The sequence below is a fragment of the Leguminivora glycinivorella genome, chromosome 24, assembly GCF_023078275.1.
Source record: "Leguminivora glycinivorella isolate SPB_JAAS2020 chromosome 24, LegGlyc_1.1, whole genome shotgun sequence".
NCBI lineage: Eukaryota > Metazoa > Arthropoda > Insecta > Lepidoptera > Tortricidae > Leguminivora > Leguminivora glycinivorella.
The window spans coordinates 3039176-3183354 of NC_062994.1; the positions used below are offsets into that span (position 1 = coordinate 3039176).

At 38.3% G+C, this 144179-nt stretch overlaps 3 protein-coding genes and 2 non-coding genes across 12 annotated transcripts in view; 3 read left to right on the forward strand and 2 right to left on the reverse strand.

Moving 5' to 3' along the window:
* Positions 1–2990, reverse strand: part of LOC125238898 — an 11180-nt gene extending 8190 nt beyond the window's left edge. Inside the window, exon 1 of the mRNA XM_048146386.1 lies at positions 2955–2990. Coding sequence (XP_048002343.1) covers positions 2955–2988 — 34 coding nt within the window. The 5' untranslated portion in view covers positions 2989–2990. The remainder of the gene's footprint in view (positions 1–2954) is intronic.
* A 2473-nt stretch (positions 2991–5463) lies between these two features.
* On the forward strand, positions 5464–74947 carry LOC125238655 (serine proteinase stubble-like). Of its 7 annotated transcripts, none has more exons than XM_048146041.1 (10): positions 14045–14237; positions 36871–37445; positions 57281–57460; positions 64466–64798; positions 66328–66505; positions 68965–69064; positions 70160–70252; positions 71889–71993; positions 73933–74040; positions 74688–74867. In XM_048146041.1, exons 2-10 carry the CDS (start codon positions 37109–37111, stop codon positions 74865–74867), a joined length of 1614 nt encoding a protein of 537 aa, XP_048001998.1. In that variant the 5' UTR covers positions 14045–14237; positions 36871–37108. The 7 variants fall into 7 exon arrangements, with proteins under 7 accessions (XP_048001997.1, XP_048002000.1, XP_048001998.1 ...); XM_048146042.1 differs by having other exon boundaries at positions 14045–14214; XM_048146040.1 differs by lacking the exons at positions 14045–14237; positions 36871–37445 and adding an exon at positions 5464–6139.
* Positions 74948–86565: 11618 nt separating this feature from the next.
* Positions 86566–144179, forward strand: part of LOC125238573 (cuticlin-4) — a 98218-nt gene continuing 40604 nt past the window's right edge. For both annotated transcript variants that reach the window (XM_048145913.1, XM_048145912.1), the window contains exons 1-2: positions 86566–86859; positions 139493–139570. In XM_048145913.1, coding sequence (XP_048001870.1) covers positions 139501–139570 — 70 coding nt within the window. In that variant the 5' untranslated portion in view covers positions 86566–86859; positions 139493–139500. The remainder of the gene's footprint in view (positions 86860–139492; positions 139571–144179) is intronic.
* Trnad-guc lies at positions 135535–135606 on the reverse strand. The gene has a single exon. It is a non-coding gene; the product is annotated as a tRNA-Asp (tRNA).
* Trnad-guc lies at positions 139249–139320 on the forward strand. Its single transcript has one exon. It is a non-coding gene; the product is annotated as a tRNA-Asp (tRNA).

Consider the following 144179-nt stretch of genomic DNA (forward strand, 5'->3'; position numbering starts at 1 on the left):
TGTCGTACGATACACGTGCGAAAAGGAAATTCGTAACTCGTGTCGATTAAAACACTCCCTTCGGTCGTGTTTTAATTTATCGCCACTCGTTTCGAACTTCCTTTTTAGGGTTCCGTAGTCAACTAGGAACCCTTATAGTTTCGCCATGTCTGGCTGTCCGTCCGTCCGTCCGTCCGTCCGTCCGTCTGCGGATAATCTCAGTAACCGTTAGCACTAGAAAGCTGAAATTTGGTACAAATACCTATGTATATCAATCACGCCAATAAAGTGCAAAAATAAAAAATGGAAAAAAATGTTTTATTAGGGTACCCCCCCTACATGTAAAGTGGGGGCTGATATTTTTTTTCATTCTAACCCCCACGTGTGATATATTGTTGGATAGGTATTGAAATATGAATAAGGGTTTCCTAAGATCGTTATTTGATAATATTAATATTTTCGGAAATAATCACTCCTAAAGGAAAAAAAAGTGCGTCCCCCCCCTCTAACTTTTGAACCATATGTTTAAAAAATATGAAAAAAATTACAAATGTAGAACTTTATAAAGACTTTCTAGGAAAATTGTTTTGAATTTGATAGGTTCAGTAGTTTTTGAGAAAAATACGGAAAACTACGGAACCCTACACTGAGCGTGGCCCGACACGCTCTTGGCTGGTTTTTTTACGCACTTGTATCGTAATGTAGGTAAATTTTATGTTTTTCCAACTCAGAATCACGAGCCCTTTCGATCTAGGGCAAGACACAAAAAAATGGTCCCAAATATTTCTATTATTTTGCATATTTCCACTTTGTAACCGCTCTACAAAATGTTTGAAAAATGGTAACGAAGTGGAAAAATTAAATTTGGGATGCTTTTTTCACCTAGTAGGATTGAAAGGAAAAATGGAAAAATTCACACCTCCGGCAGGACTCGAACCTGCGATCTCTGGCCTTGCCGGGGCCATGGGGCCAGAGGTCGCAGGTTCGAGTCCTGCCGGAGGTGTGAATTTTTCCATTTTTCCTTTAATTTAAAAATATGTAATATCGCTCGCAGACGTTTCTGCTTGATAAAAAAAAAACAAATTTAGGATTGAAAGGGCTCCTGATTCTGAGCCGGAAAACCGTAAAATGTAACTATTTTCGAAAAAAAAAAAAAGAATTTGAACCTTTTTCGCGAAAATGCCCATTTGGCAGTTGACAGCCCACTAACCCTGAGTTAAGTCACAGTATAATAAAGAGTATTATCATACAGTATGGCTGGCCACTCCCGCTCCCCGCTGAAAGTGCCGCCCACCCCCTCTCGGTTACCTCACAGTTACCGTCTGTCAAAAACGCGAACAGTCGACCTGTCATATCTCACTCATACAAGCATAGTACGCGTTCACCTACACGAGCTTAGACTGTGTGCTAGGAACGCGCCTCTTTCATATATTTAATCGCCAGTGTCCGAGGTGTGGTTAAGTGGTTGGTGCAAGTGGCCCTTACCTTACGCTACAACAGGGGGGTTACCATGACGTACTAAAGACGTTCAGTTTAGGTTGAGAGAAAGGGACACAGCTATAGCAGTTACATAGCTCCGTCCCTCTCTCTCAACCTAAACTGAACGGCTTTAGCACGTCATGGTAACCCCCCTGATAGAAATAGTGCGTAGACTCCCTCCGCGCGGAAAAAATGAAACTTCCTAACATAACCTCAAAAACATTTTGTCAAGTGACCATCACGTTTTTGCGTTTAGTTACGCCCATCTTTACGAAAATTATACTAAGACCGTTTTCGCGTAGCAACACGGGATTTGGTAGCTGCCCTCACTGACCCGCCATCAAAATACACTCTATATATCACAGATGTCATATATACCATAGATCAAGCAAACGTATCTACTTAGCGTGTCAAATGAACTCAGTGAAATCCACTGAGTTGTCCGTCTTTAATCGCAGCTTGCAGCTTTCGGGCGTCAATTTTTGTAAGTTGAAGTCAATCAAAACATAAAAAATGCCTCGTTACGTGATATTCAATTGCAACAACACAAAAATTATGAACAATCAAGAGCCTGAGACATATTTAAAATTACAGGCAAGAAACAACTTCAGTACAAAATTTGACACGCTCGGCCCCTATACAAATAGATGAACTTGTTTCTTCTATATAAATAAAGTTCTGTGGTTACGCCCATCTTTACGAAAATTATACTAAGACCGTTTTCGCGTAGCAACACGGGATTTGGTAGCTGCCCTCACTGACCCGCCATCAAAATAATACACCCTGTATATGGCTCACGTGTTCAGTGGATACATGTGGAACTCAACTTAACAGTGTAATAATGGAAAACCTGCACGGGAAGCATGGTCGCGCGATAGACGATAAAATATCAGGCCGTCCCTATTGCACTTACAAATAGTGCGATAGGGACGGCCTGCTACTTTATCATTTATCGCGCGACCATAATTGCCTGCCTGGATCAGGTATAATGGCCCCCCAGTCGAGAGTGTCGAGATTTGTGCCTTACATATAGAATTCCGTTTTCAAGGAATCGAGAGAGCCTTTGTTCTGGTGAAAATATATTTAAATATTTATGTGGCGTTCAAACTCAAGTTTTTCGCAAAAATCGCGTAACTGGGTGCGTAGCCGAATGGCACAAACGCTCACGAAACGAAACGCTAGTAGATATCTATCTCTATCGCTCTTGCATATTGGCGCGACAGAGCCCGACTAAGTGGCGCGGCGTTTCGTTTTCGTTTGGCGTCGGAGAAATGCCGTTCGGCTAGTGACCGAAGAGCTGGCGACTTCCTCGCACAACGTATCAGCATTGCGATACAGCGAGGAAATATCGTCAGCATCCTTCTTCCAAGGGCCTATTTTAGATATTAGTTAACTTTTAAGTTTTGTAATTTGTCTTAGCTTCTATGTATTTTTTTTCATTTAGGCAAATAAAAAATATTTGTTGCAAAAAAATATAGATCTGAATTAAAACTTACTCTGTAAAAATATGGAAAATAATATAAGTAACATGACTGACACTTCTTTGTTCTTATGCAATAATGCGTATATTGCTAAATTTTAATATTAACATAAAACGCAAACCTTGTAATTTGCAATTAAAACCCAAATTATGTATAAAACTAGCAATTTTATTTTTAATTACAGGAAAAATGTTAGGTTACTATAGGCTAGTTGCCTTACACTTAAAATAAAATGTTTTATGCAGTGCACGAAATAAAGCACCACATAATTAGAAGAAAAATGTGGACAGAAGTTATGTTTAAACATAATTTCTATTTAATAAGTCAAAGAGAAAGATATAAAGTTAATGAATTGACCGTGACGTCACTCCTCGGTGTTTCATAGTAATTCCATATTAGCAAATCGTTTTGACAGTTCTTAAAAAGCTGATTTGACTAGTAGGAAACTAGCCTATTACAATACATACATTAATTTCCGAAAAATCCTGTAAGATTGTAGGTTTATTAAAAAATATCAATCCGAAGCCGTGCTTCTTTCTAGATAAGTAAATAGTAAGTTTCGCTGGCTTGGGCGAAGTCTTGGTGGCTCAGTTGGCAGAGCGCTGGAGTATCGATCCAGAGGCCGTGAGTTCAAGTCTCAGCCAAGGCAAACATGTTGCACTTATAACATTTATTCTAAACCTAGTGGAAATTGCAGACGTTTCTATTTATCAAAAAGTAAAAAAAAATATGGAACATTTTCCTAGAATGTGACAGTCACCGGCAATAACATCGCAAAAAAACCGGCCAAGAGCGTGTCGGGCCACGCTCAGTGTAGGGTTCCGAAGTTTTCCATATTTTTCTCAAAAACTACTGAACCTATCAAGTTCAAAACAATTTTCCTAGAAAGTCTTTACAAAGTTCTACTTTTGTGATTTTTTTCATATTTTTTAAACTTATGGTTCAAAAGTTAGAGGGGGGGACGCACTTTTTTTTTCCTTTAGGAGCGATTATTTCCGAAAATATTAATATTATAAAAAAACAATCTTAGTAAACCCTTATTTATTTTTAAATACCTATCCAACAATATATCACACGCTGGGGTTGGAATGAAAAAAAAAATATCAGCCCCCACTTTACATGTAGGGGGGTACCCTAATAAAACCATTGAACTACTATGTACTACGTACTAGAAATGACAACTCGAACATATTCTGTGCGCCGACCAGCAGCGGCGGCAGCGCGAGGCGCATGCGCGTGAAGCGAACCGTGTCATAGAGTAAGACTTGACCACCTAGACGCGACACTTTTAGTGTAGACCTTTGTTTTATACTTTGTGTGTGAAATACTAAGTAGTTTATTTTTAGCACTATTGTACATTGTGTCATATTTAATTTCTACTCAGTGAAATAAAAATAAGTAATTGTTTTTTTCATAAATTTTAATTTCCTTTGAATAAAATTAGTTTTGTAAGTTTCTGTCGCTCAGAATAATAATCGCGCCATTCACCTTGTTTTACCTCCCTTAAACACCGGTTGCAATAAATACTTTAATACTATTTCAGTTTTGGTGTCACTATTTTTCGTCAATAATGAGAATTATAATTCAGAAATAATTCAAAATCATGCTTATTGTATAATATTATCGACTAAAATTCGTATTAGAACCGTGTAATATTCAAAACTATAAATTGAAATAAATATTTTTATATTATATATTGAAAACAGAATATGATCACAATTATTATACCTTATTACCTACATGTCATGTCTGCGCGATTCATCTATGATTCCAGTTGTCAAAATGGCGGCCATAGCATCGCGTTTAAGGAGCCCGTCCCTTCATTATAATAATTACTTAAATTAAGTTAGATCAAAATAGCTTGTCTACTAACCGATGAAATGTGACACCTTCACTTTTATTAGATTTTCTCGTATGACTTCAACAGTATCTTATAGCACAGGAAGGCATTTTTTCATTTTATTTGTGTGCAGTCAGAGACAACCTCCTCCCACCACGCGCAGAGACTGACTGAGGCAACATAAGTCCACTGGACTTATGTTTGTGGCGCAAACTTTTTGTTCGCCGTGTCCTCTCTAGTACATTATACCTCAATGAATAAAACATTTTTTTCCATTTTTTATTTTTGCACTTTGTTGGCGTGATTGATATACATATTGGGACCAAATTTCAGCTTTCTAGTGCTAACGGTTACTGAGATTATCCGCGGACGGACGGACGGACGGACGGACGGACAGACATGGCGAAACTATAAGGGTTCCTAGTTGACTACGGAACCCTAAAAAGAAGGCGGCAAAAACATCTGATACAATCCTATTTCTAGAGCCATAAGAGTGACTGTACCTATCTTGACTAGGCTATTGGGTGATTCGAAATACCCGGACGCAAGTAGCAATAGCAAGTACCAATACCTACATACAATAAGTTATGCAAACAGCCATTTCTCCGAATCTTGTCTTTACCGGCCGATATTCGTCACCTAACCGCCGGCCGAACAGCACTTTCGCTTTTTAAAAATCGAACGCGCATTTCGAAAATAGAGCGCTCAAGTGTTCGATGACGGCGCGGTTTTCCGAATTCAAACTCGATTGTGTTCTGTTTTGAGAGAGTGTTTTTCAAGGAGCATAGACAACTGTGTTTTTTTTTAATAATCCACTCTAAAAGTAATACGTCTAAAGTGTGTTTAAGTAGACCGATAGATACCTAGGTGTATTTTTTGGTTGCAAAAGTTTTAAAAGCTAAATCAGAAAAGTGGTTTGGTTGATTAAGAACAGAAAAAAGTATGATTAAATTGATAAAAGTGATATTTTTAATAACAATAGTAAATGTCAAAAGTGAAGATGTTGATACGGTGAATGAAAATCTATATGCCTCTAAAAACTTTATAAATCCAAATGGAAATAATGTTATTTCCAGACTTATTAGTGAAAGTAAGTTTAATTCTGATATTATTAAAAATATAGGGAAAGATACTGATAGCGTGAATCATTATGAAGACATTACGATTTTGGATGAAAATGGACAGTTGAAAAATTTGAAATTTAAGTCAGCTAATAAAATAAAGATTCCTAGTGATGATTTTAAGACTGATATTAAAGTGAGTGACAATCAAGTAGAGAACCCTGTGACTTTGAGTGAAATAGATGAAACTAAATATGAACTTAGTGGACATAAGTCGAAGTTCTTCGATGAGATTGGATGTAAGTACAAAATATGTTTACTTGCATATTGGATCTTAAAATACACCCTGTTTTTATTGAATTCCGTTAACTTTAAGGGAAAGTTCTTTAGATCAAATACAATTAATTTCTCTAAGAAACTAGCGTCTTCACTCTTACGGTTATCGAGTTATTAAAAAAAGAAAGATAATTACTGAACACGTGTGTGACAGCCTTTACCACTTCCCAATGTTATTTGTTTTGACATGTGCCGTCAATCACTTGACACTAACTTGAATATTATTCTTAAGGATCTCTCACACTAATAAATTCATTTATTATGTATGAAAATGATGAAATTTTTTTTTGCGAATTTAACTAAAAGTAATATACAAGGTGGTTCCTGATAATGATCCTAGCTACGTGTCGAATTTAACGGAAAACAAAAAACAGGGTGTATATTATCTAACCGATAGATTCTAACGGATCACTTTATTAAACGTTTTTTATAATCACTTTATTAACCGTATTTTATATACTATATCGTTGCCGACCCTGACACATCACATGTTGAGCTCTGGCAATTTTACTCACCAGCAGGAACGCAACACTAGTTTGAGATAAAAGACAAGAAAAAGTGTGTTGTGTTCTTCTCTCGTTTTGAATTTCTATCTTCAGTATTCTTTATGGTTTCATTATCACACCGTGTATCTGACATGCCTGGTCCGATTCGAACTCCAATAGAGGGGTACTGGATATGAGATCGTGTCTAGAGCTTATTCTTATCTTAAACGACAACCGGTCTGGCTCAGTCGGTAGTGACCCTGTCTGCTGAGCCGCGGTCCTGGGTTCGAATCCCGGTAAGGGCATTTATTTGTGTGATGAGCAGTTGAGCACAGATATTTGTTCCTGAGTCATGGATGTTTTCTATGTATATTAGTATGTATTTATCTATTTAAGTATGTATATCGTCGCTTAGCACCCATAGTACAAGCTTTGCTTAGTTTGGGGCTAAGTTGATCCGTGTAAGAAAAAAAAATGTCGAATCGTGCAAATAACCTTTTTAACAGGTAAATATATAACAAAATAACCTTACCACAAGGTTGACAATTATCATATCGATTGTCAACTTGAACTTGCATTGAGTTACGTAATGCTTTGCGTAACACGTGTTAGCTAAATTACATATTCAAAACTTGTAGAGTATATCGAATATTTAATGATAGAAGCCATACTTTGAAACTAATCTGTTTCAATGCCATTTTTGGCAATACATACATACCACGCCTGTATCCCATGAAGGGGTAGGCAGAGCACATGAAACCACACTGAGAGAAAATACAACCAGTTTTCATGTTCGTTCAACAAGTTTTTTGGTTAAAATAGCGCCTACGTGCTCTTTGGTTCAAACAACAAGCTACTTGTCATTTGAATCGGCTATATATTTGAATCAACAAGTCGATTTTATAAAAACAACCTGACACATATTGTTTTAAACATACGTTTGGCTGATTCAAACGGATAAACCGCAACAAGTCGAACTTGTTAAATTCACAATGCAAATTTCTCTCAGTGCACTCACGGCTGACGGGTTTGTGACGGGTTAAGAATTTCACCACCCCCTTTCTTCCCGTGGGTGTCGTAGAAGGCGACTGTGGGTTATGGGTTAAATTGTGGCGTAGGCGAGAGGCTGGCAACCTGTCACTGCAATGTCACAATTTCGTTTTTCTGTCAACCCCTTATTTTTGGCAATTAAGGGGTTGAAAGAAAAGTTATGACGAATTAAATACTAAGATAGACCAGGATAGACCTATGATTTACCATTACATACGAGCAGACAGGTGGATTGATGGTAAGCGATCACTGTCGCTCATGGACACCGGAAACACCAGAAGTGTTAGAGGTGCGTTGCCGGCCTTTAAGATGGGTGTACACTCTTTTCTTGAAGGTTTGAAGGTTGTATCGGTGCGGAAATACCGCTGGCGACAATTCATTCCACAGTTTAGCTGTACGGGGAAGGAAGTTTCTGGAGAAACGCTCAGTTGAGGACTGTCAGACATCTAAATGATGGATATGGAGACTAAGGGCCGGTTGCATCAATCCGTCTGTCACCATTAAAGCGTTAGTTAAAAAAAAATCTATGAGAAATTCCATAGACGTCTGCTGCCTGACGATGATGTGTCTGTTAAATTTGGTCGATGCAACTGGCCCTTACTGATATTACTTAAAAATAAAAGGTATTATTTATTAGATTACTAGCTTTTGCCCGCGGCTTCGCTCGCGTTAGAAAGGGACAAAAAACCGGCCAAGAGCGTGTCGGGCCACGCTCAGTGTAGGGTTCCGTAGTTTTCCGTATTTTTCTCAAAAACTACTGAACCTATCAAGTTCAAAATAATTTTCCTAGAAAGTTTTTACAAAGATCTACTATTGTGATTTTTTTCATATTTTTTGAACATAGGGTTCAAAAGTTAGAGGGGGGGGACGCACTTTTTTTTCCTTTAGAAGCGATTATTTCAGAAAATATTAATATTATCAAAAAATGATCTTAGTAAACCCTTCTTCATTTTTAAATACCTATCCAACAATATATCACACGTTGGGGTTGGAATGAAAAAAAATATCCGCCCCCACTTTACATGTAGGGGGGGTACCCTAATAAAACATTTTTTTCCATTTTTTATTTTTGCACTTTGTTGGCGTGATTGATATACATATTGGTACCAAATTTCAGCTTTCTAGTGCTTACGGTTACTGAGATTATCCGCGGACGGACGGACGGACGGACGGACGGACGGACAGACAGACATGGCGAAACTATAAGGGTTCCTAGTTGACTACGGAACCCTAAAAAGTAGCCCATGTCACTTTCCATTCCTTCAACTATCTCCACTTAAAAAATCACGACAATTCGTCGCTCCGTTTTGCCGTGAAGGACGGACAAACAAACAGACACACACACTTTCCCATTTATAATATTAGTATGGATGTGCCTGGATATTTTATTTGAGACCACAAACTATAATAAAACATTTTATTACTTTCATTACATTACGAAATTTATGAACACAAATATTGTCGAGAGTACCTAAATGTGTACTTAAATAAAATTTTAACTATAAAACTCCCGTGAGACTCATACATATTTAAAATCTCTCGAAATTCAGCCGAAACATGTCGAACGCTATATCGACTTAATACGTGAGTAACCCGCTTAAAATATTTTTAAATAAAATTGTTAGACCTAACATGCTATCAAACATAATACCGTAATTTGGGGTAAGTTGGGTCAAAACTGACTTTAGGAGTATAGGTATTATTAAATAAGCATTTCTTTTTTTTTGCCATTTTTTTTGTTGATTATTTTAGGGAATTTTAGGTCAATTGTACTCGAATCACGAGTACTTTCAATCTCACTTGGAGAAAAAAAGTGTTCCACAATTTCCATACATTTTTGTTACTTTCCTCTTTTGTTACTCCACACAACATGTACGGAAAATGGTAACAAAATAAGAAAAAAATCGTATGGGACAATTTTTTTACTAAGATTAAAAAGCTAGTGATTCGTAATTTTTTTCAAAAATATCACATTTCATAAAAGTGGCAAAAAAAAGAAATGCCCAAATTTAGAACTTCTTGACCCAAAAAAATTTAGAAACAGGTGAATAACGAAATTCTGGGTTCGACACCCAACTCCCCTCGCGACCTCTACTCACCCCAAATTACGATACATCCAAAGATTTTTTTTAAATATTAAATTATTGTATATTATTTAAATGTTTATCTTGTCACGCACATAAAATCGACTAATTGTCTTGGGCGAAGCCTAGCAGTTTAAAAAAGCCAGAAAGTTTAAAAAATATTAGTAAATCTAGTTTAAAAAGGGAAAAATAAGAGATAGTTAATAGAACTACTTTTATATGTAAAATAAATATCGCTCACTTTTTTTCTTAAACCAAACTATTTCTCGTTTGTCAAATAAAAAAAAACTCGAAAGACATATTTTGTGTCACAAAAAAACTTGGGCAGTAAAAATAACTACTCTCACCGCATTTTACCGACCAGTTATTACGAAATCATATCATAATAAGCATTTATCATAACTATTACGTGATAGCTGGGGAGCCGACGGTCCTAAATGTGTAGTTACTCGAAAGAGGTATTGGATTCGCATGATTAGAATAAATGATAGAAGAAATAACATTTTAAATACTAAAACTTATAGGTTCATTCAATATTTATTTACACGTACATATTACCTGTGTGGTGACGAGTTAAGAATTTCACCACCCCCTTTCTTTCCGTGGTCGTAGAAGGCGACTATAGAATATGGGTTAAATTGTGGTGTAGGCGAGAGGCAGGCAACCTGTCACTGCAATGCCACAGTTTCATTTACTTTTAACTCCTTATTTGCCAAGAGTGGCCCTGAAGCTTTATTAGTTTCATGTGCTCTGCCTACCTCTTTATGGGATACAGGCGTGATTGTATGTATGTATGTATGTATGTATGTACGTATTTCCTTAATCTGCCGTAGCAATTTCGAAACCCAATTTTTTTTATTATTACTATCAGGTTAAAGCCTGACCAGAAATATATGACTATTGTCAGGAGGGCGCTGTTATTTTGGTGCATGGGGCGACAGTTCAGTTTAGTATGAAGAAAATAGTTCTAATGAAATTCCGCAAGATGGCGCCTAGTCATATATTTCTAGTCGGGCTTTAAGTCACTTTATAGCGTTATGTACAAAATTACCAAATCCACAATATACATCACTTTTTACCCCCACCAACCTCTTACAATTAATGTGTTAAAAGTGTTAAAATGGATAAAAGTTAAGTAAAACAGTTAATAGCGTCTTGTAAACGGTTGAGGTAACTGGTGACCGAAGTGCTGACGACTTCCTCGCACAACGTATCAACATACAGCGAGGAAATGTCGCCAGTATCCTTAGTACAATGTCTCAAGGGCCTATTTTAGACATTAACTAGCTTTTAAGTTTAGTCTTAGTTTCTTATATAATTAGAGGTATGTAAATGTGTTCATGTAAATAAATAATTTTTTAAACTACAGGCAGTCCAAATAGGGAACAAATCAAATTATTTTATTGAATATTTTTTGATTTGTTCTTTTTTCAAGTTTACATTTATAGGCAGTGCATTCATCTTTAATGTTTATTTATTTATTTAAACTTTATTGCACAAATAAAACAAAAATGTACAAATGGCGGACTTAATGCCTAATGGCATTCTCTACCAGTCAACCATCGGGCTAAACAGAGACATGTAAAAATGTTGTTGTGAGTAACTACAAAAGTCCTTACCTAGTCTCCCCTACTAACTTCTTTTCCTTTTAAACACATATCACTCTCACATTGTAGCTTGACCACTAAACGTATTACGACATCATATCATAATAATCTATTATGTTATGTTGGCCATATGTTTCATAATCGAGAAAGCCGTGTCCGGTTTGACTCAGTCATGTAGACTAAGGTCACGGGTCTATAGGCTTTACTTTCTTATTTTTTATGCTTTTTAAGACGGTACAGGAGCGAAAATGCTAAAATGGAAAGGAGGCCTTTCAATTTGGGAACAGGTAGTAATGTAGAAATTGCAGAACATTTCCAAAAAGCGGAAACATTCTTGAGAATGTTCGCAGAACATTCCTGCAACATGAAATTTATTGTTTAAACGAGATAATATACTTGAAATAAAGTTTAAATGGGCATAATATAAAACTATATGTTATTATACATATAATATTGTCTATTACAGTTATCTATTTTGTTGATAAGTGATAAGTTACCAATAAGTTGCTTAAATTCTTACTATACTTCAGGGAATATTTCGACTTTCAGACTTCACAGTTTTAGTCCTGACTTTTTTAAATTACCGAACGATTATTTCTTGATGCCTGTCTTTGGTCATGTCAAAATATATATATAAAAAAAAAGATCGCTGTCAGGATCGAACCTGAGAACATCGGCATACGAAGCCAGCTCACTACCACGGGACTACGTCTTGACTTGCTGAGTCCGACGAAATCATGGAATCAAATCAATCAAATATTCTGATAAATTCTCGTTCTCGAGAACATTCTCAGAAGTTACCGAAAATTCTCATGATGAAAGTTCTGCAACTTTGGAAACTTCTCGTCCGTGCATTGCTAGGAACAGGCGAGGCGGCTAAAAAACTAATTAGTCCGTCAGTTAGATTATCAAAAAATTTTAGACACGTATTTTTTCTTTATTCTCGTAAACGAAAAGTAACGACGGTACAGTGCGTTGAAGTTTCGCGTGACGTCACGCCTAGGTACAATTTTTACTTAGAAGTGACGTCACAAGCCCTCACTCCGGAACTTTGATGCTCTATATCTTTGTATTTTTTCATTAATTAGAAAAAGTGAAAAATATGTGTTCAGTATTTTTGGACGATCTAACTGACGGACTAAACAGAATGCCATTTTTTTATGTAATCGTCATCCCTATTCTAGTTTAGTATACTAGTGTTATAAACTAGGTTTATCGAAAAAACAATTGTCCATTAAGAACAACACAGGTAAAAGATATTGCGAAAAAATCTTTCAAAATCGAAGTTCCGCTCTCGACTGTTTCCTCCTTCAAAACTTAATCAATGGTAACGAAATTTGAGAATCTTAATAAAAATAAAATAATCTGTGTCGGACTGTTTAGCTTTTTTGTGAAGGGCAAAAACTCAAACTCCGTCGTTCACGGCAAAACAGCGACTAATTGACGTGATTTTTTAAGTGGAAATAGTTGAAGGGATGGAGAGTAACATAGGCTACTTTTTGTCTCTTTCTAACCCCCCACTGCCCTAAAATGGTGGGTGGATCATTCTGCAATTTTCGAATTTAGCGCAAGCGAAGAGCAAACGCTAGTTTAAAATAGGTCACTAAGTAAACGGATTCCATATAAACTGGTCTATTTTCATTGCTTGTAAGTATTCTAATATTTATCGTCATATCCAGAAGTGGTCAACTGTCGATCGATCTAAATATAAAAATTAAAAAGTAAAACCGGAGACAGCTTTCCATCGCTCTCGCCGGTAGTCAGGGGTGCGTAACTGTATGCTTTTATTTATTAATATTAATAATTTACATATAATAAATGATTATCGTTTATTTATGGGAAGCTAGGGCAACGACGTTCAAAATGGACGTCCTCAAGAAAACAATGCAATATTTGACAATTTGTGTATAATGGTTATATTTCAAATTTTTTATTTATTCAAAGGTTGACAAGAAAGATAAACAGTACTTTAAATCATGTCCCAAGTATGTATTGTTTTAAATCTTGGTGATACTAAAAGTACCTAGAACTTAATCGGACGGAAGTAACTTGGTAGTTGTTTTCGAGTTTAAGATTTTTAAATATCTTGCGACACTACAATATTCAAAAGGTGATGTACTTAATATGTTGGCAGTACGAGCTAACATTTATAAGATTACTAGCTTTTTCCCGCGGCTTCGCTCGCGTTAGAAAGAGACAATAAGCAGCCTATGTCACTCTCCATCCCTTCAACCATCTCCACCTAAAAACCATCTCCACTTTGCTGCGAAAGACGGACAAACAAACAGACACACACACATTCCCTGTTAAAAAATTAGTATGGATAACGTACGAAATAATAAATTTATGCGCAAATGGAGAACCTAAATGTACACCATCAATAATTGAATGAACACAACAAGTCATTCGAATATTCCCATCGGAATCTGTCACTTCGTTGAAATACGAGTAGTTAAAATTTAGGCACATACATTGACAAATATTACCTTCCCATCTTCCAAAGACAATGCATTACATAACCTCACACTCAAGATCAGACAAAAACCGATAGAAAAACCAACTAAACCGATAAAACCACAGTCATTACCCGCTTAAACAACGCGTGCGACAAATATGAATATAAAATGCCTATTAATTCAAACGAAAGTGGCGTGTTGAGTACCCCTTACTTTAGTTCACAGTTTTCTTGTCACGACGTTCACAGTGTCGCGACAGTGCTCATTGCGGCACGTTCGACAAAAAATGACGATCGGATCGTGTGAAATATTTTAATTTTTTTGGGCGAAAAAAGGTTGCGCGCTACTGGATTTTGGTTTGTTTTTGTTGTGTTATGTGGTAAGTTGTATAGGTTTTAGTGTGTGTGATGTGAAATATACGATTCAAATAATATATATCTAAATTAATCCACAAAATTAAGAATAATTTAAATGAATTTAGTATATTATAAATAACATGCGCGAAAAAAACAACATAAAATTTATACAATGACGGGATAAAAAATAGATTTTTTACAGCTATATTAGTACATGTATGAGATGTTGTATTTATGAAAGTACTTACGTTTAAAAATACTTTATAATTATAATAGTTACTATAATTATGAATAACAAAACATAACACAAACAACGTTGGTAGCTAACATAGTCAAATAAACTGTCGAAAAAATGTACACACATGGAAAAAATCTTTTTACATACAAATTTGTGTGTCAATAACTTATATGCATTATCCATACTAATATTATAAATGGGAAAGTGTGTGTCTGTTTGTTTGTCCGTCTTTCATGGCAAAACGGAGGGACGACTTGACATGATTTTTTAAGTGGAGATAGTTGAAGGGATGGAGAGTGACATAGGCTACTTTTTGTCTCTTTCTAACGCGAGCGATGCCGCGGGAATAAACTAGTAAAACTATAAATATATATAGTAGGTATCATTATACAGAATATACAGATTGACTAAGTCCCACAGTAAGTTCAGATTGATCTGACAGATTGCATACAACTCTTTTTCGAACCCTTATAGTTTCGCCATGTCTGTCCGTCCGTCCGTCCGCGGATATTCTCAGTAACCGTTAGCACTAGAAAGATGAAATTCGGTACCAATAAGTATATCAATCACGCTGACAAAGTGGTAAAATAAAAAGTGGGAAAAAATGTTTTGTTAGGGTTCCCCCCCCCCCTACATGTAAAGTGGGGTCTGATTTTTTTTTTTTCAATCCAACCCCAAGGTGTGATATATTGTTGGATAGGTATTTAAAAATGAATACGGGTTTAATGATATCGTTTTTTGAGAATATTAATATTTTCGCAAATAATCGGTCCTAAAGGAAAAAAAGTGTGTCCCCTCCCCTCTAACTTTTGAACCATATGTTTAAAAAGTATAAAAATATCACTAAAGTAGAACTTTATAAAGACTTTCTAGGAAAATTGTTTTGAACTTGATAGGTTCAGTAGTTTTTGAGAAAAATACGGAAAACTACGGAACCCTACACTGAGCCTGGCCCGACACGCTCTTGGCCGGTTTTAATTAAGATTATGAATTTTAAACTGTCTGTTGCCGGCCTTTATACTTATAATACTGTTATTTATATGCTTTACTGCTAGTTATCAGTATCAGACGTTTATGATCTAAATCTATTTATAGTCCTTTTAATAAGCAAGTTTTCTGAATAAATTTGAAAGTAAATGGTAGAAGATTAGAAATGTCCTATTTATTGGTGTCCATGGATAGATTTACAACTACTGCTTTATACCTGAAGCCCTATTCAACATAATTTTATAGCTTGGTCATATTGCTTTATCCTGTACTAACTATTTCCCGCGGATTCGCCCGCGTACTAAAACTAATCATACAAACGTTGAATTTTATGCCCCAATTTACACCTTTAGGAAATGAATTTTGAAAAATCCTTTCTTAGTGCTCCTCTACACCTTATAAGGAACCTACGTGCCAAATTTGGAATCTCTAGGACCAGCGGTTTCGGCTGTGCATTGATATGTCAGTCACTCAGTCGGCCAGTTTCTTATTTTATATATTTTTTTGATATTTAAACCCCATTGCACCACAGGGGAGAAGGTATTTCACTTCCGCCTCGTTAGATTTTAAAAGCGTTGTGTTTATCGTGATCAGCGACCCGATAAACCATAAAAACGATAAACATATTGTTTTTTTACTTTATCGCCCCCTTTTCACCCTTTTAGGGGTTACATTTTCAAAAAAAAACTGTATTTAGTCATATGCCTACGAATCCTCTTGTGAAGTTTCGAGTAAAGTAGTCAAACTTTTTCTTGTTTACCCATACAAGCTTCAATCTCACTGGGAAAAAAAGGGTCCCAGAATTTCCATACATTTTTGTTACTTTCCTCTTTTGTTACCCCATAAAACATGTACAGGAAATGGTAACAAAATAAGACAAAATCGTATGGGATTTTTTTTTTAACTATTAGAATTGAAAAATCTAGTAATTCTGAGTAGAAATAGCACTTTTTTTTTAATATCATAACAAAGAAATGCTCACCTAAACATTTTGGTGGACACTAAATGCCTATATCTAATAGATTAGTAACAATAGTGCAGATTGCAATAGTGTATAAGCGCTTGTGGTCTACCGGTAAACACGTGCGACTAAACTAAACCCGGAGGTCGCGGGTTTGAACCTCGGCTCGTACCAATTAGTTTTTCGGAACTTATGTGCGAAATGTCATTTGATATTTTCCAGTAGCTTTTCGGTGAAGGAAAGCATCGTGAGGAAACCGGACTAATTTCAATAAGGCCTAGTTACCCTTCAAGTTGGAAGGTCAGACGGTAGTCGCTTTCGTAAAACTAGTGCCTACGCCAATACTTGGGATTATTTGTCACAGCGGACCCCAGGCTCCCATGAGCCGCGGCAAATGCCGGGATAACGCAAGGATTATGATGACCGTATAACCACTTAAGTATATAAAACCTGTAAAATGAATAAGATTGCAACACCGATACTTCCATAACGAATTTACTTGAATCGTGTAGGATTTAAGGTTACCTACACGCCCACGCTTGGTTCAAGGAAACCGTATGTTGGCGAAATATTATGTGTGAAACCTTGGTATTAGTTGTCAAAGCGGACCAGGGAGCGGACCCTTCCTATCAGCAATGAACAGTGCCATTCCTAAAAAGGGAAGAAAATGTACACTTTTCGAATAGATGACGACCGGTCTGGCGCAGTCGGTAGTGAGTACCCACAACACAAGCCTACTTGAGCTTACTGTGGGCCTCAGTCAATCTGTGTAAAAGGATGTCCTATAATATTTATTTATTTATTTTATTTTATTTATTTATGACGTGAATACTGTGAGGTACTTTAAAACTAGGGTAAAATCGGGATAAATGCCACTATTAACTATTAACACTTAAAAACCATTAAGCATGGCAAGAAATTGAGGGCAGTCGGGCCCCAAATGCTCCGTTTCGTGTCTCAAGAGGAAACAGACTGTGACAGACAGACTGATGTGTAACTAGTGGCGTAATGTGTTCTTTTCTGCGCTCCAAGGGCCAGGGTTCTGTATTAAATAAATTACTTTATTAGGCGGAATATTCAAATGAAAAAGGTTAAGAACAATCAGTTCAAATACATCTAGCAAATGACATCATTAATGTATCAAAAAGTAAAAAAAAGTAACAATGAGTTTTTGGTATTTTCAACTGACATTAAGATTTTTAAAATGTCAAGGTTCATTCTTAACTCAATTATGCAATTTTTTCTACACGTACCTTATATTTATTGCCAGAAATTGTTATTGTTAAATGATTTTCGTCAACAGTTTTTAAAAACATAGAGTAATAACTAAGTGCTGCTATGAATATTTAGTGAAGGATATTTTGTATCAGATACTTATTTGTTATTAATTACTTTACTATATAAATGAGCAATAATTTTTAAGAAAAAAAAACCGCCGCCTTTGGGGTTCTGGTGAAAGCTACTTGCGAATGTTGGATTATGTAGAAATGTGTAGGTATTTTTTTAAACTGCTTTTAATGCTTTAATTATTTGATGGCGACAAAAATCAATATACGTATACCGTTAAGGTTTGAAGAGTTTCCTGAATTCCTCATGAATCCGATTATAAGAAATCGAAGCTTGACAAAATTTGACTAGAAAACTCAATATGCTTAACAAACATAACTAAATAAATGTTACTGTTCTGAACTTAAATGCATGCTGTTCTTATAAAAATACCAAAGTCACTATAAGTGTGCCGTTCAAATTTGAGGAGTTCCGTTCTGACCATCATCAGCACTTCCACTGCACCAAATGTCACTGTTCTGGACGTAAGTGCATGCTGTTCTTATAAAAATACCAAAGTCACTATAAGCGTGCCGTTCAGATTTGAGGAGTTCCGTTCTGACCATCACCAGCAGTTCCACTGCACCAAATGTCACTGTTCCGTACGTAAATGTATGCTGTTCCTTTAAAAACACAAAAATCACCATATGTATGCCTTTCAGATTTGAGGAGTTCCCTCAATTTCTCCAGGGTCCCATCATCAGAACTGGGTTCTGAGAAAAATGTGACCAATCTGTATGCATATACTATCAATCAAAAAAAAAAATTCAAAATCGGTCCAGTACCGACGGAGATATCGAGGAACAAACATAAAAAAAAAAACCGGCCAAGTGCGAGTCGGACTCGCGCACCGAGGGTTCCGTACAAACCTGCAAGGTTTACAAAGTTCGTTCATTACGACAATCGAGTCATAACTATGGTATTTTATTGCAAAATGAAATTCATAACATTACAATGGGGAAAGATGGAGGAGGCCGAGGAGCATAAATTTAAGACAAAGATCTCTTTATCGTTTAAGTAATCCTTTATTTTATATTAACACATATCATTTATCTATAATTGAATTTCAATTTAATACCTCTACGCGTTTATGAGGAAATGGGTAGTAAGGTTAAAATTATTAAAAAAAATATATATTATGTGATGTAACTAAAAATTTATGGTTTTCGTAATTTTTCCTTTATCTATGCTATAAGACGTTGCTTCGTACCAAATTTCAAGATTCTGAGTTCACGGGAAGCACCCTGTAGGTTTTGATTCCCTTGCAAGTGTCGAAAATTTGCGGCATAAACGGCTGTATCTTTTGATTGCGTTGGCTTAGAAGTTTGATTTTTTCACAGCTTCAAGGGACAGTAGACCTGAGTACCTAATTGATATAAATTTCAGCTTCATACCTCCACGCGTTCCTGAGAAAAAGGGTCTTGACAGACGGACGGACGGACGGACAGACGGACAACAAAGTGATCCTATAAGGGTTCCGTTTTTTCCTTTTGAGGTACGGAACCCTAAAAATACAGACGAATTGAGAACCCCTTCCTTTGAGATTTGAGGCGGCGGTTAAAAATTTAATTTTCACTAAAATTCAAAAAGGTTGAAGACGTCTGTTTTAATCATAAGAAATCAGGCAATTCGTACCCAAAGTGTAACTTTACTGTCATTTTGCCAAGACACGTATAGTCTTGATAGCATCATACCTGTAGGATGTAGATATGGCTGTACTTTCTAAGTTTATCTGTACGATTTTATTTTATACTAGCTTTAAAGCTTTTAAAGAGACAAAAAGTAGCCTATGTCACTCTCCATCCCTTCAACTATCTCCGCTTAAAAAATCACGTCAATTCGTCGCTCCGTTTTGCCGTGAAAGACGGACAAAAAAACAGACACATACACTTTCCCATTTATAATATTAGTATGGATGGGGACACTTCATATTTTAATGTGTAGGTACTAGCTTATTCAGCGCGTACTAATCTAATCTTGTTTCCCCATACAAACTTTGGACTCCCATTTTACCCCCTTAGGAGGTGAATTTTGAAAAATCCTTTCTTAGTGCTCCTCTTAATACATATTTGTTATTGACTGCCAAAAACGATCCACACTAACTGGCATAGCTAACGGCTTTATCGAACATCAGTAAATACAAGTTATTTGTAGTGACATCTAGCGTCAACCACGCGTCAATCACGCGTCAATAACGCGTCAGCTAGCGTAAATTATCAGTACCACTCACAGATGTCATATATACCATAGATCAAGCAAACGTATCTACTTAGCGTGTCAAATGAACTCAGTGAAATCCACTGAGTTGTCCGCCTTTAATCGCAGCTTGCAGCTTTCGGGCGTCAATTTTTGTAAGTTGAAGTCAATCAAAACATAAAAGATGCCTCGTTACGTGATATTCAATTGCAACAACACAAAAATTATGAACAATCAAGAGCCTGAGACATATTTAAAATTACAGGCAAGAAACAACTTCAGTACAAAATTTGACACGCTCGGCCCCTATACAAATAGATGAACTTGTTTCTTCTATATAAATAAAGTTCTGTGGTACCACTACTCGACACTCGGTGTCAACAGTGTCGCGTCTGCCAAAAATATAATGTTAAAAACAGTTGACGAATTTATATTACAAGCAGACGACATTGAAAACAGAGTACTGATAATACATACATACAATCATACATACAATCACGCCTGTATCCCATGAAGGGGTAGGCAAAGCACATGCAACTACTCAAGTTTCAGTGCCACTCTTGGCAAATAAGGGGTTGAAAGAAAACGAAACTGTGACATTGAAGTGACAGGTTGCCAGCCTCTCGCCTACGCCACAATTTAACCCATATCCCATAGTCGCCTTCTACGACACCTACGGGAAGAAAGGGGGTGGTGAAATTCTTAACCCGTCACCACACGGGGAACCCGTCACCACACGGGGAATACAATTGTAATATTAGTTTCTCCGTTTTTAAACTCTCGGGTCTTTCGAGCCCGGTCATTTATAAGGCATGCGTGGGGATATATATCCAACACGTAGAGGCCGTTTGGAGATATTTGATGTCATGTAGAACGCCTTAATATTAGTATTATTACTGATAATACAATTGTAATATTAGCTAAAAAATGTTGAGCACTTTTCGTTCGTCGCGACATCTATTGACAAGTAGAAGTACTGATAATTTACGCTAGATGACGCGTGATTGACGCGTGGATGACGCTAAATGTACAAATAACTTGCATTTACTGATGTATGGAGTTTTAATTTTTCCCTTACTTAATCTATGCTTTTGATGCCTTTGACGCTGCACTGACATTTAAGGTCCATATCGTATCTATATACAGAGTGGGGCCTGTAACAAAGGCGAAGAATTGAACTGTAGACTATTCTCTTTATACTGATCAACATTTGTTCAGTGACTTTTAAAAATTATAAAGTCTTTAAATTTTTAATTTTTCATACAAAATAAATATTAGCTTCAATGTACGCCATTATTGTTGTCATTGACGTTGTCTGTCACACTTTAGGCTTAACAGAATTCGCAATTACCTCTTAGAAAATACTTTCAAGGGTGATAAAAATCAAAATACAAGTTATTTTTAAAAGTCGCCGAACAAATGTTTTTCATATATTTTTATTAGACATAAAACTTAAGTAACAAATAATAATACATATCTAACTCTAAAAATAACAATAAAAAACAAAATATTGTCTTCGGTTACCGCGATAGTTACTCATGAAATAAAACTATGGAAACTATTATTTGTGGTCATGGTTCGTTAATATTTCTTGTAAGTGGGTAGCTTTTGCACTTTTTAATTTTTCCTCAGTCACCCGTTGACCACGAACGCTGTAAAGAGTTCGAAACGTCGGGATGTATTTTAAATTCATTATACGCGATTTAATCCGTTTCCATAGTTTTATTTCATGAATAAAAAACAACTTAAAATTAAATTAAAAACTAAACTAAACTAAAAATAAACTAAAATACGTCTAAATGTTGATCAGTTAAGGAGAATAAGCCTAGAGTTCAATTCTTCGCCTTTGTTACAGGCCCCACTCTGTATATACTTGTTCGAGTCGGACTGAAATGGAACGATAAAACTCTAATTTTGACTTTCAGCATTACTTTTCGTATTTTTTTAACCCCCGACGCAAAAACGATGGGGTGTTATAAGTTTGACGTGTCTGTCTATCTCTCTGTCTGTCTGTATGTGTGTCTGTCTGTGGCATCGTAGCTCCCGAACGGATGAACCGATTTACATTTAATTTTTTTTTTTGTTTGAAAGCTGAGTTAGCCGGGAGTGTTCTTAACAATGTTTTATGAAAACCGAGCCACTACGTCGTAGGTTTTTTCGAAATTTTGTGGTTAGGTTATTTGTAAAAGCTTGCCGATTTTTTTACATTTTTTAAGTTCGAACGGAATGTCAGATAAAACTGTCCTTATTGGAGACGAAGCACAAGGACTCTTTAAATATACAGGGTGTAAACCTAATACGGGCGAACCTCTTAACGGTGGTGAGTATAGGACATGAAAACCGGCCAAGAGCGTGTCGGCCCACGCTCAGTGTAGGGTTCCGTAGTTTTCCGCATTTTTCTCAAAAACTGCTAAACCTATTAAGTTCAAAACAATTTTCCTAGAAAGTCTTTATAAAGTTCTACATTTGTGATTTTTTTCATATTTTTTAAACATATGGTTTAAAAGTTAGAGGGGGGGGGACGCACTTTTTTTTCCTTTAGGAGCGATTATTTCCGAAAATATTATTATTAAAAAAACGATCTTAGGAAACCCTTATTCATTTTTAAAAACCTATCCAACAATATATCACACGTTGGGGTTAGAATGAAAAAAAATATCAGCCCCCACTTTACATGTAGGGGGGGTACCCTAATAAAACATTTTTTTCCATTTTTTATTTTTGCACTTTGTTGGCGTGATTGATATACATATTGGTACCAAATTTCAGCTTTCTAGTGCTAACGGTTACTGAGATTATCCGCGGACGGACGGACGGACGGACGGACGGACAGACAGACAGACATGGCGAAACTATAAGGGTTCCTAGTTGACTACGGAACCCTAAAAATGGGTTTATATAGCTTTTACTTAAAATTGTTTTTTTTTTATCCATACAAATTAATTCGGCCCGCAACGTAATGCAAACACACTCGCGTTAAACTAGAGCTCCTGGTCGTGACCGTGTTTCGTGTACCCGTAGCCGAATCTCCGTTGCCGTGTTACTCGGCAACGGAGATCCGCTCCGTTTGCTCCGTGTGATTCGGCTACGTGTAATTAAGATACGTAGCTACGTGTACACGGAGATACGTATCTTATTTATACGTAGATCGGATCCAGTCGTGACCGTGACGTTTAGTGTAGATTTTATGCGTGTCACTAAGACCCCCGAATGTAATGCAAGGGGCGAGTTTTTAATTTCAGTTTCCATATTTTTGCATTTTAAATAAAGTTTTAAGAGTGATCAAAAATAATAAGATGCAAATATTATCATCATCATCATCATATCAGCCGAAAGACGACCACTGCTGGACATAGGCCTCCCCCAAAGATTGCCACAATGACCTGTCCTGCGCCACCCGCATCCAGCGGACTCCTGCGACCTTCACCAGGTCATCAGTCCACCTTGTTGGGGGCCTACCCACGCTTCGCCTTCCGGTACGCGGTCGCCACTCGAGAACCTTTCCGCCCCAACGGCCATTGGTTCTACGTGAAAATATTATTTTGGAGGCAAAAATAATAAACCAGTACAAATTGTAAAAGATGTGTATCAAAAGAATTTGCGTATAATCAGGGGCGGTTCACTCCGCGATCCTTCCGCCGCACTACGAGTACATGCCGGCGGCCGCGAGTTCGCGGCCCATTCAGTGGCGACGACCTTCGCGCGGCGCAATAGAATTCAATGTCGTCTGCACGCGTGCGGTCCGTTTGTTAATGTAGGTAAGAATTTAGAATGGCGGCGTTTTGTGAACATCAAAGGAGTGAGCCTTCTGTACTTGTACCATTATATATTCTGTGGTATAATCAACATATAAAAAAATAGGTAAAATTCTAATTTTCATTCACATGACACAGACTATAATTAATCAACTTTTTTTAAATAATCTAACATGTACAGTCAGCGTCTTATAGTTGGTAGTATCCGAAGTAGTCAAATAGTTTGTTATTTTTGCTTTCACTTAACTTCACAAACAATAGGAACACATGGTACTTAACAGGTAAATCCCAAAGCCTTGAAGGTAATTATTATCAATGGCCCGCAAACTATTGTTTGTTATCTTTATCTGCACGTGCAACTATTTCTTAGTATTTTCACCGACGAAAGACGGTTGTCCAGTCAGTAATAATATTTATGAGCAACGGTGTATATTATTATTTCACTTAAAATACTTTTAAATTGTTGCATTGGTCTACCTGTAGCATTTCTTACTAGGGAGTAAATATTAATTAGAGATATTAATATATTTATTTGGATGGACTTTCATATTCATCGACATCCCCAAGTAGGTACCTAGTACCTACCTGAGGTGCGATTTTTGATTCTCATTCTCATCGGGTGGCTTATTTCGTACTAAATAGTCATCGGCTGCATACAAAACAAGGCACCGGTGAGATTCAAAAATCCCACCAATACCACCTCTGGTTTTTTTTGTACAAACTCATAATGTCTGGTTATCAGAGAACAGAATAATACCAATATGTAATTACTTAAAAAACATCTGGAATCAAATCAATGCAAAGACCACGAGTATAACACATAATGCGAAGGGTCCGTTCGACACATACAAGCTCTCTTTCAACAACCGAGCGGAGAGGAGCCGAAGCCGAGATTCGCGGGAACGTAGCCGAATCCAGAAACGGATACGTATCTTTGACGTGACCGTGTAGTACGGGATCTTAGCACCGCCGGTGCTAAGGCTACGTAGCTACGGTTCCGCGTGTAACACGTATATCACAAGCCGCGTTTAACGGTTAAACGCTCGTTGACAGTTGTCATTGATTGTCATCGCAACCACGTTTACAGTACATTGCTGCTGGGAATTTTTCAAATATTAATTATGGGCTGAAAATTAAGAGTAACTCAAAAACACCTCTTAATTAATGATAACAATATTGAATTATATGCCTGGTTTCATTTATCGCCCTTATTACTACTTTTACGAACTGTATAACGACACATATAACAAAGATTTTTGCAACCTCTTACGGAACCCCGGCGCGAGAGTTTTGCAAATGTGATTGTTTGTGACCGGATGCGCAGACGCGCTTGTTCCAACTGCTGTCAAAACCAGCGACCTCTTAGCTTATAGAGTAATATATCATACCAAAGACGATCGAGTATTATAGAGAGTTACCGTCAAAGTAAAATGTGTAATCACGGTGCATAGACTGCCATCTCTTGACACAGGCTTAAAACGTTTCAACTTCAGTTTTGACAATTTGGCTCATATTCTTAGCTTGATATGTGTTAAAATGTCAAATATTGATAATAGCGCCATCTAGCTGAGCGTACCTCAAAGGTGTAATGCCATCTAGGCCACCGTACCTTTTTCTGTATGGTACTGAGGTACGTTTTTTTCTTAGACTTTATCTGTCTATACGGAGTTATATATATCTTTGATCATACGCAAAAATCTCTAAGTAGGTTATGAAGAAACAAACCACACTTTTAAAATGTTGGCCGCAAAAAGATAAATAAGTAGAGGGAAAAACTTGGCTGTGAAAGACGGACAGACTGACGCACGAGTGATCCTTTAAGGGTTCCGTCTTTTCTTTTTGAGGTACGGAACCCTGAAAATGAAACTATACTTTCAGCCCTAAAAAATTATAAAATTTAATCAACACTGAGTAGTGAGTACTGAACAAGAGACCCGTTGATGTTTTTTGTTTTAATCTTTCTTGATTGAGGCGAGACATAATTATATGATTACTAGATTTTACCCGAGGCTTTGCTCGCGTTAGAAAGAGACAAAAAGTAGCATATGTCACTCTCCATCCCTTAAACTCCACTTAAAAACACGTCAATTAGTCGCTCCGTTTGGCCGTGAAAGACGGACACTCACAGATCGTGAAGTGTCGTATTCGATCGTATCGAAACCTTTTAAACAATACTTCAAAGTTCGAATACTTCAAAGCGTCTAAATGTAAAGGTTTTCTTAGGCTAGGTCCATCACCATAATTCTTGAGTCCCAAAAATATGTAAAACAACATAAGAAATTATATACTTAGGTATAATTGAGCTTACAGTGTGTTACCACCACCCGGACCTTTATTAAAAACAAAAATAATACATTAGACTTACCCATGATATGGGCAAGGGCAACATCCGCTTGGTGTACCCCTTACATTTCATTAAAGTGTCGAAAGGGCCTCTACGCGTTGGCTTCGACCCCGCGCACGCCTCCCAAAGGTCATGGGAAAGACATAGACTTATATTGACCGGGATATAGACCGTGATTACCTTTTTGATTTTTGACGAGCTCCCGATATTTCGACGCAGTTGCATGCATCATGATCACGGAAAACTGACGAAGGCGGGTGGATGTCAAAGTTGTGTAGACAGCGCGCGATCTACCCTGCTACAAAAATCAAAGAGGTAATCACGGTCTATATCCCGGTCAATATAAGTCTAATGTAAATAACCGTGAATCATTCAAAACTCTTAATAATAATACAGTCATTTATCAATCGTTTTCGCATATCAGAAAATCTGATATGAAACTGAAAAAATGATTTTCCGAAATCCCAACATTCAATGTAACGTGTGCACTTCTTAATTGTCATTACTCACATCGCTCATACTTATGAGCTGCCATTACCCTCGCTTGACAAGTGTGTGTGCTGTACATTGCTGGCAATAAATTTTTTTTTAGAAAGTTTATAAAGTCAACATTTTTAATTACTAATTAAATCAAGGGCATGGTTAAGTTAACATCAGGCGACCTGTCTGCTCGTTTGCCTCCTATCCCATAAAAAAAAGGATGACAAATACATAAAAAAATGTCAGAATGTCGTCCGTCCGTTAGTTAGATCGTCCAAAAATACTGAACACATTTTTCGCTTTTTCTAATTTTATTAATGAAAAAATACAAAGGTATAGAGCATCAAAGTTCCGGAATGTTTGTGACGTCACTTCTAAGTAAAAATTGTACCTAGGCGTGACGTCACGCGAAACTTCAACGCACTGTACCGTCGTCATTTTTCATTTACGAGGAAAAAAAATACGTGTCTAAAATTCTTTGATAATCTAACTGACGGACTAATTAGTTTTTTTTAGTCGTTTCGCCGATTACTATGTAAGATTACGTTCCTTTAAAAAAAGCCCTCTTGTTATTTATTTATTTTTATTTATTTATTTCACTTAAACACCACAAATTACATAATATTTTTTAAAAAGTATCGCTAAACCAGCAAGGTTTGTCTCGATACTCCATTCCGCAAGGTAAAAAAAAAAAAAAAAAAACTAAATAAGTGCACTACAGATAAATACTTACATCCTAAATAACATACTTAATACTGAGCGCGTCACGTTATCAGTATGACACCGGCCGGCCGAGCAAAACAGGAACCGTGTTGATAACACACTGTATATTGTACCTACTTCAGCTAGAGGTAAAGGTAAAATGAATACAAAGAAAGAGATGACATATATTTTCGCAACCTCTCATAACCTCAGCCTGCGAGAACGCGGAGTTTTGCAAATGTGATTGTGTGAGACCGGATGCGCAGACGCATCTATATTCCAGTCGCTTGTCGAGCAAACGAGTCGAACAGCACGGGAAGCATGGTCGCGCGATAGACGATAAAATATCAGGCCGTCCCTATCGCACTTACAAATAGTGCGATAGGGACGGCCTGCTATTTTATCGTCTATCGCGCGACCATGCTTCCCGTGCAGGGGACCGATTTTTGAATCTCACGGCGCGCGGCGTTCGAATTCAGAAAATTGTCACCGAAATTGCCTACTATTTTCAGTGACAATTTTCTGAATTCGAACGCCGTGAGATTCAAATATCGGCCCCCAGGACTCATTTTTAACCACCGTCGCAAAAACAACGGGGTGTTATAAGTTTGATGTGTCTTATTTATTTATTTAAACTTTATTGCACAAAAGATCAACTTAATGTACAAAAGGCGAACTTAATGCCATGATAATGAATTTTGTGTGTGTGCCTGTGGCATCGTAGCTCCCGAACAGATGAACCGATTTAGTTATTTTATTGAGAGCTGAAATATTCGGTTGTGCTCTTAGCCAGTTTTGATGGAAATTGGTCCACTAAGTGCGTTTTTAATTGGCATTACTACTATTTACTACCACGCATAAGACACATTTGGCAGAATATTGTTTTACAGAATATTACTTTGGTCGACTTTGATTTAGCACAATTGTATGTACCATAATAATCTCATAGCATAATATTACATTAGCAGAATTATTACTCGCTATCAAAAAAGAAAAGCTGCCCCAGAGTCACCGTTAGGTACGATGACGAGCGAAGCGAGGAGGAGTGTTAGGTATCTTGCATCCCCAACACATCCAACTCGCTATCAAATAGCAAATTGCAACTTTATGCCGCCTAAATATTATGCACAAATATTATCTGCAAAAGTATTGTTCGACTAGAAGACTATTATGGTCATCAACATTATGACAAAAGACGATTCGGTATTATAAAAATCTGCGAAATGATTTATGCCAAAGCATATTCTGCGTAAGGTGTTTCTGCCAAACGTGACTTGTGCCAAGAACTATTATACGAATCAAATATATGCGTAAAAAGTTTCTGCCAGATAATAGTGAACCGGTTTTAGCCTTGTAACCTCCATACTTAATTTAGGCTATATACCTACTATTTTAGTCTTCCTCATGTTTACAACACTATGCATATTATATGTATGTCATTCCATTGTTGTATGTTTCGACATTCAACCTCGAGAGGACCTTTTCTTTGAGAATAACATACACTTGAGAGAAACGGTGGTGTGTCACATCCGTTTCAAAACTATTTATCTATGTGAAACATTATTATGTAAATTTGCACATGTGGCAGACAAATTGTAAGCTACTGTTAAACTATATAATAATAAGTACATACCTTAATTCAAAAATTTTATGTAGGGAACAAATCAAATTATTTTATTAAATATTTTTTGATTTGTTTTACAACATACACTAGAGAAAGTTGGACGGGTACCTCGGCGATCGGGGTGGTGTAGCGGTTTATCACGTCAGCCGTGTTATCTGGAGACTCGGGTTCGATTCCCGTCTTCGCCACCAGTGGGCTTGATCGCTTTTTAGGGTTCCGTAGCCAAAATGGCAAAAACGGAACCCTTATAGTTTCGTCATGTCCGTCTGTCCGTCTGTCCGTCTGTCCGTCTGTCCGTCTGTCACAGCCGATTTACTCGGAAACTATAAGTACTACAGTGATGAAATTTGATGGGAATATGTGTTGTATGAACCGCTACAAAATTATGACACTAAATAGTAAAAAAAAAGAATTGGGGTGGGGCCCCCATACATGTAACTGAGGGATGAAAATTTTTTTTTCGATGTACATACCCGTGTGGGGTATCAATGGAAAGGTCTTTTAAAATGATATAAAGTTTTCTAAAAAACATTTTTCTTAAAGTGAACGGTTTTTGAGATATCAGCTCTCAAAGTCGTAAAAAGTATGTCCCCCCCCTCTATTTTTATAACTACGGGGTATAAAATTCTAAAAAAAATAGAGGTGATGCATGCTAATTAACTCTTTCAACGATTTTTGGTTTGATCAAAGTATCTCTTATAGTTTTTGAGATAGGTTGATTTAACTGTAATTTTGGCAGGTGTATAAATTGACATAATAAGTTTATTATATTTGCTGCTACGGAACCCTTTGTGCGCGAGCCCGACTCGCACTTGGCCGGTTTTGTTCTTTAGTGTGTGGTATCTATTTCAGTTCAAAATTTTAATTTTGAAAAATACTTTGTCCCGATTTTCATCAAACATTTCTAAGAACACTCCCGACAAATTCAGTTTTTATACAAACAAATAACGTAATCTAAATCTGTTCATTCATTGGATTGCTACGATGCCACAGACAGACACACAGACAGACTGACACGTCAAGATAGGATACAGTACAGGGGGCCGATTTTTGAATGTCGACTATTCGATATCGTGATTTTTTTCAATAATATCTCCACTATTAGCGATTTAAATTCTACTAATAGGATCAAAAACGATTAGTCTTTACCACTAGATCTAAATATTACTAGCCGTCCTTTTCCAAAAATAGCATTACGTCGTTTTCCACAGACTTTCAAACGGCGAATTCGTTTGAGATTCAAAAATCGATTCAAATTGGTCTCTGATAGACCAAATGCATATTGTACCAAAACAGAAATAGGTATTAATAATACAGAAACCTTTAAATTGACAATTATGTTAAAATTCATGTGCCAATTCTAAGATTTAAATCATCTAGAGATGCTATAAAGTTGCATAAACACTTATTTAAAATCAGTCATTTCATACATTCTAACAGTCAATTATCATTCACCATTCATCATTCACTCATTCTATCATTCAGCTCAAACATCTCAACGCGTACATTAATCTAATTTTCTACGAATGCTATTTTAATTAGGTGCCTAACTCATCGGAGTAATTAGAAATTACACAACATCGTTAAATGTGAGGTATTTATTGGATCTATTATGTTTGTGTAAATAGATAATTGTTCTGATGAATCCCTAGGATCTACCAAGTATCGGGATTAGTTGTCAAAGCGGTCCCCAGGCTCCCATGAGCCGTGGCAAATGCTGGGATAACGCAAGGAGGATGATGATCTGCCAAGAATTTTTGACGAATTTTTTAACATTTTTTTTACATTAAATTTTATTTACAAACGGTTACTTACTTACTAGCCCTCTCTTTTGTCACGTAAATCACAAAATTATACTTTAAATCAAAATATAAGAAAATAAGATTTTAAAACTTTTAATAAAAGTACCTACCTATTTTTAAATAGATATATATTAATTACTTTGTATTATTCAATGCAATTTAATTAAAAAAAATATTTTAGAAAAATTCACCCACAGATCTACAACAATACATAAATAAATAAATAAATAAATAAATAAATAAATATTATAGGACATTCTTACACAGATTGACTGAGGCCCACGGTAAGCTCAAGAAGGCTTGTGTTGTGGGTACTCAGACAACGATATATTTAATATATAAATACTTATATACATAGAAAACATCCATGACTCAGGAACAAATACCTGTGCTCATCACACAAATAAATGCACACACAATACAAATGATACATATTAAATTACTTATCGTTTGCTGTCTATTTCATTAAAAAAAAATTAAGGGTCCACAAAAAAAACTTTTTTTCTTTATACCTAATAACTTTTTTATACCATCTTATTTCAATTAAAAATAATTCATTTCAGTATCCGATGTCCCACCGTTTTTCACAAGATAAAACAGAACATTCCATTATGAAACATAACTTAATACAAATAAAATCTAATTTCATATAAAAATCAATACGCACTTGAAACGTTTTTTGACTGAAGATTACGATTTGCGAGCGAAGGTGCAAACTGGTGAATCAGCTGGCTTGTTATTCCTAGCGCTTGCATAATCTGGGTGCATTTGTTTCGTCAAACCAGCTTAAGTGCTTTTTCACTTTATCCGATCCGATATCGGTAGTCGGAAGGATTTTAAAGACAAAAATCAAAGATGGCGGCTAAAATGTGGGATATCGGTCCTACATCCGATATCGGATCGGATAATGTGAAGACGGCCTAAATCTGACAAGGAATAAATGACTACACGCCATGTTGCGGAATTTCATTGAAACTATTTTTTTATACTATCCGATATCGGATGTCGGAAGGATTTCAATGGAAAAAATCCAAGATGGCGCCTGTAATGTATGGGATATCGGTCCGACATCCGATAACGGATCGGATAGTGTGAAAACGCACTTAGGGTACGTAGCCAAATGCACAACTCTTACGACGATGTCGTTGCTATCTCTATCGCTCAGAAGAGCAGAAGCATTGGCGCAACAGAGCCAGATTGCGTTTCGATCAGCGCCAAAGGATTGTCAGTGGCCTATTTTACGAGCTTTTTTTTTTTAAGGGAATTTTAGGTCAATTGTACTCAGAATCACGAGTACTTTCAATCTCACTGGGAGTCTCCCAGAATCCTCCCTCCCAGAATTTCCATACATTTTTGTTACTTTCCTCTTTTGTTACCCCACACGACATGTACGGAAAATGGTAACAAAATAAGATAACCTACCCACAAAATTAAAATTTTTAAAAAACCCCCGACTGTGACATAGTGGACCGATTTTTATGAAACATGGCTAAGAACACTCCCGACTAACTCAGCTTTCAGACAAAAAAACTAAATCTAAATCGGTTCTTCCGTTCGGGAGCTACGATGCCACAGACAGACACACACACAGACAGACAGACAAACAGACAGACAGACAGACAGACCGACGGACAGACAAACAGACAGATAGATAGACACGTCAAACTTATAACACCCCTTCGTTTTTGCGTCGGGGGTTAAAAAAGTCGTATGGGACAATTTTTTTAACTACTAGGTTTGAAAAAGCTAGTGATTCTGAGTAGAGATAGCATATTTTTTTTCAAAAATATCACCTTTCATAAAAATGGCAAAAAAAAAGAAATGTTCTCACAATACTGACAATTTTATTGTCGCCTGTAGGCCTAGCACATGATGGCCGCGAGAGTATGTCGCGGCGAGATAGATCACACGTGGATCACACGTCTTCTTCTAACTGTATAAATGACATAGGACGGGTAGTCTATCTCGCGGCGACATACTCTCGCGGCAATCATGTGCTAACCCTGCTGACAGTGACACTTCGCCTTGACATTGCCTGATCAACAAAGAAATATTGCCGCAGAGTAACAATGTTACTTATCAACCCAGAAATAGGCACAGAACTGTCAATGGCACCGCAATATAATAAAGAGTACTATCGTGCAGTATGGCCACTCGCGCTCCCCGCTGAAAGTGCCGCCCACCCCCTCTCGGCACAGATCAAATAATACTAGTACAGATACCTAATCCCATACTAAAAATGGGCGCCGTCTTAAGTATTCTAGACCTGTAGGCTAAATTTAATCCACACTCAAAGAGCTAGATGGCGCCAGTAGCCACGCGTGGCCAACAAAACTCTTATCAGTATCCTACGTCGAAATAGTCATCAAACTGCAACATCTTGCGACATCTGTTTTAGCTTTCACGCACTAAACCTATAACGTCACATGGACGTTTAAAGTCGAACATTACTAGATGGCGTTGCCGTGCGGCTTGTATGTGTGCTCGCCGCGTACGTATAATATACTCGCTCTGTCCGCAACACATGCAAGCGGAATTGAATGAACGAGATCCGCGGCGCCCCACCCCGCGCCCCACGCCCCGCGCCCCGCGACCACGGCGCCGGCGACTTTGAGTTGAGAGGCCCCAGCCCCCGACCAAAGGATGCATTGATTTGTTAAAATTTAAAGCACTCTAAAGCAGGCGCGTAGTTAATTAGAAATATGGAAATGAATATTATTATGTAAGAAATACATAAGTATAATAGCTAAGAATGTACATGTAGTAAACATAATGAACAAAATGTAAAGTACGTATTTGATAAAACATTTTCGAGAGTAATATTTTTATTCATAAAATTGTGCAAACACTGCAAACTTAATTTAAACTCCGAAACTATTTATTTTCTGAAACATGGTATGAAATGTTGTCATTACGTCCTTTTAAGTTAAAATATGCTTCCCGGTACCACACCATAGTGTAATTTAAAAATACAGATATAAAATTAATACTTCGCAAATAAATTACGACTATAAATGAGACCCCATGCTCTCGGCTACTTCACAGTTACTGCCTGTCAAAAACACGAACAGTGTCATATTTCACTCATACAAGCATAGTACGCGTTCACCTACACGAGCTAAGACTGTGTGCTAGGAATGCGCCTCTTTCAATATATTTGATCGCCAGTGTCCGAGGTGTGCTGGCACCGTGATTCTATAGCCAGGGGCGGCTCACTCCGGGATTCTATTGCCGCGCTACAAGTACATGCCTGCATTCAGTGGCAACGACCTTCGCGCGGCGCAATAGAATTCAGTGTCGGCTGCTCGCGTGCGGTCCGTTTGTTAATGTAGGTAAGAATTTAGAATGGCGTCGTTTTATGAACATCAAAGGAGTGAGCCTTCTGTACTTGTACTATTTTATATTCTGTGCTATAGCCCACTGGTTTTTCTTAGGCACGCCACAGACAGTCTTAAAAATTAATAATCTTAGAAAAGATTTGTATGCAAACTGACAGTTCAAACTGACACTGACAGATCTGTCAGTGTCAGTTTGCATCATCGACCTACAATAGGGACTGAGCTCACACTTTTTTTGCCATACTAAATTGAACCTTATCACTGGCGCATAAAGGCGTTCTTGACAGACTAGCAAAAGTGTGTCCACATGAGAGGGTCAAAGTTGGGGCTGGTGTCCCACTCGCACGTGTGACCAGCGTTAAAAAATTACTATAGTAGTAGTATTTTTACCTGTATGATAACTAAGTTTATAAACTTCTTAAATTATTTTCGTATTATATCGAGGCAAGGGTATTAATACCTTGTAACGAATTGGTAAGTCATTATTATGAAGCCATAAAACCAAAAAATTGCGCAATTATTAAAAACCTTTAATTGGGTATTAGTAGATTTGGTAGTAACTTTGAATATTGACTGGTATCCCCAAATGATGACAGTGATGACGTCATTCAAATGATTTTGATAGTGGTAATAAGTGCGAGAGGGACACCAGCCCCAACTTTAACCTCTCATGTGGACACACTTTTTGGCCTAACTACTCATTCTGCTTTAATTATAATTCTGTGGTTTGCATACAAATCTTTTCTAAGATTATGAATTTTTAAGACTGTCTGTTGCCAGCCTGTCGAATGATCGCGTGCCTTCAATGAGCGATTGGAATAGAGTTCGTTATTATTTTGTCTGTGGTTCGTTCTGAATTTAAATCACTTTCGATTTCCGTTGGTTACGTAGCGGTATTACATGTATCCACTTGACATTGTTGCTGACGATTATAGAATATTATTTAGTAGGTATAGTTTGTCAGACCATTTTGTCACTAGAAAATAGGCAAAAAATAAATAAAAAAATATTCGAATCTTTATAGCTCCATAGAAAATTTGAATTTTTCTAGTGAATAACTTTGTAAATTTATTTTGTGTTTTAAAATATGTATAAATGTCCTAATTATTAATTCAAATTTATTTCGCTATAAGTATAATAAATATCGTCAGAAAAACTTCGACCAGGAAATAAAATTTGTATTGTGAAAAACTATGACCATAGTAGTTAAGTATCTTAGGTGGTTTGAATTACGATAATGATTAATTAGTTTGCTAAATTACATAAACATAATTAAAAATCAAATAGAGCATGAAACATAATGTGAGATTAAAGAAACGAAAGAAAAGTCTTAGTTGTTTTTAAAGTTTCCATTTTGACTACTTAACTACTTTATGTATACATACATATCACTCACGCGTTTCGGAGAGGGATAGCTAGAGATCACTGCAAAAATATTTTCAGTACAGATGGGGTTTTTTTTACGCACTAGTGCGAGAAGTGGTTCATTATATGCCAGGTCGAAACTTCGGAGGCTCATCTGTACTGAAAAACGTCGTACAATACACGTGCGAAAAGGAAATTCGTAACTCGTGTCGATTTAAAACACTCCCTTCGGTCGTGTTTTAATTTATCGCCACTCGTTTCGAACTTCCTTTTTTACGCACTTGTATCGTAATGTACTATTTCGTACTTTTATAAAAAGCTTTTACATAAGCAATTTCATAAAATACACGTACTAACTGAATGTACCTAATATATTATACAAATTAACGCTACAAAGCCTTGTCACTCTAGCATAACACCTTTTAAAACGAACCGCTTCAAAATTAGACCTTATACAAAAACGCCTAAGGTTAAATTCAAAGGTGACCTAACAAAAGATGCAAGCCGTTTTGAAGAGTCTCGCAAAGGCGCCAACTTTCGCTCAGCTTTCCAAAACATTCGAACTCTGGTCTACTAAACGTCATAAGTGCATTTTTATTCAAATAAAATTCAACCTTAACCTAATTTGAACTAAGACTAATGTTCATTGAAGTCAATTCTGACTTAATGTCTTAATTTTTCAAATATAAATTTGAATTTCGAATGTTAACTTTTTCGAATGGTTTTAAAGTCGATATTCTCTTAGTGGCCAGTAATGACATTTGTTAAGGTTATTTTCGGTCCGAATTGCGTAAAATTGACAGCTAATTGCTATTTGATAGGGCCAAAGAAATTGGCAGGAAGGAGGTCAATTTCACAAAGGTTCTATGGTATTAGTGAAAACGGAAGCTGGTGTTATTGTCTTTTTAGCCAATTATGGGGTGGAGAAAAGTGGCATGTGTTTTTCCACTGATTAAATGTTTTGTTTTTCCATATCGTAGGCACAATTTATGGTTGAATGCATACATGTAGGACTGTAGGTACTTAGGTAGATGAGGCGGACAAAAAATGAGTTAATAAAGTAGAAACATTTTTTTTTCAATACATAACATAATAAATTCGCTTCTGTTTCATTTATTACAACTATGTTACTAAATTTTGTTTATAATAACGGATAAGTAGGTACCTGAACTTTTGTATGCCTAATACCTATTTTCTAAAATTCGAGCTTTTTTATTTAGGTACTATTACAAAAAGTAATTAGCCAATACCGCTCCGGTGCAAAATTGACCAATTTGAATAGTTACAAAAGTATTTTTTTTACATTTTAAAAAACTACATAATTACTTAAATACGAAAAATACATAGTATACATAACAAACAAAATTGACAGAATATATAATGATATATTTTGAATTAATTTAACATATTTATTGAGCTACTGAAATAAACACACTAATTTAAAATATTACGACACTTATGCAAATCACATCACGCACACTAAAACATTATATAGGAAACAAAACGACAGCGATTTACCAACCTCGTTAATTTTACAGGTAATGTTAGCCATTAAATAATTATACTAAATCAGTATGGCAACATAACAGGAAAATATGGCAAGAAAGTGAAAAGGAACTCGGTACGCGCGCGGCTGTTACTTCCGATTTCCCGCGCCCCGCGAGCGGACGCATCGGTTAAAAAAATAAAAAGGTCTTTTATAGTCCGCAGTCCGGACCGCGCGGAGACCACCAGACTCGCCCTAATAAAAAACCTAAAATGGAACGTTGAACAGTGATGTGTTGTGAAAATCGCGCCAATGGGTACGAAATTAAAAATAAAAATTTCAAAATTAGAAAAAGGAACAGTGCAATGGGTTTCAAGGTGTTTTTGTGTTTCGCGATCGTGGGTGTCGTGTGTGCTGAGTTAGAAAATGATGTGTTGACACTGCAAGATGACGAAATAAACCTGAATCTGAAGGATGATGAAATTAAGTCGGAAAGGAGACGGCCGGCGAACGAACAGGAGAAGGATATTTTATTGTTGGATGCATTGGGCAGGAGAAAGGGGTCATACCATAATTCGTATGGCGCGTCGCAAGAAGATGACTCTATTATGGATTTGTTGGGGAAAAGTAAGTAATTATTCATAAGTTACTTTTAGGAAATGAATAAGTAAATGAATTTATTCTAAGCCTAATTAGCGAGACGTTTCTGTTCAATCAGGATTTAAAAATATTTGATTTTAGAGAAAATATTAAAACACTATTTATGAAAAATTTTGAAAAAAACCCCGAACGCGACATAGTGAACCGATTTTCATAAAACATGGCTAAAAACACTTCCGACTAACTCAGCTTTTAAACAAAAAAAATCAAATCGAAATCGGTTCATCCGTTCGGGAGCTACGATGCCACAGACAGACACACACACACAGACAGACAGACAAACAGACAGACAGACAGGCAGGCAGACAGACAGATAGACAGACAGACATACAGATATGCGTCGGGTGTTAAAAACACGGTTTGGAAAGAAAATAAATATGATGGTTTATAAATTTTAAATTTATTATTCCAACTACTAGTTTCGTTTTCCATGCCCCCCCCTCCCTTCAATCGTAAGTGTCCCGCTGTACCTTATAAAGTTTAATTTTCATAAGAATATTAGAGTCACTCTTAATTTTTTTTTTTTTTGACCTGCGATAAGTTTCACCTCATAATTAACAATTAACCTACTCAAAGATGAAACACACTGTGTCTATGTCAAAACTTGGAATGCGAAATTATTTGTCAGGTAACTTTTTATAATAACCTTATTATAACTAAATTAGCATAACTTTCACATAATAATGCAATTACAAAATGTGTGAATTGCACAATTAAAATCGAATTAGAGCAAATAGCGAGTAACGACATCCGGTGTTTAGAGGTGAATGTTTTACACCTTTATGAGGACCAGAGTATGGAAGCCGTCCCTATCGAACCACATCGAACTTACAAGTTTAGTAGTGCCATAGGGACATAAGGGACGGCCTGATTTTTAGGGTTCCGTAGTCAACTAACCCTTATAGTTTCGCCATGTCTGTCTGTCCGTCCGTCCGTCCGCGGATAATCTCAGTAACCGTTAGCACTAGAAAGCTGAAATTTGGTACCAATATGTATATCAATCACGCCAACAAAGTGCAAAAATAAAAAATGGAAAAAAATGTTTTATTAGGGTACCCCCCCTACATGTAAAGTGGGGGCTGATATTTTTTCATTCCAACCCCAACGTGTGATATATTGTTGGATAGGTATTTAAAAATGAATAAGGGTTTACTAAGATCGTTTTTTGATAATATTAATATTTTCGGAAGTAATCGCTCCTAAAGAGAAAAAAAGTGCGTCGTCGTCCCCCCCCCCCCCCCCCCCGAAAAAAATCACAAAAGTAGAACTTTATAAAGACTTTCTAGGAAAATTGTTTTGAACTTGATAGGTTCAGTAGTTTTTGAGAAAAATACGAAAAACTACGGAACCCTACACTGAGCGTGGCCCGACACGCTCTTGGCCGGTTTTTATAATTTATCGCGCGACCATGCTTGCCTGCCTGGATTTTTCTCTTTGGGCGCTGGACCCAAAACGACGTTAAAATAAGATCCCAATATCTGGGCAACCGAGCTTCGCTCGGTTCTGTTTCGTATCCTTGACATGTGTCGCCATCTAGTTCAAAAATGAATAGTACCTACATCGAGCGAAAGAATTCTCAGCCTTAACAACACAACTACTCCACACGAGATGGCGCGCATTTCGCCACAAAAACTCAAATAGTGTATTTTTCTATTCGTTTTAGCCTTGACCTGTGTCGCCATCTAGTGTTTGCAATAAATAGTACTTACATCGACCGAAAGAATTCTGTCTTAACAGTACAACTACTGCACACGAGATGGCGCGCGAAGAAAAACGCATGAAAACTCGAAAATTCGCGTTTTCCGGGACCTAAGGATAAGTTAGACCGATTTTTCACCCCCAAAAACCCCCACATAACAAATTTCTGCGAAATCGTTAGAGCGGTTTCCGAGATCGTCAGTGTAAATATATATATAAATAAATAAATAAATAAATAAATAAATAAATAAATAAATAAATAAATATACAAGAATTGCTCGTTTAAAAGTATAAGATAAGATCCCATCAAAAACATAAATGCGAGAGCTAAGTTCAATAATACCTACAACCTACATGCCTTGGTTGTTGACTTCAACGAAAAAATAAGAGTGAAATCTAAATGGGTGCCAAGTTCAATGGTCCGTCCTGAAATTGTTACTAAGTTACTGTCAAAAATACTCAACAGCGGATATATTTTTTTTTTTACAAAAAGTAAAGATGTTTTTTATTTTTTCTGTGACATACAGATGGATAGACGGACATAACGTCAATTTGCGGAAGTCCGTATTAATCAAAATCTAGAACGTTGCTTTGTAATACGCGAATATCTATTTTTTTTATTGATTGCTTGCGGATGCGCAAAAGGACGAATTTTCTGGATTTTTTACGCACAATCGTGTTCCCAACTATACAATTATAAAATTAACATACATACAACATACATACAATGACGCCTGTATCCCATAAAGGGGTAGGCAGAACACATGAAACTACTAAAGCTTCAGTGCCACTCTTGGCAAATAAGGGGTTGAAAGAAAACGAAACTGTGACATTGCAGTGACAGGTTGCCAGCCTCTCGCCTACGCCACAATTTAACCCTTATCCCATAGTCTCCTTCTACGACACCCACGGGAAGAAAGGGGGTGGTGAAATTCTTTACCCGTCACCACACAGGCTATCAACAAGTTATCAAAATTAACAAGTTATCAAAATAAGAAAGTTTTTGTTACGCAATACAAGTGTGTCGCTATGTCATTGTGATTCTGTGACACGACCCATGACATCACTAACGGCACTACCCGACTTTCCTTATCTTATCTTTTTAAAGTTTCTGTTATCTTATTTTAACTATACACCACGTTTTTATTGAATTCCTTTAATTTTAAGGAAAGGTTCTTTAGATCAAATACAATTAATTTCTCAAGAAACTAGTGTCAACACTGTCAACTCTTACGGTTAGCAGTATTCCTTAAAACTAAATTACAACTAGGAGGTGCAGGTACAATTCATAAATTAGTAAATTGGGTACTGTTAGTATTCGCATTTTAGACCACCTATGTTTAAAGCATAAGGCTAAGTGCTGGAATTATATAATTTTGGTACATTTCTAATTGTATTATATTCGATAATTATTTATTAAGCGACTTAAAAAAAGGAGGAGGTTCTCAAATCAACTGTTTTTTTTTATGTATAATTATTATTCGTAATATTTTAAACTATTTATATTTAATTTCTCATGTACAGAGTAACTATAAATTCGCAAGCCTTAGGTAAGTATTAGGTATGTAATAACTGAACACGGTCGTGTGTGACAGTCTTTACCACTTCCTAATGCTATTTGTTTTGACATGTGCCGTCAATCTCTTGACACTAACTTGAATGTTATTCTTAAGGGTATCTCACACTGATTAATTTATTTATTATGTATGAAAACGACGATTTTTTTTCCGAATTTAACTATGTGATATACAGGGTGGTTCCGGATAATGAACCTAACAACGGGTCGAATCTAACGGAAAACAAAAAAAAACACGGTGTATTTTATTATAGATTTGTATGTCTATCCCATCACGGAACAATGGTGTTCCGGACCTTTGGGAGGCGTGCGCGGGGCCGAAGCCAACGCGTAGAGGCCCTTTTGACACTTTAATAAAATATAAGGGGTACACCGTGGAGGGTGCAGGCCGGGGTTCAGGCAGACCGAAAAAGAGATGGCGGGACGATTTGAACGCATTTTATCCAAGCTGGCAAAATTACGCACATGACAGGGTTGAGTGGAAGAAGCGAGGGGAGGCCTTTGCCCAGCAGTGGGACACTACAGTAGGCTAATAAAATAAAAAAAAGGGGTACACAGAGCGGATTATAGATTTTATTGTTAGGCCTGTGGTGTCTGCATATAATATTTAATTTTATTTATAGGAAAGTACCATACTATACAGGTGTAACATAAGGAAACCGAATAATTTGACGACCGGTCTAGCCTAGCGCGTAGTGACCCTGCCTGCTAAGCTGCGGTCCCGGGTTCGAATCCCGGTAAGGGCATTTATTTGTGCGACGAACACAGATATTTGTTCCTGAGTCATGGATGTTTTCTATGTATATACAGCGCGTAAACCTAATAAGGGCGATAAATGAAACCAGGCATATAATTCAATATTGTTATCATTAATTAAGAGGTGTTTTTGAGTTACTTTTAATTTTCACCCCATAATGAATTTTTGAAGAATTTCCCAGCAGCAATGTACTGTAAACGTGGTTGCGATGACAATAAATGACAACTGTCAACGAGCGGTTAACGCGAGTGTGTTTGCATTACGTTGCGGGCCGAATTATTTTGTATGGATAAAAAAAATATTTAAATTTTAAGTAAAAGTTATCTAATTCCATTTTTTATGTCCTATACTCACCACCGTTAAGAGGTGCGCCCGTATTAGGTTTACACCCTGTATAAGTATGTATCTATCTATATAAGTAAGTATGTCGCCTAGCACCCTAGCACCCATAGTACAAGCTTTGCTTAGTTTGGGGCTAGGTTGATGTAAGGTGTCCCCCAATATTTATTTATATTTATTTTTATTTTAACAGCGCATTCCTCACCATATTAGAAGAGTAAAATGCCATATGAACTTTTCTGTATTTCGCCTACATTCAGAGTTATAAGCATTTAAAAAACCGGCCAAGAGCGTGTCGGGCCACGCTCAGTGTAGGGTTCCGTAGTTTTCCGTATTTTTCTCAAAAACTACTGAACCTATCAAGTTCAAAACAATTTTCCTAGAAAGTCTTTATAAAGTTCTACTTTTGTGATTTTTTTCATATTTTTTAAACATATGGTTCAAAAGTTAGAGGGGGGGGGACGCACTTTTTTTTCCTTTAAGAGCGATTATTTCCGAAAATATTAATATTCTCAAAAAACGATCTTAGTAAACCCTTATTCATTTTTAAATACCTATCCAACAATATATCACACGATGGACGGACGGACGGACGGACATAAAGACAAGGCGAAACTATAAGGGTTCCTAGTTGACTACGGAACCCTAAAAAAGAACAATTACCTAATATTTCTCAGAACAAAACACTGTTCTGATAGCGATGATGAGGCCGGTATCGGACATTATTTATCGATCGTTGATAGATATCAAAAAGTAAGTAATAAAAATGTTAATTTTTATTTAAGTGCCAGTTTTAGGAATAACATTTACTTTTTATGTGAAAATTCAATAAAATATTATTTTTATTTTTCCTTCAGAAATGCGTAGTTAAAACTTAAAATCTTTCGGTTCCCCCTGTTTCACCGTTGTATATTATATTCGACCCAGGCAATATTAGGAAGGGTGGGCAAAGTTGGAGCACTTGATGTTATAGGCCTCTATGTTACCGTAACCTTCTGGTAAAATTTGTTTCGTTTGTCATTGGAGCCTGTCAGCCTTTACCGATATTCGTAATAGTACGGATGACCGAACTGTCAGCGCAATAGCACATTTAGAAACAAGAAAGTTTACTTCATTACTCAAACGTAAACTGAGACATGGGTAGACAGCAGAGACAATGAGATAAGGTACACATACACATACAATCACATACAATCACGCCTGTATCCCATAAAGGGGTAGGCAGAGCACATGAAACTACTAAAGCTTCAGTGCCACTCTTGGCAAATAAGGGGTTGAAAGAAAACTAAACTGTGACATTGCAGTGACAGGTTGCCAGCCTCTCACCTACGCCACAATTTAACCCATATCCCATAGTCATAGATAAGGTACAGCGGGATAAATCTCGACTGGGGGGGGCCAAATGTAACTGGTCCATTTCTTTCCAAGTTTTACAATGTTGGAAAGAAATGGACCAGTTACATTTGGCCATTTTACATTTACATTTGGAAAGTTTTACAATGTTTGCATTATTAAATAGAGTGTCCACCGGTTATATCCAGGGTTCAGAAATAGAAATAGAAATCTTTATTTTTTAGAATATGGTACATACAGAGATGATCAAGTTACAATTGGTGCGACATATTCTGCCTACATCGGCGTAGAAATATTACAATTTATTAATAACTAAGGAACTCGTTAACTGAATAAAAACACATGTCTAGTAACCAACCAAACATTTTCCTCTGGAAGTTATTTAAGTCTGTTATTGATGCAATCTCTTTAGGAATCTTGTTAGACAATTTGATTGCCATAATATATACATTTTTACTATATTATGCTTAATCTATGTCTAGGAACGTATAGTTTATGTGGATACCTCCCAGTAGTCTTATTATGAATAACATCATGTAGTGGAAACAGATCTGGATGTTTCCTCACAAATGTGACAACTTCATATAAATATAAGCAGGGCAGGGGAAGAATTTTTAGGTTTTTAAATATTTGCCTACAGTGGGCTAAATATTGAGCGCCTGATACAGCTCTAATACATTTTTTTTGCGTAATGAATGCTCTTTGAATATCTACTGAGTTGCCCCAAATGATCAGTCCGTAGTGAATCCCGATAAATCGAGATAATTTGTCCTTGAAATAACATTGTGGAAATTGCACATAGTTCGAACTTCAAAAACCAGTTTGCTCAACTGATCGGGTTTCACCAGTAAACCCTCGATATATGCTAGGCGCGGTCAGTGGATATACATGCAGAACTCATCATCATAGTGTGTTCAATAATGAAAATAATTTTTAAGAAAAAAAAAACCGCCGCCTTTGGGGTTCTGGTGAAAGCTACTTGCGAATGTTAGATTATGTAGAAATGTGTAGGTATTTTTTTAAACTGCTTTTAATGCTTTAATTATTTGATGGAAACAAAAATCAATATACGTATACCGTTAAGGTTTGAGGAGTTTCTTCAATTCCTCATGAATCCGATTATAAGAAATCGAAGCTTGACAAAATTTGACTTGAAAAGTCAATATGCTTAACAAATATAACTAAATAAATGTTACTATTCTGAACTTAAATTAAAAATGGCGGTTAAAAATGGATTAATTACAATTGCCCTCCAGTTGAGAATGTTGAGATATGTCCCGCTGTACAAGAGGACGGATGAGGATCGGAATGTGAAAAGAGCATACCTGGGTCGCCAAGCAGGAGGACGACCTGCCGGACTATAGGTCTATTAAATCGACCTTTAGGGCCTATTAAATCGTTCTCGGCACTTGGGTATTTTTTAATCCTTTGAAAACCGTTAGATCTCTTCAATTTCGTATAAAAGTAAACAGTACCTTACACAACAAGGACTCTTTTAATCCTGATAGCCTGATAGGAGAAAGGAACTGTCCCAAGATTTGTTTTCCATTCCGTTTACCATTTTTTCATAGCTATATCGGTAATGGGATGGACAATCCCAAAAATGTCTGGAAATCTTGGGACAATTTTTTTCTCTTATTAGGACCAAAAAAAGTACCCATGTTAAAAAAAGATTCCAGGAATAAACTTGACTTCCTAAAATGTTGAAATCCCGAAATGATGAAAGTATACATTTTGAGAATTCAACTTTTTAATATTTCAACATTATAAGAATTCAACATTTTGCGAAACTGAAAAAAATCAACATTCTGGGAAAGTCAACATTTCGGGATTTCAACATTTTAGGAATTCAACTTGGTGGTCCTGGAGGATGGTATCATACGTAATGATATAGTTATTTACCGCGACTTTCCAATTTCTCGCCAGCTGTCACGATAATGTACCAGAGAACAAGCTAATGTCATATTTAGTGCAGCAATCTCCGGTGACATTACTTACTTTACTCCAAAGGCATATAACTCCGTATAGACAGATAAAGTCTAAGGGCCAGTTGCACCAACCACATTTGACAGATACATCATCGTCACTCAGCAGATTTCTATGGAACTTCTCATACAATAAAATTTAACGAACGCTTTAACGGTGCCAGACGGTTTGATGCAACCGGCCCTAAGAAAAAAACATACTTCAGTACCATAAAAAAAAGGTACGGTAGCCTAGATGGCGTTACACCTTTGGGGGTCGCTCGGCTAGATGGCGCTTATATTAATATTTGACATTTTAACACATATCAAGCTAAGAATATGGGCGAAATTGTCAAAACTGAGGTTCAAAAGTTTTAAGCTTATGTCGAGAGATGGCAGTATAATGCACTGTGTTACATATTTTACTTTGACAGTAACTCTCTAATAATACTCGATCCTCTTTGCTTTACTCTAAGATAAACCCCTAATTCATAAACGTCCGCTAAAGTTATCAAGCCGATAATGTTCGTTTGTCCTTTTCCGTATTGGTGTGATAGAAAGGGACAAACGAACTTTATCGGCTTGATAACTTTAGTGATCGTTTATGAATCCCGTGGGGTTTATGGTTCGAATCCCGGTAAGGGCATTTATTTGTGTGATGAGCACAGATATTTGTTCCTGAGTCATGGATGTTTCCTATGTATATAAGTATTTATATATTATATATATTGTTGGATACAAAGGCTCTTGCGCCCTGTCGCCAACTGGGTACGGTGCGCGCACGCCTTGCGCACACGCAACCGTTGGGAATGGCCCCCTGTGGGCCTCTTGATTTGCAGCCTGCTCGTCCAGCTAGCTACGTGACGTCATGCTCCTCGCATGTTCCACTAAATGCTGCCGTCAAAGACTTACTCGCTTCGACGATCACCTTAACACATTGCCAGCACGCCGTGCGTGCTCGTCCACGATGACTCGGTCCCCTCGTGGATCGCCGAGTAGGTCGCGTGCGCGCCCCGCGCACGCTGGTCTGATGAATGCCTGTCGCCTCGACTAGGCTCTGCTCTGGCCCGCCCTGGAGCCGGAAGGACGCCGCTTCGGGTTGCTGAATGACGGCGCACGCCTCGCGCCGTTTAGGTTAGGTGATTGAATGAAAAGCACTGACTCTCTATAAATTGTGTGTATTCGTTACACCAGGCTTTCACTTATTACTACTACACTGCTACACTGAGTTTAAACTATGAACTACTTAATCGAGATAATTACTAAGTAACCGCCCCGCGGTCTACATTTTGATCTGCCCTAGCCACGTGGGCAATGGCGGCTTCGGAGCCGCGATACGCACCGCGACGGTAACGCGACCGATCTATATCATGACCAGGAAGGAAGTGGGAGAGTCCTGGGGTCAACCATACAGCATTGAAATGAATGAGAATGAGCGGTCACTTCATTGATCCGTTCATTCAGCGATGTCATTTGAGAAACACGAAATGCCGTCGATTTGGCGTGAACATTCCTGCCCCGGGCAGCCAGGGGTTGACCCGAAGACCTGAGGTCATCAGCAGTAAGTCCTACTTACAATGATTAACATTGACATAGCTCGCAACGGCTGTATACAAACAATAACCTGAACTAGCAGCAGTTATTAATACTTAATGATAACAGTTGACCTATATACATAAGGTAGGTCAGTGACACGACATAGGTCAGTGGCCTTATAACACAACTTTCTTAATGAGTTACACATGTCACGTAAATTAAATCTAAGTACATAGTGTAGGTCAGTGACCCTACAACATTCATTCCCTAATGAATAACACACATGCATATATAAACTGAAACCTATGTACAGAATGTAGGTCAGTGACTCTCACAGGTCAATGACCCTACGACAACCATTTTCCAATAAATTGCATATGTCAAGTAACATGAATTAAATCTGCGTAAGTGACTAACATATTGACCATGGGTCGGATAGTTTCTCCGACATAAACCTATTACAAATTGACAACAAATATGATCTGATCCTGGCTACAGGTAAAAATCAAGATTTCTATGCCGGGCATAGTTGGGTAAAATTCATCCTTATGATGAGAACTAAATCAGTTTGTTTGATATTACAACATGCTTATACTATTAACTCTAATTTACAACCTATAGTTACATCAATTGCCATTTGATCAAAGTCTTATTAAAGTTATTGAATATTAACACAAATATTGAATAAATTGGAAACAAGACAGTTAACTTTCTAAGTGTCGTTCCTCGGATGCTCTGGTAACTACACCAGGGCCTGGGGTTGAATTCCCAACGGATACCGTGACGACGAAATTCCTCTATAGGATCATTTCGCTATCAAGAAAGACTTGACTGGCCTCCGAGAGGTATGAGCTAATACTAGAAATTCGTACCTTAATCGCTCCGGCCGAGCCGGCGCCTACGTCGGCTGACAAACCTGGAGAAATCTGCATGACTGCCTCGATGCTCAGTGACGGCATAAACTCGAGGTGTGCTGCTTCGTACCTAATTAACATATAAAATTACACAGGTAAGCTTTAACAAAGTAAGGCCAGCGAACTCAGTCGCTATTCTTGAAATACGATTATATTAAATATGACATACAATCGCGATTGACGTGACAGACGTTTGATCTTGCTGCAGGTATCCAATACCTCTGACACTTAACATTGGTGAATGCGCTCCTTGACGTGATACAATGGGCTCAATGACAATGCTACATCAGCAATTGAGTCTACCTATGATCCTTATAGGTTTGGATTATGACTCCGACGAGCATTAAATGGTTTTCTTCTATGAAAACCCTGCGTTTGAAACAATCCTTTCGATCCTTTCTCGTTTCAACAATACAAATTCCTCTTTGCATGAATCCATTGTACATACTTGATCCAATGACTAGTAGCGTCGCCAGTCTCATCCAGTGTTACTGAATCGCAAAACCTGTGAGACATTGATGAATATTCTTGACATGTGACCAAGTGCTTCATATTCGCGCGTTAATTCCTTGTATTTGCCTCTTCGGCTTCCAATGAAATGAGTCCTTGCATGACAAGTGTTCTTGTCCGCCCAGCCTGGGTCTGTCTGCCTTCCGTGGTAGACGTACTATTGATCATGACATATTTAATAATGGAAGAATACGACCTTGAGTATCCTATGTAGGTATTCTGGTTATTCCCGTTTCTTCGTCGGGGCTGCTCCGCCTTCCAGAACCTCTCCAGAACTCCTTGAGTCGCGTGGTGGAGACCGTAGTCCTCTACTGAAGTCTCTCTTGCTTGAACCAATGATGATGATGATGCGTGCATCCGCACCACTCCCATGAAGACCTGCCTGACGCCCGTGTCATAGGCCTCGACTCCTGGAATGTTAGTGAACATCTTTGAACCAGCGAGTATATAATTTATTACATCAAGTCCTTGCATGATGTCCATATATTGATCCTTGTTGGAACAACCTTTAGCTAACCGTAGCTTTGACGAACTCAAATGAACCTCCAATCCTTGATTACAGTAGGGTATTTTTTCCATGACTTGATACATGGTTGTAGTCACCTCTTCAATGACTGGTACATTTACCCTAGGTCTGACCAAAATCCCTGTGACTGTGCCTGGCACATTCATCCCTGTATCATGAATATTATTTCCAATACACTGTTGGTGCAAGTGACACTTATCTACAAATGATCCCTCAACAAGTGTACAATCCACTCCGGTGTCAATGGTGTCAATTAAAGCCCTCGCTTTCACATACTTACCATTGCCTGACCTGATCCTGATCAAGGCCGTTTGAGTTTGATGTAAACTGAATTTATCGAAAAATAATCTCTTTACAACTGTGCTTGTCATGCCTGACGCCCTCGGCATAGTCGGTGGCGATACCCGCACACTATGCATAGTTGACTCTCCTGTCATAGGGGGTGTTCGCCTCGCTGCACCTCCGTCGCATGGTGAGTCGTGCCCTGACGACTGACACTCTGAACTAGAGCAGTATGAGTAAAATAACTGAGGTACGTTCACCTGTTCATGGTTCTGTTCCACAGCGCGGACCTTCTTCCTTGAAGAATGTCCTGCTGCTCCGGGTCGACTTGGAGCAGGGGCCGGGCCACACTGCGCGGTCCGCAGCTCCTCTGCTGCAGTTGGCACTGCTTGCCATCCTTTGCGCTGTTCATCCAGCAGTTCCAGCAACTGCTTGGTCGTGGGCAGCACCTCTGGATTCCTTCCGTGCTGTTCCTTGAGCAGTGTGTGGATCCAGGTTGATTGTTTCTGTAACATTGAGTTAATTATGAGATATGACAAACTCATAATGCACCGCGTCGGTGACCACGTTCTCAACATGCCTTTTTTAACAATATTGCTGCTTCGCCTATTATACCATGAACTGATTGGCTGGCCAAGCTTCTCCAGCGCTTGTAATGATTCCCGCGACGGGTCATAATAGGCAGACCTCATATCGACACTCCAATGCTTCACTGATAGCGGACTGAGGCTCCGCTCGGTGTAGGTAACTATAAACAACCTACTGTCATAATATCTCTTGTGCAACAGTCCTAATGCTACATTATAACTAGCGTCGTCTAACGGCAGGTGCTGTTTCACTGACAGCGCCTTACCTTGTAGTGACGCACACACACAGTAATATTTTTCTGCATCAGATATATTGCAAGCGTCTGCAAGTGACGCAAACAACTTTCCACTGAAGGTGGGTAAACACACTAACGGTAATTTGATCTTACCTTGTTTTGACGTATCAGTCCTCGCTGCCGCTGCCTCCTCCGTGGACGCACTTAACGCTTCATCACGTTCGATGAGTAGCTCGTTGTTCTCGATGTAGTTTTCCCAAAACTCCAATCGTTGAACTCGCAATAGCTCCGAGAGCATTAGGTAGTTCTCGCTAAACTGTACCTTTACCGCTTCCACGGCCATACTCACTTGGCATTCTATTGATTATCAATTTACAAGAAAACTGTTTCCAATCTATTCTTTTAATAAATAAATCAAATAATTATTTTATCCTATTCCAATATAAACAACGTTAGGTATGACACTGAATTGACATTGACGTTTGTGAACGAATGAATGAATGAATGACTGACCAGTGACCACAGACACACTTAATAGTCTCTAACAGATGATTGAACTGAATTTTCCGATGAACGATGAATGACCGTTGACCGAATGAACGAATGAGTGAACGATTCGAGCTGCTTCGCTCCCGTCGTTCTCCACGTGATAACCTCGAAATTGTACGATTCACTTCACTTCACAGTAAATCTACGAGTAATTGCCCATACGCGCACTGATTCTAAACTTAATGATTTTTAGCAAACACAGTCGTCGCCGCGCGTCGTGCTGCGCCAAGCGTTCTTCTTTCCCTGCTGTGCTGTGGTCCGTCGCACGTCGCTTCCGTCTCACGAAGCGCCGCACTCTCTTCTTTATCGTGCTTTGGTCCGACGCACGCCGCTTCCGTCTCACGGAGCGCCGCACTTCCTCTTTATCGTGCTTTGGTCCGACGCACGCCGCTTCCGTCTCACGAAGCGAAGTTTCCCCTCATGTGTGCCACCAAAAATGTTGGGAACAAAGCTTCCTGCGCCCTGTCGCCAACTGGGTACGGTGCGCGCACGCCTTGCGCACACGCAACCGATGAGAATGGCCCCCTGTGGGCCTCTTGATTTGCAGCCTGCTCGTCCAGCTAGCTACGTGACGTCATGCTCCTCGCATGTTCCACTAAATGCTGCCGTCAAAGACTTACTCGCTTCGACGATCACCTTAACACATTGCCAGCACGCCGTGCGTGCTCGTCCACGATGACTCGGTCCCCTCGTGGATCGCCGAGTAGGTCGCGTGCGCGCCCCGCGCACGCTGGTCTGATGAATGCCTGTCGCCTCGACTAGGCTCTGCTCTGGCCCGCCCTGGAGCCGGAAGGACGCCGCTTCGGGTTGCTGAATGACGGCGCACGCCTCGCGCCGTTTAGGTTAGGTGATTGAATGAAAAGCACTGACTCTCTATAAATTGTGTGTATTCGTTACACCAGGCTTTCACTTATTACTACTACACTGCTACACTGAGTTTAAACTATGAACTACTTAATCGAGATAATTACTAAGTAACCGCCCCGCGGTCTACATTTTGATCTGCCCTAGCCACGTGGGCAATGGCGGCTTCGGAGCCGCGATACGCACCGCGACGGTAACGCGACCGATCTATATCATGACCAGGAAGGAAGTGGGAGAGTCCTGGGGTCAACCATACAGCATTGAAATGAATGAGAATGAGCGGTCACTTCATTGATCCGTTCATTCAGCGATGTCATTTGAGAAACACGAAATGCCGTCGATTTGGCGTGAACATATATCGTTGTCTGAGTACCCACAACACAAGCCTTCTTGAGCTTACCGTGGGCCTCAGTCAATCTGTGTAAGAATGTCCTATAATATTTATTTATTTATTTTATTTATGAATAAGGGGGATAGACTCTACTATAATTTGACTATACGTGTTTGATGTTTTAAAACTAAAAACACGTTATCCGGTAAAGTACCTATGGGCATATTCAGAATTTGGGTCCCCCCAATAGCGTAAGTTTGTTAACAAAAATTAACACGCTGTCAGTTTTGTGACGACAATTAAGCATAAAATCTGTCTAAAAATTAAAATTCTATCATTCCCGCTGAAAGTTTATGCAATTAACACAAAAACAATATTTTATTGAAATTTCATGCTTAATTGTCGTCACAAAACTGACAGTGAGTTAATTTTTGTTAACAACTTACGCTAATTGGGGGGTCCCAAATTCTGCAAATGCCCCTATACCTAATAGATGACCGATCCAAATCTTGGCACTAAAAAAAGTTCAAATTTTCTATGGGAATTAAACCTTGACCTCAAATCTCAAATTGACAAGTTGCAATCATCCTCCTTGCGTTATCCCGGCATTTGCCACGGCTCATAGGAACCTGGAGTCCACTTTGACAACTAATCCCAAGATTTGGCGTAAGCATTAGTTTTACGAAAGCGACTGCCATCTGACCTTCCAACTCGAAGGGTAACTGGGCCTAATATTGGAATTCGTCCGGTTTCCTCACGATGTTTTCCTTCACCGAAAAGCGACTGGCAAATATCAAATGAGCTATTTGGCACATAAGTTCCGAAAAACTCATTGGTATTGGCACTATTGGCCGACCCGAGACCGAAATTGGATCGAAAGTCGCGTCACGCCCTTACCGCTAGGCGACAAGTTGCAATAATTTCCCTTAAATGAGGAAGGAAGCGAAATCTTACTTAAATATTATAAAAACATATTATTCGCTCGCGTTAGAAAGAGATAAAAAGTAGCTTATGTCACTCTCCATCCCTTCAACTATCTGCACCTAAAAAATCACGTCAATTCGTAGCTCCGCTTTGCCGTGAAGGACGGACAAACAGACACACACACTTTCCAATTTATAATATTAGTATCCATGGATTGTCCCCTAAATTCTGCTATCCAATCATTATACTAAACGCATAGTAAATACTTTATTTACTAATAAAACAGGAATCAACTATAACAATCATTACTTAAATCACGTAACGCTGCGCACGCAATGATCTATATATCAATATGGCGGTGAACGACCCGCGATCGTTTCACTATCGCGCGCAAGCGAGAGTATTGTGATCTATGATCTATAGATCATGCAAATATGATGAAGTTATAGGCATATTTTATGCTTGGTGGACCTGAACTTGGCAGGTTTCAAATAATGGGGACGTAGAGTGTTTGTTTGTCCGTCCTTCACGGCAAAACGGAGCGACGAATTGACGTGATTTTTTAAGTGGAGATAGTTGAAGGAATGGAGAGTGACATAGACTACTCTTTGTCACTTTCTAACGCGAGCGTAGCCGCAGGCAAAAGCTAGTTTTAAATAAATTATTTTAGATCGTTTTCACAGAAAAACTGATTATTCCATATTAATATTATAAATGGGAAAGTGTGTGTGTGTCTATCTGTTTGGTAGACCTTTACGGACAGTGTCCTCTGTCTTGCTTGACAGAGCAACGAAACGACAAGATTTTTTTAAAGTGGCGATAGTTGAAGGGATGGAGAGTGACAAAGGCTACTTTTTATCTCTTTCTAAGCCCTACTTCCCTAAAATGGGGGGTGGAAGTCTGTATGAAAAAACCGGCCAAGTGCGAGTCGGACTCGCCCACCGAGGGTTCCGTACAAACTTTCAATGGTTAAAATAATCATACTACTCATACTCATATTCATTTATTTGTAACGCCATTTTACATGTCAAGATTTGATTAAAAAAATAATATTCATACAAGAATAATACTTAGAGAATAAATAGACAAAAGATTGAAATTACAAAAAGTTAGGCAATATTCACATAAAAAATGCACAAATATTTTTTTCTAATTAGGTAATAAAAAAATTGTCATATTTAAGTGTAGAACGGGTGCTCGACCAGCCAATTTTTTAAGCGATACTTAAAGTTCGACACACTAGGCGCTTCAACCACATATTGCGGCAATTTATTGTAGACGGCAGGGTCCATCACATGTGTTAATTTGTTGGATTTCGCCAATTTACGGTCGATACCTACTAACTTTCCGGCATTTCGAGTGTTGTACTTGGAATACATGTTGTTAGTTTTGTCACAGAATATATAATAGTACAGTTTTGTATGCTGCCAAGTTCTGTCTTACATAAATGGCTACCTGCATGATAACTATTGCAGGCAGTGTAAGGATTCTTATTTTTTAAAGAGTTCTTTGGGCGGAGTGTGTACAGGTCGTTTCTGACAGCTCGTTTCTGAAAGCGAAATTCGTCTCACACCTTACTACTGTCAACTCTGCAATTCTCTATTATAACCTTGTGTGTTACTGTGTTTGTTGTCCCAAATAAATTAAACAAATTGAAACTGTTTCTTCCATGTCATCTGGATGAGATGTGACAACTGTATCTTAGACAATATCCTCCCCGCCGTTATCATCAGTGTCTTCCTTTATCCTGGGGGTGTCGTTGACTTTCGGTCCGGAGGTAGCGGGTTCAAACCCGGCTCTTACCAATGACTTTTTTCTGAACTTATGTGCGAAATGTCATTTGATATTTGCCAGTCGCTGTTCGGTGAAGGAAAACATCGTGAGGAAACCGGACTAATTCCAATAAGTCCTAGTTTCGGGTTGGAAAGTCAGAAGGCAGTCGCTTTCGTAAAACTAGTGCCTACGCCAAATCTTGGGATTAGTTGTCAAAGTGGACCCCAGGCTCCCATGAGCCGTGGCAAATGCCGGGATAACGCAAGGAGGATGATGAATGGGGATGGGCACGGAACGAAAGCAACTTACTGATTCCTGTGCAAACCAAAGTAGGTACCAGCTGCTTCGGAAGAAATACTGAAGTTAATATTTTGCCGGTGCACTACAGATTGTAGTAGTGGTAGATGTGGGTGTGAGAAGGCCTTTATGGACAGCTAATTGTATCGTTACCTGTTGTGTGAATGCATTTATACAGCATCGTAATACAATCATGTTCATGAAATACATATTTTACACGTTTATCACATACATTTGTTGTTTAATTTCGTTTTAAAGTCGTATAATTATTCAACAGTACATGACACAGAAGCATATGTCTACATATTATGAAAGGTATTTGAATGATCTACAAGATTTTTTAAGAAAACATTTGTCTAAGATAAATATTTTTCAAGATATGGAGCAATGTTAGAAGCAAAAAGTGGGGGGAAAACTATTTTAAAAAAATTAACAGTTTTTAGGAGCTCATACCTAGATAATGGTTAAGAATAGAAAAAAAGTTTCCAGAACAAAGTTATAGAGAATTTTATAAGCTTTCGAAATGTAGTAAACCAAAATTTCGTATGACGCATAGTTTTTGAAATATGAGCAAAAAACCAAAAAATGGGACCTTTTTCATCCCCCCCTCTTCGAGCTCACGTCCAAAGTCCGAGGACTTTTAGTATGTATGTCTCCTGACTACCCCTAACAACATCCCGTAGTGAAACTTTCTGCTTTCGGCCATTCCACCTAGACCCCCCTTTTGAGCATTCATTGACTGATCTAATAATAAAGAGTACTATCGTACAGTATGGCCACCCCGCTCCCCGCTGAAAATGCCGCCAACCCCCTCTCGGTTACCTCACAGTTACCGCCTGTCAATAACACGAACATTCGACCTGTCATATTTCACTCATACAGGCATAGTACGTTCACCTACACGAGCTAAGACTGTGTGCTAGGAATGCGCCTCTTTCAATATATTTGATCGCATGCATTTGAATTTCTTGACTGATAACTCTAATACTAAATTGAATATACTCTAAGGTAGAGCAGAGTCTAACTGGGGAAGTACCTCCGCTTTACAAAATACCGCAGTCAAGTAGCACTAGACCTTACTCAATGTTGTGTTCCTGCCGGTAAGTAAGGCAGCCAGAGCTCAACGAGGGTGCGGTATGCTGACGACGGGAGGACCTACGGAAGTAATTAGGACAATAAATTGACCTTTGAGTCGTCGGCACCCAGGCCCCTTCTAACTACAGGTTTGTACAAGTTTCTAATGAGTCGGCAACGCACATGTGCCACTCCTTGAGTGGCAGGCGTCCATAGGTTACAGTGACCGCTTTCCATCAGGTGGACCGTATGCCTGTTTGCCACCTACGTGTTACAAAAAAAACTCTCGACGAATTCACCTTAAACATTAAAAACTAAATCAAAATCGATTGATTCGTTCGGGAGCTATGATGCCACAGACAGACAGACATGTCAAGCGTCAAACCTATTATTATTATAACACTCCGTCGTTTTTGCGTTGGTGGTTAAAAACAAGAAACCTCCTTCAAAACTATAATAAAACACAACTTTCTATGAAAATTGGTCAAGTGCGAGTCGGATTTCGACATTTCCATACAAACAGGTCATGAGCGCCTGACGAAATGTGATAGCAACGTACACTAAATTTCGTATTTTCAATTTCGTATATTTCGGAAACGATAAGAGATAGAGCAAAATGGACTTCAGATTTTGGTTGTCGGTGGCACAATTTTTTTGTTTTCGTATATATACACCTTTTTTGGACCTATGTGGACAATATTATGGTCAGTGAAGTTCTAAACGGTCTTAAGCGCCTCCTTTTTAGTAGGAACTTAAGTCATTTTGGAAAATGATTTTTTTTTTTAACAATTTCTGAAACAAAACGAAACAGAAATTAATTTCTTTTGTACCTGTCCAACGCGCCTACACAATTTTAAGACGTTTAGTAACTACTTGCAGCGGCAGTGAGTGAAATTCGTAATCTGAGTTTTTTCTCTTAAGTTCGACTTACGCTTGACTGTAGATTTCTAATAGGTTTTCCTGTAATCTACAGGTAGAGGGCTATCTCGTGTATTTTTTTGAAAATTTTACGCTAAGTAGTTTCGGAGATAAGGGGGGAATGGTCATTTTTTGCTTATTTTCTTAAATTACTTCTAAATTACCGAAACAAAAAATATAAAAAAAATATATTTCAGATGCTGGTAAAATGCTCTTTCATTTGATATGTAACACAATATAGTTTTAATAACTTTGATTTTTAATTTTCAATTTTACCCCCCAAAAGTGACCCCTGTGATTAAATTTCATTTAATTAAATTACATGTCCGTCTTTGGGCCACAGGTTTACATACGTGTGCCAAATTTCAAGTAAATCGGTCTAGCAGTTTCGGAGAAATCGGCTGTGACAGAGGGACAGACAGACACGCGAGTGATCCTATAAGGGTTCCGTTTTTCCTCTTTGAGGTACGGAACCCTAAAAATACGTAGAAGCTAAATTTGACCCACTTCCCGGTTTCCGATTGAGCTGAAATTTTGCATACATATGTAAATCACGTGACAATGCAATATTATGGCATGATGGAGCTGATCTGATGATGGAGCAGAGAGGTGGTCATAGGAACTCTGTCATGAAACGTCGTATCCCCATCGAGTAAGGGGTTTTTATAAACGTCTTGGAGAGCAGTAGATGACTGTTGAAAGAAAGGTACAGTCGGCGATAAAATCTTGCGCCAAAAATGTTTTCTTTTTTGCGAAAAAACTTATTTCTAATATACCCCATTTTCTCTTTCCAGTGATACCCCAGACATGCCGATACCGCGGTTCTCGCTACCCCTGCGGGCTGAGTATATCGTGCGTACTCGGCGGTGGCAAGCCTATGGACCTCTGCTCTGGGGGCATGATATGGGCCTGCTGTGTGGACAGAGAGACCACAGAGAGACCCGCGGAGGTGGCGCCCACTGTGCATAATGCTAGTAAGTTGTTTTATGCTTTATAAATACTAGAAAACACAGATTTAAAGCCACCACGGCTTTTTATTGGCCGAATTTATACCAAACATTTATAAATATTATGTTTGAATAGCGTTTTAAATAGGGTAGTCACTTTAAATAAGTGTTTAGTACCATAAATAGTTGATTTAGACCGTTATAAAGCAAAAAATAGAATGAAGAAAGAGCGACCTCTATATAACATTAATATAAGTCAAATTGAAACCAAAAATTTACAAATATTATGGTAAGAATGGGATCATAGACAGGCTATAGTCACTTATGAGTGTTTAGTACAAAAAACGGCGTTATAAAACCAAAAATAAGCAAAAACATGTCGTAAAAAGCGCCTTCTATCGGGTTAATATGATAAGATAGATGTATACAGCGACATCTATTGCATTATACAACATTAAATACTAGTACTATCGGCACCCGGGCTCAGTATACCGCGCGCGCTCGGTGGCGGCAAGCCTATGGACCTCTGCTCTGGGGGTATGATATGGGCCTGCTGTGTGGACAGAGAGACCACAGAGAGACCCGCGGAGGTGGCGCCCACTGGGCATAATGCTAGTAAGTTCTATTATTACCTCAAACTGCTTTAAACACTCGACTCGATATTTGACAAAAAATAGTCCTACATCAATAAACATACTAAAACAGCAATTTGTCAGCGACATTTAGTGTCACGAGCGACAGTTAATATAAATATAGGTGAAATATATACCAACAATCGTCAAATACTTATTAATTTTAGGATGGGTTTCTAGGTATTGTAGTCCCTTTTTATAAGGCTTTAGTATCAAAAAATTTCATTTTTGGAACAAGCTTTTATCTCCGACTGTACCTTTCTTTCAACAGTCATCTGTTGCTTTCCGAGGCGGTGCGTTTCTAAAAGCCCCTTACTCGATGGGGATACGGCGTTTCATAATACAGTTCCTATGACCACCTTTCTGCTCCATCATCAGATGAGCTCCATGATACCATAATATTGCATTGTCACGTGATTTACATATGTATGCAAAATTTCAGATCAATCAGAAACCGGGAAGTGGGTCAAATTTAGCCTCTATGTTTTGACCTAAACTAACATACTAAAAGGCAAGTTAAAAAATAATAAAAATCTTGTAAAAACAGTAAATTGAGGCCGTTATAAAACCAAAACTAAGCAAAAATGTATCATCAGCAGCGGTTAGTGTAGGTCTGTACAAAAAAGGGACAAAAATTACGTTTTACTTGCTTATACATTTAATTAGTTATACTTATTTCAGACTTTATATGGAAATGGTATGAAATGCGATATTTTACGTCTGATCAAAAATACAGAAAAGTGTAAATGACCTTAATGCTATTTATATTCGACTTACTTAAAACTATAAAAATAGAGGCCAGGGACAGAATCAGAAATCTTGCCCTATTGTTCAAAATTAGGGCACGTATAGAGATTCACGAAAACTTATGTCACATGACACGACGCTCTATTGTTTCGCAATATACTGACATTCGCACACAATAGGTGAATAATAAATAAGTGCTAGAGTGCTTTCTTGTGGTGTGAGGCAGGAGAGGTCGCGATTACGGAAAGCTTCGCTGTCCTTACACGAATCAATTGCTTACATGAACAAAACATATAGAAACTAAGACGAAGCATAAAACTAATAACCACTTAAGTAGCTCTAAAATAGGCTTTGAAAAATTCTTCATGCTTATCGCATTTTATTGCAAAAATTTCATTTTTGGCACAAGCTTTTATCGCCGACTGTACCTTTCTTTCAACAATCATCTACTGCTCTCCGAGACATTTCTAAAAACCTATTACTCGATGAGATACGACGTTTCATGACAGTTCCTATGGCCACCTTTCTGCTCCATCATCAGATCAGCTCCATGATACCATAATATTGCATTGTCACGTCATTTACATATCTGTGCAAGATTTCAGCTCAATCGGAAAGCGGGAAGTGGGTCAAATTTAGCTTCTACGTTTTGACGCACACTAACATTAACATACTAACAAGGCAAGTTGAATAAAAGCTTGTAAAAAGAGAGGCGGGCATGCGGGCAACCCCATATTTCCCGCCGAGGTATGTGTGTGTAGTGCTTTTCTCAAACATGGTATGAAATAAATAAAAGTCTAATGAAAATAAAAACGTTGAATCTCCTAAATCGTGCGCCGTAGCGCAAAAAAAAGTAATCAAATTTTCGTTTTCCTTCAAGAGACGCCTTAGTTAGATATAAAAAAAAAACAGAAAATAAAAAAAAAAATCATTGTCAAAACGCGCCAAATATCAAATATTGCTTAGGACCTGTACCAGATGCAGTCGGCACATCTGTAATGCCCCTTTTTTTTTTATTGCTACATAACTAGATGTTATGTCACAAATATCTGTGACTGGAAATTAAATAAAAAGAGGATTTTATCGGCCTAGGCCTGCAAGATTTTCTATGAAATTCCATTAACGATCTCTTGTCCTAGTCGCACCGTCATACAAACGTCATATATGTTTGAGAAAATGAGTTTTCCGCTCTCGCTTACAACTTGGACGGTCACGTCACAGGCCGGTAAGCACCGCATTACCTTCCGGGCACTAATTCGACCCATTACGCAACTCATTGTTTACTTTCGCGTAAGACTTTTATAATTTGCGAGGTTTATGTTAATGTGAAATGAAAATTGCAAACCTCCTTTTTATTTTCGAATGCATAAATTAACCTTTCGATTTGTAGTATCAAAGAGGATCGAGTATTATAGAGTTACTGTCGAAGTAAAATGTGTAATCACAGTGCATAGACTGCCATCTCTCGACACAGGCTTAAAATTGATTTAGACTAACACGATTTGCACTCATAATTTTAGAACAAAACGGGACTTAATCGCGTAAACACTTACATTTATGATGTTGATGCAATTCCTCGCCAGTCTACCCGTGACCACGAACATAATGTGATGTTCGAAACGTCGGGCCTAATATAAATGTAAGTGTTTACGCGATTAAGTCCCGTTTTGTTCTAAAATTATTAACAGGCTTAAAAGTTTTGAACCTCAGTTTTGACAATTTGGCCCATATTCGTAGCTTGATATGTTTTAAAATGTCAAATATTAATATTAGCGCCATCTAGCTGAGCGTACCCCAAAGGTGTAATGCCGTCTAGGCCACCGTACCTTTTTCTGTATGGTGCTGAGGTACGTTTTTTTCTTAGATTTTATCTGTCTATACGGAGTTATATATTGTCTTTGGTAGTATATAAACGATAGCACTACTTGGCCTAGTAGCTTAAATCATTGATTTACAAAAATAAATATTTAGTTATTTATTTATACCTACAAAATCTCTAAAATAGGGTTCTTTTCTACCTTGCGGACCTCATCTGCCAAAGCAAATCTTCGGTTTGAATATTTGGTGAACGGCGGTTGACCCTCGCAACGCTCATGATTCCACTATGGGAGTCTTTCGCTTGCTCGGGTATCAATATTGCCATGTACAACAAAACGACAACTTTGTCCTCTTATAAAACATATAACTACGAGTATTTACTTAACTCTTGCTCTTGCTATTAAAATTAGAGATGGGCCGAATATTCGGTAAATATTCGGTATTCGGCATATTCGGCAACTTTGTCAATGTTCGTATTCGGCCGAATAGTTCGGTCACAATGCCGAATATTTACCGAATAAATAAAGTGTTAAATAACGTAAGTTGTTTCGTAATTCATCGGATTATGCCATCCTATTTCAGCATTCCAAGGAACTACAAAAATAGAGCTAAATATATGCTTAAAAATATCAATAACATTTTGTATTTTATAACAAAAATATAGGTCAAGAAAAAACAAAATTTTAAGTATCCTTCTATTGATTAAGAACAGAAGGCGCCGCTTTAGTAACACTACGAGTAGTAACATTATGTATTCATTACCATTTGTTTAAAAGTTTTAAACTCTACATCAGCTTTAAAAATATAGCGCACCGAATATTCGGCCGAATGTTCGGTTCGGTAAGATCTGAACCGAATGTTCGGCCGAATATTCGTATTCGGCAAAGTCCATATTCGACCCATCTCTAATTATAATCTTTCAAACTTAGTTTAGCCTGACTCTCATTATGTACCGACGATTAGCTACTACTAAAGACATTATATAACTCCGTATAGATGGATAAAATCTAAGAAAAAAACGTACCTCATAGCCGTAGAGAAAAAGGTACGGTGACCTAGATGGCGTTACACCTCTGGGAAGCGCTTGGCTAGATGGCGCTAATATTAAAATTTGACATTTTATTTAACACATATCAAGCTAAGAATATGGCCCAAATTGTCAAAACTGAGGTTCAAAAGTTTAAAGCCTGTGTCGTGAGATGGCAGTCTATGCACTATGATTACACTTACACGTTTTATTTTGACAGTAATTCTCTATAATACTCAATCCTCTTTGGCTACTACATATACAATATATTCCCGTCTCCCGAGGCTCGAGCAGTGAAACTGAGAGAAAGTCTACCATTGGAGCGTGCAGGGCAGCTTCATTGTTCCCACTATCTACGCCATTACTCAGACTAGTCAGACTATGTTGTAACTAAGACCAATTATTCTAACTCGCTGTGAGTTCAACCGGCTACGTGCCTTATGGGTATCTGACTTTTGGCACAGTATAATAAACCCGCCTCCTGTGTGGCTGTGTGGCCGTCGCCTGTGTGGTGACGGGTTAAGAATTTCACCACCCCATTTCTTCCCGTGGGTGTCGTAGAAGGCGACTGTGGGATATGGGTTAAATTGTGGCGTAGGCGAGAGGCTGGCAACCTGTCACTGCAATGTCACAGTTTCGTTTTCTTTCAACCCCTTATTTGCCAGGAGTGGCACTGAAGCTTTGGTGGTTTCATGAGCTTTGCCTACCCCTTTGTGGGATGCAGGCGTGGTGTGTGTGTGTGTGTGTGTGTGTGTGTGTGTGTGTGTGTGTGTGTGTGTGTGTGTGTATAATAAAGAATACTTTCGTACAATATGGCCACTCCCGCTCCCCGCTGAAAGTAGGGATAACCCCCTCTCGGTTACCTAACAGTTACCGCCTGTCAAAAACGCGAACAGTCGACCTGTCATATCTCACTCATACTAGCATGAAACGCGTTCACCTACACGAGATGAGAATGTGTGCTGGGAACGCGCCTCTTTCATATATTTGATCGCCAGTGTCCGAGATGTGCTTTTGGGCATGGGTATCTGATTTGGATGGCTTCGTTTGCTAGTGTTATTAAATTATCGTCTTAAATTCATTGCTAATTACTTATTCGCACGTGTATCGTTAAATTTTCGACGTAGTCACGTAATGTGATTATTATAGTACATTCATCATAAGGTAGGCAAAGTCATTAGTAAAAAAAACGTTTAAATACAATATTTCTTAAAAGTTCCGCTTTCCAATAAGTTTCCACCATATTGTAGGTTTATTGAATTTATTCGGTGAGGTATACATCAAGGAGGTCTTTGTTTAAATTGTATTGCCTTTGTATGTGTATTTTTCAGGCAGCAATATCATTAGCAATATCATTTGGTTACGGCATATGAAGGTTTACTTTAAACCAAAAACGATTTAAAATTGGACTGACAAAGCCCATACAAACAAGCGTACCTTTTAGGCTTAAAACTAGATGGCCCTGTTCGCAGCCTGGAAGTGTCCAAAATCATATTTTTCGAATATTTTTGCGTGTTTTTATGTTTTATAAGAACAAATGGCATATTTCTTTATTTTAAAATCGTCATCACGTCAATACACATTTTGAAAAAAAGACTTGTAGGCATCATCAGTGTAGTTACGATAGTATTTAATAGGTGGCGCTAATCGAGGTATGATTCTTAGTATGAAGTATGTAAATCCTATATAAATAAGCCTTGCATTAGACTAACCTGAGAGTATTTCAGGCCAAAAAACTGCGTTTACATGAATCCTGACAGGACCATTCGAATTGTAACAAATGCCTTTTGGTTTATAATCTTTATCAGAATATTTGGTGATTTTGTAAACGTAACGTTGTTACGTAACGTTCAAGTACGACACAAGTACTCATACTAGTAGTGCAAGTGAGATGCATAGAAAATAATAAATGTATGACCAGCACGTTACCGCATATGTCAACGTCAAACTTATAGTAACGACAGGAAACTAGCATAACGACCCGTAACGGTTGCGTCGCTCTTGAATAAGTCAAACGCGTTTCCCGTACACGTAACGTTACGTTACCCGTTTACTGATAAGTTCCGATGAGTATATTTATAGGTTAATTATTTAATTAGCGTGATTTTAGCATGTTAATCGCTTAGTTACGTTGTTAGATCAAGTCATTCATGATAATGATTACGCTGCCATTTGTTTAGTGTTAGGGTACAAAAAAATATTATTGGTATAAAAATAGGTTGTACCTTACAAATGCGGGGTAAATCTCTTCTGGGGGTCAATTGTAACTGATACATTTTTTCCTTTATTACACTATTAAATTGAGTTCCACATGTATCCACTGAGAACGTGTGCCATATGTAACCAGTGATCAGTCTAATTAATTATGCAAACATTGTAAAACATGGAAAAAAACTGATCAGATACATTTGTCCCCCAGTCGAAATTGCCTCGCTATACGTCTGGTGTTTCGGGCGGCAGGGATCGCTTACCATCAGGCGACCTGTCTGCTCGTTTGCCCCCTATCCCACAATAATAAAAAAACCTACAGACTATCAAGTATCATCACAACACACATCTTGCGCGACTTCAATTATGGTACCTACTTTATTTTGTTTCCTATAGAAAGTGAGCTAAGAGCTTATTGAGATACTTTTTTTCAAACATTGTGACCATTCCATTATAGTGCCACCTATTTTAATGTTTCTTGGCAAACACTTTCTCAACTATCCTTCTTAAGTAATCCTCCATAAGTCATTCATGTATACTTGTCAATAACATTGCCAGCTCCCACAGTGACTGACACCACTAACCACACTACACTAACAGGTGACCTAATAGAACTCATCGGGACATTCCCCCACGAAATCGACTACAACAATCAGTTCGACGATCCGGTCATCGTGTACACAGACCACCGCAAACCTCACAGGCCAGACAAATGGGACACTCAGAAACCCGACAAATGGGACACCAAACCCGACAAATGGGACACCAAACCGTGGGAGACACAAAAACCGGATAAACCGTGGGACGGGGACCAAAACCACTATTTTCATGTGAAACCGTCTTATCATGAAAGTACGACGAAGCCGTATGACTTTGGTGATGATGATTATGTGCCGGTGGTGACGAATGAGCACACAAGACCTAGTTATCCGGGTGAGATTTTGGGTTTTTTTGGTTTATTTGGTGGCGGGTTTGCTCAAGTGTTTTTTTTTTTGTTAAAGTGTGTCGTTATTGTTTTAATGGATAATACAGCTGATGATTGCTTGATAAAATAATATCTTCAAGTTCTCAGAGATCTTAATATTCTGTATAATTAACCTACATGGTCTTTCTTGAAACATATTTACAAGCAGTAACACCAATATTTTATCAACAAAGCTACAAAACTCTGACCGGTTTTGATTTTGGATTAATTTTTTGGGTTTCCAGCTACTAATTATATCTTTACATTTTAGCGATTTGGTGTTTTATATATATTTTACCGAGAATTTATAGCATTTGATTCATTTATTTATTAAAAACGTGAAAAATATTTTAACTATAATTTAATTCTTGCGTTATAGTAAAACACTTTGAGTCAATTCGCCACTTCTTTCTCGCTTTATCTTCAGCACTGCGTTTTCATAATCATCAGCACCTATTTTTGTAGCACACAAAAAGCACAAGCACTGACGGTTTTGGATCTGTGGTTCACTTTTGAAAGACTTTTTGAAGTTGGGTTTAAGCCTGGCGTCCACTTAGGTGAAGTGGAGCCGTGTCGAATCGAACCCTCCTTTACTATGAACGGTGAATTCGATTCGACGCGTTGCTAATAAATAGACGCAGTTTCATAAGAAATGCAGAAGGCGAATTAAAGAGATTCAACTCGGCAAGCCTAGTGGACGCCAGGCTTTAAAGTAGCACATTTTTGTTTTTAGCACGCTTTTCTGTCAAGTCTACTCCAGAGTATTGAATTAACTATTTTAATTGATTTTTTTTATACAGTTTATTAGAAAATTGATCAAACATGTTTAATATGATTTTATCTATCACCTGGACTAGCCTTAGAAAGCATTTTTTGTGTATTGCTGTGTTGTATCTGTAATTAAAATATTAATTTTGGTAATACTTAAATGTTGTGTTACATAGAATGCACTACAGTAAAACTAGTAGGTCTCTTCACTTTTGAGTGTGTAGTATTTCAATTATTGTATTTCCAGATTTATTTATATCTGCTTGTATACAATTAGTATTAATACAATTCTTAAATTGTTTAAATTTTATTAGCACAAGCACAATTTCACGAATAGCTGCAAAATGTATGTGTAGATTGCAGTAGTAATGAAACTATTCAAAATTTTACACTTAAACACGTAAATATATCACAAAAATACTTACACTTTACTCCGAACCACAAAATTACAAACCTTAAATAAATTTTCGGAGACAATAAACTTTAGTTCAGATACCAACGAATTTTGACTTCCTATACCTATTATATTTCTTTTACTAATTATGTAAAATTTGTAACTCTAATCATTTAAAAGGTGCTCCTCTACCTTAGGTCATACATATAAATACGTGACTTTCCGCTGAAAAAGGCTCAAAATTTAATTCTCATAGCTCATTAGAGAACCTTTTAGTCAAGAGCGCCTCATATTCAACCGATTTTCCTGTTCTAAAGGCCCTCTCACACATTTCAGGTTGCGGCGAGCACTTCACACGCTCCAATCGGATCGTCGGCGGTCACTCCACGGGTTTCGGGTCTCACCCGTGGCAAGCCGCGCTGATCAAGTCGGGTTTCTTGAGCAAGAAGCTGGCGTGTGGAGGCGCCCTTATTTCGGATCGATGGGTCATCACAGCTGCGCATTGTGTTGCTACGTAAGTAGATAGATAGATAGATAGATTTTTATTGGTATTAATCATACACTGTCAGTTTACAATCATAAATTACAAAAAAAAAAAACAATTCATTATATTCACATTACATGTTCATAAATTAATTAACAAATAATACCCTACTACAAAAAAATGTACCCAAGAAAAAGGTAAAATATTGTCGCTAAAATATAATATATGTAAATGCGCTCTATCATACGAGCAAATTTCATTCTTACGGTAAGTGACAATATGGTACATTTTACTTGAGATGGTCACAAATACATACATCTGCCAGTGGAAGGTTGGACCCTTATTGTCTTAAGGTTGTATATAAAGGATGACACGCTAGACCGGGAATCACAAAAAAAATCAAAATGAAAAATATTTCGTACCCTTGGTGCAATAAAGCCACATTTGTTAGTCGTATCAAAAAATCCTTGTAGCTTTCCACCTATTCGCGTTTCGCCGCGCTCTCAAAATTTCTGAACAGTATTTTTTTCTTGTAGTATGATTTAACTTTAACATTAAACATTATCTGTAAATAAAGATAAAAAAATATACTCCGATTTACTTCATAACTTTGGTAGTTACCATTTTATATCCTTAAAAGTTTGTGGACATTATGACAATAAGGTTGAGGTGATAAAGTTAATAATACTTGTGTCAGGAAGTCCCGCTCCTCCATGACAAAAAGTCACAAGTTACAGTTTTAGGTTATAGTATAGTGTAATCTAAACATAAAAAACAAAGCTAAAAATAAAATAAAGATCACAAACTAGCCGTCATAGAAAATGATTTGTCGGATGCCTTTCTCTAGCTCCAGCCCAATCTGCAGTCACTTCAGCGCTAATAAATAAGTTGTAGATAAGGAGTCATCAATGTCAAAACCACGTCAAAACTTTTTCCAACAAAAACTGTTCTGTTCATATCGTATCTAGAGCTAATATTTGACATGCCTCATGATTTGCATTGGACCGTACCACAACTTTTGCTTCACGGGGTCTCGGGTCACACCAAAAGGTACAATAAAGTCCTTAAAACATTCGCGTCCTTAAGAAAATTCATAATAAAACCTCCATATCGGTTCTGATTCTGATTCTTCATCATTCATTCATCGTTCAACATTCATTCCATTCACTCACCAATCAATCGTTACTCATTACTTATCAATACAAAACATAACCTTCGACGCAATCACTTTCACACCGCTAATGGTATTACCGAATTGTGAAATACGATTTGCTATACTTTCTCCATTAGCGAAGTTTCGTAACGGTTGTACAAGAAGTATAATTTAAGCTAATGTATGATGTTAAAATTTGTAAAGTACCTATGTGTGCGAAATGAAGGTTTTGCAACGAATTGCGTAATTTTACTCGCAAGAGGTGAAATAACATTTTCCGTTAGTGATATTTAGGCGAGACGATTAAAAAAACCTATTTAGTCAGTTAGATTATCAAAAATTTTTGCACACATTTTTTTTTCGTAAACGAAAAATGACGATGGTACAGTTCTTCGAAGTTTCGCGGAACGTCACACTTCTGTACAATTTTTACTTAAAAGTGTCGTCACGAGCCCCCACTCCGGAACTTTGATGTTATATATCTTTGTATCTTTTCATTATTTAGATAAAGCGAAAAATATGTCTTTTTAGACGACCGAATCAAACTACAATCCAATGGTTGACTGGTAGAGAATGCCTTTTGGCAGTAAGTCCGCCATTTGTACATGTTTTTTTGATTGCACAATAAAGTTTAAATAAATAAATAATTGACAGACTAAACGTAAACATCCGTCATCATAGTCGTCATCCGTATTCTTTAGTAGATCACACACACTAAAAGTTTTAGCAAAAAAAAACTTGTATGTATTTTTGTAATATTAGATTGTATGCTTAGGAAGAAATTTTAGAATATTCATATTGGTTTATTGCAGTCAATAGTACATACTTATAACTAACACTATCTACAAATAAATGTTGCTTAAATAACATACTAATACGTGAATGGGTTAAAACTATAGGATAGATAGGCATGATCTTAGAATCTTAAATAAATTATGATACAAGTGCGGAAAAGAGGAAGTTCGAAACATTTCACCCCGAAATTTCCTTACAGCCTTTCATGTGCGCTTGGTCAAAATATGTAATTAAATGGTGACCTTGAAGTAAAAAAATAATAATTTAAGATTTGCGCAGTAACAGATACCCAATTCGGAGCTCACTTAAGACGAAATATTTTTTTGCGAAACCCTTACATCCGTCTTTCGCATTAAAATGTTTTATTTATGCAAACTAAGCAACTAAGAGCTAAGTGTACTGATAAAATGCATGTAAAAACAGTCATCTACATCGCAGCAATTTTTTTTTATTGAAATTGTTGGATCCGTTTCCGAGAACCCTAAATATAATTATGTTTTTTGGTCTTTCACGTTTCAAATGTTTTATTTTGGTTTTTCAGAACACCGAACTCTCAGCTACGCGTCCGACTTGGCGAGTGGGACGTCCGGGATTCCGGGGAACGATACTCTCACGAGGAATTTGCCGTACAGAGGAAGGAGGTAAATAAATAAATCTTATGAGACAATCATACATAAATCTTATTAAACTTTGTTCGAATTTGACCGTGTATGTTTTTATGGTGACGACCGGTCTGGCACAGTTGGTAGTGACCCTGCCTGCTGCGCCGCGGTCCTGGGTTCGAATCCCGGTAAGGGCATTTATTTGTGTGATGAGCACAGATATTTTGTTCCTCAGTCATGTATGTTTTCTATGTATATGTATTTATATATTATATATATCGTTGTCTGAGTACCCACAACACAAGCCTTCTTGAGCTTAACGTGGGCCTCAGTCAATCTGTGTAATAATATTTATTTTCCCCTCACTAGCTCGGAAACACGTGTTTTGTCCTTCAATACCAGTGGGTAAAAACGCATTTTATCCACTAGTGGATAAAGTAATTTGACCTTGAATATGATCATTTTTTCTGCTTTAAAATTGATAAAAGTGAGTGAATCTAGTGATGACGATGATTTACCACCTGTGGAACTACTGGAAACAGTGATAAACGCGCTTTTTGCGTTGTACTTTCCTCGCTATAGTGAGGGGAAAAGTTTTGTGTTACACTCGGGTGCAAATGTATTTTACTTCTCGTGTATTGAAAAACTCGCAAGTTCAGGATTCTATTCTCGAACCACTCGCTTCGCTCGTGGTTCAACTATAGAATCCTTTCACTTGCTCGTTTTTCAATTCCACACTCGGCGTTAAAATACAACTTTGCACCCTTGTATAACAAATAACTATTATTTATGATGGCCGTAGTTCACTATTTTTAACCTCCGACGCAAAAACGACGGGGTCTTGACGTGTCTGTCTGTCTGTGTATTGTGTCTGTCTGTGGCATCGTAACTCTTAAACGGATTTCCGATTCAGATTCAATTTTTTTTGTCAGAAAGCTGAATTAGTCGGCAGTGTTCCTGAATTGGTGCACTATGTCGGTTTTTTTTTAATAGTAAATTTTGTGTTGTGGTTATTGTCAGCAGTATATTATGAAGTTTGTTTGTTGTGTTTGTTGGTGTTTGTTTGGTCTGGTCTTTGCTTGTTTGTTTGGTATGGTGTTTGTTTTTTGTTAAGAACAATTTTGATTTTTCCAGGTTCACCCGTCTTACGAGCCAGCCGATTTTAGAAATGACGTGGCGTTAGTCCAGCTAGATAGGGGCGTTGTGTTCAAGCAACATATATTACCGGTAAGCAACCTATTTATTTATTATTTAGAAATAAAGATGAAACGCTTATTATGAGTTTGCCTCCATTCAAAATTGTCCGGTTAATCTTCGTTATCTTCTATTTATTCTATCTGAGCTCCATGTACAGTAAGTAAAAAAATAAATAAATAAATAAGTGAACTAGTCTCTCTTATACACGGTGCTTGTGAGCATTGCAGGAGATTTTAACCACGCATTTCTGAGGCTAAAGGAAAGATTTTATTAATTCACATGAGGAAATTTTACAAAAAAATTTTTTATATATATTTTTTTATTGTTTTCGAATGTATTTTCACATAAAAAGTAAATGCTATTCATAAAACTTGCATTTAAAATGAATTTTGAGGTTTTTTTTCTAAAAACCTCCTTTTTGAAAGCTTTTATTTCGTACTTTTGGACATCTATCAACGAGGACAGTGAGACTAATTCTCCATAATGGCATCAATATCGTTAAAAAAGCCTTTTGTACTGAGTAACAATAAGAATTTTTTTTTCAATTGGTCATAATAAATATACACGGTGCTCCTGAGCATTGCGAGAGACTTTAAGAGCATATTCCTGAGCCCATTTTAAGACTAAAATGTCAATATTCTAGATTTCGCCTAGTCTTAAAAAATGGGATCAGGAATATGCTCTTAAAGTCTCTCGCAATGCTCAGGAGCACCGTGTATATTTATGAAAAATGTGGCAGTAAATAGTGATTTCTCCCTTGCTGATTCTGATTGCTTGAGTTAATAGGCTACTTTACCCTTTTTTAAAGCCTGTCTTATATGATTAAGTACTGTTCAATTAACCCAATTAAAATATTACCATTATATTTTATTATGACCAACAGCAAAAATTATACTTTTACGTAATCAGGTGAAAACAATACAGTTATGTTAATCTATAGATTATCTGTGCATCACGTCATTCTATTCGAAAACAACATTTTCTGACTTTTTTCACTAATTGTTTTGACATGCAGTAAGGTTCGAATTCGATGACGTCACTACATCGCTGACAGCGTTTTCGGTGACCATAAAAATATACATAAATCTTAATCGAAAATACGTAGTCATCGAATACACTTTGAGTACTCAAAATCTATAAATATTGTTTTTTATGTCGAATTCTATAGAATACAATCATTTATTGTTCCAAAATTCGATATGAGTCTAGAAGCCTGTTGGCTCACAGAAAACGTCATCCATTTTTTACGCGTTCGAAACTTTCAGTTAATGCTAAGATGAAGTCCAGTCGACCAATTACCCTAGGTACCCTAGGCCAGTGTAGAACATGTCATAGTGACGTTATAAATCAGATTGTAATAAAACCCTTACTGCTTGTCATTTTGACATGGTTGTACAGTAGCCTAGGGCTCCAATTGGTTGTACGTTAAATATTAGCTCTAAATACTATAATATAGATCGGATAATCCGGTATCAAAGTGACATTTGTGTTATTGTTACTGATATATCCGATTCATATCATACCCAGAGATAGACGTTGACGTATCTTAACATTATCTTAAAGTTCGAATCGCATCGTTTAGCATTTCAATCACAGCTCGAAAAGCCTTAAAATGATATTAAAGCCTCAATGTAATGACTAATCTATTTCATGTACATGATTCCAGGTGTGTCTACCTCAGAAGCAGATCAAATTGGCCGGCAAAATGGCGACAGTGGCAGGCTGGGGCCGAACGAGGCATGGTCAGAGCACCGTGCCTTCAGTGCTACAGGTAATGTTTACCTACAATCACGCTTGTATCCCATAAAGGGCTAGGCAGAGCACATGAAAATACTCAAGTTTCACCTCTCTCTTGGCAAATAAGGGGTTGAAAGAAAATTGTGACATTGCAGTGACAGGTTGACAGCCTCTCGCCTAATCTAACCAAAAATCCCACAGTCGACTTATACGACACTCACAAGGGTGGTGAAATTCTTAACCCATCACCACACGAACAATAGCACACACACACAGACAGGTAATGTTTATTAATTAAAATTTTCAAGTGAATTAAAATTTAGTCTAATATGCGATTGGGAGAAGAATACTGTCAGGGTCGCCATGTTACCAACGTTTTATTAATGGCGACAGTGGCAGGCTGGGCCGGACGAGGCATGGTCAGGGCACCGTGCCTTCAGTGCTACAGGTAATTCATTGATATTTAATGCACTGAGCATACTAGCTGCCTACCGAGGTTTTTTGACGACCGGTCTGGCGCAGTCGGTAGTGACCCTGCCTGCTGCGCCGCGGTCCCGGGTTCAAATCCCGGTAAGGGCATTTATTTGTTCCTGAGTCATGGATGTTTTCTATGTATATAAGTATTTATATATTATATATATCGTTGTCTGAGTACCCAAAACACAAGCCTTCTTGAGCTTACCGTGGGCCTCAGTCAATCTGTGTAAGAATGTCTTATAATATTTATTTATTTATTCTACCTACAGTATAGGAGAATTGTGCAGGTTTTAAACGGATGCACCTATCTAACACCAAGGATTACTTATACAGTATGTAAACTAATGAAAACCATTTACTGTAACCCGTAAATGTCCAGGTGATATTGAGAAACTTTTACTATGGGACCAACACCCAAAACGCGAAATAAAAATTTACTCTCCCATAGGAAATACTACTATAAAATAAAACGACCTATGAAACTGTCAGAAGATATTTTCGTGATTTCGGGGTTGATCCCATAGTAAAAGTTTCTCAGTATCACCTGGACATTTACGGGTTACAGTAAATGGTTTTCGTTAGTTTACATACTGTATAGGATTTACAAACATCATACTAAGAATCTTACCTCCATTTTTAGCGCCACCTATTAAATACTATCATAACTACACTGATGATGCCTACACATACACATTTATTTTTCTCAAAATGTGTATTGACGTGATATCATGATTTTAAAATAAAAAAATATGTCAAAATAAAAACATGCCAAAACATTTGGGGAAAATATGATTTTGGACACTTTCAGGCTGGAAAACAGCGACATCTAGTTTTAAGCCTAAAAGGCCCATATATTTCAGGGGTACGCTTTTTTGTATGGGCTTTGTCCAGTATTAAATCGTTCTTGGTTATTATAGATTGCCATTATTAGCGGTCCTGGGTTCGAATCCCGGTAATTTGTAAATATTTGTTCTTGAGTCATGGGTGTTTTCTATATATATCCCGTGGAGCATCCTACAGACACACGGTGTCCATAACTAATATCAAAGAGGATCGAGTATTGTAGAGAGTTACTGTCGAAGTAAAATGTGTAATCACAGTGCATAGACTGCCATCTCAAGAGAGCCTGTGTCAAGACACAGGCTTAAAACTTTTGAACGTCAGTTTTGACAATTTGGCCCATAAGTATTCTTAGCTTGATATGTGTTAAAATATCAAATATTAATATTAGCGCCATCTAGGCCACCGTTCCTTATTCTGTATGGTACTGGGGTATGTGTTTTTTTTTAGACTTTATCTGTCTATACGGAGTTATATATGTATTTGCTAATATGTAATTTAGGGGGGCGGGCTCTCCACGGGATATACATAAGTATGTATTTATCTATTTAAGTATGTATATCATCACTTAGCACCCATAGTACAAGTTGATGTGTAAGGTGTCTCCAATATTTATTTATTATTTATCTTTATGTACCTTTAATTGATATTTTCAGGAAGTGGACGTAGAAGTGATTCCGAACGAGCGCTGCCAGCGCTGGTTCCGCGCCGCCGGCCGGCGGGAGACCATACATGACGTGTTCCTTTGCGCCGGATACAAAGAGGTAAAACACATAGTTTCACATCACTAGCTCGGAATCACGTGTTTTGTCCTTTAATACCAGTGGGTAAAAACGCATTTTATCCACTAGTGGGTAAAGTAATTTGACCTTGAATAAAGTCAAATTAACTGCTTTAAAATTGATAAAAGTAGGTGAATCTAGTAATAAAGATGATTTACCACCTGTGGAACTACTGGAAGCTGTGATAAACGCATTTTTTGCGTTGAACTTTCCTCGCTGTAGTGAGGGGTTTGTGTTACACACATGTATAAAAGTTTTGTGTTACACACATGTATTTTACTTCTCGTGTGTTAAAAAATTCGCCAAGTTCAGGATTCTATTATTAATAGAATATTAACTATAGAATCCTTTCACTTGCTCGTTTTTCAATTCTACACTCGGCTTTAAAATACAACTGTATAACAAATAACTATTATTTTGCAAGGGGGCAAACTTGTTATTAAACCACAAGTGCTAAATTTATCCAGCGAAAGATTCTTATATTGAACCTTGAGTGTAGCGAGTGGTTCGAAAAGTGGAACTTGAGAGTTGAGAGTGTTTCAAGACACGTAGGTTAAACGAAATTTCCAATATTATAGTAATGTAAATATACCTAATTACCTATTAATTAACTAAAACAATTCTTCCAGGGTGGCAGAGATTCCTGCCAAGGCGACTCAGGCGGTCCGCTGACGATGAAGATGGAGGGGCGCAGCACACTGATCGGCCTCGTCTCGTGGGGCATCGGCTGCGGCCGCGAACACCTCCCGGGGGTCTACACTAACATACAGAAGTTCGTGCCGTGGATAGACAAGCTTATCGCGCCGTAGACCTGCGTAGACCTTGTGGTAAAATTGTAGACCTGTGTGAACCAGAGTAGGAAAAACTGTAGACCTGTGTAGACCTTATGGTAGAAAACTGTAGACCCCATTTTAAATTTGTAGACCTGTGTAGACCCGAGTGTAAATTTGTAGATCTGTGTAGACCTGTGTAGACCTGTGTAGACCTGTGTAGACCTTAGTGTAGACCCGGGTTCAGCTAGCAATAGTACTATTTCTGTCACTTAAGTCGCTCAACAGAAGCAGTACCAGTACGTCTAATACTCGCCATGGTGGAAAGTAAAACCTGACAAAAATTGCATACAAAGGTCAAGGGTCTACAGTAAAGAGTTCTGCAAAACAGGAGTTACGGAATTTCTAAAGGGTAGGGTCAGCAACGCGCAAGTAACACCTCTGTAGTTGCAAGCGTCCATATGCTACGGTGACTGCTTACCATCAGGCGGACCGTATGCTTCTATGCGGTGATGTGGTATAAAAAATACAACTCTGATTGACAAATTTTGAAGTGAGAACAGAACAACTAAAAAAGTGCTAAAGTAAAAACCTGAAAGAAAAAAAAAACATTTTTGCGTTCTTATTTTTTAGCACGTCGTTCATGAATTAAAAAAAATTGTGACGTTCTCAGTAAAAGGTACCGTATTGTTACCATAAGGGCAAAATTAGCTCGTATCATTATACCAATAGAGCGTTCTTTATGGTACCTTTTGCTTAAGGCCGGCAACAGACAGTCTTAATTTTCATAATCTTAAAAAAAGATTTGTATGACAGATCTGTCAGTGTCAGTTTGAACTGTCATTTTGCATACAATTTTTTTTTAAGATTATGAATTTTTAAGACTGTGGCAAGCCTAAGAATGACAAAATTTTCAAGGACTTGATTTTACACAGATTTTTAAGTCATGTCGCTTTTACATTTATTATGTTTAAGATATTTATAATATTTTGTTGAAAGTCCTAAATTAGGATTGGGCTATGTGGTCCCATTATTGTTTTTAGTTGTAGGTTTTTACATTATTTATTTGTAGAATACTTTTTATTTTTATCATTTTTATGTTCATAAAATAAACCATTGGAAAATATCACTTGTTTTGTTTCAAACTTGTAAAATTACTATACCTATTTTATACAATAGACGATACTCGATTTTTCAACAATGAGTGTGATAACCGCCAGCTCATCATCATCATCATCGGCCTCAAAGTCTATAACAGACTATAGAACCAGTGTCAAGAGGGGCGACATCGTTTTTCATGACTATGTAAGCCAATACGGGAGCGACAAACACGACCACAACTCGGGCAGGTGAAGTGTGCACTCGACGAACACGTATCGCGCTGATGACGCTTGGCGCGCTAACTTGCGAGTGTCGCAAACCAAGAGTTGTCGTGGATTTTGCGTCCGTCGAATACCAGTTTGCGCCATTTGTCCCTGTCCTCGGCAAGCTTTTCCCATGTGTGGACCGGGATGCCAAATGCGTGCATGTCACGTTTGGTGCAATCTTTATAACGTAACATTGGCCGACCAACGTTCCTTTTGGCATCAGCTATGGCACCAAGCATGACACGCCGTGGCAAACGAGCAGGTTGCATTCGATGCACATGCCCCAGCCAGCGCAAGCGTCTCTGCTTTAGCAGCGCATAGAGGCTGGGCAGCTGAGCAATCTCAAGCACCCTCTCGTTCGTGACCTTGTCTTTCCAATTTATGCCCAAAATATTCCGGATGCAGCGCATGTGGAATGCGTTGAGTCGACGCTCGTGCTTGGCGTACGATATCCAAGTCTCAGCCCCGTACAAGAGTATGCTTAGGATGCAGGTTTGATAGACTATTGTCTTGGTTTTCCTTGTTAGGTGTTTATTTTGCCATACTCTTGTAGTCAACTTCCCAAACACCAGCCACACCCGTAACCGCTAACCAGCTACAGCCGTAAAAAAAAATTGAAAAAACAACCGACAGCGACATAGTAGACCGATTTTCATGAAACATGGCTAAGAACACTCCCAACTAACTTAGCTTTCAGACAAAAAAAACTAAATCTAAATCGGTTCATCCTTTCGGGAGCTACGATACCACTGACAGACACACACACACAGACAGACAGACAGACACGTCAAACTTATAACACCCCGTCGTTTTTGTGTCGGGGGTTAAAAAAAAAAGAATAGTGCCACGATTTAGATAACAGTGTATAGACGATATCAAGCACAACATAATCATACTAACAGGTTGCCCGTACCTTCAGGGGGAACCTCGAATATAGAAATGTGTATCAATAGCGAGGGTCGTTGGTATAGCCTGAATATGACTGGGCTATGTAATGTAGAGGTGACATTTCAGTTTAGTATGAACAAAATAGTTCTTACGAAATTCCGCAACTTGGCGCGAAATTATATTTCTATTCCGATCAAAAGTTTCAATTTGATAAATAAAACTAGACAAAACGATAAGAAAATAGGCTATTTATGTAGTCTGGCTAATTTATAGGGGACAGCCAAAATATTTTTTTTAACTCACTTGAAACTTAACCCTTAAATGCATAGTGATGTATGTATGCATCATGCATTTGTATTAACAGCATGTAAAAATTCAAATTTGAATTAATCTTTGTCAAGGTCATGCATTTAAGGGTTAATCTCTACACCTAATAAGACAAAGTCGCCGCCGCGTCTGTGTGTGTGTGTGTGTGTTTTCTTGAGAAAGGTTTAGGTGTATAATTTGCTGAGATTTTGTTTGAATTGGTTGAAATATGATAATATTTGCTAATCAAGTCGGACAAAATTCCGCTGGCTGAGAGCCTTAATCGAAAATGCTGTCCAAACCGTTTGAGCTATCAAAACAATGGCGAAATTGTGTATCTCTCATAGATCTACAAAAATGTCCGCGATTGCATATGTCTATCTTTTACGGATAATTTACTATAAGCATTTTTATGATAACACCGTGCGTAGCCGGGCGGTCCGCTAGTTTAAAAAATGATATTCCAATACCTTATTCTCACCTAGGTACCTGAAGAACTAACTATGATACATGCTGCTCTCTAGTGTATAAATCCAGAACCTCTTAACTGACAAGACACCTAGATTACGAAACACTAGCGCCATCTCTGAGCCTCGCATGAAACTGCTACCTAACGTTGCACGAAAGACTTAAGACTTTTGTAGTTTTGTGGTGAACAAGTTTCAATGCTAGTTTGATTTTTAACCGTTAGATGGAACTATTGTTTATCGGGTAGGCAGAGCATATTAAACTTCTCAAGTTTCAGTGCCACTCTTGATAAAAATTAAGGGGTTGAAAGAAAACGAAACTGTGACATTGCAGTGACAGGTTGCCAGCCTCTCGCCTACGTCATAATTTAACCCATATCCCACAGTCGACTTCTACGACACCCACGGAGGGGGTGAAATCCTTTATTATTATTTATTTATTTGTCAGTTACAAATTCTCGGGACCATGGGATCCCGGGCTTTGCTTGGAAGGCGTGCGTGGGGCCGAAACCAACACGTAGAGTCCCTTTGTAAGTTGACAATTTACTCTAAATGTCATGTGACACCATATTTATTTAATAGGCTACTTGACCCTTTTTTAAAGTCTGTTTTATATATGATTAAGTACTGTCCAATGAACGAAAATAAAAAATGACTTAAAAACAGCAAAAAATATTTTTAAAATATACTTTTACGTAATCAGGCGAAAACTACATAGATTATCTGTGAATCAGGTCATTCTACTCACTCAAAAACAACATTTTCTGACTTTTTAAGTATAAAAGCATAAAGTTCAATATGTCAGTGATCGTTTTGACATGCAGTAAGGTTCGAATTCGATGACGTCACTACACTGCCTCCTATCCCATAAAAAAAAACATCGCTGACAGCGTTTTCGGTGGCCAAAATAAATAAAAAATACACACATTTTTAATCGAAAATACGTAGTCATCATACACTTTTAATACCCAAAATTAAACCTAAAATCTATAAATATTGTTTTTTTATGTCAAATACTACAGAAGACAATCATGCCAAATTCGATATGAGTCTAATAGCCTATTATGTATTACTCGTACAATCAAAGGTAACATAATTATAGTGTAAATAAAATATACAGTAATTACATTATAATCCATTAAAACAATTTATAATACTAAGTCATTCTAAATATACAAAATTACACAATAATACAAAATACAATTAACAATAATTAATACTTAAAAGCTAAGAAACACAATATCCAAAAACTAAACCATATACATCTCCCTACTATTCAGTCGTCGAACAGCCCCCCACGAGTCATTCCCGGCGCAAAAGTACCCAGCACACTCGCAGCGTTCCCCCGTTGAACTGCGATGGATAATCTTTGCACCAGAAATGACCCGGAGCGTGGATCAAGTCCCTTTGCACGCAACCGACTACCGAGCTCCCTTAGGAAGGACCGCGCCTCTGAGCACCAACACCCAGTGGTCTCCACCGCGAGAGGCACAAACAAATACCCGCTCAAGCACGCATACTTCTCTCGCTTTTTAAGGGCGGCTGATTCAGCTGCTGACCCCGCTAACCCCGCTGTGCGACCTAAGTGGGAAGCAGCAAAAGTGCTGACGCATGTAGCATCCCACAGCAAGCACTTCCCTTTCTCCCAGGGCACCAGGGTCATACCATCCGGCCTCTTGCCATCAGATCGGCTAAGACCCGGAGGCTCAAGCAAACATGGCACGTTAGCTGAAATCAACGCCCTGCGTATGATGTCATTCAGAGCGTGATGGCGTGGAAACCTCCCCGCACATCGACAACAACTCAAAGCGTGATGACCATTGCTCTCCACCATGGTGCCGCAAATGCATAAATGAGGTACACACACATCGCAGCCCAAACGGAGAGCAACCGCCACCCGCAATGAATCGTTGTCGAGGAGGGTCCCTATATGAGGGGAGGGAAGCGCCTGCAACCATGCTCCCGACTCCGGACTCGATCCCGCTAGGAGCCTAGCCCGGTCCGCTCCCACTGAGGGCTCCAGCAGGCCATCAAACACCCGCTTCACCCCAACGTCATCCCACAGCCGTTGAATACCCTGTCTCTCAGGCACAGGCGCACCCGGATTGAGAATCTTCCAAGCCTCCAAAGCATCGGCAGCGTAAGGTATGGTTACTCTGTTACTGTCTGTACCTAAGATTTGAGCGACCAGACCCACAACCCCACCCGCCGAAGCCAAGAACGCCGGAAGACTCACGTCCCGCACACGTCGAACACCCAGTCCACCACTTCGAATCGGTAATGACGCTTGATCCCACTGTACCGAGTTAAGGGCAACGTTAAGCAGGGACTCCACAGACTCCTTTATCACATTATCAAGAGAGTCCAATTGCTCAGGGAAGAGCCAAGCTGGAACGGTGCGCAAAAAATATGTGAGCCTGGGAACAGCAAAACAAAGCCGAAGCAGAGTCAGAGCAACGTGCGCCGACAGATACTTCAACCTGGATCTAGCAGATAGGATAAGCTGCCTTTGAACCTCGAATGCGCCAGGAACGGCCTCCTGGAAAATAGGGGAGCCTAGAAGTGTGAAGGTTTGAGCCGACAACTCCTTGAGGCCGGGAAGCAGGTCCTCGAAATCTGAGAAGGAGGATCGGGAACTGGCGTCGCAAGGGTAGAATTCGCACTTGCTCGTGTTTACCTCCAGACCCAATTCACGAAAACGTGGAAGTAGCGAGATTAAATCCTGCTTCACGTCCTCTGGTTTGCCACCCAGAGTGCCATCATCCAGATACCATACATTTAAGGGTGAACGAAGCCCAGATATCACCTTTTGTATACCTAGACTGAACACGAGAGGGCCAAGCGGATCACCCTGCTGCGCACCGACTTGTGAAAGAATAAGGGAATCGTTGTAAAATAAAAAGGAAGGGGAAGAGTATAATTGGAAGAGAAAAGGGTAAAGAGACGGCACCTTTTCCTGAACTTCCGACAGCAGAACATCCCGCTCTATAGAATTAAAAGCATTTTTGATGTCTAATTTTATAATGATGCTATCCACATTATTGGGATCTTCTGCAAATGCCCGTGTTGCGTGAATGGCGGCTTCGCAGCCCAATTTTGTACCGAACCCCAATTGGCAAGGTCGGAAATAAGAAGCTATCTCTTCCCTTACCGCACGACACGCGAGTTTGGCCGTCAAACGCCTAAAGGTGCTGCCGATCGCAATAGGTCTTATCCCCCCATCTTTTTTCGATAACGCACACAAAGAACCCCCATAAATATAAGGACATATCGCTAAATTTAATCGCCCACTGAGCAAAAAGTTGCATAATTTAGTTAAACTACCTAGTAGCCGAAAACCATTGTCCCCCGCAGAACCAGACGTTAGCTCCTTCAAATGCGCCGGGCGGATACCGTCCAAGCCAGCTGCCGAACTGCTACTGAAGGTGCTTAGAGCCTGAGCGACGTCTTCCGGTGTCACAGAACATACTGACACAGAGCCGTCAGGCGCCTGTGGCAATGTGAGCACCCTCGAGGGGGTTGGATGTTTAGATTGTAACGCTGCAAGTGTCTCCGGGCCCGTAGGCGCCACGCTATCGTCTGACATCAACACCCTCACCGCTCCTCGGAGATCACCCTCAAAAACCTTCGACTCAACAGTCTTAGTAAGTGAGGGCTGTGTTGTTATCCCAGTGCACGACTCACCATCACCCGCAGAGCCAGAGGCACCAAAAGAGTCGATATTACGCTTGACTTTTGTTGTCAGGTTACCACGGTCAGTAACTTCTGGGGTCCTGAAAGCAGAATAGGCAAACGACAACAACCCGTACCATTCAGTCGCACCATTCGTTTCTAGACACCGGTCTATGAGATCGCTCATTTTACCTGCTGCAAGGTTCCGTGCACCCCTAGGGATGTGCCGCAGAACCCGCACCGACTGTCTCAGGGCAGCCAGGCCACCCAAACCCGAAACGCTAGTATCAGCCGTGTGAGTTCCGCCTAACACAAACTGAGAATTGTGCTGCAAATCGGATAAGGGTCGGGGAGACACTGATCGGCGCACCTCTTTATGCTTCTTCCCTATGTGAACTTTGAGCCCGTGAACTGTAAATGTCTTTGAAGAATTCGGACAATGGGGACACACAGTTAACAAAGACTCAGCCATTTCTACTATATTGAATAAAATTATGATATATGTATATGGTTTAGTACACTGTCAAATTCAATTAAAAATTTAAAAAGAAAGAAAATAAGTTAACAAATCAAAGTAAAAAAAAAAAAAACATGTCAAACAATGAAAATACAGAATGTCATTATAAATTACAGCAGCTACAATTTTTTATAAGTATAAAATAAATTAATAAGAACTAGTATAATATTATATTCACATAAATATAAAACGAATCTCAAATTTAATCATGTCAAACATTAAAACAGTCAAAAATACTACAAAATATCCTCAGTACCATAACAAGAAAAATCACCGAAAGAGAAACAAAAGAAAATTAAACACAATTCAATTATCTTCGTAGGTACTAAAAAAAACATCCAAAAAATGTCAAAAAGATAAAAAAAAAAAACTAACATAATAAAAAAAAAAAAAAAGTTCTAGGAGTTTTTGGCAAATCGAGGTTTCGAACCGACGCCCTTACGACTAAGCAAGCGCTATAATCGTTGATCGCTGTACCCACTGCTCCACGCCGCCAATTACGTAGTCGACGAAAAGTTCAGATATGTTGTGCATGTAAATCTGATTTGCCAAACAAGAGGAGCCGGTAAATATATTATTTATTGGCCTACCCTCCACTAAGTTGGCACTCAGAAATATAACACGCACTATACACAAACACAAATATCACTTTCGCGTAAAGGTCGGTTATCTGCACCAGGAAGCTGGAATCTCGCATGCTCACGGCGATCCACACAAAATCGTAGTGGTGATTTTTTCTTGTTTCACTGTCGTGACATTGTTGTCTTGCGGACGTCCAAGCGGCTATCAAAACATAGGCTTTTAGGTCCCTGCTACCGGAAACCGACACGGGATAACATTTTCACTTGCTAGTTGCGTCGTAAATATTCCAAAATAATAGAAATTGAGGTGTTTTTCCAGCCAAAATAATTTATAACGACAATAATAAGCACAGCTGATCTTGACAGTGCGGGTGTTCTACCCTTCCGCGGGAGGAAAGCTTTGCCAGAGTAGTCACTATGAGATGACCAACTTAGCAACGGACATAATATTGACTACCCTGGCAAAGCAGTAGTCTTAGGTTCGAGTCATGTCGGAGGTGTAAACATTTTAATTTTTCCTTTAATTTAAAATTATGTAGTATCGCTTGCAGACTCTGTATAAAAATAAAAAGTAAGTCTAAAGCACGAGCCCAACTGGGGAAGTACCTCCGCCTTACAGAAGACCGCAGCCAAATAGCACTAGACCCTACTCATAGTGTTGTGTTCCTGCCGGCGAGTAAGGCTGCCAGAGCTCAACGAGGGTGCGGTGTGCTAGTGACGGAAGGATCTACAGAACTAATTTGTTCCGTTTGGTTCCGTCTATTGTCCTTAGAGTCGTCGGCAACCCGAACCCTCCTTGCAACTTAACACAGCAAAAGGGAGTGTACAAGCTTCTAATAGGTTGGCAACACGTATGTGACATTCCTTGAGTTCAGACGTTCATTTTTTACGGTGACCGCTTTCCATCAGGCGAACCGAATGCTTGTTTGCCACCGACGTAGTATAAAAAAAAATTTTTACTTTTTCTTCATCTACACCCACGCCTTTTTACTACCCCGCCCCTCCCTCCCAATTAAATAATACCTTAAAAGCTCGTACCAAACACTTAACAGCCATAATGCAACTCGCATAAAGGCGGCCATACACGGGCGCAGGACTCCGCAAAAAACCCGTTAGTGCAGGTTTTAAATATCCTTCTGACATCACGGAGGGCTAGCATGATGCTGCCTTTATTTATTTTAAGATTATTGCACAATATACAGTATGTAAACCAACGAAAACCATTTACTGAAGCCTGTTAATATTTAAGTTACACAGAGCAACTTTTACTATGGGACCAACACCCAAAACGCGAAATAAAAATTTACTCTCCCATAGGAAATACTTACTATAAAATAAAACTACCTATGAAACTGTCAGAAGATATTTCGGGGTTGATCCCATAGTAAAAGTTTCTCAGTATCACCTGGACATTTACGGGTTACAGTAAATGGTTTTCGTTAGTTTACATACTGTATAATTTACTCCTATGTACCATTCATTCATTCATCCTCCTTGCGTTAGCCCGGCATTTTCCACGGCTTATGGGAGCCTGGGTCCGCTTTGACGATTAATCCCAATATTTGGCGCACTAGTTTTTTTACGAAAGCGACTGCCATCTGATCTTCCAACCCGAAGGGTAACTAGATCTTATTGGAATTAGTCCGGTTTCCTCACGATGTTTTCCTTCACCAAAAAGCGACTGGCAAATATCAAATGACATTTCACACATAAATTTTACTCGTATGTACCTAAATAAATAAATAAGTAAATATTATAGGAACATATTACCCACAAACACTGTTTATTTATTTTCGCAACTGCAAAATAATTAGTCTAATAGAAAATGTCAAGGTCATACGGATTTTTTATTCGTGATTTTGGGATTCACCTGCATATAAAACTAGTTTGTATACAGGTGCCGTTTGCCGTGAAAGAAGGAGAAACAAACAGACACACACTTTCCCATTTATAATATTAGTACGGATTACCCAAAATTATTTGCACAGTCCCGTAAATAAATGAAGATGGTCAAACTGACACAATTATGTTTGATACCGCACTTGTTAGGTAATGAGCTAATTACGCAATTATGTCAAACATTGTAAAACATTGTACGATACATGTACACACAAAAGCAAAAATATTGAAAATGTAATTACCCCATTGGTCACTTTTTTAATATTCGTCACATAAAGCTGTGAACCCCTATGTCACTCCCTTCAACTATCTCCACTTAAAAGATCACGTCAATTCGTCGCTCCGTTTTGCCGTGAAAGAAGGACAAACAAACAGACACACACTTTCCCATTTATAATATTAGTATGGATTACCCAAAAAATATTTGCACAGTCCCGTAAATAAATGAAGATGGTCAAACTGACACAATTATGTTTGATACTGCACTTGTTAGGTAATGAGCTAATTACGCAATTATGTCAAACATTGTAAAACATTGTACGATACATGTACACACAAAAGAAAAAATATTGTTAATTTAATTATCCCATTGGTCACTTTTAAGGGTTCCGTAATCAACTAGGAACCCTTATAGTTTCGCCATGTCTGTCTGTCCGTCCGTCCGTCCGTCCGCGGATAATCTCAGTAACCGTAAGCACTAGAAAGCTGAAATTTGGTACCAATATGTATATCAATCACGCCAACAAAGTGCAAAAATAAAAAATAGAAATAAATGTTTTATTAGGGTACCCCCCCTACACGTAAAGTGGGGGCTGATATTTTTTTTCATTCCAACCCCAACGTGTGATATATTGTTGGATAGGTATTTAAAAATGAATAAAGGTTTACTAAGATTGTTTTTTGATAATATTAATATTTTCGGAAATAATCGCTCCTAAAGGAAAAAAGTGCGTCCCCCCCCCCTCTTACTTTTGAACCATATGTTTAAAAAATATGAAAAAAATCACAAAAGTAGAACTTTATAAAGACTTTCTAGGAAAATTGTTTTGAACTTGATAGGTTCAGTAGTTTTTGAGAAAAATACGAAAAACTACGGATCCCTACACTGAGCGTGGCCCGACACGCTCTTGGCCGGTTTTTTAATATTCGTCACATAAAGCTGTCAACCCAAACACCCAAGGTCCAAACAGGAAGGAAAGAGACACCATGCTAGCCCGCTCGCAGTAAAGGCGAGTCGTAAGAATCGTTCACCGCCGCTGCCTTCGATAGATGGCGCCTGCAGTGTTGCCAGCTTTAGGGAAATTACGTGAAATTCCGGGGGAAAAAATCAGTTCTTGAATAACAATGCCACATAAAATTAAAATGAGATATACATTAAAAAATTACAATTACCTTTAATTTAAATTTTACATAGTTACTCCCTTATTCATAAACGTACTAAGTTATCAAGCCGATAAAGTTCGTTTGTCCTTTTCTATCAAGCCAATACATCGGAAAGGGACAAACGAACTTTATGGGCTTGATAACTTTAACTCTATGTGACAATTCTGTTAAACTGGCTCAGTTTTTGTGTGATATCTGGCGAAACGTCCCAGTTTGTCTCTTTCTTACTTGTATCTTTGTATTAAATAATCTGTCAATGACAATTTTTTTTATTAAATTAGATTGTTTATTAAATTCCTATGGCTATATTTCTTTTATATGGGCATATAAATATGGCAATGAAGATGAATACTTAAAGATCCTGAATATTTGAAATTATTTACTGAATGAAAAAAAAAATATTTTCAAACATATATCAAGCTTACATATAATGTAAATCCTATTGTTAGAGTACTTGCTATCTAGAGATATTTCGACTTTTTAGATATCACTAACCTTAACAAGCCAATCATTCTATTTAGATACCCTTTCTACTTCATCTAATAGACAGATGGAGAACAATAAGAACTACACACTCTACCACCATACGACCAAATACGATTAAATTTCCCCCACAATTTTACCCCGCCTCTGGCAACACCGACTCTCACGCACAGTATCACCCCGACAACCGATCGCGCGGCCGCGATGCCCATCGCAACGAAACCCGACAACGAAACGCTTTTAAAACTAAACTAAAACAACCAAAATCGAACGCGCGAATTCCAGAATACTCCCCAAATTCAAATTTAGAATTTATACTTTTTAAATCGCGCGAGAATAAAAGCATATGGCCAGTCCAAGGATGTAAACTTTTTTTGTTATGACCAAGTGAATTGAAATGTGGATCTTATGTGTATAGTGTAAAGTTCAGTTTTAAAGTGTTTAAGGATTAAAATAAGTTTTTAAAAGGTAAGTTGACCTTTGGAGTATTTTAATGGGCTTATTGGTATTAATTGTCTGTGGTTGATTTTTTTTAAGATGGCGAGATAGAATTGTTTTGACAGACCCTTGAGCACAAAGGTGTTTTAAGGCTTTGTTAATGTTTTGATGCGTTTAATAGAGATTGTGAGTCAAAATTGATTCAGAAACTGGCTTATTCGGAACTAAATTAATATTGGTAGTTTATTTATTTGGTAATTTTAACTCTTTCATTACACAATATATATATTTGGGGTTTTGATCGTACCTATAGAAGGATCTATAAAGGAAAATAAGTGTGGTTTTCCGCTACTAAAGGGTCCTTCCTTATGTTTCAAGGTCTTCAGGTCCTTTTCATTACCATAAGGACTCTTTTTCACATGAAGTACCTATCTATAATAAGGAACCTTTTGACGTGGGTAGACACAAATGTCTAAAGTGCATATATTTTGTGCAACGACAAGAAAAAATAAAAAATACTCAAAACTTTAAAAACGTTTTGACTTTATATTCTTATGTTTGCAAGGTGCATAAATATAATAATTATACCTCTAAGTATATTTTAAATGCATTTAACGACGTAGAGTACTGAAGTAATAAAGTAAGAAATATGTAGAGACCATAAATTATAGCAGGAAGAATGTAGAGCCATATTTATAGCGTGGGCTCACACTTTATGAGTATTATGAAGTTTTACAGGTACATACATTTAACATTCTTTTGGAGTAGAGACTATTATGTAGACTTGTAAAGCTCATTGATAAATTCAGAAACTATAGAGCTTATTTCGATATTAAGTTACTACCAAGCTAAATTCGAATTTCAACATACTTTTTTTAAATATACACGATATACGATACGATTTGGTTCGAATACGGCGGTATCGAAAACACTTTTGACATATCCAATCCATATCGTAGATAAATGTAATATTTCGCGAATTTTAAACTTTGAATCGAGCCGAAAGATGCTGAAGAAAGAAGCTGTGATAAAGCGGATATTTGACAGAGGATAAATAATTCTATTGGTTGTTGGACTTAAACCGGCTTAGTGCGTTTTCACATTATCCGATCCGATATCGGATGTCGGACCGATATCCCATACATTACAGACGCCATCTTGGATTTTTTCTATTGAAATACGTCCGACATCCGATATCGGATCGGATAATGTGAAAACGGCCTTATAATCTGTAGTTATTATTTGTCTTTTGTCATAAAACTAACTGCAAACCATTAAAATTTCTAATAATTATTCTAAATTATTCTACTAAATCTTGATATTATAGTAACTTGATACTTATATAATAGCACTTTTATATCTTATGTGAGGTCAACTGTCAGATAATAGTTTAAATTGTCTAAAACAATGTATATTATTCAGTTAATATTTCCGCCGGTTTAAGAATTACCAACAATAATACTTATCAACTTATCACATTATGTTGGTTACGTAACCGCAACCGCATACACTACACCACACATAGATGGCGCCACAAAACAATGTCTAGCAGTTTCGATTTTTGCAGATGTCACTTTTGACATAAAATTATGGCTCAAAAAAGACACTTAACGCCAATCTACAAATAATCGATGGCAACAAGGCATTTTTTGTAGCGCCATCTATGTGTGGTGTAGTGTATGTGCGTTCTTAGGCGGTCGCATTTTAATGTATGGGGTGGTATGATCTTCTTATATTTAATCTATTTCTGCATGTACCAAAAGAAATAACTATATTGCGGGTTGAATTGTGGCGTAGGCGAGAGGCTGGCAACCTCACTGCAATGTCACAGTTTCGGTTTCTTTCAACCCCTTATTTGCCAAGAGTGGCACTGAAGCTTTAGTAGTTTCATGTGCTCTGCCTACCCCTTTATGGGATACAGGCGTGATTGTAAGTTGTATGTATGTATATTGCGGGTATGTATAAAACCTATAATCTGTACAAGCCGTAGTCACAAACGAGTCAAGGCTCCGCCCACAGAGTTACGTCATAGACGGAACTATAGTCGCCTTCACTGAGATAGATAGGTATCTGAGAAATAGGTGATTGTCCACTAGGATTTGTATGTATGTATGTATAAGCTTTATTGTACATAAAGGAAACAAAAGAGACACAGTTACAGAGTCAGTAATATACGATGTAGGCGGACTTATCCCTTAATGGGATCTCTTCCAGTCAACCTTTGAGGAAATGAGTAGAAGCGAATTAACGATGAGTGACCAATTTAAAAATGTACAACCACTAAAAGAATTAAATGCAAAATTTTGTATACACATGGTTACAAATATATACATATACAATTACATTAATACACCAATATATACATATATAATAATAAATAAACAAATACTCATAAAATATATATTTATATTGGTACTTATTAGACCAAAAAGTATATGGATATTAATTCGAACCACAAAGCAAGACGACAATTTAAAGAATAGATAAAAATTAAAGAAAAAGAAAAAGAGAAAACAAAAAAACAAAAAAAAACAATCCGATTAAAAAAAAAATAAGTGTCGGAAAGCCATAGTTTTTTAAGGTTATTCTTGAGTGTTGCTACAGACTTGTGGTCTTAACTCAGTTATAAAACTAGGAGTTCATTCATGTAAACATTTGTTTGGCCACTGTGATAGAATCGTCTTATGCGGAGGTTTTTTATTTTTTTATACTACGTCGGTGGCAAACAAGCATACGGCCCGCCTGATGTAAAGCGGTCACCGTAACATATGGACGCCTGCAACTCAAACAGTGTCACATGCGCGTTGCCACCCCATTAGAAACTTGTACATTCCCTTTTGCTGTGTTAAGTACACAGCAAAAAGGAGTGTACAAGTTCTAAGGAGGGTTCGGGTTGCCGACGACTCAAAGGACAATAGACGCAACAAGTTAGTTCCGTAAGTCCTCCCGTAATCAGCACCTCACCCTCGTTGAGCTCTGGCAGCCTTACTCACCGGCAGGAACACAACACTATGAGTAGGGTCTAGTGCTATTTGGCTGCGGTCTTCTGTAAGGCGGAGGTACTACCCCAGTTGGGCTCTGTTGTTGGGAGGTCGGCGGAGAGAGCTATTTTTTTATATCAATTTGACATAATTTGACATGTCTGACAGCATATTTTTGTAGTAGGAAATGTTTTTCTATAGTGGTAGGAAAATGGCTCACCTGCGCCAACCTCTGGCCCCGTAGCCGAATGGCATTTCTCCGACGCCAAACGAAAGCGATACGCCGCTGGCTCTGTCGCGCCAATACGCAAGCGCGATAGAGATAGATATATACTAGCGCTTCGTTTCGTGAGCGTTTCGTGAGCGATTGTGCCATTCGGCTAGCCACCCTGGTCCTAAAGAAACCTCTGGTCTGGTCTTCTTAGACAGTCTCGCCGGTGCTAATGTTATTTTGAGTGTCTAAATAAACTTAATTAAGGAAATTAAGTGTGATGAAAAGGATAGTGATAACTTTATCTGATAGATATATTTATCTGGCGATTGAAAAACCGGTCCTAAATATAATTATTTAAGTATTCTAAAAATCACAAACATGTGATACTAAAGCAACACAACTTAACAAATCTGATACAAACACACAAACTCCACCTACCTTGTGAAGCGACCTTCGTGAGATCACCGCGAATGAATAGACTCACCTTCATAGCTTCATAATAATTATACGCGTAGATCTATACGTCTTATGGCTATGTTTTGTTGTGTAGATTATTGGCATGACGTGATTAAATCCGGTGTATGACTATGGCCAAAGACATAATATATGTAACTCCATAATCCATATAGACAGCTAAAGTCTAAGAAAAAAACGTACCTCAAAACCATGCAGAAAATAGTACGGTGACCTAGATGGCGATACACCTTTGGAGGACGCTCGGCTAGATGGCGCTAATATTAATACTTGACATTTTATAACATATCAAGCTAAGAATATGGACCAAATTGTCAAAACTGAGGTTCAAAAGTTTTAAGCTTGTGTCGAGAGATGGCAGTCTATGCACTGTGATTACACATTTTACTTTGACAGTAACTCTCTATAATACTCGATCTTCTTTGCTATGGCAGAGAATGTTGATATAAGAGTAGTAGTGATATTATTAAAAAAAAATTTCAACATTTTATTAAAGAAAATACCACGTCGGTGGCAAACAGGCATACAGTCCGCCTGAAGTAAAGCGGTCACCGTAACCTACGGACGCCTGCATCACAAGGAGTGTCATAAGCACTAATTAACAAAATAGTTCGAAACGAATAGATAATTTATCGCTGGCCCACACTGTTAGTGCGTTTTCACATTATCCGATCCGATATCTGATGTAGGAAGAGTTTCAAAGGAAAAAATCAAAGAAAAAATCAAAGATGGCGGCGTAAATACATGGGATATCGGTCCGACATCGGATCGGATAACGTGAAAATGCACTTATTCAGTAAACATGCAAACGTACAATTGTGCATTAAAACCGAAATAAATTCATTAAAACAGAGGGCGCTACGAGTCCTAGTATAGATTATTCATATGAGAGATAATTTCGACCTCAGCAACTGTGACCTGGGTGGCCGAGCGGATAAACAGGCATTTGCCGCGATTGCAGAGTACGCTAGTTCGATTCCAGCCTCAGGCACTGGAGACCTTGGTCACTTTTTATTTCATATATGTGTAATTTATTTTGGTTTTAATTTATATATATAGTAGTGTGACTACTTTAAGATAGCATAAGTTGAAATAATCTCAATCCATACTTAAAAAAACCTCTTTATTTACATGAACATATTTACATAATTATATAAGAAACTAAGACTTGTAGTGATACTACATACATTTTATATGAAAATTAACCTCAATATCACCATCGGTTTTCGATGCCGTTTTTTTCCACAGAAAACATACACCGAAGCTTAACGCCCATATAAAATCGTGGCTTACCTTCTGAACTCCTAATTTTGCATTCCTTTAGGCCATATAAAAGCCCTGAACTTTAGATATGCCGCGATATAAACACTAGGCTAAGTCAAACTTCTAGGACTTGGTACACAGTAATTACAAAACAGAACTAGACTTTGCGTACACCAAAATCTTTCTTTTTTAACGTAGAATTTAGTAAATCCGATCACATCCCACATCCTTCGGTATTTCCAAAAAAGTAATTAGATATTGGTTACTTGAAATAGGTTAGAGAATGTACGGTAGAAATAAGTCAGAATTTGACAAATAGAAAAAGTTGGTGCGTTTCGTTTCACGTAGTTCGGAGGGGAGACACAAATAGAAAAAGGTCAAAGATTTGTTAAGAATTGCTATTAAATCCCGTGTGGTAATAACTATTATTAAATAGTATAAATAATGTCGATACGGTTTGAAGTTTAATTTATTCAAGGTTTTTTAATAGGATTGAGTCTGATATGGAGAGCGGACCGAACAAACGGAACGCAGATTTTCGTGGGTCGGTTCAGCTGACGGTTTTGACAGATGAGCACAGGATCGAATACGGGAACACGCGCGCTCCGTTGATTAATTTCTGATCCGGTCCCCGCCGCCGCCGCAGGCGGCTGATTGCGCCTTGACATGCTGCCAGGCGTAGTTCTTGTGTTGGTAAACTAAGAAAACGTATATCGCGTGTGAAGTGTGCGTGCGTGCAGTGTGTTGAAAGCCCGCGAGGCTCCCGAGTCCCCACCGTAGAGTACAGCTGACGGGACGTGGGCTGTATGCCGAGCGCTGCCGTAACGGTAGCGCCGGCGACCTCAAGGTGCTTTACACGTCCCCCCCCATCATTCGCCGGCGTCGTCTGACCGGCGCCTTTGGCGCGGGCGCGTCAACGATGCGCTGATAGCGCTGGCGTCCTTCTCCGCAAGCTACAGCTCCCGGACCCGGGCTGTGAGTCGCGCGGCGCCTGTTCCGCCGCCGGCCAAGCTAAGGACTTCACGGGTCACACTCGCGACCTGAACTACAGTGAGCTCGTCGCCCTCGGTTTTGCTTAGCTGAGTAAAACTTGACGGGCAAAGCTCTGCCACCGACGTTCCGCCCGTACCCTGACGGTACCGGCGCTGCAAACGACGAGACCACGAGTTCGTGAGTGCACAAACATTTTCCCCCCGTTTTCTTTGGCCAAAGATACGCGTAGTCGTCTATCGTACAACACCGCGCGTGTAGACCATAAGCGGCTAGACCTTAAGTTTAGCCGCTTATGGTCTACACGCGCGGTGTTGTACGATAGACGACTACGCGTATCCCTAGTTCCCCTATAGGGGTTATAGGGGAAGTTGCTACAAGGTGTAAGCTCGAATTAGTTGCAAATATTTTGGTAATTTTTTTTTTGGGTAAAGTTAAAAACCCACATTTTTTTAAAAGGGATCCATACTTCCTTGGCCATAGTTGCCAAGATTTTTTTAGTGTTCATAGAACACACTTTTTATGTGATCACATACTAATTTTGACAACACAAGTCAAAAAATTTTTTTTTGGAACGTTCCCATTAAAACCAATTTCTTACATAACTGTACACCTTAAGCGCTTAGGGTAGTACAAAGTCATGGACTAAAGCTCAATACTTTGGGAGAAAAAACGAATACTAAGTTTTTTTTCTCAATATATTGCAAGCCTCAAGGCAAAACTTAACTATTTGAACTAGAAGTGTGAGATATGAATAAGCCTCCACTATCTAAATAATTTAAAGTTGTAAATAACAAGTAATAAATAGTTACCAAGTTATTTTAAAATACTAGGACTGTAGGTTTAAGCATGTATATAATACAGCATGCTAGATGTTAAAATAGAATATAGTCGTATTGAAATAATGAATGAATATGGTGAACTTACAACAAGTGACTCTAGTCAAAGTACTTGGCACTTAAATGTTGTACAGCCATATAAGTTTAAGATATCTTGTATTAAGTACACTATAATTAATTATAGTCATAGTAATTAAACTATTTAATTAAAAAAAATCTTTAACGAACTATAGATAAAACCTTAGGTTAAAATTTCAGAAACCATAGTGGGACGCCACTATGATTTCAAACACTTAGAATAGGAAACTATACTAGTTAAGAAATTAGCTATAAAACGTAGAAATAGGAATTATAGTCCAAGCGACAATAGTAAGTAGCATAAGTGCATGATAATTATTCAAAGAAAAAATAATTGTTGATTGGATCTATATTCCTTATTTTTTTCACGGTTGCCCCGGCTGTTTCGGTCGAGTGGTACTCTCCCTTTTTGCCGAGAAGGGGGATACTGTAGTGATACTACATACATTTTATATGAAAATTAACCTCAATATCACCATCGGTTTTCGATGCCGTTTTTTTCCACAGAAAACATACACCGAAGCTTAATGCCCATATAAAATCGTGGCTTACCTTCTGAACTCCTAATTTTGCATTCATTTAGGCCATATAGAAGCCCTGAACTTTAGATATGCCGCGATATAAACACTAGGCTAAGTCAAACTTCTAGGACTTGGTACACAGTAATTACAAAACAGAACTAGACTTTGCGCACACCAAAATGTTCCTTTTGTAACGTAGAATTTAGTAAATCCGATCACATCCCATATCTTTTGGTATTTCCAAAAAAGTAATTAGATATTGGTTACATGAAATAGGTTAGAGAATGTACGGTAGAAATAAGTCAGAATTTGACAAATAGAAAAAGTTGGTGCGTTTCGTTTCACGTAGTTCGGAGGGGAGACACAAATAGAAAAAGGTCAAAGATTTGTTAAGAATTGCTATTAAATCCCGTGTGGTGATAACTATTATTAAATAGTATAAATAATGTCGATACGGTTTGAAGTTTAATTTATTCAAGGTTTTTTAATAGGATTGAGTCTGATATGGAGAGCGGACCGAACAAACGGAACGCAGATTTTCGTGGGTTGGTTCAGTTGACAGTTTTGACAGATGAGCACAGGATCGAATACGGGAACACGCGCGCTCCGTTAATTAATTTCTGATCCGGTCCCCGCCGCCGCCGCAGGCGGCTGATTGCGCCTTGACATGCTGCCAGGCGTAGTCCTTGTGTTGGTAAACTAAGAAAACGTATATCGAGTGTAAAGTGAGCGTGCGTGCAGTGTGTTGAAAGCCCGCGCGGCTTCCGAGTCTCCACCGTAGAGTACAGCTGGCGGGGGCGTGGGCTGTATGCCGAGCGCTGCTGTAAGGTAGCGCCGGCGACCTCGAGGTGTTTCACACGTCCCCCCCCCATCATTTGCCGGCGTCGTCTGACCGGCGCCTTTGGCGCGGGCGCGTCAACGATGCGCTGATAGCGCTGGCGTCTTTCTCCGCAAGCTACAGCTCCCGGACCCGGGCTGTGAGTCGCGCGGCGCCTGTCCCGCCGCCGACCAAGCTAAGGACTTCACGGGTCACACTCGCGACCTGAACTACAGCGAGCTCGTCGCCCACCGCCACCACCGACGTTCCGCCCGTACCCTGACGGTACCGGCGCTGCAAACGACGAGACCACGAGTTCGTGAGTGCACAAACATTTTCCCCTCGTTTTCTTTGGCCAAAGATACGCGTAGTCGTCTATCGTACAACACCGCGCGCGTAGACCATAAGCGGCTAGACTTTAAGTTTAACCGGCCTTGAGCCCATGTAATCGGCCTCTAGATTTTTAGTCCCGATAAATTATATTTGCATGAATTGATATTTTGGCATTATTATTCACATCAACCCTATGAAACCCACAGTGTTAGATTAATATAGCAAGAGGACCTTGTACTACAAAAGTCCGAAGCCTTACCAGAGTTCATCCCGGCACACTTTTCATATAACACCCATTTTATTCATCACAATACATTTTACAAAATAATAATCAAATACCATTCTATATACTACAATATCCCTAGTTCCTAGTTGTAGCGCGTTTCTTTAGGTTTTTAGTTCCGCTAAATATTATTTGCACGTATTGACATCTTTGGCTCTATTATTTACCTCCACCCTATGAAATCTGCAGCGGGCCCCAATCCCATTCACTACAATATGGCGCCCGAAACAATTTAATACTTTATTACCCTGTGGATTTCATAGTGTATTATTTCTTAAAAATTTAAATTTAATAAATTTGAAATTTTGTGGGCCACATTTTTTACCTGAATCTTAATCAGTCACTAAATATGACAATAGAATAAATTTATTAATTAATTTGTGAGTCCACTTGTAACAGGCTAGCAAGTTTATTTATTATTATAATTTTTTAGGCTGCGCTATGAATGAATAGCATAGCACCAGCCACTTATTATTTCTCACTCTCACTTTAAGAGTGCATTTATATTTTGTTTCACATTTTCTGTAATCACAGAAGTGTCATTGATTTATTTATTGCTAGACCTGACTCAGGTGGACCCACGTCTTTGGCAACATGTCGGACGTCGAAGACTATCAAGAAGTAAATACAAGAGACAATAAGTCTCCGATCCCCTCATATGTCAACACGCGACCGCGGGGTCCTGCTCATGCAGAAGCCCACCCGCCCGGCCCATCCACATCAGACAATCCTCAACCCTCAATGCCCACATTGGGGGCACCTGAACTTGTTCGCCGAGCAAACCTGGATTTGACAGGGAAGTTTTCTACTCCCATTAGAGATATTAGGGAAAATAATGAACGCATTGTTCACGTCTTAAAAGAGGACCATCTGCGGTCCTGGTACTTAAAGCTTTCAGGTGACTCGGACGTCTCTGATTTTTTGTCACGGATTGACAACTATAGGCGGAGTCGACATACACTCCTACCTAGCTATTATTGAATAGTATTGTAATTAATATTGTAACGAGGTATACCTACACCATTTTGTTGAAAAAAGGTCGTGAGCTATTGACGAATGGCATGCATTCCATTAGATGCATTCCAAATTCGTTACATGACCTGAAGTTGCTACAAGGTGTAAGCTCGAATTAGTTACAAATATTATTATTTGGGTAAAGTTATTATAAAAACCCACATTTTTTTAAAAGGGATCCATACTTCCTTGGCCATAGTTGCCAAGATTCTTTTTAGTGTTCATAGAACACACTTTTTATGTGATCACATACTAATTTTGACAACACAAGTCAAAAAAAATTTTTTTTTGGAACGTTCCCATTAAAACCAATTTCTTACATAACTGTACACCTTAAGCGCTTAGGGTAGTACAAAGTCATGGACTAAAACTCAATACTTTGGGAGAAAAAACGAATACTAAGTTTTTTTTCTCAATATATTGCAAGCCTCAAGGCAAAACTTAACTATTTGAACTAGAAGTGTGAGATATGAATAAGCCTCCACTATCTAAGTAATTTAGAGTTGTAAATAACAAGTAACAAATAGTTACCAAGTTATTTTAAAATACTAGGACAGTAGGTCTAAGCATGTATATAATACAGCATGCTAGATGGTAAAATAGAATATAGTCGTATTGAAATAATTAATGAATATGGTGAACTCACAACAAGTGACTCTAGTCAAAGTACTTGGCACTTAAATGTTGTACAGCCATAGAAGCTTAAGGTAGCTTGTATTAAGTAGGTATGCTATAAGTAATTATAGTCATAGTAATTAAACTATTTAATTAAAAAAAAATCTTTAACGAACTATAGATAAAACCTTAGGTTACAATTCCAGAAACCATAGTGGGACGCCACTATGATTTCAAACACTTAGAATAGGAAACAATACTAGTTAAGAAATTAGCTATAAAACGTAGAAATAGGAATTATAGTCCAAGCGACAATAGTAAGTAACATAAGTGCATAATAATTATTTAAAAAAAAAATGTTGATTGGATCTATATCTCTTATTTTTTTTCACGGTTACCCCGGCTGTTTCGGTCGAGTGGTACTCTCCCTTTTTGCCGAGAAGGGGGATACTGTAGTGATACTACATACATTTTATATGAAAATTAACCTCAATATCACCATCGGTTTTCGATGCCGTTTTTTTCCACAGAAAACATACACCGAAGCTTAACGCCCATATAAAATCGTGGCTTACCTTCTGAACTCCTAATTTTGCATTCCTTTAGGCCATATAAAAGCCCTGAACTTTAGATATGCCGCGATATAAACACTAGGCTAAGTCAAACTTCTAGGACTTGGTACACAGTAATTACAAAACAGAACTAGACTTTGCGTACACCAAAATCTTTCTTTTTTAACGTAGAATTTAGTAAATCCGATCACATCCCACATCCTTCGGTATTTCCAAAAAAGTAATTAGATATTGGTTACTTGAAATAGGTTAGAGAATGTACGGTAGAAATAAGTCAGAATTTGACAAATAGAAAAAGTTGGTGCGTTTCGTTTCACGTAGTTCGGAGGGGAGACACAAATAGAAAAAGGTCAAAGATTTGTTAAGAATTGCTATTAAATCCCGTGTGGTAATAACTATTATTAAATAGTATAAATAATGTCGATACGGTTTGAAGTTTAATTTATTCAAGGTTTTTTAATAGGATTGAGTCTGATATTGAGAGCGGACCGAACAAACGGAACGCAGATTTTCGTGGGTCGGTTCAGCTGACGGTTTTGACAGATGAGCACAGGATCGAATACGGGAACACGCGCGCTCCGTTGATTAATTTCTGATCCGGTCCCCGCCGCCGCCGCAGGCGGCTGATTGCGCCTTGACATGCTGCCAGGCGTAGTTCTTGTGTTGGTAAACTAAGAAAACGTATATCGCGTGTGAAGTGTGCGTGCGTGCAGTGTGTTGAAAGCCCGCGAGGCTCCCGAGTCCCCACCGTAGAGTACAGCTGACGGGACGTGGGCTGTATGCCGAGCGCTGCCGTAACGGTAGCGCCGGCGACCTCAAGGTGCTTTACACGTCCCCCCCCATCATTCGCCGAACGATGCGCTGATAGCGCTGGCGTCCTTCTCCGCAAGCTACAGCTCCCGGACCCGGGCTGTGAGTCGCGCGGCGCCTGTTCCGCCGCCGGCCAAGCTAAGGACTTCACGGGTCACACTCGCGACCTGAACTACAGTGAGCTCGTCGCCCTCGGTTTTGCTTAGCTGAGTAAAACTTGACGGGCAAAGCTCTGCCACCGACGTTCCGCCCGTACCCTGACGGTACCGGCGCTGCAAACGACGAGACCACGAGTTCGTGAGTGCACAAACATTTTCCCCCCGTTTTCTTTGGCCAAAGATACGCGTAGTCGTCTATCGTACAACACCGCGCGTGTAGACCATAAGCGGCTAGACCTTAAGTTTAACCGGCCTTGAGCCCATGTAATCGGCCTCTAGATTTTTAGTTCCGATAAATTGTATTTGCATGAATTGATATTTTGGCATTATCATTCACATCCACTCTATGAAACCCACAGTGTTAGATTAGTATAGCAAGAGGACCTTGTACTACAAAAGTCCGAAGTCTTACCAGAGTTCATTCCGGCACACTTTTCATATAACACCCATTTTATTCATTACAATACACTTTACAAAATAATAATCAAATACAATTCTATTCACTACAGACTAGACTTAAAAGCTAGCTAATGTCTAAAATAGGCCCTTGAGGCATTGTACCAAGGATACTGGCGACATTTCCTCGCTGTATCACAATGCTGATACGTTGTGCGAGGAAGTCGCCAGCTCTTCGGTCACCAGTTATCCATACTAATATTATAAATGGGAAAGTGTGTGTGTCTGTTTGTTTGTCGACGTGACGTGATTTTTTAGGTGGAGATAGTTGAAGGGATGGAGAGTGACATAGGCTACTTTTTGTCTCTTTCTAACGCAAGCGAAGCCGCGGGAAAACGCTAGTAGAATATAATTTGACCTGTGTTAATTAGAATGGAGTACAATTGTGCAATCTAAGAATTCTAAGTGTTTGTGTACTCTCACTCGCTTGGCTTACATTAACATTAGCGTGTCGATTAACTGCCGGTTAATCAGTGATGTAAACATCTGGTTATACAGGTTCCGCCTTCGCAAGGATTTAATGTCCTTTGGGAGTATGAATTTTCATTGGAAAATACCGGGTGAAACAAAATTGGTAATACAAAATAATATTTTCTAGATCTATTCATGATTAAATATAAATATAAATAAATATTATAGGACATTCTTACATAGATTGATTGAGGCCCACGGTAAGCTCAAGAAGGCTTGTGTTGTGGGTACTCAGCAACGATATATATAATATATAAATACTTATATACATAGAAAACATCCATGACTCAGGAACAAATATCTGTGCTCATCACACAAATAAATGCCCTTACCGGGATTCGAACCCGGGACCGCGGCGCAGCAGGCAGGGTCACTACCGACTGCGCCAGACCGGTCGTCAACTTTACGATTACGATCAACTTTTACTATGGGACTTATATCGAATTCGGCAAAAAAATGTGTAAATTCTGGTATCGAGTTCATTAATATGTATGCAAATTTGCAAGGAATTAGTATGGAGAAATGGGTACATAATAATGAATCATATCAAAAGTTGGGTTCATAATTTGTATGAAGATGTAGATTTTGAAGTGATGTTTTCGAAGATGGTCCCATAGTAAAAGTTGGCTGTAGTCATGAGTAGATCCAGAAAATATTATTTTATATTACCAATTTTGTTTCACCCGGTATACTAAAAAGTTCTATTTACACAAATATATTAATACCCACGATAAGTTTAGGAGACTTGTGTTGTGCAGGCAATCATATATATTTAGGTAAGCAAATAGGTACTTAAGACGATACAGGAGCGAAAATGTTAAAATGGAAAAGAGCCCCCTTTCAATTTCGGTAGATTAGTTAAATATACTAATGTTATGAACTAGATCTATCGAAAAAAAATTATCCATTCAGAACAACTCAGTTAAAAGATATTTTTAAAAATATTTAAAATCGAGGCTCCGCTCTCGACTATATCCTTCAATACTTAATCAATCGTAAGTATCGTAACGTTTAGTGTTTTTGGCTAATTGTTCACAATTTTGAATACCACACCTTTTTTGCGCCATAATCAATAAAGCCGTTTTTGGAAATTTTTAATGGGCTCTAGCGTCTTTAAAAATGAGAATATCAAGAAAATCAAAACGGTCAGACACAGATAAAAATATTAATAATCTGCTTTGAAAAAAAATCATTGCTCTGATTCAAAAACCAGGGAGGAAATAGTCGAGAGCGTTTGTATGGAGAATTGCCCCCTCCTGTATCGTGTTAAGAAATATTGATGATAATATTGATAAACGTGTCCATTTTTTGTGCAAAAAACTCTTATTTTTACGGCTCAGCCACGACATTGATCTAAGCGCGATAGCGGTGAGCGGCGGCCATACATTGGAGCGAGACACAGCGATGGGACTTTTCATTCACACGTATGGCTGCCGCTCGCCGCTGTCGCGCTTAGACCAACGTCGTGGCTGGGCCGTTAAGATTGAATTGACAAAAATCTTCTCTACTCCTTTCTTCGGCCGTGTTTTAATTTATCGCCATCTTTTCAGCACATGTATCGTAATGTGCTATTCTGCAACTCATCCATTACTGATGGTGACTATACATACATAACTATATACTCGTATGATTATGTCAATTACTATACAGAGTGGGGCCTGTAACAAAGGCGAAGAATTGAACTCTAGGCTATTCTCCTTATACTGATCAACATTTGTTCGGCGACTTTTAAAAATAACTTGTATTTTGATTTTTATCACCCTTGAAAGTTTTTTCTAAGAGGTAATGTATTGCGAATTCTGTTAAGTCTAAAGTGTGACAGACAACGTCAATGACAACAATAATGGCGTACAGTGAAGCTAATATTTATTTTGTATGAAAAATAAAAAATTTAAAGACTTCATAATTTTTAAAAGTCACTGAACAAATGTTGATCAGTATAAAGAGAATAGCCTACAGTTCAATTCTTCGCCTTTGTTACAGGCCCCACTCTGTATAATAAAGACGTACAAAGTCATACAATCTATTAATACGTCAGATTTCATAAAAGCATTAACTTGTGATCTATAGATGTCGTAATACTGTAGGAGGTTTGCAACATCTCGCACTTGACTATAAATGAAGAGTGAATGTTATACGTGTAAATTAAGCTTTAGAGTGAACACAATCCTCCTACAGAAATGTCTTAAATATTGTAAATTTCATCTTTACGCCGACGATACCCAGATCTATCTCTCTTTTGACCCTAAAGATACTCTCAAAGCTGTAGAAATGATAAATGAAGACTTGGCTAACATTTATAACTGGGCACTTAATAATGATCTTATTTTAAACCCTACAAAAACAAAGTATCTTATTTTGGGAACAAAACATCAGTTTAAGAAAATAATTGACTTCCAACCCAGTCTAGAAATCAACGCGCAACGTCTTGAAGTGTCACACTCAGCCAGAAATCTCGGCTTAATTATTGACAGTGAACTGCGTTATACAGAGCATGTAAACGGAAGGATACGAAACGCTTTTTACCGTCTCAAGGTTTTATACGGTATCAGAGAATGTTTATCTGAAGAAGTTCGAGTCTTGCTAGCCGATTCCTTAGTTCTCTCACAGTTTAACTATTGTGACACAGTATATGGACCTAGGATTTTTGGTAAAACTGCTCAAGCTATTCAACGCGTGCAAAACGCATGCACAAGGTTTTGCTTTAATGTTCCACGTAGGGCGCACATAACTCCCTACCTTAATGAGAAGGGAATATTGAAAATGAATCTGCGACGGGAATTGCACCTGGCTTCGTTTGTGCATAAATTTGTACACACAAAAAGGCCAGAATATTTGTACAAAAAATTTTCATGGGTAAAGGACCAACACCATTTTAATACACGCAGCAAAATATTAAATAAAGCAGTCATCCCTAGTCATAAATCAAAAGGATGTAGGGGAGGATTTAAAGTCAGTGCTGCTAAAATTTGGAATGACTTACCTCCACCTCTTCGTCTTAACATGTCCCAAACATTGTTCAAAGACAAACTGAAACCCATGTTGCTTAAAAGGCAAAATGACTTATGAATACTACCTACCAATATAATTCCATATTCAGTGTATCTAAGTATTTACTTAATTTCATGTTAAAAATATATCTTTTTTTTAAGGTTTTGTAAGTAATTAGTGGGTAATTGAAAACTTAAATTTTTGCATTCTTGTTTTTTTTTTTTAAATAATATGTAAGTACTTAGTAGTCGTCTTGTGTCACCGCCTCAACCCGGGCAGGCTGAAAATCAGCGCTGAAACCACGCCGGAAGGTGAGGCTCCAGCACGTAGCTGAGACTCTCCACTTGTCACGAATACCTAGATTGTAAGTTAAATTTCCTTGTATTGTATAGGTTACATATAATTTTAAGATATATCATAAGGATACATTGTAACGACCATGTTGTGACAATAAATCATTTATCTATCTATCTATCTATCAATCATTTTGATACTTTTAAAAATCCCACTGTTTGTAAGTTTTAGGTTTTAGTCAAATAATATTTAGGTCAAATACCGATAACTTTATTCAAGGAAAAGACATCAACGCGTCAAATAATATATAAGGTGTTAAGGCTGCTTTCAAAAAAAACGTCAAAAGAATGTAAAATTGATAGTTTTAGTCGGTGAAATACTACACTTTCTGTTATCCAATAGATTTATTTAATTCAAGTTCCAGTTAGAGCATCTTATTATCTTGATTTTTATAAGACTGGATTTTTGAAAACTAACTCACTAAATTAATTATGAATTTTTCTCTAATGCACGTTTAGAAAAACGCACGTATAGAGCTGAATCAGTCGATCTTATTTGTAAAATTTGGACAATTTTGAATATTAAAACGGGTAAATTTATAATTCGTATATCCTGTACCACAATCATTTCAGACTAGATTTTTATTTTAAGTTTTTGAAAAAGAGTAAACTAGCCTAAGGCGAATTCAATTTTTTCAGAAATTACCTAAAATTAAGTGACAATTTCTTTGAAAATCTACATCAAATCGAAGTAAGTTTTGTACTAAATTAATCTGCAACGTTTACTTAAATTGCTGTTATGCCTTAGTGATTATAAATTGCTATTATTGATTTTTGCCAATTTTTTGAAAACGAGCCTTCACTGGTACAATTATTACCACTTTTGGACATTTTCTCATATTTTGTTAGACCAAGTAGAAAAAGTCCTATAATGTGATATATATTTATAAACTACTCGCAAAGCCCTTTAATTTGATACCACACACGGTATGATCGAGCGCTCGGTTGCGATTTCACTATTTTTAACACGAAAGCCCTCTTAACAAATTAGTCACGGATATATTAAGGGAAAGGGACGTTAATTAACATTAAAACAATTAACTTCCACTAGTAATTAAAAAAACTTTTCATATGATTTTTTGTTTTCATTTACCGAACAAAAAAAAATTTTTCATCTAAAAATAATCACCATGTAAATTTAATCTGACAAGTACCTCTATTCTCCCTGCTGACAAGACGTATATCAGTAGCTGTCATGTCACTCATGTCAATAATTGTATGTATTAAATTTCATTATGGTTCAGAGTAAAACTGGCCAGTTACAGTTAAGAGATACTAAAACCTGTTCAATGAGTTTTCACTAAATTATTACATTGACTGTTTTAACGTAGCAAATTTGTTTCCCAATTTTCCCCTGCCTGCTAAGCCGCGGTCCTGGATTCGAATCCCGGTAAGAGCATTGATTTGTGTGACGAGCACAGATATTTGTTCCTGAGTCATGGACGTTTGCTTTGTATATAAGTATTTGTATATTATATATATCGTTGTCTGAGTACCCACAACACAAGCCTTCAATTAAGCTTGTAAGAATGTCCTATAATATTTCTTATTTGTTTCTTTCTTATTTCTTATTAAATTATCATTTAATATCCGTTCTTATGTCGCAAGAGACAAGCCTTGTGTCGTAACATGTCTATTTGAGTTGTGACATTCTCCTTATTGGAGTAATCGGTTTTCCGCTGATTGGCTATCTAAGCGCTTGGCCAATGATCGCTGGTTTTAAAAGGATATGTGCAAGGTAAACGAACTAGCTACTGACCTGTCATCAGATTTCCAAAATTGGCAAAGGGAATAATATAGCAAATAATGTATACATTACGATACATTGTACGACATTTTTTTGTAGTATGGCGTCACTTTTGATATAGATGTATGTCTCGAAAGTGACACTTAACGCCAATTTACAAATAATCGATGGCAACACGGCATTTTTTTTGTGGCGCCATCTATCTGTGGTGTAGTGTATGCGCGTTCTTAGGCGGTCGTATTTTAATGTATGGGATGGTCTTATATTTAATCTATCTATCTCTATAATATCATAGATTAAATACAAGATAAATAGGACTACGTAGGACTCGCTAGGACTGTTGACATTTCCATGTCTCTATAACTACGAATGCTGCGTCTTTGTGAAGACTAACCTAAGATTTTTTAGATTTAAAGAACAAAAACGAATTTGTAGCCTCCGGCCACGGAAACCGGTGCTGTCGGTTGGTACGATTTCAACAGCTTTGATGAAAAAAAGTGTTTTAGTAATGGCACCAAAGATATTCAACAAGCTACCAGAATCTTGGCAAACGGCACCAATACATAAGTTTAAATCTTTATTATTTAATTTTTTACTCGTTAAGTCCTACTATAATGTGAATGATTATTTTAATGATATTGACATATGCTAAATGTAATTAATTTTAATTTATTATTCACAATCATTTCCGTATTTAATTGACATACTTTTTAATAATTATTATTTTTTAAATCATTTTTTTTCTTTTTAATTATTTTCCATTTATTTTCTACCATTTATTTAATCTTGATTCATTTATGCATATGCTAATATAATTACGCATGTAAATATTGTAAAAATTGTATATATAATTACATTATATGAAACTATTTCGTACGCCAAAAGGCACATCATGGCTGTTCTATGAAGTACTATGTTACCACCTATCTGTTATGTACCTATGATGAACGAATAAATAAATTGAAATTGAAATTGAAATTGATAGGAGATAAACTATTTCTTTATCTATCTCTATAATATCATAAAGAAATAGTTTATCTCCTATCCGTTTAAACTACTAGACGTGTGATATAGACATCTGTTTCACAAGTAAGGATGCGCCTGATACGGCGCGGCAAGGACCCGCCCGCGCGCAACCTCGCCACACCTACGTTGAGTCGAACGAGTGTCACACACTGATATCTTCGTGTAAAAGTTTTATAATAAATAGAGATGGGCCGAATATTCGGTAAATATTCAGTATTCGGCATATTCGGCAAGTTTTTCAATGTTCGTATTCGGCCGAATAATTCGGTTGCATTGCCGAATATTTACCGAATAAACAAAGTAAATAACTAATGAATATCTTACGTATACCATTGGATAATAAGCTCCTATTTTAGTAGCTTTCTAAGGAACTACTAAAAAGAGATAATGAATACATCAAAATAATGTAAAAACAACCGTAGTTTGAGAAGAGTTCAGAGTTGTTTTAACTAAGTTTAAGTTATCAACTAAATCATAAGAACATACTTGTACGTATAACCATTATCAATGATCAATCATTTCATAGTTTTAATCTTAACATCCGCTTTAAAAATATGGCGTAACTGAATGTTCGGCCGAATATCCGTTTTCGGCAAAGTCCATATTCGGCCCATCTCTAATAATAAATCAGTGTGCAGTACTGCCCTGTGTCTGGTTTCTGTAAGGAGAGATAGGGGAAGACCGGAAGACTATGAAAGAGAAATGAGCCAAGTAAAGGAACATGACATGTGAGCTGTCGTATCAGGACACTAGAAGGCTGTCTTCGGATTGACCAGAGTGGAGATAACTTCAAGCTGCTCCGACAAGAGCCCAGGGGGCCGATTTTTGAATCTCACGGCGTTCGAATTCAGAAAATTGTCACTGAAAATAATAGGCAATTCACCGTTTTCAACCGGTATTTTAGTGACAGTGAGACTCAAAAATCGCCCCCCTGGTGGCGTAGCCGAATGGAAAACGAAACGCCACAAAAGGTAGTCTGGCTCTGTCGGGCCAATGCGCAAGAGTGATAGAGATAGATATCAACGAGCGTTTCGTTTCGTGAGCGTTTCTGCCATTCGGCTACGTACCCTGCTCTTAAATTGAATTTTTCTACTCGTCGACTTTAATCTGTCAATTAGGACACCACAGACTAAACTAGATAAGTGCTGACTTTTCGGTGTTGGATAGTCTTTGACACTTAATCTACTATAATATTTCATTACATTACATGTCTGAGTACATACAAGTCCTAGTAATAATACAAGCCTTACAAGTATTTTTGAGCTTACTGTGGGAGTCTGTCAGTCTGTGTCCTCAAATATTTATTTATTTATTTTACTAAAGAAAAAAAGGGATTTTTTAGACTTTACGCTGGTCGATTGAAAAACTTTACTTGACCTCAGTATACCTAACCACAGTATAATAAAGAGTACTATAGTACAGTATGGCCACTCCCGCTCCCCGCTGCAAGTGCCGCCCACCCCCTCTCGGTTACCTCACAGTTACCGCCTGTCAAAAATGCGAACAATCGACCTGTCATATTTCACTCATACAAGCATAGTACGCGTTCACCTACACGAGCTTAGACTGTGTGCTAGGAACGTACCTCTTTCATATACAGGATGTAACAAAAATGGTGGTGATCCGTTTAAGAGCGTATTCAGTATCGTATTCTCATCAGGAAAAAGTAGGATAAAAAAATTTTTTCGCAAAAAATTTTTTTATCTTTGTATGGAGATTCGACCGATTCGCGCGGCCCGGCTCATACAAAAGTGAAAATTTTTTTAGCGAAAAAAAAATTTTCTTCTACTTTTTCCTGATAAGAATATGATACTGAGTAAGCCCTTAAACGAATCACCACCATTTTTGTTACACTCTGTATTTGATGGCCAGTGTCCGAGGTGTGACCTAACTACGTGTCCATATACGTAATTATAATTTATAAATTTTGCAACCTTCACGACTTCTTTAAATGCCACTAGATTAATGCCACATAGCCAAATTAGTAGTACTTGATTCATTCTGACCAAAACAGACCAGATATTTTATTATGCAAATGTTAGTCATTATCTACGAACCGTTGAGTAGAAGATATAAATAATAATCTTATCTAACGTGTCAAAGTCAAAACAAGCAAATTGTATAACCATGCTTACTTTAGCAAAAAAAATTATCATTTTCAAACCTAGTATGCCAAAATACAAAAGTATAATGTATGAAATTCAAAGGTATCGATATGTTTCTAATAGGTCGGTAACGCGCATGTGACACCCCTTGAGTTGCAGTCGTCCATAGGTTACGGTGACCGCTCTCCATCAGGTGGGCCGTATACCTGTTTGCCACCGACGTGGTATAAAAAAAATGGAAACTATTAGTAGTCGGAATCCTTTCGGCTCTCATTGCTTTGTAGCAATTATTACTGTTGGTACAAGTACAATTTGACGTCCCTTTACGTATGCAACCACAGATAGTTCTGATTTTTAACAACCCTAAACAGTTGAAAGAGATAGTGTCATGTATTAGAAAGGGACACCAAAGCTCTGGACAAGGAATTACCCTACAGCCAAGCCAAAATCAGAAAGGTCTCCGCATTTGTTTTTTGATTTGTCTTTTGACATTACTTGATACTTATTGTTAGTTGTTACTTGTTAGTTACCGGATAACCACTTATCTCTATATAAGCGCTGGTGGCTTAGCGGTAAGAGCGTGCGACATTCAATCCGGAGGTCGCGGGTTCGAACCCCGGCTCGTACCAATGACCTTTTCAGAACTTATGTGCGAAATGTCATTTGTTATTTGCCAGTCGCTTTTCGGTGAAGGAAAACATCGTGAGGAAACCGGACTAATTCCAATAAGGCCTAGTTACCCTTCGGGTTGGAAGGTCAGACGGTAGTCGCTTTCGTAAAACTAGTGCCTACGCCAATACTTGGGATTATTTGTCACAGCGGACCCCAGGCTCCCATGAGCCTCGGCAAATGCCGGGATAACGCAAGGAGGATGATGATGAACGTATAACCACTTATATAAAACTTGTAAAATGAATAACATTGCAACACCGATACTTCCATAAAGAATTTACTTGAATCGTGTAGGATTTAAGGTTACCTACACGCCCACGCTTGGTTCAAGGAAACCGTATGTTGGCGAAATATTATGTGTGAAGTTTTAAGTGAAAAGTATCATTTCTAAAAAAGGATGATCCTTATAAGGCAGTGGACATAAATAAATCTATTTGATTTATAAAACTGCTAGCTTTTCCCCGCGGCTTCGCTCGTGTTAGAAAGAGACAAAAAGTAGCCTATGTCACTCTCTATCCCTTCAACTATCTCCACTTAAAAAATCACGACAATTCGTCGCTCCGTTTTGCCGTGAAAGACGGGCAAAGAAACAGACACACACACTTTCCCATTTAAAATTTTAATATGGGTTTATCCGCTACATTGAATCTTACTTCTTTATTAAATGTTGACATTACAGTCTTAAGTAAACAAGTCATAATAGTTACTTATTATTAACCGCCCGTGGCCCGTGCTAATACTGATACCCGAACAAAGCAAATTCAAGAACAAGATTCCAATATTGAACCGCGAGCGTGGTTTGAGAAGTGGAATCTTGAGTGTTGCGAGGGTTTCAAGGCACAGAGGTTAAACAAACTTTGCCACAGAAACAGAACATTTTTCACCACACCAAGATAATAGTTATTTGTTATACAAGGGGGCAAAGTTGTATTTTAACGCAGAGTGTGGAATTGAAAAATGAGCAAGTGAAAGGACTCTATAGTTGAACCACGAGCGAAGCGAGTGGTTCGAGAATAGAATCCTGAACTTGCGAGTTTTTTAACACACGAGAAGTAAAATACATTTGCACCCGAGTGTAACACAAAACTTTTCCCCTCACTGTAGCGAGGAAACTACAACGCAAAAAATGCGTTTATCACTGCTTCCAGTAGTTCCACAGGTGGTAAATCATCTTTATTACTAGATTCACCTACTTTTATCAACTTTAAAGCTGTTAATTTGACTTTATTCAAGGTCAAATTACTTTACCCACTAGTGGATAAAATGCGTTTTTACCCGCTGGTATTAAAGGACAAAACACGTGTTTCCGAGCTAGTGAGGGGAAAACAAAATACTAACTGTTAATCATCAGGGGACTGACAATCTTAGTACATTATGAATAATTTTGTATGCATATTTACATTTATGTTATTAAATTAAACTACCAACTATCACAAAAAGTATGTAATAAAACCATTTATACTAACAACCAGTACTTATACATACATAAAACATGTAATATACTGTTCTATAACATGTAGTTATATTACTTATATTTATAGATAATAATCACGGAAAAATGAAGAATGGACGGCGTGGGATAAAAGAGATGAAAAGATACTATTGTGCTTAAAAATTACTTCACTTAAGTATACAGAAGACAACGCAACGTTACATTTTCTCAGTAAATCAATAAGTTATAAAAATTAGAAATGTATAAAATCGCATTACTACTTAGTATAGCAAACTATATTAAAAACGTGAACGATTTAAGAACCATTCTTAATTATAGACGGTCAATCAAATCTTAGCAACAAAATTAAAATTTTGAAAAAACACCCGACCACGACATAGTGAACCGATTTTCATGAAACATGGCTAAGAACACTCCCGACTAACTCAGCTTTCAGACAAAAAAAACTAAATCAAAATCGGTTCATCCGTTCGGGAGCTACGATGCCACACACAGACACACACACACACAGACAGACAGACAGACAGACAAACAGACAGACACGTCAAACTTATAACACCCCTTCGTTTTTGCGTCGGGGGTTAAAAAGGCGCGAAAACAAATTAAAGCCTTAGCCCTACAATTTCAATCAATTAACAATTGTTAAGTAGCAAAAATTGTAATTGTGACGTAGGCGAGAGGCTGGCAACCTGTCACTGCAATGTCACAGTTTCGTTTTCTTTCAACCCCTTATTTGCCGAGAGTGGCACTGAAGCTTTAGTAGTTTCATGCGTTCTGCCTACCCCTTTATGGGGTACAGGCGTGATTTTATGTATGTATGTAATGTGGTTAAGTGTTATGGCTCGTCGGTGATTCAGCCAACGTGAAGGTTGAATGTACTTAATTATTGACAAACGACACACAACCGTTGAACATAACCTGTGTGCTGTTCTTAAACAAAAGATACCTACCATATCTACTGTTAAGTTACCTAAGCATTATGGAATAATGTGAAAACACTTTAAACCCCAACGAAAATGGAGGATTGACCCTCCATTTTTTATGGAATTTGACAGTTGACAGTCCACTAACCCTGAGTTAAGTGGTTGGTGCAAGTGAGACTAAGAGTTTTTAACGAATATAAAAGAAAAGTCGTGGGTGGACATTAGTTAAGTATAAAAACGTTTTTACAAATTGCCACTTAAACCAGTTTCCAGCATGCGGTTTTACAATCAATAATGGGCTTCTATGACGTAATAAGGTCGCGTCTGATGGCAGATTAGCACGGCCTCGAGGTGAGGTCATCTATCTGTGGCTTCTGTTATAATGTCAATACAAATAACAACCTGTAATTAATATATATAATACTAGCTTTTGCCCGCGGCTTCGCTCGCGTTAGAAAGAGGCAAAAAGTAGCCTATGTCACTCTCCATCCCTTCAACTATCTCCACTTAAAAAACCGGCCAAGTGCGAGTCGGGCTCGCGCACAAAGGGTTCCGTAGCAGCAAATATAATAAACCAATAACTTAACCAAAATTACAGTTAAATCAACCTATCTCAAAAACTATAAGAGATACTTTGATCAAACCAAAAATCGTTGAAAGAGTTAATTAGCATGCATCACCTCTATTTTTTTTAGAATTTTATACCCCGTAGTTATAAAAATAGAGGGGGGGGGACATACTTTTTACGACTTTGAGAGCTGATATCTCAAAAACCGTTCACTTTAAGAAAAATGTTTTTTAGAAAACTTTATATCATTTTAAAAGACCTTTCCATTGATACCCCACACGGGTATGTACATCGAAAAAAAATTTTCATCCCTCAGTTACATGTATGGGGGGCCCCACCCCCAATTCTTTTTTTTACTATTTAGTGTCATAATTTTGTAGCGGTTCATACAACACATATTCCCATCAAATTTCATCACTGTAGTACTTATAGTTTCCGAGTAAATCGGCTGTGACAGACGGACAGACGGACAGACGGACAGACGGACATGACGAAACTATAAGGGTTCCGTTTTTGCCATTTTGGCTACGGAACCCTAAAAATCACGTCAATTCGTCGCTCCGTTTTGCCGTGAAAGACGGACAAACAAACAGACACACACACTTTCCCATTTATAATATTAGTATGGATTTACATCACATGCACTGCAGTTCGTTCGTTCCGGAGGTCGCGGGTTCGAACCCCGGCTCGCACCAATGAGTTTGCAATGTTCTTATACGGTTCATAACGTTAATAAGGGTATACTAACGCCATCTCTGTTTATTTCCATGAAGTGAAAGTCACTGCGGTACGTTTTAAAAACATAAAGTTTTATGATGATAATTTGAGGGTAGCGGTCAAAAATAGGACGCGGTAGACAACGGAAAAATAACCGCGGAGACAGACGCGAAAGGCGTTTGTAACTGCAAACGCAATAAATTACCATGTAAATATGCACATATTATGGTCATAGTGCGCGTTCCATTTCGAAACATAATATTTGGAGTGTGTTGGTGTGAACGAGTCACGGGGTGAGTGTTCTTACATTGATATTTCCAGTCGGGACTATTTGAGTTTGCTTTTAAAATATTTCTCAAAATTACTGGTAAATTTCATATATCCGTTTTGTCCGCAGCATACGGGCACGCCCTTTTATTTCATGTGCGAAATTGGGATAAATAAATAGAAGGAAATAATATCGAATCATTCAAGTGCTATCGATAGGATACGATTCCATATTTCGCCGCATTCACTATCGCTCAGTTGGCCCAGCGGCAAGATAGCAAGGTTTCCGGGACGACATTACTTGGAGGTCGTGGGTTCGAACCCCGGCAGGCTACCTTTTGATTTTTTGTGTTTTTTTAGTTTTATATTTGTTTTTGTGTTTTTATGCCTTTTTATTGTTTTATATTTTATTTTAGATTGAATTTTGCATGTTAAGATAAGTTTTATTTCATATTTGTTGTAAAGTTTCGTCTATACGGCCCAAGTCATTTTATCCTGTATAGTATTTTAATTGTTTTGTTTATTTTAGTTTTCTGTTAGAAATTGTAGTTACTATTTCCAAATTTTACTGTTAATTACCTACTTAATATAAGATTAGTCAACTTTGTCAATGGTTTCCTTGGTGTACGCACACTGCACGAACCCTGATCATTACATTGGCGCCTGGCAGGTAGTACTGAGTTGATACACCATTGGCAATAGTTGGCATTATATGGAAATTTAGTTGTTAGATAAGTGGTTACTATTGTATTATTCTCGTTATTTAGCAAATAAAATCATGGATGTTAACCACCTACACAAGGATGAGCTAGAGTTTGAATTGGCCTGCCGAGGGGTGTCTGATTGTCAGACTGTAGCGGCTATGCGGAAGTTTTTGCGGGCGATGTTAAAACGAGAAGCTTCTGGGGAATCTTCAGTTTCGTTCAAGGTTCCCATTGCCTCAGCAGAAAATCAGGGTAGTGAAATTACTGTTTGTAGCAGCAAGTTAGCCACTTTAGTCGCTATGATTAAGGAAGCGTCACATAGTCCCGACTGCGCTTTGATCAGACGAATATACTCCCGGTTGACTCATCTTGCGAACAGGACTGGGTTAATTAAACCCCAGGAGCAGGCCGACATAGAGAGACATGCGTCGCTGGTCAGAGAATTAGGTGAGGCAAGGCTGGCCTTAGATAAGTTGGGCCAAGAAACTAGTGATGAGGATGATGAAGACAGCATCACCGAGCATGATAGAGCTGCGTTGCACAAGTCCTTAGGTGAAGAGGCGGTTAAAATTTTAGGGCAACTGAATGCGGACAAAGGTACAGATAACATAATGGCGGAACGAGAACTGGGCCAGCTGATGGTGGATGGCGCATCGTCGTCTGCTGGGGTAGAGCCTCACAGTAAGCTTCGACCGAGAAAAGCGGAGGGTCCTGAGGGAAATGGCGGTCACAAAACTTTCCAGGAAGCAGTTCTAAATCTAGCCCTTAAGTCTTCCTTGCAGGCTCCCTTGCTGCAGAGGTCATCTACGATGGATCAAGACTTTCAGAGACGGAAGTTGGTTCCTATCAAGGACTGGGGAGTCAAGTTTAATGGAAGGGGGTCAGTTAGTATAAACGCATTTCTTGAGAGAGTTGAAGAGCTCAAAGATGCACGTAATGCCGGCAATGACGACTTGTTCCGATACGCCATAGACTTCTTTGAAGATGAGGCTCTAATATGGTTTAGAGCAAACAAGACTTCTGTCACGAGTTGGACGGAGTTGGTGAAGCTCCTGTTAGATACCTTTCAGAAGCCGAACTATCAGGACGAGCTTCTGGAAGAAATTAAACGGAGAACCCAGAGTAGAGAGGAGAGCGTAATCATATATGTGTCCACCATGCAGAACATGTTTAATCGCTTACCTGAGCCACTCACTGAGGTGCAAAAGCTAGTAATTTTGCGAAAGAATGTACAACCTTACTTCCAGAAGGAGATATGTCGTGATCACTTCGGAACGGTGGCAGAATTGACAGCAGTTCTAAAAGTTATTGAGCGGACTAAGGTAACGTGCGAGAAATTCAAAGAACCAACACAAGATAGTTATTCATTGGAGCGAGATCTCGCTTATAAGGGCGTAGGTGAGTCAGGGTGTCTCAGGCAAAATGAGGTGGCAGCCATGGGAGACAAGTCGCAGTCTAAATGCTGGAATTGTAGAAGTACAGGACACCGCTTTAGGGAATGCAATTTACCAAGGCAAAGACTTTTTTGCTATAAGTGTGGACGCTTTGGGAATACGTTTCAGAAGTGTAGTTGCAACGCCGCAAAGGAGGGAAACGGGAAAGCGGAGTCGATGTCTGCCGATCAGACTCCAAGAAATTAGGCAGATTTGCGCATGACGATTGGCAGAAATGGTTAGGTACCATCTCAACGTTTTTTACTACGGGGGAAATTTGTAATATTCAGAGGAGATCAGATACGCGGTTGTATGCAAATCTCAAGATATTGAACCAGCCATTCATGGGAATGTTAGATTGCGGAGCTACGTTGTCGTTAGTGTCCTACGAATTCGGGAAAAAACTGTTGGACTTAGGGCTAACAGGACGTGCAAACAATGATAATATTTCAACTGCTGACGGCACTAATCACTACATAGACACGATATTGGATTTGCCTATACAGTTTAGAGCCAAGTATAAGGTAGTCCCTTTTCTCGTCATGAGACAGTTGAAGCATGACATGGTTTTAGGAATGACTTTTTTTGATGCATTTGATTTGTCAGTTACGGAACAAGTACCGGGAGGTGATAGCATTTCAGAAGTTTGTGTCGCGACACATGTGACTCCGGTAATTTCACGTGATGAATTGACGGGTAAACAGAAAGCAAGCTTGGATAGTCTTTTAGAAGAAATGGATAAGGAAATTGGTAAAGGTTTAGGGCGAACTTCTTTAATTGAGCACAGAATTGACACAGGTGATCACTTGCCTACCAGCCAACGGCAATACCCTTTTGCACCGCCGATAATGCGAGAGTTGGAGCAGGAGATTGAAGACATGCTCAAGGACGATGTAATTGAACCTTCCTGCAGTTCGTGGCGCTCGCCAGTACTCCTTGTGAAAAAAGCTTCCGGTAAGAACCGCTTATGTCTAGACAGTCGGCAGTTGAACAAAATAACCACAAAGGATTCTTATCCACTGCCCAGAGTAACGACGATCTTGGACGGCCTTAAAAATGCTCGCTTCTTATCGACAATTGACCTACGTTCAGCTTTTTGGCAGATTCCGCTTGAGGAAGGGAGTAAGGAGAAAACAGCGTTCGGGCTGGCTGGTAAAGGACTGTATCATTTCAAGGTCATGCCATTCGGTTTAAGCAATGCGTCGCAAACACAACAACGCTTAATGGACCGCTTATTTCCGCCAGAGTACGAGGGTAAAGTGTTTTCTTATTTAGACGACATAGTCATATGCAATGACAATTTTGAGGATCACTTGTCGTCATTGACATTTGTCAAGAATCAGTTAAGAGAAGCAGGTCTCACCATAAACTTAGAGAAATGTGTCTTTGCGAGGCCATCGTTAAAATACTTAGGCTATATAGTTGATAAAGATGGTTTACGCACAGACCCAGACAAGGTGAGAGCGATTTTAGATTACCCTCGGCCTACGACGTTTTCAGAGTTAAAGCGATTTATTGGTTTAGCAAGCTGGTATCGTCGTTTTGTCAAGAATTTTGCAATTGTAGCGTCTCCTTTACATGATTTAACCAAGGGTGGTAAAAAAGGCAAACGTATACTGTGGAACGAAGATGCACAGCAAGCGTTCGTTAATCTTAAAACAGCACTCACTTCTACACCAGTCTTGAAGGTTCCAGACTTCGCCAAACCATTCTCGGTACAATGTGATGCGTCCAATAGAGGAACAGGTGGTGTTTTGATTCAGGAAATTGATGGCTTAGAAGCACCAATAGCCTATACGAGCAGAAAGCTCACTGAAAGAGAGTGTAGGTATTCTGCTTCTGAGAGGGAATTGCTTAGCGTGATTCATGCTGTTGAACAATTCCGACCATATATAGAAGGAAGTCATTTTAAGGTAATTTCTGACCACAGTGCTCTCCAGTGGCTACACCGCAACAAAGACCCACACGGTCGTCTGGCGAGGTGGGCGATGCGTTTACAGCAATTCGACTACGATATAGTACACCGAAGGGGGAAATATAATACGGTACCTGATGCCCTGTCTCGAGCTGTTACAGAAGAAGTCGCATTACTGGAAGTAACTTCAGAAGATAAAGACGACTGGTACAAGGCAGAAGAGGAAAAGGTTGCTAAAGGGGTTAATGAACCAGGCTGGGAACTAAACCAAGGGCGCTTATGGAAGTATCTCAGACTCAAGCAATTCCCAAACGACAACGATAGCTGGAAGCTGGTGGTGCCTCAAAAACTTAGAAACCAAGTTCTAAGTGAATGCCATGACCACCCAGCTTCTGGGCATTTGGGGATCAAGAAGTCGGTCAATCGTGCGAGACAACATTATTTTTGGCCGTCATTGATTCAAGATGTGAAAAGCTATGTAAGAAATTGCGAAGTATGCGCCAAGCACAAACCTTCACAAATGAAACCTACCGGATTGATGGGAAGACAACGGGAGGTAACAGAGCCATTTCAGATAATATCAATGGACTTAATGGGACCCTTTCCGAAATCCAAGAAGGGTAACACCATGCTACTAGTGATCTCGTGTTGGTTTAGTAAATTTTGTTTCCTATTTCCACTGAGAAACGGAAAGTCATCGACAATTTGTCAAATAGTAGAGGAACAAATATTTTTAATGTATGGCACTCCGGGTGTGATTATCTGCGATAATGGTAAGCAATTTGTGTCCACACAGTTCAAGGAGCTAGCATCGAATTATGGAGTAAAACTGTGGTACACGCCATATTACCATGCTCAAGCGAACCCTACGGAACGCGTAAATAAAGTAATAGGGACCGCGATCGCCTCGTATGTGCAAGATGACCATAGGGAGTGGGACAAATATATTCCATTTATAGGACATGCAATCAGGACTTCGGTTCACGAGGTGACAGGAAAGACACCATCATTTATGTTCTTTGGGAGGGAGTCATCAGCTCAGGGCATAAAACCATATTTTTTTGAAGATGGCGATAAGCTTGAATTCAACAAAGAAACGTTCGAAAAGGGAATTGGCCTGCGCCGTAGGATATATGAAGATGTTTACAAAAGAATGAGTATATCTCACGATCTTAACAGTAAAAGGTATAACCTCCGGCGCCGCCAAAGTGAATATAAGGAGGGGATTTAGTGTGGAAGCGGACAAAGTTCTTGTCCAACGCTGACAAAAAATTCATGTCCAAACTAGCTCCGAAATTTGAGGAAGCTATGATTGCCGAGAAGGTTTCGGAAGATACATATAAATTACGTAGTCTCAGAGGCAAGGATTTGGGCATGTGGCACGCAAGCGACTTAAAGCGCAGAGTTTGAATCCGGTTGGATTCTCTGGAGGAGAGGGGATATGCAATGTTCTTATACGGTTCATAACGTTAATAAGGGTATACTAACGCCATCTCTGTTTATTTCCATGAAGTGAAAGTCACTGCGGTACGTTTTAAAAACATAAAGTTTTATGATGATAATTTGAGGGTAGCGGTCAAAAATAGGACGCGGTAGACAACGGAAAAATAACCGCGGAGACAGACGCGAAAGGCGTTTGTAACTGCAAACGCAATAAATTACCATGTAAATATGCACATATTATGGTCATAGTGCGCGTTCCATTTCGAAACATAATATTTGGAGTGTGTTGGTGTGAACGAGTCACGGGGTGAGTGTTCTTACATTGATATTTCCAGTCGGGACTATTTGAGTTTGCTTTTAAAATATTTCTCAAAATTACTGGTAAATTTCATATATCCGTTTTGTCCGCAGCATACGGGCACGCCCTTTTATTTCATGTGCGAAATTGGGATAAATAAATAGAAGGAAATAATATCGAATCATTCAAGTGCTATCGATAGGATACGATTCCATATTTCGCCGCATTCACTATCGCTCAGTTGGCCCAGCGGCAAGATAGCAAGGTTTCCGGGACGACATTACTTGGAGGTCGTGGGTTCGAACCCCGGCAGGCTACCTTTTGATTTTTTGTGTTTTTTTAGTTTTATATTTGTTTTTGTGTTTTTATGCCTTTTTATTGTTTTATATTTTATTTTAGATTGAATTTTGCATGTTAAGATAAGTTTTATTTCATATTTGTTGTAAAGTTTCGTCTATACGGCCCAAGTCATTTTATCCTGTATAGTATTTTAATTGTTTTGTTTATTTTAGTTTTCTGTTAGAAATTGTAGTTACTATTTCCAAATTTTACTGTTAATTACCTACTTAATATAAGATTAGTCAACTTTGTCAATGGTTTCCTTGGTGTACGCACACTGCACGAACCCTGATCATTACAAGTTTTTCGGAATTTATGTGCGAAATGTTATTTGATATTTGCCAGTCGCTTTTCGGTGAAGGAAAACATCGTGAGGAAACCGGACTAATTCCAATAAGGCCTAGTTTACCCTTCGGGTTGGAAGGTCAGATGGCAGTCGCTTTCGTTAAAACTAGTGCCTACGCCAAATCTTGGGATTAGTTGTCAAAGCGGACCCCAGGCTCTCATGAGCCGTGGCAAATGACGGGATAACGCAATGAGGGTGATGATGCACTACAGTGCAAAGTGGGAATGAAGGTGGGAATAACCACGATTTTAAATTTAAAAAAAAACCCCGTCATAGTGGACCGATTTTTAACCCCCGACGCAAAAACGACGGGGTGTTATAAGTTTGACGTGTCTGTCTGTCTGTCTGTATGTATGTCTGTCTGTCTGTCTGTGTGTGTGTCTGTCTGTGGCATCGTAGCTCGCGAACGGATGGACCGATTTAGATTTAGTTTTTTTTGTCTGAAAGCTGAGTTAGTCGGGAGTGTTCTTAGCCATGTTTCATGAAAATCGGTCCACTATGACGCGGTCGGGGGTTTTTTTCAAAATTTTAATTTTGTGATTAGGTTAGGTTATCTTCAAACATGGCTAAGAATACTCCTGACTAATTCAACTTTCAAACAAAATATACGAAATCTAAATCGGTTCATCCGTTCGAAAGCTACGATGATACAGACTACACACAAACAGACAGACAGACACGTAAAAATTATAACACTTCGTCATTTTTGTGTGTTCAATATGCGATTGACATGTCATAGTTTTGACACTTAGTGTGATTTCATTGTAAAGTTCGTTTCTCAATCAGCAATTACAGTAACATCAGGTGTATGGTTTCTTTAGAATAAAATACGATTTTAAGAAAACTAACTATGCCATTCTGTTTCCTATAATGGATCTAACTATGCTGAAGTTAACGGAATACAATAAAAACACGGTGTATATAACTCTATTAAGTTCGTGACTGAGTGTCTTCATTCATTTTCGCTTCAAGATTCACCTGCACAGATGACATCACTCTGTCGTCATACTTGTGGTACGTGGGCCGACTAGTTCTGATTTACCCACTCTTCTATCGTCTCAAGGTCGGACATGTTTGCGGTACGTTATAACTTACAATAAGCAGGCAATTATGGTCGCGCGATAGACGATAAAATATCTGGCCGTCCGTATCGCACTTACTAATAGTGCGATAGAGACGGCCAGATATTTTATCGTCTATCGCGCGACCATGCTACCCGTTCAGGTAAATATGCTTTGCCCAAAGAACTAAGTTTTTATCACTTTCGCGTTTTCTAAGCATGTCGCGAAGGTCTACAGTTCCCAGAGCCACTAGTCTAGTATTTATCATAGGTGATTTATGAATGAAACTTTGCCTGGAAAAGATACCCCGAAAATTCTCGTTTTCTCAGTTAGACCAAGCTAGATAGATGTTTTACCCCCATCTACATCGATGTAGCAAATTCATCATTTCAGTTGCTCAGTTCTTGTATTTACCATTACCCTGGGTTCGAATCCCGGTAAGGGCATATATTTGTGTGATGAGCACAGATATTTGTTCCTGAGTCATGGATATTTTCTATGTATATAAAAGTATGTATTTATCTATTTAAGTATGTATATCGTCGCTTAGCACCCATAGTACAAGTTTGGGGCTAGGTTGATCTGTGTAATATGTCCCCAATATTTATTTTATTTTATTTATTACGTTTACCTGGCACCGTACCATTTCATTTTCTGGCATTTGTGTTGCCAGGCAGAGTGATGGCAGGTGGAAAACCGGCCAAGAGCGTGTCGGGCCACGCTCAGTGTAGGGTTCCGTAGTTTTCCGCATTTTTCTGAAAAACTACTGAACCTATCAAGTTCAAAACAATTTTCCTAGAAAGGCTTTATAAAGTTCTACTTTTGTGATTTTTTTTGATATTTTTCAAACTTATGGTTCAAAAGTTAGAGGGGGGGACGCACTTTTTTTTCCTTTAGAAGCGATTATTTCCGAAAATGTTAATATTATCAAAAAACGATCTTAGTAAACCCTTATTTATTTTTAAATACCTATCCAACAATATATCACACGTTGGGGTTGGAATAAAAAAAAATATCAGCCCCCACTTTACATGTAAGGGGGGGTACCCTAATAAAACATTTTTTCCATTTTTTATTTTTGCACTTTGTCGGCGTGATTGATATATATATTGGTACCAAATTTCAGCTTTCTAGTGTTAACGGTTACTGAGATTATCCGCGGACGGACGGACGGACGGACGGACGGACGAACGGACAGTCAGACATGGCAAAACTATAAGGGTTCCTAGTTGACTACGGAACCCTAAAAATGTTGACAGAATGGTGGCCGCTTTCGGATGTAAGAAGCGCCTGGCATTCGTTGGCTCGTTGGGTGGACGACAGTCGAAAAACTGCGGGGCATATCTGGATGAGATTAGCCCAGGACCGGGATAAGTGGTACACGAAGGGAGGCCTATGCTCAGTGGGTGATTAACGGCGGAAATGATGATGATAATGATGACGAGGATGGCAGTTGTAAAATTTCTAAGTTTGCTTAGTTTTTCTGGATGCATATAAGTAATCAATATAAATTCTACCGAACTAAAATAAAAGATTGCATACATTTATGTAAGAAGTAGGTATCTATTTAAAAATAAACCACAAGATAAAATTAAAAGTGATAGTGAACTGAATAGACTGCGCAACCTTCGGCGTTTGCGGTTTTAATTCGAGCTGTCATTTCCAACAGATACGAGTATGTGTCAAATTATGATTCTATGACCTGATTGTAGTCACGTTATAAAAGTTCTATGATTATATCACAGGTCTATCAAATTTCATAGTTATCAAGTAGGTACAGTCAACCAATTTGAATCCTAGGCCACTGTAGAACCTTTGCACAGTAAACGTCAATGTGACTTCTTATGGCAAATAGAACATGGTTTAAATGAGACAGGGTTCTAGAGTGGCCTAGGATTCAAATTGGTTGACCGTACGTTTCCACATTGTCTGATCCAATATTGGATGTATAATAGGAAGGATGTCAAAGCCATATTTGTCAGTAACCTTACCAGTCCGGAATTGTCATAGTTGTCACGACAACCGTAATACTTATACTCGCTAAACGTTACATAAGTATTGTAAGGCCAAGTACCGAGGTCAACTTGTGACACCAATATGTACTGACAAATATCAATGAATGTATTTGTACTTTGAAAAATATTGTAATGTTGGTTTTATAGGATCAAAAACTGAATAAAGTAAATTTCAAACTTACTGAGATTTAACCAAGCGCGGATCCACCTTTGTGTCCAGGGGGGGGGAGGTCACGTGGTCAGTGCCCAGGCCCCGGAGGGGGGGGGGGGGGCACGTGGTCTATTTAGATGGCCAACCTAGGCTCCAGGGAGGGTCATGACCCCTATGATTACGCCAAACGGCTCAAACATTTTATATTTAATTTATAATATTAATATTAGACGGAGCACATAGAAACTGCCAAATCAGAAAATGAACCTGTAGACATGTATTAAGTAGGTATGTCTATTATTACGTTATAACCTTGAAATTGTCTTCCTCGTAGGCGTATGATTTGAAATATGTTTTGAATATCATGCAAGATAATATGAATCTGACATTGGATGCTGCGAATATATTTATACGAGTACACTTCCTTTGTCATAACCTTCCTTTTATCCGTAGGTTGGTATTTTTGTAATTAATATTTAGTAGCCTTAGTACAATAGTTATTTGTTTTACAGGGGGGCAAAGTTGTTGTTTAACTGCACGTGCCAATATTGATACCCGAGCAAGCGAAATAATCCAATATTGAACCGCGACCGTAGCGAGTGGTTCAAAAAGTGGAATCTTGAGCGTTGCGAGGGTTTCAAGGCACGTAGGTTAAACAAACTTTCAAAGTTTGTTTTAAAGTGTGACTATAAAACATCAAACTAAATCCAATCCAGCAATCTATTATGATTCAAAATAATTATTTGTAGGTAAATTCTACCAGCCAACTCAAGGAATCAAGTAAAAATTTGTATGAAATTGCTTTGTACTCTTGTGGATAAATGCTATTTTGCTATCCGTTTTCGAATAGCAAAATTGATCTTTACCAGTTGGTGTGGTGAAAAAAATTTTTCAGTACAGATGCTGTTTTTTTTACGCACTAGTGCAAGAAGTGGTTCATTATATGCTAGGTCGAAACTTTGGTGTGCTATCTGTGCTGAAAAACGTCGTACGATACACGTGCGAAAAGGAAATTCGTAACTCGTGTCGATTTAAAACACTCCCTTCGGTCGTGTTTTAATTTATCGCCACTCGTTTCGAATTTCCTTTTTTACGCACTTGTACCTATCGTAATGTAGGTACTATTTTATCATTCAACCGCAAATTCGCCAAGGTGATAAAATTAAGTATGCGCTGACATCATCTTATATATTGGATGTAGGAAGGATGTCAAAAATACCGCCTGGTTAGGATATCGGTCCTACATCCGATATCGGATCGGATAATGTGCAAATGCCCTAACGTCATTAACTCACAAGGTCAACTAAATAATGAAAACGATATTTTTCTTATTATTTATCCATTTACAAAGTAATAACTGCAATTATTTCACATAGAAAAAGTTACCTTATCATAAAACATTACAATTTCAAATCCAAATATCAAACTTAGTCGTTTAAACTACAAACAAAATTTGAATTTCGAACACCATAGTTAGCAACGATATGTATTGCAGTTTTCCAGGACCCTATTTTTTATCAAATAGGGCACATTTTCCAATGAACTAGGAACTGAAATAGTTCGGAACAAGATTTCACACCGCTAGCAATTGTTTTATGAGAATATTGGGAAACAAAACATCGTATGTTGTTAGAAGAGAAAGGGCGTAAGTGTATATGAGTTGTGTTTGCTTTTGCAACGTTTTGGCATGAGATTGGTCGTTTTGCAACGATGTACTGATAGTCTAATAGAGAGATAGACGAGTGAATGGGGAAGACTAGTAATGTCATAAAAAGGACTAAAAATTATCTGCAATATATTATCTACAATATATTATAATCTATAATATTACAATTACAATAATTTATATTAAATAATTTCGAATTTCTAACCATGCATTAGGGTAATTCCGAATCACAGAAATGCTTAAGTAATTTTTAAAGATGTGACAGAACTTCGTCAATTTTGGACCGATTTTTATTTTGACACATCATAACATAATATAACAGTCATCATGTTCGATCGATTCACAATTTTAAGTGTGTAATAGAGTGATCGTTAACAACTGGTTAAAAGTTATTTGTTTTTCTGTCGACCCTTACTTTGAGAACCCCTGACTTGAGCTGCACGTGTTACTTTGAGAGTGACAGAAGTTTGACTACGTTTATTCCGTTCAATTCGTAATGGGATTCAACTTTATCGCGTCGGCACACCTTGGACAATGGCGATCAAATAAATATATACGCACACAGTCTAAGCTCGTGTAGGTGAACGCGTACCATGCTTGTATGAGTGAGATATGACAGGTCGACTGTTCGCGTTTTTGACAGGCGGTAACCGTGAGGTAACAGAGAGGGGGTGGGCGGCACTTTCAGCGGGGCGCGGGAGTGGCCATACTGTACGATAGTACTCTTTAATAAACTGTGGCATCGGTGCGTCCCTATCGCACTTACATATATGTAGTGCGAAAAGGATGACGTTATAACGCTTATCACGCGACCGTGCTCGCCTTAATACAATGAAGATTGTCTTTAATATTACCTAGTCTCTAACAAGTACAATGACGTTGTCCTCAATTATATAATTTGTATTTTCAGTACAATAGTTACAAATGAGTAGTTACTTACAATTACAACACGATTGGCATTGTTATGGTAGTTCATTGATATTTCGACAAGATTATAAAAGTTGCTTATAAATTATAAAGGTAAATAAGGGCATCATCATCCTCCTCGCGTTATTCCGGCATTTGCCACGGCTCATCGGAGCCTGGGGTCCACTTTGACAACTAATCCCAAGATTTGGCGTAGGCACTAGTTTTTACGAAAGCGACTGCCATCTGACCTTCCAAACCGAAGGGTAACTAGGCCTTATTGGAATTAGTCCGGTTTCCTCACGATGTTTTCCTTCACCGAAAAGCGGCTGGCAAATATCAAATGACATTTCGCACATAAGTTCCGAAAAACTCATTAGTACGCGCCGGGTTCGAACCCGCGACCTCCGGGTCGAAAGTCGCACGCTCTTACCGCTAGGCCACCAAGCGCTTCATAAAGATAAAGGTAAATAAGGGCATTTTGCTATTATTGCTAGCGATGTTTCTATAAATCCTATTGTATACTTAATCCTTAAAATAAATAGAAACTTTCTAGGTACTTTCTAGGTATTTATGATTTAGCATGAGAAGATTCTTATGAAATTATTTAAAATATCGAATATGTTTTGAAAAGTCCTTCCATGAATATAACAAGGACAAAAAAAATGTTACAAAAAGGACGTCATCCCGCTCTGTTGCTTTTTTTTAATACCACGTCGGTGGCAAACAGGTATACGGTCCGCCTGATGGAAAGCGGTCACCGTAACCTATGGACGCCTGCAACACAAGGGGTGTCGACCTATTAGAAACTTGTATACTCCTTTTTTGAAGAACCCCATACTGTAGTTCATCGGGAATACCTCGACAGGGAACTCATTCCACAGGCGGAGCGTTCGTGGGAGGAAATTCCTCTGAAACCGCACGGTGCGCGAGTTGCGCGCGACCATTTAGGTTGCAAGGTGTGTGGATGAGCGCCCTGTCGATGGCGAGCGGTGCGATGATGAAAAGTAGTCTGAATCATCCATAATTATAATTTGCGCTTTTCCTGATGACAAAGTAGGTGTGCTAAAGTATAGATAGTATGTTGTCACAGTAGAGTGCGCACGCGCAATGGAGTGCGTCGGTATTGAACTTCCGATTGCAATGCACAGTGACCTGCTAACCAACTTTAAGTTTTCATTGATTAATCATTAATTAATTGAAAATGAAAAATTTTGTGGCGAACATTATGGAGAAAGGGGATAGACCTATGGGCCATTTTTTTTTTCAAAGTTGTCCACCCCACTTTTTTTGTACAATGGGTATTTTTTACGCGATTCATACTCAGATTCACACTTTTTTTCTCCTATTAGGATTGAAAGAGCTCGCGATTCTAAGTGGAAACCACATAAAAAAATCCAAATCCAAAAAAAAGTGGGGTGGACAATTTTGAAAAAAAATGGACCCATGATAAAGGGCCGATTTTGTGAATTTCGTTCATTAATATCTCCAATATTTAAATTCTACTAACAGAATCACGAGCCATTACCACTAGATTTAAAATGATTAGCCGTAATTATTCAAAAATATATTTCAATTTTTACGAACGGCCAATTCGTGCGTTTGAAATTCAAAAATCGGTCCTCAGATTCAGAATAACATCATACAGATCCTGATACCAGTGTAGGTACGATCGACATAGCCTAGTAGGTACTTACAAACCTGGCAGGCAACCACGGTCGCGCGATAAATGATAAAACATCAGTCCGTCCCAATCGCACCCATTTGTAAGTGCGATAGGGACGGCCTGATGTTTTATCATTTATCGCACCACCATGCTGCTTCTGCGAAACGAAACGCCATCGAAACGCCGCAGAAATGTAGTCTGGCTCTGTCGCACCAACACCCAAGAACGATAGAGCTACGAAATATATATTATCGTGAGCGTTTGCGCCATTCGGCTACGGCACCTGGCAGGCAATTATGGACGCGCGATAAATGATAAAACATCAGGCCGTCCCTATCAAATTGTAAGTGCGATAAATATAAATAAATATAAATAAAAATAAATAAATAGGGACGGCCCGATGTTTTATCATTTATCGCGCGACCATGATTGCCCTGCTGGTCATAGTAGCATGCGCACTTGCGCAGGCGCAGGCCCAGCGATGTGCATCGATCATGACCTTGTGGGACCTAGCTGTTCACCGGGTAACCTGCTCACTTGTTTAGGTAAACAACTACGAGTATGTATATGTATACGTGCTGTCAAGGTTTAAGCACAGAATAACAGCATTAACAAGATTTGACAGCGATTGGGGGACAAATCGAATAGGCGAGACGACTAAAAAAACTAATAAGTCCGTCAGTTAGATTGTTAAAGAATTTTTCAGTACAGATGGTCGTTTTTTTACGCACTAGTACGAGAAGTGGTTCATTATATAACAGGTCGAAACTTCGGAGGCTCATCTGTACTGAAAAACGTCGTACGATGCACGTGCAAAAAGGAAATTCGTAACTCGTGTCGATTTAAAACACTCCCTTCGGTCGTGTTTTAATTTATCGCCACTCGTTTCGAACTTCCTTTTTTACGCACTTGTATCGTAATGTACCTACTATTAGACACGTATTTTTTCTTTTTTGTCGTAAACGAAAAATGACGACGGTTCAGTGCGTTGAAGTTTCGCGTGACGTCACGCCTAGGTACAATTTTTACTTAGAAGTCCCGGTGGTTGTGCCAACCGTGATAATTGCTCCGTAGCAATGCTGATCCGATGGTTGCTATTTGGAGGTAATGTCAGTGAAGGCAGAACTGGTTTGGCTCCGATAATGGCGCCGGTGAAAAAATGTAATCTGCGATCAGAGAGTGTGGGCTTCACTTGGGACCATCGTATAGTTACAAGTACCTATTACTTTTGGAATTTAATTAATACCGTACTATCTTAGTACTTACCTATCTTTCTAGAGTTAACCATGTATAACCGGTGGACACCCTTTCTCACAAGCGCAAACACAACTATGATACGATATGCCATCATGGAATGCCAGTGCCTATCTTCGGGCTTCATTATTTTCAGACCTTGAAACCTAATCGTGGTCAAAGTTCATTTCAAGACTTTTCTAAGAAACCCAAAAACAGCTATGATACGATGTTCCATCATGTAGTTCCAGTTCATATCTTCCGGCTCCATCATCAGACCTTGAAACCTAATCGTAGTCAAAGTTCATTACAAGACTTTTCTAAGAAAACCAAAAACAGCTATGATACGATGTTCCATCATGTAGTTCCAGTTCATATCTTCCGGCTCCATCATCAGATCAGTTCAACAGTACCATATTATTGTATTGTCATCAGAACTACATACAGCTGCCAATTTTCACGACGACCTAATCAAAACGTATTAAAAATTTCTTATACTATAATTATTTGTAAGATCATTCAGGGAGCATGTAAAAACGTCTATATCTCGAGCGCAACTTTTAACCTAAAAATATGCGTCGGGTATTCAATCTAGGGTGATCTAGGTAAGAAAATCTCTCAAAAACTAACGTCACGCACATGAAAATGAAACAAAAACTGTGAAATTAAATAAATAGGTATAGTAAGTAGAGTTTATTAAACATGTAAAATCGGGTAACTCACGTAAAATTGTCGAAGGTCGCTCGACATGTTTCGCTCCGTAACGAGGAGCATTTTCATTGAGCACGCGCGATGCCGATGGTATCCCGACGCAGACTTAACAGACAGAATTTTACGTGAGTTACCCGATTTTACATGTTTAATATGTCAGTGTCTCACGATAGTTTTATTATTAAGTAGAGTTTGTTCGGAAAGTAGTAAAATGTATGGGGCTCTAACCTATATTTTCTGCAACTCTTACTAAAACTACAGACAGGTACAGTGAGGAGCAAAGCTGTCCGAAACGGTCGCAAGGTGACGTAACCTGTACACAGCTAGTACAGCCTTGTGAAACACACAGGTACAATCGCGTACACAAGTACTATTTACACTCTTTAATTAATACCAAACAGGATCGAGTATTATAGAGAGTTACTGTCAAAGTAAAATGTGTAATCACAGTGCATAGACTGCCATCTCTCGACACAGGCTTAAAACTTTTGAACCTCAGTTTTGACAATTTGGTCCATATTCTTAGCTTGTTGATATGTGTTAAAATGTCAAATATTAATATTAGCGCCATCTAGCCGAGCGTCCCCCAAAGGTGTCTCGCCATCTAGGTCACCGTACCTTTTTCTGTATGGTTTTGAAGTACGTTTCTTTCTTAGACTTTTGCTGTATATACGGAGTTACATATATGTCTTTTATTAATACCGTACGCTGGGTAAATTGACATGTGTGCCATGTGTGTATACAGATACGTCAAATGCTGCAAACTCTGCCTAACATTGCCTGGCTCTAAAAATAGTGATTTATTGCTGAAAAGCCGTTCATAATAAGCTATTTATAATGACGATCACTGTCCTATCTCCCAAAACTTCGATTAAGACACCTATTTTCAGGCAAAATAAGGCAGGGTAGGCAAAGTTGCAGTATTTGACATATTTTTATATTAAAGGAAAAAATGGAAAAATTTACGCTTCCGGCGGGACTTGAACCCGCATCATTTGCAATCCGTGCAAGGCTCTTAACCAATTGAGCTACGGAAGCCACGCCGGACATCGCAAATCTTTCCATGCCTTTCCTTATGTACACACGTCTTGGGGTGACGTCTAGCGCCATCTACCGACAGACTATTACATCTTGTAACGGCACTGGAGTCTCAAGTTATATTGAGAATTCACCAGTAACAATGTGCTAACCCATACTAAATTTATTTTTAACAAGCAGAAACGTCTGCTAACGATTCTAGACATTTTTATATTAAAGGAAAAAATGGAAAAATTTACGCTATATTACTATGTATTTGACATAGGTACAGAATTTATTGGTAAATATGTACATTTACAAGTCATTCATTTCATTACAAATAAAAATGTGAGTGTGTTTAGTAAAACGTCCCACTTTGTTGGTTACCATTAAGGCGAGATTTACTTGTATCTTTATATGAATAAACTGACAAAGCGGCTGTATAGCAATCGACAAAGTGGGACGTTTTCCCGTGCACAATCAGAAATATACTTTACTTTTAAAAGATATTATTCAGGTATTAGGATGTGCAGGTCCTAGTGTTAAAGGTGAGAACTGACTGTCAGTTCATCACATAAAAAGTGTCAGCGCCAAAGAATTGATAGTTGCCGTCCGGCGGTATGTACTTTGTGGCGTTTCTGACCCAATACAACCTTCAAAAGTTCAAGAAAAGAGGGTACCTACTCTCATTTCTACCTCTAGTGTTGGTGTCCATTGGCGAAGGCAATAGCTTACCATCAGGCGATCCATCGACTCTTTTGCCTTTTCTGTCATTTAAAAAAAACCTATTTAAAAAATGTATATCACTTGTGTGCGCAACAGTCTAGTGGCTTGCGGTACAGTTTCGATATTACCCACTAATAACTTGTGTCTACAAAACGTCTGATATGGACTTTCTATGGGCTTAAAGCCAAATGCTTTATTTGTTTAGGTTTTATCGGGCACTACGTATCTTCATATTATGTGTCTTTTTGTTGAATTCACATGGGAAGAATGTATTAATAATTAATAATTATTTCTTAAGGATCAAAATGTTAAAAAACAAATAAAAAGTAGCCTATGTCACTTCCCATCCCTTCAACTATTTCCACTGAAAAATCACGTTAATTCGTCACTCCGTTTTGTCGTGAAAGAGGGACAAACAAACAGACACACACTTTCCCATTTATAATATTGGTATAGATTTCTATAGCATGGCTATACATCCCATACATTGCCTTGTTGCCATCGATTATTTGTAGATTGGCGTTAGGTATCACTTTCAAGCCATAAATCTATGTCAAAAGTGACACAACGCCATCTACTAGTAAAATCGAAAACTACAAGACATTTATTTTGTGGCGCCATCTATGTGTGGTGTAGTGTATGCGCATTCTTAGGCGGTCGCATTTTAATGTATGGGATAGTATGATCTTCTTATATTTAGTCTATGACATAACTAACCTTATTCCGCCAAAATTCAATGTAAAGAAACACTTCTAGGCATAGGCACACCGCACACCGCATACCTCATCTTAAAAGCAATCTCGTATTTTGTATTTTCCCTTAAATCTCGTATTTCCAAGACAAAGAGAATACCGACAGACCGACAGATGCGTCACTCATCAATATGCAATCTTGACCTCCTCTAGACGACACAGATGCGGGTACAACATTATGTAATGTTTTACTTTGTATGGTAATTATTGTCGCGCATTGCAAGCAATTTGGTGAAATTACTTTAGGTAAATATTGAAAAAAACTATGGAAACGGACTTTATCGCGTACCTAAAATCAAAGGATAACGAATAAGTATACCATCATGAAAAAGACAATCATCTTCACCATCCTCCTTGCGTTTTTCCCGGCATTCGCCACGGCTCATGGGAGCCTGGGGTCCACTGTGACAACTAATCCCAAGATTTGGCATAGGCACTAGTTTTACGAAAGTGACTGCCATTTGACCTTCCAACCCAGAGGGTAACTAGGCCTTATTGGAATTAGTCCGGTTTCCTCACGATCTTTTTCTTCACCGAAAGGCAACTGGCAAATATTAAGTGACATTTGGCACATAAGTTCCGAAAAACTCATTGGTACGAGCCGGGGTTCAAACCCGCGACCTCCGGATTGAAAGTAGCACGCTCTTACCGCTTATCATTAAAAAGACAATAACCCCAGCTAATCAAAAAGCTCTCATTATAAAGTAAAACTGAAATGTAAGATTTCGTCACTACTTTTAAAAAATCTCGTATCTCACGCTGTCCCTCAAAGTAAAAACGCAGTAAGTCTATATGCATTCCATACATACTTACTACAATTTTCTTTTCATTGACAGACGAAGACACAAGTTTTTTTAAAAGTAGTGACGATTTGTAAAAAAACTATCGCTCGAAAAAAATTGGCTCCTTTTTCGAAGTCGGTTATAAATCGGTTGGAAAGATGGCCGGCCAAATACAGCACTTGAATGAATGTAAGTGTGTCAATGATAAGACCGGTTGTTATGTAATATCGAATGCAGGTCTGTATGGCAGTGTTGGAGAAATGTGACCCACATAAGTTATTTTTCCCCTCACTAGCTCGGAAACAAGTGTTTTGTCCTTTAATACCAGCGGGTAAAAACGCATTTTATCCACTAGTGGGTAAAGTAATTTGACCTTGAATAAAGTCAAATTAACTGCTTTAAAATTGATAAAAGTAGGTGAATCTAGTAATAAAATGATTTACCACCTGTGGAACTACTGGAAGCAGTGATAAACGCATAACTATTGTTATACAGGGGGGCAAAGTTGTATTTTAACGCCGAGTGTGGAATTGAAAAACGAGCAAGTGAAAGGATTCTATAGTTGAACCACGAACGAAGCGAGTGGTTCGAGAATATAATCCTGAACTTGCGAGTTTTTTAACACACGAGAAGTAGAATACATTTGCACTCGTGTGTAACAGAAAACTTTTCCCCTCACTACTTATAGCGAGGAAAGTATTTATAACGCAAAAAACGCGTTTATCACTGCTTGCAGTAGTTCCACAGGTGGTAAATCATTTTTATTACTAGATTCACCAACTTTTATCAATTTTAAAGCAGTTAATTTGACTTTATTCATGGTCAAATTACTTTACCCACTAGTGGATTAAATGCGTTTTTACCCCCGCTGGTATTTCTAGCTATCTACGTGGATAAAGCATCCGTCACGTTCTGGCAAGTATGTCAGTGTGAGAGTGACAGGTGTCTTATCCACGTTGATAAGTGATAAAATTGAAAGCATAATCGTCCGGCAGGTATGTATTAAATAGTAAATACGAGCATATACCTACTTTGTGTCGCGTTTTTAACCCCCGACGCAAAAACGGAGGGGTGTTATAAGTTTGACGTGTCTGTCTGTCTGTCTGTCTATCTGTGTGTGTGTCTGTCTGTGGCATCGTAGCTAACGGATGAACCGATTTAGATTTTTGTCTGAAAGCTGAGTTAGTCGGGAGTGTTCTTAGCCATGTTTCATGAAAATCGGTCTACTATGTCGCAGTCGGGGGTTTTTTCAAAATTTTAATTTTGCGGTTATTGTACAATGTACTAGTTATAGCAAGTGACTAGTACTTATGTGATTATAATAAACATCGCGAAGGCACGAACGTCTTCCTGTTATAAGAACAAAAACTCTATTACCGAATTACCACTGAGTCACTGTGAAACAGTCTATGTAGGCAGTACTTTAACTTTATTTTGATGTGTTTCATTTTTAAAGTACGGAAGCTTTGAACTTTGAGCTTTGAAGTTTGTTTTTATTTCTATCAATCGCGCGTAATATGTAACGTGTGACGTTCCACGGTAAAAGGTACCTTATGGCGGTCAACTAAAACTGTCCTTATTGAACGCACATGAATCCAGACGCGGATCCAGGGGGGTCACGGGGTTATCCCCCGGAGCCTAGGTTGGCCATACAAATAAATAGACCACGTCCCCCCCCCCCGTTTTTAGGTTTACGAAAGCGACTGACATCTGACCTTCCAACCCGAAGGGTAAACTAGACCTCATTGGAATTAGTCCGGTTTCCTCACGATGTTTTCCTTCACCGAAAAGCGACTGGCAAATATCAAATGACATTTTGCACTTAAAATACTGTTTTCTATAATAGGTATATTTACTGTGTTTAGCCAAGTTTTTTGCCCGACCCCGGAAACGGCGGGCTCTGCCGACCGTAACAACATAGGGTGCGCGGACGCATACTTATACGCACGGAACTTAAAACACGGAACAAAAAACCCTAAAAACTGTATTTTTAACTAAAATTGCTTATTAATTAAAACTTATTTAAGAGTATCACAGAACGCGATAAATAAATAAATATTATGGGACATTCTTACACAGATTGACATACAGGGGGGTTACCATGACGTACTAAAGACGTTCAGTTTAGGTTGAGAGAAAGGGACACAGCTATAGCAGTTACATAGTTCCGTCCCTCTCTCTCAACCTAAACTGAACGGCTTTAGCACGTCATGGTAACCCCCCAGGTATATATCTGGCTTGTAGTATATTATTATTGAAGTATGTTTATGTAAGTCTATTTATATTCTCTTATGTGTATGTTTATTGGCAGCAAAGATGGCGGCGGAAATATATGGATATCGGTCCGACATCCGATATCGTATCGGATAATGGGAAAACGCACATATACTTACAGTGCGTGTTCAGACCTTTTTGAGCTAAAGAAAGGATAGAACACACATTTTCGTAAAACTTTCGTAAAACTGTTCTTATAAAAATACCAAAGTCACTATAAGTGTGCCGTTCAGATTTGAGGAGTTCCATTCTGACCATCATCAGGAGTTCCACTGCACCAAATGTCACTGTTCCGTACGTAAATGCATGCTGTTCCTTTAAAAACACAAAAATCACCATATGTATGCCTTTCAGATTTGAGGAGTTCCCTCGATTTCTCCAGGATCCCATCATCAGAACTGGGTTCTGAAAAAAATGGGACCAATCTGTATGCATATACATTCAATCAAAAAAAAAATTTTCAAAATCGGTCTAGTAACGACGGAGATATCGAGGAACAAACATTAAAAAAAAAAAAAAAAACATACAGACGACTTGATAACCCCTGCCTTTGAGATTTGGAAGGCGGTTAAAAATACTCTGTATGATGGCGACAGAACCAAGGGCCAGCACTGCAGGGATAGCACATGATATGTCGCCGCGAGATAGACTACCCATCCTTATGTCATTAATACAGAAAGAAGAAGACGTGTCATCTATCTCGCGGCGACATACTCTCGCGGTAATCATGTTCTAGGCCTACAGACAGTGTCCTGACTACGAAAACCACGCCTAAAGTCTAGTCTAAGCTAGAACTTAGTACTGCATTACATCACTAGGCTTTCTCTGCGCTTACACAATGATTTGCCTTCTTACTTTGTTATCAATAGGTACTAAAACTTCTAATTTTCTTTAGGAACTAGGAAAAATGTGTAGTTTTAAAGTATTTCCCGTTTATCATATAAAATCAGGGATGGGAGGTGTTATTTTTAAGAAACCCGGATTTATAGAGAAATCCATACTAATATTATAAATGGGAAAGTGTGTGTGTCTGTTTGTTTGTCCGTCTTTCACGGCAGAACGGAGCGACGAATTGACGTCATTTTTAAGTGGAGATAGTTGAAGGGATGGAGAGTGACACTTTTAGGCTACTTTTTTTAACCCCCGACGCAAAAACGAAGGGGTGTTATAAGTTTGACGTGTCTGTCTGTCTGTCTGTTTGTCTGGCTGTCTGTGTGTGTGTCTGTCTGTGGCATCGTAGCTCCCGAACGGATGAACCGATTTAGATTTAGTTTTTTTTGTCTGAAAGCTGAGTTATTTCTCTTTCTAACCCGAGCGAAGCTAGTAAAATATATTTCATTAAGTCATCTTATTCTTATAGGAATTAATAATGTATTAGGGATAGGAAATATCAATATATCATTGCATAATAAAAATATCGGAAAATACAGTTTAACTAACTCAATAATAAATAATATTTGGGAGTTGTAGACGTCCATAGACTACGCTGGCTGATTACGACTAGGCCGTTATGCTTATTTGCCTGGTATAAAAAAATCAAAACTTACAAAAAGTATCTCTCCGGCGGGGAATCGAACCCCGGTCTCCCGCGTGACAGGCGGGGATACTTACCACTATACTACCGAAGACTTGGATTTTGGTGCAAAATTAGCTAGCAGTAACTGCGTGATGTTTTTGGCGGTCAAACGGTCAAAGTGATAATTTGATAAGAATGATTGTGCCTAGCCAATGTGACAGTCAATTGGGCTACGGTAAAGCTTTGTGTTTCGCCATCACTCTTCTATATAAATATTAGTGCGACAGTGACAGTTGCATTTCGTACACTACGAAACGTTATAACGGTTAACACGTTGGCTATAAGTACTGTTGTCTTTATTTACGGTCTATGTAGGTTGTAGGTATATTAAAAAAAATTTAAAAGGCATACTCAAAGCCTGAGTAAGTATAAGGTATTCTCTACCAATCATTTGTCCAATAAGAATCTCCGAAACTCGATGTACTCAGTACATATTAATCAGGTTAATCAATCATCCATTGCAAGTATCAATAAACAATGCTATTAATAAGTTTAATGAATTCACCACCCACGTCCCACGGGTGGCTTTCGATTTCATCCAAAACGGTCCATCCTTTCATTGGACAATGTATGACTTGCGTAACGGTGAAAATAAGTAGTATGAAATACCCGAGAGAATGAGACTAGGGCCTAAGGTTTTCAAAGTGTGGGGCGCGCCCTTCAGGGGGGTGCAGCAACATTATAAGAGGGGCGCGGGGCCGTGGGACAAGTGGAGAACTAATAAAACTACTCATTTCCAAACTCAAATGGAATTGGTCGGGGTATGTTGCCAGGCAGAGTGATGGCAGGTGGACTAAAATTAAAATATTGACCGAATGGTGGCCGCTATCGGATGTAAGATGCGCTTAGCATCCGTTGGCTCGTTGGGTGGACGACATTCTAAAAACTGCGGGGCACTTCTGGATGAGATTAGCCCAGGACCGGGATAAGTGGCGTACACGAAGGGAGGCCTGTGTTCAGCTGTGGGCGATTAATGGCTGAAATGATGATGAATGTAACTAGTAGTTCAGTAATCTGTAACGTGTCCTCTTGTCAAGGTGGAGCATGGACGTTTTTAAGCAACAGCGAGGCGTGCTTAAAAAAGTTTGGGGACCCCTGGCCTGGACAGTCTTTAGGGCCTTATCTATATTACATTTGCGATATACGGGCGATTTGAAAGCGCCTTTTTAGGCCCCGACGCAAAAACGACGGGGTGTTATAAATTTAACCTGTCTGTCTGTTTCTCTGTCTGTCTGTCTGTGTGTGTGTGTGTGTGTCTGTCTGTGGCATCGTAGCTCTCGAACGAATGAACCGATTTTGATTTAGTTTTTTTGTCTGAAAGCTGAGTTAGTCGGGAGTGTTCATAGCCATGTTTCATGGAAGTCGGTCCACTAAGTTGTGGTCGGGGGTTTATTAAAAAATTTAATTTTGTGGTTATTAGTGACAAGATTTGGTTGGCCGTCTAACGGCCCAGCCACGACATTGGTCTAAGCGCGACAGCGGTGAGCGGCAGCCATACGTGCGAATGAAAAGTCCCATCGCTGTGTCTCGCTCCAATGTATGGCCGCCGCTCACCGCTGTCGCGCATAGACCAATGTCGTGGCTGAGCCGTAAACCCGAAAAATTACAAGTAGACTTGTTAAAGTATGTCAAAATTTGGGGCACACTTGTTTACCCATTGTGTTAGTTATATTACAACACTTGTTTGAGTAGGTATTAACTCAATTGTGGGTGTGCGCATGCGATTCTAACAAAGCGTGGCTTTCCTTTCAAAAAGGGTCCTAATGCATTTAACTAGCAGATATGGGTACCTATAAATATACCTATCCATACTATACATAATATATTTATTTATTTAATTAAATTTCACCACCCCTTTTCTTCCCGTGGGTGTCGTAGAAGGCGACTGTGGGATATGGGTTAAATTGTGGCGCAGGCGAGAGGCTGGCAACCTGTCACTGCAATGTCACATCAGTTTCGTTTTCTGCCAACCCCTTATTTGCCAGAAGTGGCACTGAAACTTGAGTAGTTTCATGTGCTCTGCCTACCCCTTCATGGGATACAGGCGTGATTGTATGTGTATGTATGTTAATTAAAGGGAAAAATGCCTGAAAATTAAATGTTTGGAAATGAGAAAGTGTCTGTTTTTTTGTCCGCCTTTCACGGCAAAACGGAGCGAAGACTTGACGTGATTTTTTAAGTGGAGATAGTTGAAGGGATGGAGAGTGTCATAGGCAACTTTTTGTCTCTTTCTAACGCCCTACTTCCTTAAAATGGGGGGTGCAAATTTGTATGGATCGTCTCGCAATTTTAGAATTTAGATTCAGATTAACATTCATTTATAAAATAAATATCTTAATAAGTATTGTACGTTGAACACATATGATATGAAGATTTAATACGAGCGAAAACGCGGGCAAAAGCTAGTTAGGTATATGTTAGATGTAGACAAAGAGGATCAAGTATTATAGAGAGTTACTGTCGAAGTAAAATGTGTAATCACAGTGCATAGACTGCCATCTCTCAACACAAGCTTAAAACTTTTCAACCTTAGTTTTGAGAATTTGGCCCATATTCTTAGCTTGATATGTTTTAAAATGTCAAATATATTAGCGCCATCTAGCTGAACGTACCCCAAAGGTGTAATGCCATCTAGGCCACCGTACCTTTTTCTGTATGGTAACTGAGGTACGTTTTTTTCTTATTTATCTGTCTATACGGAGTTATATATGTATTTGATGTAGATGTTTAGGCAGCATCAGTGTAACCACACCTCGGACACTGGCGATTAAATATATCAAAGAGGCGCGTTCCTAGCACACAGTCTTAGCTCGTGTAGGTGAACGCGTACTATCCTTGTATGTGTGAGATATGACAGGCCGACTGTTCGCGTGTTTGACAGTCGGTAACTGTGAGGTAACCTAGAGGGGGTGGGCGGCACTTCCAGCGGGGAGCGGAGTGGCCATACCGTACGATAGTACTCTTTATTATACTGTGGTGTAACTCTACATATATACCTAACCATTTACCATATGAGCAAACACTAGTATTGACTAAAGTTACAAAATCCAGGACAAACAAACACAAAACACACAGACGTTCTACTTTAGTATTAGTTTTATTGGATCTGCAATGTCTACACAGGTGTTGTTAAATATGTCAATTTTGAACCATACACACAGAATATACACCGTGTTTTTTTTGTTTTCCGTTAAATTCGACACGTCGTTAGGTTCATTTAATCAGGAACCACCCTGTATAGTATAACTTTTAGTTAAATTCGCAAAAAAAATGTCATCATTTTCATACATAATAAAAGAATTTATTAGTGTGAGAGACCGGCCCTTTTGAATAATATTCAATTTAGTGTCAAGTGATTGACGTCACATGTCAAAACAAATAACGTTAGGAATTGGTAAAGGCTGTCATACACGTGGTCACTAATAATCTTTATTTTTTTATTAACTCGGTAACCGTAAGAGTTAAGACGCTAGTTTCTTAGAGAAATTAATTGTATTTGATCTAAAGAACCTTCCCTTAAAGTTAAGGGGATTCAATAAAAACTGGGTGTATGTGGAGAAAGAAGAACTGATTTTTGCTGTGAAGAATTCCGGTCCTTGGTGATAAGCTGATAAGAAATACGCGATACACTGTGCGTCTAACGACCTTGAATACTTTGCAAATATTGATAGCTTATTTCGTCATCTCTAATAAATCTTCGGTAGTATAGTGGTAAGTATCCCCGCCTGTCACGCGGGAGACCGGGGTTCGATTCCCCGCCGGAGAGAAACTTTTTGCTTTTTTTTCTATTATAGAATACGGGGGCCTAATTCACTACACTGACAAAGAACTCTCGATAATTTTCTTAGTCATATTGATGCAATTTTTTTTTGTGTTTTTTTTTATGTGTGCTTATGTAATAATAATTTAAGTAATAATATATGTTTTACTTGTTACAGACTGAGCCATGTGGAGTATACTTCTAGTCCTGTCGCTTCTAGCGACCGCGCGGTCAAAACAGCTCCCGACTGCCACAGGTAACTTGTCAGACTATACATGTGACTTTCTTTTTTTTTGCCATTATTTTTATTTTGATTGTTTTAGGGGATTTTAGGTCAACTGTACTCAGAATCACGAGTACTTTCAAACTTACTGGGAGACAAAAAGTGTCCCAGAATTTCCATACATTTTTGTTTCTTTCCTCCTTTGTTACCTCACACAACATGTACGGGAAATGGTAACAAAATAAGAATAACCACAAAATTAAAATTTTGAAAAAACCCCCGACCGCGACCTAGTGGACCGATTTTCATGAAACATGGCTAAGAACACTCCCGACTAACTCAGCTTTCAGATAAAAAAAACTAAATCAAAATCGGTTCATCCGTTCGAGAGCTACGATGCCACAGACAGACACACACACAGACAGACAGACAAACAGACAGACAGACAGACAGACAGACAGACATACACACAGACTGACACGTCAAACTTCGCCACCCCCCTTCGTTTTTGCGTCGGGGGTTAAAAATCGTATGGGACAATTTTTTAACTACTAGTAGGATTGAAAAAGCTAGTGATTCTGAGTAGAAATACCATATCCTTTTCAAAAGTATCCCATTTCATAAAAGTGGCAAAAAAAAGAAATGCTTACGTATGTGACTTTCAATTGGAGAAGGTTCCTTATATTCCTTATGCTGCATGTAGCTATTTACAGCTTGGCAAAAAAAAGTAGAAATGGTTTTTTTTTAATACTACGTCGGTGGCAAACAAGAATAAGGTCCGCCTGATGGAAAGCAGTCACCGTAACCTATATGGACGCCTGCAACTCAAGGAGTGTCACATGCGCGTTGCCAACTCATTAGAAACTTTTACACTCCCTTTTGCTGTGTTAAGCACGCAGCAAAAAGGAGTGCACAAGTTCCAAGGAGGGTTCGGGTTGCCGACAACTCAAAGGACAATAGACGGAACAAATTAGTTCCGTAGATCCTTCCGTCACCAGCACACCGCAGCACCGCACCCTCGTTGAGCTCTGGCAGCCTTACTCACCAGCAGGAACACAACACTATGAGTAGGTTAGGTAATCTTAGATGACTACTTAAAAAATACAAATTGAAATATTTTCTATCAATTAAATTAATCAAATAATAAATTTTTCCCCTCACTATAGCTCGGAAACACGTGTTTTGTCCTTTGATAACTAGCGGGTAAAAACGCATTTTATCACTAGTGGGTAAAGTAATTTGACCTTGAATAAAGTCAAATTAACTGCTTTAAACTTTATAAAAGTAGGTGAGTCTAGTAATAAAGATGATTTACCACCTGTGGAACTACTGGAAGCAGTGAAAAACGCATTTTTTGCGTTGTAGGTTCCTCGCTATAGTGTTACACTCGGGTGCAAATGTATTTTACTTCTCGTGTGTTAAAAAACTCGCAAGTTCAGGATTCTATTCTCGAACCACTCGCTTCGCTCGTGGTTCAACTATAGAATCCTTTCACTTGCTCGTTTTTCAATTCCACACTCGGCGTTAAAATACAACTTTGCCCCCTTGTATAACAAATAACTATATTACAATTACTTTTGGCCCCGTAGCCGAATGGCATTTCTACGACACCAAACGCCGGAGAAATGCTCTGTCGCGCCAATACGCAAGCGCGATAGAGATAGATTCCATTTCTGCGGCGTTTGGCATCGCAGAAATGCCAATGCCATTCGGCTACGGGGCACGGGGCCTTGAATGAAAAAACCCCGAAACTGGCAAAAAACTACTGTTTTATACCCACAGTTTACCGAACTTTGATTAATAGGTACATTACCTACATTAAAAGTGCGAAAAAAGGAATTTCGAAACGAGTAGCGATAAATTAAAATACGACCAATAAAAAGTAACGTTTTGTAGCAATATTTACAATTTAGCTTGCAGCCATATTATAATGATATGTTTCATGGCAAGGCATGCTCAACTTTGAAAATAGAATAAACTTAGTCCTACCCTAAGGCATGTTTGCTAGGGTTAGACTATCATTAAAATCAATGATCTACGTAAAGCGTCGCTAAGGTTTTATACCAGCTAAATGTATTAAGAAAGAAATGTATCAGATATTAGATAGATTACGAGTACACATCAAATATTATACATAAATAGTACCCGGGTAACCTGGGCGACCTTCGCTCGGAGTTCGATAATTCGCTTCTCTATTCGATTCGTATCTTAAAAGTTAAAAATGTGAATAAAATAAATTTATCTCCATTTTTATCGTGAAAAAACGAGTAAGTATGCCTCTCTCATCTACCAAACCATAGCTAAGTTGAATAACCATCTAGGTAGTTGACATTTTAGCCGGAACTCTAGAACCTTCAAACCACTTCAAAATCATTACCTCCCCCCTTCCCCCTTCGTCAAAAAAAGACAATCAAATGGCGAGACCCGCAACCGGACGGGGGGTCGTTGACCCGGCGCCTGCGCCGATATCGAGACACGTTTAATGCAAGAAACGCCCTAGTGTTGGGTTTTTGTGTGATGTGGCGTACTTCGTCTAAAGGACCCTTTTGTGAGGGAATTTTTTGACGACCGGTCTGGCGCAGTCGGTAGTGATGCCTGCTGCACCGCGGTCCTGGGTTCAAATCCCGGTAAGGGCATTTATTTGTGTGATGAGCACAGATATTTGTTCCTGAGCCATGGATATTTTCTATGTATAAAAGTATTTATATATTACCTATATATATCGTTGTCTGAGTACCCACAACACAAGCCTTCTTGAGCTTACTGTGGGCCTCAGTCAATCTGTGTAAGAATGTCCTGTAATATTTATTTACTTTATTTATTTATTTAATTTTAAATAAAAACTTTTTAGTAATAAACTTTTATTGTGCAAAGTCTCATAGGGATCGGAAATTCCGCGAAATATTGACCTATATTCCTAAAACTTACATTTTTTAATACATTACCTATTATTCTTTTTGCGCACATAGCAAAATTCCTCAAAAAATCGCTCTAGCAAACTCGCTATAAAACAAGTGTGGCCACGTCATAATTAATGTAGAATTACTGTACAATATTAAATTAATTGAATTAAAATTTTATTGAATTCCGTTAAATTTAAGGGAAGGTTCTTTAGATCAAATACAATTAATTTCTCTAAGAAACTAGCGTCTTAACTCTTACGGTTATCGAGTTATTAAAGAAATAAAGATAATTACTGAACACGTGTGTGACAGCCTTTACCAATTCCTAATGTTATTTGTTTCGACATGTGCCGTCTATCACTTGACACTAACTTGAATGTTATTTTTAAGGATCTCTCACACTAATAAATTCATTTATTATGTATGAAATTGACAATTTTTTTTTTTGCGAATTTAACTAAAAGTGATATACAGGGTGGTTCCTGATAATGAACCTAGCTAAGTGTCAAATTTAACGGAAAACAAACAAAACACGGTGTATATATATTTTTTATTTATTGTGACACTCCCTCACTTTAAATATTTCTTGGCTCGTGTATTTCATATTTAAAACATATTTAAATGGCAAAAAAACCAGTTCGTGATAAAATACCGCTACCTCAATAAACATTTTATGTTTGCGTAACGTTATATTTTTAACTTTGACGACATAACATCATAATATAACGGCGGATTAAAAATATTAGGAAAGAAGTTGTTTACAAACTGAACTTAGTTAATATGTAGGTATTTTAAATTCCAGTTTGATAAAGTTCCTATTTTTTATTTTTTTATTTAGAAAATTAAAAATAATAATTCTAAGGCCCACTTGCACCAACCACTTAACTCAGGGTTAGTAAAATGGTGGGTTAACTCTCGGGTTAACCCTCCATTTTCGTTAGTGCAAGCGGCCCTAAATCACATTTCTTATGTCTATATCCGTAGTTACCTAAGGGCCACTTGCACCAACAAAAATGGAGTGTTAACCCGGGGGTTAACGCACCATTTTATATGGAATTTCACAGTTGACAGCCCACTAACCCTGAGCTAAGTGATTGGTGCAAGTGGCCCTAAATGTATTTATTTAATGTAATCATTTGAAACATACTTGTACAGTCAACCAATTGGAACCCTAGGCCACTGTAGAACTATGTCATAGTGACGTCATAAATCAGATTGTAAGAAATCTCTTACTACTTGTCATTTTGACATGGTTGTAGAGTGGCCTAGGAGTCCAATTGGTTGACTGTACCTATGTGCGATGGTTTTCTATGGTCGCAAAATCAAAAATCATCAAATCATCAAAATCAATTAAGCATTAGGGCATTTTCAAACATTGGGACCCTAAATTACTGAAAAAAAATTCAATAAAATTATTGCTTTTGTGTTAATTACGTAAATTATAAGCAATAATCTACATTTAGAACATGAAAAAGTTGGTTTTTAGACAAATTTCATTCTTAATTTGTCGTCACAAAACTGACATCGAGTTAACCAATTTTTGAAAATGCCCATTAACTTAAAACTACTAAGTAAACGGATTTTTAGGCAGTTTTCATTATTAATGAGTTTTTCTTGAGATATTAAGTACTAGCTTTTGCCCGCGGCTTCGCTCGCGTTAGAAAGAGACAAAAAGTAGCCTATGTCACTCTCCATCACTTCAACTATCTCCAACACCACCACCATAAAAAACCACGTCA

Excerpts from the sequence above, each read along its gene's own strand:
- LOC125238655 (XM_048146040.1), top strand. The coding sequence starts at position 5,722 with ATGATTAAATTGATAAAAGTGATATTTTTAATAACAATAGTAAATGTC. Across the intron at positions 64,799-66,327 it reads CACAAGACCTAGTTATCCGG|GTTGCGGCGAGCACTTCACA; the intron begins GTGAGATTTTGG and ends CACACATTTCAG. Across the intron at positions 71,994-73,932 it reads CCGTGCCTTCAGTGCTACAG|GAAGTGGACGTAGAAGTGAT; the intron begins GTAATGTTTACC and ends TGATATTTTCAG.